This window comes from Falco cherrug, chromosome Z (genome assembly GCF_023634085.1).
Source record: "Falco cherrug isolate bFalChe1 chromosome Z, bFalChe1.pri, whole genome shotgun sequence".
NCBI lineage: Eukaryota > Metazoa > Chordata > Aves > Falconiformes > Falconidae > Falco > Falco cherrug.
Window position 1 is genome coordinate 68,539,292 of NC_073720.1, and position 143,411 is coordinate 68,682,702.

At 43.7% G+C, this 143,411-nt stretch overlaps 3 protein-coding genes and 1 long non-coding RNA gene across 10 annotated transcripts; 2 read left to right on the top strand and 2 right to left on the bottom strand.

Moving 5' to 3' along the window:
• The first annotated feature begins 406 nt into the window (after positions 1 to 406).
• MTAP (methylthioadenosine phosphorylase) lies at positions 407 to 46,159 on the top strand. Of its 4 annotated transcripts, XM_055698594.1 has the most exons (9): positions 847 to 910; positions 4,195 to 4,386; positions 6,214 to 6,300; positions 11,979 to 12,037; positions 14,390 to 14,557; positions 21,359 to 21,461; positions 24,928 to 25,167; positions 25,697 to 25,819; positions 27,562 to 32,155. In XM_055698594.1, exons 2-9 carry the CDS (start codon positions 4,375 to 4,377, stop codon positions 27,652 to 27,654), a joined length of 885 nt encoding a protein of 294 aa, XP_055554569.1. In that variant the 5' UTR covers positions 847 to 910; positions 4,195 to 4,374; the 3' UTR covers positions 27,655 to 32,155. The 4 variants fall into 4 exon arrangements, with proteins under 4 accessions (XP_055554568.1, XP_055554567.1, XP_055554566.1 ...); XM_055698593.1 differs by lacking the exons at positions 4,195 to 4,386; positions 27,562 to 32,155 and adding an exon at positions 45,885 to 46,159 and having other exon boundaries at positions 407 to 910; XM_055698592.1 differs by lacking the exons at positions 4,195 to 4,386; positions 27,562 to 32,155 and adding an exon at positions 32,162 to 33,077 and having other exon boundaries at positions 407 to 910.
• Positions 45,793 to 57,095, bottom strand: LOC129734689 (cyclin-dependent kinase 4 inhibitor B-like). Of its 3 annotated transcripts, none has more exons than XM_055698596.1 (2): positions 56,835 to 57,095; positions 45,793 to 47,158 (listed from the first exon to the last, which is right to left on the bottom strand). In XM_055698596.1, exons 1-2 carry the CDS (start codon positions 57,075 to 57,077, stop codon positions 46,673 to 46,675), a joined length of 729 nt encoding a protein of 242 aa, XP_055554571.1. In that variant the 5' UTR covers positions 57,078 to 57,095; the 3' UTR covers positions 45,793 to 46,672. The 3 variants fall into 3 exon arrangements, with proteins under 3 accessions (XP_055554571.1, XP_055554570.1, XP_055554572.1); XM_055698595.1 differs by lacking the exon at positions 56,835 to 57,095 and adding an exon at positions 55,475 to 55,818; XM_055698597.1 differs by lacking the exon at positions 56,835 to 57,095 and adding an exon at positions 49,261 to 49,497.
• LOC129734691 (uncharacterized) lies at positions 56,138 to 62,291 on the top strand. 2 transcript variants are annotated; one of them, XR_008730177.1, is made up of 6 exons: positions 56,138 to 56,469; positions 57,158 to 57,242; positions 57,705 to 57,811; positions 58,899 to 59,474; positions 59,801 to 59,956; positions 61,076 to 62,291. It is a non-coding gene; the product is annotated as an uncharacterized LOC129734691 (long non-coding RNA). The 2 variants fall into 2 exon arrangements; XR_008730178.1 differs by having other exon boundaries at positions 56,463 to 56,550.
• LOC129734690 (cyclin-dependent kinase 4 inhibitor B-like) lies at positions 59,726 to 62,907 on the bottom strand. Its single transcript, XM_055698598.1, has 2 exons — positions 62,544 to 62,907; positions 59,726 to 60,282 (listed from the first exon to the last, which is right to left on the bottom strand). The coding sequence occupies exons 1-2, from the start codon at positions 62,682 to 62,684 to the stop codon at positions 60,019 to 60,021; spliced, it is 405 nt and encodes a 134-aa protein (XP_055554573.1). The 5' UTR covers positions 62,685 to 62,907; the 3' UTR covers positions 59,726 to 60,018.
• Positions 62,908 to 143,411: the final 80,504 nt, after the last annotated feature.

A 143,411-nucleotide genomic window follows, 5' to 3' on the forward strand; every position in this document is an offset into this window, starting at 1 on the left:
GCTAGTGAATACTCCTGAGAGTTGCATCTAGATATGCAGATCAGAAAAACTAAAAAGAAAGCAGGATGGGTTACCTTGGCTGTGACTTCAAAAGGTACTTAAACACAGCAGCACTCATTGACTTAATAAAAGCATTTCCAAGAAGAAAGCTTTTAAAAAAGTATTAAAACCTTCACTGAGGATACATTTCAAGGATGTAGTAACACTTCAGGGCTTATGGACCAGTCGGTAGTGACGTTTCAAAAGCACGCTGGAGATGTTCTGATGGGGCTGTTGGTGAAGTGTAGGAACAGCATATCAATCGAAATACCCAGAAATAATGGGATAGCAGTATCTGCTTCTGGAGAGGATGTATCCTGGGGGGGTGTGTGGGGGGGGGTGGGGTGTAAGCGGGGGAGGTGGCGGGGTGGAAGGAGCAGTTATGTCCTATGCTGTGACACAAAATCCAGATTTTACGCCAAGGAACCGTTCTGCACCGCATGCTCCTAACCGCTTCGCGAAGAACTCCGGCTGTGCGACTAGCGTCAGGCGACACCGCCAGCGTCGGGCCCACACCCGGAAGACTCGTCCCCAGCCGCGGGGTGCGGAGCCCGGGGGCGCCCTCTCCCACCCGCGCCGCGGGGACAGACCGGCCGGCCCCCCGCGGGCTCCCTTCGGCCCGAGGGCTCCGGGGTCACGGCCCCGGCGGCGCGGGCGCGGGCCCGGGCGCCGCTTCCCCTCAGCGCGGGCGGCCCCGCCCCCTAGCGAGGCCCCGGCGCCCCCGCCGGCCCGCGGCCCTGCAGCGCCGGGGGGAGGGGCCGGCCCGCGCGGGGCGGGGCGGGGCCGGGCCGGGCCACACGCGGCGCGCGGCCCCGGCGGCCACCCCCCCGCCCTTGCCGCCAACATGGCCGCCGCCGCCGCGGCCGTGAAGGTAAGCGAGGGGCAGCGTCGCCGTGGGTTGGGAAAGAGGCGGCACCCACCGCCGCCCTCAACCCCTCCCCGCCTGCCCCCTGCCGGGGCGGCCGCGGGCCTGCGGAGCGGGAGGGCGCGGGGCCACGTCGCTGCCCTCCGGGGGCTTCCGAGCGCGTGGGCTGAGGCGCCGCTTCTCGGCCGCCGCGTCCTCCGCCGCGCTCCGCTCCCTGCCCGCCTCCCTCCCGCCCCGCCCGCCAGGAGCGGGCCCCGGGCGCACGGCGCCTGGCCAAGTGACACCCCCCCCCCGCCCCCGGCAACTCCGCCTCGCCGCCTCCAGGCCCCTCGGCTGCGGGCCGCGCAGCCTCCGCACGCCGCTCCCCGCCCTCAGCGCCACGGCGCTGCCGCAGGTGGTTTTTTTGTTTTTTTTTTTTTTTTCTTCATGGGAGTCGGGGGTCTCCACTTCTCGGAGTGTCAGAGCCGGCTGCGGCCGGTCGGGCTTGTCCGTGAGAGGGAGTGAGGCACGTTTGTCACCGTCGCAGGGCGCCTGTACCGCCGCGCCAGCACACGGGTCTGGCCTGGGACCGGCCCGTCCCCGGTGCGTCAGCAGTGGGACCGGAGGGTGACTGCCCGCGTCAGGGGTGGGCGGGCCAGTTGCGGTGAAACGCAGGAATTGTGTTTCGACCAACATACGAATTAGTTTTCTGAGGTAAAGTAACTTTCCCGGTCGTCTTGGTGTGCAGGAATTGGCTATAAGCGGCCTTGATTTCACAGAGACAGCAGGTTTATTCTTTGCACTGTAAATTGTGTGCAGGTTGCTGTTACCTCTGTGTAAGTGAAAAGTCTTTTTAATGCCATCCTCTTCCTCTTCTCATTATCCCCAAAACAGAAGAGAGGAATATGGAGGTATTCAGAGGTGGTTGTCACAAAGACTCATGGCTGGTGGTGACACCAATGAACGTGTACCAGTGTGTAAGACCATCAGATGGGCAAGTGTATACTGTTACTGCACTGACACTTCTGTGTCTTCTGCTGGAACCTATTTGCAGAATTTCACCAACCAGCCGTTTAAGAAAGGTGTACGCTTAAGTGTGATCATTACTTGGGCTCCCACAGAGAAATGCTTTTGATTTTTTAGTTACTGATGTGATACTATTTCTTAGGTTTTACTTTTGTTGCTCTTCATCCCAGTGTTTGACTGTACCATAGTGAAATATTTCATGTTTCATTCCCAGTGCAATGCCATTGTACTTTAGATTTAATTCCAGATAACCTTAGGTACAGCCTCTGTTAATTTTCACAGGTTATGTCCATCACATCCCTTTGTAGGATGAAAAGTCTGGAATGGAGCATACAGTATTGCACCTTTCCATTCTTGAGGTCACTCCTAGATGTGACTGTCTCTGCCTTTGAGGTCAGGTGGGACTTTTTATCTCCGAGTCAGCTCCAGTCTGCTATTACTGGCTTTCAGTGCCTGGACTGCTACGTGGAAACAGACCTCAGATCCTTTGGCAGGGTATCTCCTCGAGGAGCCTAGGACAGCTGCATTCCTTCTGGTAGTTGATCAATTTGATAATCCTAGGAGGTCCGTAAAGCAGAATTTAATATAGAATCAGATTTTGGGGTCTCCAGCCCCAGACACAGCTGATATTCCTGGAGATTATGTTTGTTAGAGGAAAAACTATTTTCTTGCCAAGAGCTAACATTCATTTTACGGTTGGAGCTGCTAGCTCCAAGCTAGCATTACATGGTTGGAGAAGCACTGCTTCAACAAATCTGCTGGCCTAACGTTCGTTCCACCGTAGTAGCTCTCCTGTGAATTATAGTGAGCCCAGTGTTTCTCTGGCTACTGTTGCCTGGGGTGGCTTGAAGGGTGACAAACTGCTCCTGAGGTCTTTTGCAAGGAGGGAGAAGGCATAAGCAAATTCAGGGTAGTCTAGCTCTTCTTCCGTGCTGTGGGCTCTCCACCTGGGAGCAGTGACTATTTTGCCAGCTTGTTGCACTGCTGCCATTTCTGACAGCATGGCTGGTGGTGTAAAAGGCTGCTGTGGAGCTGAACCGTGCAGCACAATTAAGTATTGATGCCACTGCTGCAGCAGGAGTAGGGAGCCCAAGAGCACATGGGGAAGCCACCTCACCGGGCCTATGCTGCTGTGAACAGACCGAGCTCTGTGCTGCCACACATCAGGTGTGCTGCTTCCTGGTGCAGGAAATGCTGGATCTTGTGTGTTCATAAGGACCTTAAAGCAGTTCCAAAATAACATTTATGTCATGTAGGTGTAGCTGGTATCTCCAGCACTGCACTGTTTTCTTCAGTCCCAAGAAATTTCATTTTGCCAGAGTTAAAGTTCAGGCACATAAGCATTCTGGTTTTGAATATTCTCAATCTTAAATTATAGGGCACTAATAAAACAAGCATTGTATCAAACTAAAACTAGTTCAGTTACTTAAGTAACAATTTTTTTCTTGGATAAAAAAAAAAAGGCACCATTTTGATCTTGGCTTTTGTTAATGTAGTGGTCTTCTGTGTTTAGTGAATGCACACATGAGCAATGTTAAGGGTGGTCTTGCTGATTTTGAATTTTATGATTGCTTGCGTTGCACACCTCTTAGGTAGTTCTTAAGGCAGAAAATTACTCATCCTAAAACGTATAGTTTTCAGGTTTTATATGAGCGATCTAACAATCTGAACGTTTGTGATAAATAAGCAACATGAATAACATGGGAACAGACCGATCAGTACTACTGCAGACAATGATCTAGGTCTTCCCAAATGCTTAAGTTCTAGTTAAGGTTGGAGTTCGTGGATTTCTACTGGTATTTTGCTTTGCACTACTACTCGTGCTCCACAGGGGGGTAGCAAAAGGAAACAGAAGATCCGATAAAACTACTTCTAGGGTATTTGCGTTTACACCATCTGCTGTGGAAAGCTTTCTCATACAAGTATTTGGTGTGTAATGAAGGCCACAGAGCCTCAGCTTGTTAAAACGAAATGCTTGATGAGCCAACTAATATAGTGGTTAAACAAATGAGGTGTCTATGAATGTGAAAGTTAAGAAAAAAGACTAAGAGACAGGTGGGTGTGTGTTGTGGAAAGGGGGTGTTTTACATTGAAATTCACATTGAGTTATTTTCTATAAAAATAATAATAGTGGTGGAACCATGCAGTAGTAAGTCATGCCAGAATAGTTCCAATTTTTTTAGCCGTGATAAGAATTCTTCAACTTAAAAACTGAGACAAACTACGTTGGAGGCAAAAAAAAAGAAAAAAAAAGAAAAAAAGGAGCATTTTCTCTCATTACTAAGCTTTAGGTTGTGAAGGACCTGACATCAACCACTCTGTCCAAAGAGGTAGAAGTGTTCTGAACTCAAGAGAAAACTTGACTTGTTGAAAACAGAATAATCCCTGCAAAGACAAAACCAAGATACTTTCCAATGATGAACTAGAAACAAGAAAATTCAGATGCATTTTTCTTTAGCTCAAGTATGAAACCACAGGTGAGCTTAGTCTTAGTGACAATATATGTTTCAAATTACCTTTTTTTCTTTTCCCTTTTTTGCAAAAGAACAGGAACAGATGAGCTATGAGCCAGAACAAGAAATCTGTGATTACTAGGGCATGACATGTGGTATTTTTAAGTCACATCAAGTAACTACACTACAAGTTGTGTCAAAACACAAGACTTTTATTCTGATTTTCTAAGGATATAAAATATATTCTATTTAAGTGGCCCTTAGCTTTGCCCGCTTTTTTTCTCTTTCCAATATGCTTTGAAACTGTTAGTCAATTTCATAAAAATATTGGAAAAATACTGGAAAAGACTTCATCAAAAAAGTAGGAGGAATGAGAGTCTCTTAAGTTTCTACTTAGGGAAAGGTTGTAAGTTGAATAAAACCTGACACCAGTGCATCTACACAGGAGACAATTAGTGACCCAGCTGCAAAGTTTGAATAGTCGCTTACACTTTCTTACGTACCAGGTGACCTAATTTTAAATGCCTGAAGAAACCCAGCAGTGCTTACAGCAGGTGAAATTGTCAGTAAATTCTTTTTATTTCACTTGTGAAGATGTTGTTGAGCTTTTCAGAAGCTGTACAGAGACTATTACAGAAACAGGGAAGTTCTTAGATTTTGGCAAGTCAACAAAAAAAACTTCTAATGTTTTGGGAGAAGGTTAGCTTTTCATTATTTTGAATGTATGATACTATATGCCTGGTATTCCGTATAGCAGTTATGTGTAGGACTTTCCCCATGTAAACAGGAAGCCTTTGTTTTAATATATGTTATGCAGATACTTCATTACAGGCATTCCCAAATAAAACCCTTCAGTTTTGTATTGGAAATAAATGATGAATTGGTACATCTTTGTGTATTTTCCATAGCTTTTTTTTAATTTGGTATCTCTAAAGAGGAGAATCATAGTGCAAGAAATTGGCAGCTTACAGTTGTTTAAAATCAGTCATTTGAAATTAAGATAGCTCTGCAGAGCAGGACCTGGGAGTCCTGGTGACAGTGAGGTGCCCATGGGCCAGCAGTGTGCCTGTGTGTCCATGGAGGCCAGTGGGATCCCGGGGGGCACTGGGAGGAGCATGGCCAGCAGGTGGAGGGAGGTGATCCTGCCCCTCTACCCTGCCCTGGTGAGGCCCCATCTGGAGTGCTGTGCCCAGTGCTGGGCTCCCCAGTTCAGGAGGGACAGGGAGCTACTGGAGAGGGTCCAGTGAAGGGCTGCGAACATGATGAGGGGACAGGTTTATCGCTCCCTTATGAGGACAGGCTGAGAGAGCTGGGCCTGTTTAGCCTGGAGAAGAGAAGGCTGAGAGGGGATCTTATCAATGACGGCAAATATCTTAAGGGTGCGTATCCAGCAGACAGGGCCAGGCTCTTTTCAGTGATGACCAGTAACAGGACAAGGGGCAATGAATACAAACTGAAACCCAGGGAGTTCCGTCTGAATATGAGGAAGAATTTCTTTACTTTGAGGGGGACAGAGTACTGTAACAGGCTGCTCAGAGAGGTTGTACAGTCTCCTTCTCTGGAGAATCTGAAAACCCACCTGGACGCTGTACAACCTGCTCTAGGTGAACCTGCTTTAGCAGGGAGTTGGACTAGATGATCTCCAGAAGTTGCTTCCAACCTTGACCATTCTAGGATTCTGTGAAATTTCTTTTCTGGGAAATGTGTTGTGCATATTATGTTTTGTTTATCTGTAGTCTAACCCCATCTCAAGCAGAAAATACATTTTGTAGTTGCCTAGTTTGTTTTTCCCACATGCTGTTAAATGGAGTATAATCTCAAGAAGACTAATAAAGTACTTTTCTGTGTAAGATCGGAATTATTGGTGGAACCGGGCTGGATGATCCGGATATCTTAGAAGGAAGAACAGAAAAATATGTTGATACTCCTTATGGCAAGGTCTGTATAACCTTTCTCTTTTTTTACTACTGAGACTTGTTTTTAAAGATGTTTGTATGCTTTTAATTTTCAGACTGTTAAATGAATGCCTAAAAGAGGTACTAGCACAAGACTTACTTCGTTTTACTTGCTGTGTATTGTGTGCTGCTTAGTTTGTAGAAACAAGGTGTTAAAAAGATGATGTGCAAAGGAGACTTTACCCCTTCTCATCTGTCGACTGGATGCATTTACAAACTGAGTCCTGAATTTGCAGTCGAGAGATAAACCCCCTCTTTCAAATTTGTGCTGCTTCTGACCTGTAGTATATGCCAGATTGCTCCAGGGACCTTCCTGAATTGCAGAAAAATGTCCTTTGAGCTATATGTGCCACCATTTTTCCTGTAACCACTGAATTATGCTTTACATACCAATGCTCTCCTTACAGTCATGCTTCTAACCACATAATCTGAAACTGATTCGAAAATGAAGCTCTGAAACTGTTGCTGTAGTACAGGTATTCTTGACCTAACTCCACATTGTTTCAGCCCTTTTCTTCAGCAGAAGGGAGTGGAGGCTATAGGTGTTGCTGTATACACAGTGCTAAGTGTGTTGTGAAGGACAATTCCCACTCCAAAGCACTTTTAGAAGTAGAAACAGGTAAGACAAAGGATGAGAGAGAGTTTTATAGGCAGGAAATCAAGGAGGAGAGAGGTTCTAGTTGACACAGGAAGTTCATAGAAGAACTGGATCTCAGATATCTGTAATGTCATAGGACCAGGGAGGTCAGGGTGCTTTATAATTGCCATCAAAATTGTATCTTATTAAATCTACCATTTTAAGCTAGTATACATACATTAAAACATCTGGCCTGTGGCAGCAAGCGCCCTTTCATGGGTAGAAGCTTGTCAGAAACTCAGTGCTGTGGTGTGCGATTTAAAATCTGAATCCGTGCCTCCATTCAAAATGGTTTAAGGGAGAAGTAAGAGTGTAAACAGTAAGCAGAGTTTGTGTACACACCATTCAAGAAGGGGAAGGAGATAAAGATTAAGGGAGGAGAAGTCATAATCAGAAAAACACACTTGACTTTCCTACCATCCTTCAAAATTTTTTAATAAACTGGAAGAGAATGAAAGGAACTTGCCTCCTCTATTTTTTGTACCCTGTTTTCCAAATGGTAGCCAGTGTTGGACTGAAATACAGTCCACTGGCTAAAGCAAACCAGTTGCCATTGCATGCCGGTTTTTGAGAATCATGGGTGGTATCAGCACGGCTGTATCTGCAGATGGCTCACAAACCAAAAATAGGGTGGTTGTAGCCAGTATTAACTGAAGCCTTCGTATCCAGGAAGGATGAAACACAGTTCTGTTCAGACTGGAGTTAAGGGCTCAGTGGCAGCACAGCATTTAGAGGGCTGTTCTGTCGCAGTGCTGAGATACAATAGGATTTGGGTGGCCTAAGTTCTGTAGTGCAGTAGCTGGTCTACAGCAGGGTTTAGTATTACTCAGAAGAGTAGAAGTACCTGTGGGATGGCTCCTGCTCAAGGGAGTGAAAGAAGTTTCTTCAGTTCTGCACCTTTGGTCAGTATGGAAGGGGTTTTAATTTTCATTTAGGAAGTAACTCAGCTACTATCTTTGTTCTGCTGTTTCTCCTGTGTCAGCTTCCACCATTTTGATTGCATCAAAGATTTGGTGTTCTATGGAAGATACCGTAAATCCTTATGGCATTCCATTTCCAGATATGGAAAATATTGTTCTCTTATAGGATAAAAAATAGGTTGCAACAACATTTATCTTCAGCACTGAATTTTGAAGCTACTGGTAAAACTTTGGTCAGAATGTGCTTTCAGTTAGATTGTTTTACTTCCTGGATGACAGAACTTGGTTCTGAATCACCTTTCCTCAAATCAGCAAAATATCTTCCTGTTCTAGGAAATTATTTTAGCTGCCCCCCCGCCCCCCTTGTTGGTCACAGATATATTGGGCAAACGAAGCAGGGCGGAGCAAGGGTTGCCCACCTTGCAAATGAGCTTTGTATGCTTGCATCAGGAAAATCAGACCATGTGACATAACATTTAAGCTCCTCTTCTGCCTCCCCAAAGCGATGTATGTCATTTGGTTCTTAAACTAAATCATAGGTTAAATGAAGTTTTGGGGAACCTGTGAGATGCTGTTCCATCTCAAGATTTCTGTAGATTTTTAGTTTGCTTGTTCATTCTGTTTTCTGTTCCAGCTTGCTTCTGAAGTGAGACCAAGGAAAAAATGAATTTTGTAAGCACCACATGAACAATACTTTCTGCATATTTATGTTGCAGACAAAAGAGATTTATTTCAATTGTTACTTTCATAATTTATGGTTAACTGCCCAGGATTCTTTGCTTCCTTTTCTGTTTTGCAATACTGAGTAATAAATATCTTTGGATTTGGTGGAAGGGGGAAGTAGTTAAATATGTGTATGAATTATTAATGTTCAAGAACTTTTTATTGGGCCTTTTTTTGAATCCTGCTTTAAAAATACTGTATTAGAGCTTTAAACTGGGATTGTTCCATTGGAATTTTTTATTATTTTATCAGCGTTTCAAAGCTGATAAAATGCTGAGATAATAGTAGAGAGGTACAGCACTGGAAAGGACTTGTGGGAGAAGGAGCATGGAAGGGAAGTACACGCTAGCTGTATTAGATGGTTAACACAGTCTGAATTTTCTGTGTCTTTCACTTCCTTGTAACTTTACACACACTGATTTATCTTTATTTCCTCTCTTTTAATGACCTATGATGCAGTATTTGCAAATTCTTTTCTTAAACAGTTTGTCATTTAGCATAGCATTCTTCATTCCAAACCTTTTTTTTTTCCTCTGCCATGATTTTAGCAATCATTTGCGAGAAAGGTATTCAGGCAGTTGTAAGATGCCTTGAATACATTCTGTGGAAATCTGTGTAAAGATGACAACTGGTCTTGTTACATGGCCACCCTGAAGCTTTTTGAAGTGACTATAGAGGGGCAGCAGGTAGGAAAGGAAACCCTGGCTGCTGCAACTGGATTTTGAAGCCTGTTGGCTTTCAAAACTGTTGCGTTCTTGCAGTGTCAGCAACATACACCAGAATTCAGTGGAGTTCTGTGGTGGGGACAAATATCAAATAGCAGTTAAATTGCACCTTTCTACACCAAATCTTTTGGAAATTGATATAAACTTGAATCTATCACTTGCAATAAACTTGCATCTGTCACTTGCCAAGTGAAGGATCCAATTTTCAACTTAATAATCTTTTAATTTTGATAGGAGACAAGGAATTTTGTCTGAAGTCCTCTTTAGTTTTTAAGACTATTTTTGTATCCTGCTGTGAGCTAATTTGCGTGCTTACTACTTCACACAGCAAATGTGTGCCATCTAAACAAACCAAACCAAACCTCAAAAAAGCAAAACTGCAAATGCTAATTATTGTGAACCTTCATTGTTATGGAATGTTGCAACATCAAAATGCCTTGGCAGCTAGACAGGAAGGCTTTCGCCCTGTGTGAAATTTTGCTTTCAAAGCTATATCTGGTTCAGGAGAATACATGTGAATTAAGCTAAATAGATTAAATGTTTTTATGTCAGTAGGTTAAAATTAAATGGAGACTTTTAACAGTGGTAAATCTGTGTCTGACAGAATTTAAACCTAGGTGACTGAGTAACTTACGGTGCTATGATGATGTCATGGTTTAACCCTAGCTGGCAGCCAAGCCCCACACAACTCCTCACTCACTTCCTCCTGATGGGATGAGGTGGAGAATCAGAAGGGTAAAAGTGAGAAAACTTGCAGGTTGTGAGATGAAGACAGTTTAATAGGTAAAGCAAAAGCTGCACACACAAGCAAAGTGAAACAAGGAATTAATTTGCAGCTTCCCATGGGCAGGCAGGTCTTCAGCCATCTCCAGGAAAGCAGGGCTAATGCCATAACCCCAAACATTGCTCCCCTTCCTTCTTTTTGGTCATAAGGTCTGGAACATCAGTTTGGTCAGTCGGAGTCAGCTGTCCTGGCTGTGTTTCCTCCTGACTTCTTGTGGGGTTGTGTGAGAAGCAGAGAAGGCCTTGACTCTGTGTAAGTGCTGCTCAGCAATAGTGAAAACATGCCTGTGTTATCAACAGTTACCAGCACAAATCTAAAACATAGCCCCATACTAGCTACTGTGAAGAAAATTAATTCTAACCCAGCAAAAACCAGCAGAGAAGAGAATTCACATTAAAAATGGCAAAAAAAAGAGCTGTGCAATAGGGAGCAGAAAGTGCTGGTTTTATTAGAAATTAATATCCCTAAAATGCAGCTGGGAGGGCTCACATATTACTTCGTTCTAGATCTCTGCAAACTTTCAAGAGTGATAGAATTAACAGCTGTAAAACTAAATGCTGTAATCTTGCAGCTAGCATTAAAATACAAATAAAATTATATTAAGCAGTAGACAACAGAACATTTCTAAATGCAAGTATGGGAGTCCTTCCAGATACTTGCAAACTTGTGATCAGTAAATAAATAATAATTTTGTTAATAGCTATTTCAGCTTTAAATCCCAGGGCGTGGAAGGAGAGATTGGCACAGAGTGGCTTCCAGCTTACTCTACAGTTTCTTCTACGCAGCAGTAAGAGTGGAATGCATCCAGACCTCAACTGGGCAGGAGAAGCAGCATACCCAGCTGCACTGCTGTTCAGCACAAATGCAATGTAGCATCTAATTAAACAGTGGCCTTAATTTTTTTAACAAAAAGGGAGGCTAGAAGCATTGTGTATTTCAGATCCCTGATGCATATAGCCCAGGAGCAGAACGCAGCCCACAGGGCAGTTAATTTGTTGTAGTAGTGGTTGATGACTTGGGGTCTGACATGCGTGGTCAATATGACCATCTCCAAGGCAGGGCACATGTCTCAACTGGGCAGCTACAAACAAAATGCTCTAGCTTCCTGGCTGGCTGGTCATCAGGAGGAATGCATGTTCTCATTGTGCAGCTGTGAGAGGAGAGCACATGCTCTCTCCTCGTCCCTGGGCTGACCAAATACAACATTGCTTCTGCCACTAGTGTACCAGAAGTTCTCTGTCATCTCGCAGTTCTGTTCCCAAAAGCAGGACTCCTAGCAGAAGGGAAGAGGGAGTTTATCAGGAAGCTAGGGGAGAATGAAGGGTGGGTTGGAAGGGTCTAGAACTCCTCCTCACACCCCTAGTCTGAGTTAGGGGGCCATGGTAGAAAGAGGACAGAACAGAATGGGGAGTGTTACAGAAAGGGACAGATTTTGGGAGGGGTCTTCTAGAAGGGAATAGCACCTTTTTAGCAAAAAGCAATCAAAGTTTGCAGGAGAGAGTGAGACATGCTAACCAACGTAAGGGCAACGTGTACATGCTGCTTTTTTCACATTTGTGTAGCACTGTTTGAAATGCTGTTTCAAAGTATTTGAAAGTATTACTATTTCAAATCCTAAAGTAGGGAGTTGCAATATAAATGTTAGTATGAACACAGAAAAACTGTGATAAACCTGGTGTCAAGTTTGATTTTTCTGTTCCAGACTGTTTTACTAATCTGCCCTGTCACAGAGCTGAACTGAAGGAAATGTGAGACTACAGTGGTAACCAGTATTTGCTTCCATAACTATCCTTCTTATTTTTGAGCAGCAGTTAAGGTTTCTAATGTGATTGTCAGGCTGTTACTCATTCTTATTTGCTTGTTTATTTGCAGCCATCGGATGCTTTGATATTGGGAAAGATAAAAAATGTGGACTGTGTGCTATTGGCAAGGTAAGTGAGCATTTTAAGGGGTTTTATACTATGTCTTAAAGTTTTCTCAGATGTTTTTTTCTTTTTACATTAGGTGAAATGAATTTTAATCAGACTTCATCTTGCTCTGTGGTTGCTAGCAAAGTCCAGCAGAAGTCTTTTTTCCTGAACAAATTTGGTGCTGCAGGAACTGAGAGTATTACAAATAAAGGTTAGGAAAGAGAAATCTAGGGTGGTTACATAGGTCTTACTAGGTGCTGCCCTAGTAAGAACAGCAGTCTGCAATGCTGCCTGCTCTGGTAGTATGTAGGTTGTGCCTGATAACCTCAGTAATCCATCTGCTCCCTCTGCAGATTTCCTTTCAGAAACTGGGAAATTGCCTGTTTCCAGGGGAACTGTATCTCTGCTACCACTCTTCCAAATAATACCCTTTGATTATTGAGGACTCTGGCTGTTACCATTATTGCTTAGGAGGCTGCATCCCCTGTAGTTCTCTCGCCCTGTGTCATATTTATTCAGGCATCTCTTACCATACTCAGAAGAGAATCTGCAAGCAGGATCTGCAGAATGAGTGCATAGAGATTTCACGCTAATGTAACCATGGATATCTAGGACCAATGTGCTACTAGATTAAACATAAGAATACTAACACAGTTCTCAGCATTGGACAGCATGGGCAGAGCCAGGTGCTGATAACAGAGTCCATCAGCAGTCCCAGACAAGTCAAGGTGATGAATCAACTCCAGTATCCATCCAGGGAGTCCAAGCAGGAGCTGTAAGAGATGGGGCAAAAGACAGAGTTGTAGTCAAGGCTGCAGCATTGTCAAAAGTCCATCCAGAAAACTGGTCTGGAGACAAACTACAGCATAGGTCTGAAGGCCATCCAGGAGACAGGGCTGGGGACAGGCACACCTGTGACATAGCTCAGGCCAGGAGAGAAGACTGGAGGTGGGAGCACCTAGGTTCACAAGCACCAGGTGTTTGCGTCGAGGCCAAGGGTGAGGCTGGCCAGGGCAGTTGCAACCCAGTGGTGCACTCAGGGCCCAATTCTTTCCATGCCAGTATTTTTTCCATTAAGGTGCTAATTGTTAACCTTCTCTGCAGCTACACTTCTGTCTATGGTTTTACTTTTCTTACTTTGCATGGACTTTTCTCATATATTTTATTACACCTGGACAACATTTTTCTCATTTGCTCAAATGAAATGCTAAGCCAAGAGCTCATATCTGTGCTGTATCGAAGTAGGCCTTGGGCTACAGACAGCTGAACAACTGGGCTGTGGTTTACATCCTGTCTGGGATTTATGACCATTCATATACAACTGTCATGGGTTTACTTTTGGGGCGAAGGCATCTGCATCTTCACTTTGTGTTTTGGGAACAATAAGAGAGTTGCTCATAAATGATTACAAAAAAACCCAAACACATATATTCTAGAAGAGGATTATGAAAACAACTGTAATATTAAACAATAATCTACAAGTCTATTAACTTACTAGAAATGCTAATATCAGCATGGGAAACCTGCCTGACAGTGCTTGGTCATGTGTGCAGCTCCCAGTTCCCAGTTGACCAAGTTCTTAAGATCTTTTGGTCTCTTTGAAAGACTCAGTTGGGCAATTCAGTTCCTCCTTTCATTTTACATAGTTGAAATTTTCAAATGTATTTAATCATTATGTGAGTGATATACCACTGTAGTGATGACAAAGATAACACAAAAGCATGTGCTTGTAAGACTTAAGTCCTGTCATGGTGAAAAAATATACTGCAACAGTGTGAAGTGATTCTTCTAATTTATGTAAGCTGTCAGATCATTTGAAGAGCAAAGAGAAAAATGTGTTTCTACTGTTTTATTTGGGAAGGTGACAGATTAAAACTGTGTGTTCTTTCTGGTTTTAATTTTCTGTGATGTGCTGCTCTTTTCTGGGTGGGAGAATACAAACAACACTTCTGAGCAGAAAAATCTGTAGAGGTATATGTAAATCTTACAGATTTATTGTAGTGTGTGGAAGATTTAATTTTCTACATTTGGGTTTTCAGAATCTATGGAACTGACTTAAAACTGAAGAAAACTGCTTTTTGTACTCTTGAAGCTGCTGAAGTGTATTTAGATTGTATTTTCAAGATTGTTTTCATTACAGTCTTGAACTTAAAATTTTTGCATCTAAAAAGAAAATTACACTACTTCTGAAACCAAATACTCTGAGAACTTTAATACAGTTAGGAAAATGAGCTAAACTGGAAGTAGTTGAAATGATCTGTTCCACTTCCAATGTTGTAAGGGAAATAACATTTTCTGGCATTCTCTGTCTGGAAGAAGGAAGGCAGTTTCAGTCTGGTTTATTTTACTCTCTTGCAACATGCATCTTTGCAGACATGGGAGGCATCATACAATTATGCCATCGAACATCAATTACCGTGCCAATATATGGGCATTAAAAGAAGAAAATTGTTCACATGTATTGGTGACTACTGCCTGTGGTTCATTACGAGAGGAAATACAACCTGGTGATCTTGTTATAATTGACCAGTTCATTGACAAGTGAGTAACGTTTGTGTTTAATTGTGTTCTTAATTATGGGAGAAAAAAGGGGACAAGTGGGGTTAAATGATATAGTAACATGTTAATGTTACATTAAGTTTTGGTGGAATGAGATGATAGCCTCAGTTCTTATGGCAGAAAGTGAGATTCATACAAAATGTGATAGGAAACAGGAATGAGATTACAAGTTTAGCTCTAACAGACACAGAAGAAATATCAGGTTTTGAAGAATGGCCTCAAATGAACTGAAGCATAGCTCCTTGGGAGAAGTCTTCTGAAGAGATCTCCTATTATCAAATATGAGGGAGGAACATGGAGAAGAGCACAGACTGTTCTAAGAAGAATCTGAAATGAGATGGTGCAAGAAGCATAGGAGGAGACAGGTAGGAAAACATGTGCAGTAATAATGAGGCTCTACGGAAGAGAGATCAAATGCAACACAGAGGGATAAGAGAGGAGGTTGTTTTAAAACAAGGATAGATGCTAACATCCTTTATTCGTTAAGAATCATAAGGAAGTAAATTTTTTCCAGTGTCTTTGTACTCCAGTCAGTCCTCCCCTCCTTGATTATCTGATGTTTAGAAAAATTCAAGCAGATGGGGGGGAGGGGCCAGGGGGGGCCGGGCAGGGGGAGGGGGGGTACGGGGGGAAGAGCTTAATTTAAAAATGAGTGACTACACCAAATATTTCAAAAACATAGTCACACATTTTAAGAGGTAAATCTATTCTCGTACTTACAGGTGTACTGTATCTAGAAGTCTTATGTGAGGCTGCTGGCAGTATTTCATTGCCAACTGAACATGTATACCCTAGGTTTGTTCTCTGCAGTGCTATTCAAGATTTGAGTTAACTGACCACTTGTTTGCGACGTGTGTAACTGAAATGCTTTTTCTTTTAAGAGATTATGTTTTAAGTACAATGTATCGAAATGACTAAGTAGCCTGCAGGAGCAAGCCCTATATACACTGCTTCCTGTTATACTGGAGCTGATTTATCAGTGGAGAGCTGCTGTATTGCTGACAGTCGTCTTTTTTTTTCCTCCCAAGTCTAAAAGTATTTAAGCTGATCACTTTGTTTATACAGATTAAATCATAATCCTTATTCTGCCAGTAGTACTTGGAAATGAGTAATTTTAGTTTCTATATTGATTTCTGTAGGAAAGATATTAAACATAACTTGAGTACATGGCTTAGATTATCACAAGTAAAACACAAGTAAAACAAAAAAAAAACCAAAAAGATATTTTGGCAGCATTATCATCTGGCAGACTCCTAGGTAGGTGAGGGGAGCCTAACTATGCTAAGCTATGAATTGCATGCATGGGAAGAAGTACCCTCTGGCCCAGAGAGCCTGCAGTTTTAAACAAGAAACAGTTGCAATGATTGCAGAATTATTACCTGCTATGGAGGAGGTGTGGAAGTATTGAGAAACTAACGCTTGCAGAGGTAAGGCAGAAAGACATAAACAGCCAGGAGATATAACCAGGTAAGAAATATCAGAAGATCCTTCATCCAAAATGTCATTATCAAAATCAATAATTCATTTTTAAGCTACCTAATCTCCTCACACAGCTTTAAATTTCCCAGCACTTGCCATTCTGTATTATAATTTCTGACCTGGAAAGGAAGTAAGCTTGGTTAAGTCTGGGTTTTAAGAACATGCCCCTTTCAATAAAAGAAAAAAAAAGGTTATAGAACAAATCAGCATATTTCTCTGATGTGAATATGAGTGAAAATACAGCCATCCTTTACATTGCAGCAAAGAAGGCAATTAGAAGGCCCTTGGGCTGCATTAGTAGGGGTGTTGCCAGCAGGTTAAGGGAGGTGATCCTTCTTCACCTCTGTTCAGCACTGGTGAGGCCACACCTAGAACACTGTGTCCAGGGCTGGGCTTCCTAGTGCAAGAGGGACATGGATGTACTGGAGAGAGTTCAGCAAAGAACCACAAAGATGCTGGAGGGAATAGAGCATCTCTCCTGTGAGAAAAGGCTGAAAGAACAGGGACTGTTCTTTCCTGGAGAAGAGCAGGTTCAGGGGGATCTTATCAATGTACATAAATACCTAAAGGGTACCTGTAGAGAAGATGGAGCCAGGCTCTTTCCAGTGGTGCCCAGTGACGGGACCAGAGGCAGTGGGCACACACTGAAACACAGGAGGTTCCCTCTGAACATCAGGAAACAGTTTTTCATTGTGAGAGTGACTGAGCACCGGCACAGGTCACTCAGAGAGGTGGTGGAGTCTCCACCCTTGGAGGTACTCAAAAGCCACCTGGACATGGTCCTGGACAACCAATTCTAGATGGAACAGGGGGTTGAGCAGGGGATTGGACCAGATGACCTCCAGAGGTCCCTTCTAACCTCAACTGTTCTGTGACCTGTGTCTTCATTTAGAGTTTATTCAGGTGGTCACCAGAAGCAATGGCATAGCCCGTATATGAGCGGTGTTTCATTTGGTCAAGCAAGTTTTCATTTCAATGTAGAAGAGTCCGAAATTGAATAGCACATGAGAATTTTTCGGTGTGGAAAACAATGTGTAATAGGAATTTTAAAATCATTTCTAGCTTGCCCTCTAATTCAGAAAACTGACAAGTCATAATGGTCTGTTTAATTTCACAATTTGATTTCTGTGTTAAGTCTTTTTCCCTGATGTACTTGCCAGTGGGTGTTAGACTGCTGGTTCTTTGGAGGTAGGGTCTGCATTTTTGCCTATCATGGGTAAATGCATCATCTGTAAAAGTGATTGCATTACATATCATAAATCATTAAGAAAACAGTGCTTCTGACAGGGAAATATTTTCATGGGACAAAATAGATTAATTGTCTACCAGCATTTGAAAAGATGCAGTTTTTCTGACATACCTTCTACTGGAAGATCGGGGTCCTGTAGAAAAAACTGTGTCAAAGTCTTGGAAAAAAGGTACTGGTTAAAGCTGCAAAAACAGTCAATTATTTTTTTTTAAAGTTATCCTGGCTTCTGTATAGTGATTAACCCGTGTCAGGGACTAGACAGGAAAGAGGGCTGGGTCCAGGTGGGAAGGATTTACATTAAAATCAGTGCCTTCTGGGTGTCCAGGTACCTTTTGTTATCTGGGCTCTGGTTCTCAGTAGGGAGCACGTCATGATTGTCCTTTCAGGTATAAAGCAAGAAGGAATAGTGAAAGGGAATGGGGGAACTCTAGAATTGAGCAGAAAGATGTAGGCAGCAAATGTAAATTTGCTCCCTTTGGCCATGCACACTGTGGCATTAATGACAGGATCTCAATATATGGAGTTCTGTGGGACTTCTGCCTAGTTTAGGGCATAGGTTTGACTTACAGTAGGGAACAGTGAATAGGTGTAATTAGAACTGTATAGTATTTCCAGACTTTTGAGAGCTTAATTCTGCAGATCATTAGCACTCCTAGTAAGTGTTTGATTTTGAATATGGAGTCTCTGCTTGCTTTATGCTTATCTGTTGGGGTGTGTATTTAAACAATAAAAGATACATTCTGTTAAATAAGTACCAAAATGTATACAAGGTGTTCTCCCTACTTCCAAATCCAAAAGTAGCCACAGGTGCTATTATGGGCTACAATTGTTCTCTTCTTTGAAACAAGTGCCTTAAAAAAAATCTGGAAGATTTTTATGCCTTTGGCTCCTTTTAGTTTATTGCAGTGCCATTAGTCAACTGGCTAGATCAGGCTGATAAGGGGCATTGTAATACTTTATGTTTGCTGCTGATGTTTTCTAGGAAGAGTAAGAAGGTAAGTACTTACTTGGATGATTCAGCTCATTTGGCAAATGCAGAAAATCACTTCATAAAAGAAATACCGGAACAGCTGCGAACCATATTGTTTGAATAATCTGTGTCACATACACCACTACAATTTATTGCAGTATTGTTACACTCTAATTTTTGTGGGATAATTTTCTTTCAGTGTCCCTGAAGAGGCAGAGCATGCTGAGACTGTTTTTTTTACCTCAGATGCCAGTGTGAATTTTCATTTTGTTCTTTAATTACTAATAGCTTGTTGATAATCCAGCACTACTAGAAGAAGGGTGAAGATGATGATGCAAGTGGTAGAGGACTGTTTGTCACAAGGGGAAATTATTGGTTTGTTCACTTACATGAGTTGTATTTTGCTACTTAGCATCAGTCATAAACAGCACTGCCAGAAAATCTTGTGTTACTATGATAAAATCAAAATGAAGGAGCAAAAGCCACCTTACTGTCTGATTAAAAGTGTAGCTGTTGCTTGCAGGGTGGAGAATACAAACTGGGGACACCTTCAGAGCTGCAGTATGTGCAGCTTTGAATTTGAAAAAGCAGTAAGGGCAAGGCAGGCATGGCAGGACTATGCAACAGTGCAAGGATTTGCTTGTGCGGTGAGTACCACTGTCCCCTTGAGCTGATAGACAAGTGGTTATGCTTAAGAACATACTCGCCCCTTTCCCAGGGAAAGAATTCTGTCTTTTCCTGTTCTGCCATCTGCTGTTTGGCACAGAGGCAGCGTGTTCTGGTGGGGGTTCTCCGAAGAGCCCTGCAAAGGTCAGATGGCCAGCAGTAGCTGTGGAGCCCCGGCTTTTACCTGCTTCTTGGTAAGTTATCAGTCCAGTGCTTTCAGGCGCTGCTTCTGAACTTCATCACGGGTAGCATCTCTGTACTTGCCCTTTACACCATGCTTGATCCTTCTGAACTGTGCACTTCTACTATTGAGTAGTGTGGCTGGTTTCTAGGCAAGCGTGTGGTGACTTCTTCCTGTTTTAATATAAATAATCAAGCAGTTGTATAGTGTTCAGTTGTGCGGTGTTGTTAAGCAGGCTCTCCTGATGGCATGCAGGCCTCCACATTTGTAACTGTGAGATCTAACGAGCAGATTGTCTTTGAAGAGTCCCTGTTGAGTTCCTTATTTCTTGTCTCCTGCTGGCTCCATAATGGTATGTGGGGGAGGTCTTGAAACTCCTACAAAGAGAGGAACTTTAGGCAGATACTGTCATTTGCTCTCTGGCTCTGGGTCTCTGGGAGAGTAAGGCAAGGAAAGTATCTGTGGTTCAGTAGCCTTTGTTCTCTCTGCAAAGGATACAGAGGAATGGTATTGCAGCAGTGAAAATCACGTGCTGCTGCCCTGTGCCTTGCAGACAGGTGAGTGGGACAGATCAGGATAGCCAGTTTGGGTCTGGAGTAGCAGGAGGAGAGGCCAAAAGGCATTTTTCTGCACCAGCCATTACTTCAAAGGTAGCAAGAATCAGAGGATGGTTCAAATCTGACTTTATTCTCACCCTAAGCCTAGCAGTTTATGGACACACCAGCTGGCCCCATAACAAGTAGCTGTGGCCTTTGCAGGATTGCAGCCTTCCATGCAGATGAGAAACTGTTGCACTCTGAGAGTCACAATGCTCAGAGCAGTTGTCACTTGTTCCCATGTAGTTTATATGTATGGTGCTAAACATAGTAGCATTTCTTTATTAGACCACCTAGTGATGTGGCCATTCTCTCCAAACACAGGGTATCTGAAAGTCGGAGAGTAGTATTTGTACATATGTGATCTTTCCTTGGGGCTTTTCTGAGTGAAAGAGTCTGACTAACAACATCTGAAATCCTATAATGTAGGAAATGGTTTATGACTTTTCCCATTTCCTCCAATTCTAAGTAATTCATTAGCAGACACTGAAAAAAAATAACGTGTGAAATCAGATACATTCTATTTGTGGCTCTTCAATATCCCATAAAGTAATATTAGCGTTTCAACTAATTTTTAACAGCTGTATCTCATTTTGCATGTGTTTTTAATTTGCTGATCTCTTTCCCTATTTTATAATCTCATCCTTAAACCTTTCCTACTGGATCTTTCTGCCCGCCCCCAAATCTAACATGTATTTAAAACCTTCTTTTAAATATTTGCTGGTGACTTGGGTAGGGACCTGTTGTGAGCAGTATTACCAGCAGAAATTTTTTATTTTAACTGTGGATTGAGTTTGGCTCTTGCCTTACTTTTTCTCCTTATAAAGTGCGATATGTGACACATTGTGGGAAGAATGGAATGTCTCAAAGAATTTTGTTCCAGAGGGGTTTTGCCATCCAGTTGGCTGAATTATCATGAGGCAGTGCATTTGAAAGTAATGGGATATGAGTAGCAGTTCCAGTAGTTGTCAAAATGACATGCTGGATGGTAATTTCTGCTGCGTGTTTGACCATTTTGTGCAAGGCAACAGCTTCTCAATTGAAAGAAGGGAGAAAAAGGATTCTTCAACTTGCAAGCTGCCAATGCATGTGTGTGATCTTTCTGAGAATATGAAGACATCCTGTTCCAGAGGTTTTCTGGTTGAATTCACACCTCTTTTGTTCAGGAAGCTGTTCCTATAAATTCCTATCCTTTCAATGTGGGAATGCAGTGCTATGAACAAGCTCTATTTTGACTAGCTTTGTGGTAATTCAGCCTTGATTCTTTCCCTTCCTGAAAGCTCACTGTATTCTTTTTTCCAGAGATTACTTGTCTGACTTGGCCAATTTCTCTTCGGTAGAATTGCAGCATAATGTGGCTATTTGTGTCATTTAGGAGCAAATCAGTATTTCAGCAACTTGTTAACAATAGATTTTCTCTAATTAATTGATAATGGACTGCGGAAGTAACAGATTTATGCGCTTGAGCTCGGTTCTGAAAGATTTGTAGAGGTAAAACAAGATTACAAATAAGTCATTATTATCATACTGATAACTTTTGTTCCCTCCCAGGAATGCTGTGGTTTGGGATTTTTGTAAATTTCTTGCTTTCTCTTCTGTTTTCTCCCATTCTTTTCTCTGAGCATGTTTTCTGTTTTTCTAGGACAACTAAAAGACACTGTACTTTATACGATGGGCAGCATTCCACTCTTTCAGGAGTATGTCATATTCCAATGGCAGAGCCGTTCTGCACCAAAACCAGAGAGGTTAGTGAATTTTGTAATAGTATTTAGAAATGTTATTTTTATGGTGCTTTTTTGTGATATAGTAGGCTATGCATTGTTAGAACACAGAGGCAATCTGCACCTCTTGATTCCTGTTTCTCAGATATGAGATGCTATTAAGGAAAAATATAACATTTGGAAAGCATGGGAAGTAAAAATCTTCTGTTTATAGGAGCTGTCTTCCTAAGGAAGGTATGCAGAAGATGTCAGTTGCAACCTAGATTTCCCTGGGGTCTTAACAACAGGACAAAAGATCTTTATTTATTAGGTAACACGCCAAGAAAGCAGCAAAGTGGACAAAGGTGGAAGGTGGAATTAGGAATTAGTTCTGTTTTGGTCTGAATAAAAGTGTACCTATGGTAGAGGCACTTTACATAATTAATAGAGAAAATGAAATAAATAGTGCTTTAACATTCACAGACATTACAATATTGTATTTGTGCTTTTGTGCATTGTAGCAGTGGGTGGTGGTGGAGAGCTGAGGTTTAGTTTAAAGAATGTTAAACATAGAAGCAAGCCAAATTACAGTAGCTTTCTATTCTTAAACTGTTATTTAAAAGTTAAAAAACTCTTAGTTTTATCGTTTCAAAAACAGTTAGACTAAGCAGTGTAAAACTGCTGTGTTTTCTACACCTGCATAAGCTGCTGGGAGGAGTGTATCTGTGGTTAAATATACCGCCTTAACATATTCTTAGAGTTGAGGAAAAGGGAAGATGAAGATTGAACTGTGTATTTTGTGCTGTTGTATAATGCTGTGATCACAAGCTGCAAGGAGGTACATTCTCCAGGGGCACAGGAATTCTTAGAGAATCGGTCACACCCGTCTAAGAGACCTGCTGTCTGTGCAATCAGTTATTACAGCGAGCAGGACAAAGCTGAATTGTGAAGCAAGTGGCCCAGTCTGTACCCAGAGCATGTACAAATATTTGTACTACTGAGCTCTTTTGCCTTTGTCACCAATTCACTTCAGTGTCATTAATGTTTTTGTTGTTAATATCCACCAGCACATCCACAGCATTGCTAGTAGAACAATGCTTCAGTGCACTGAGAATCAAGGTGTTTTGCAATGAAGTAAAAGACATTTTAAATCGCATGAGGAAACAAACCACTGCATGTTACACATGTGCAGGCTTTTGCCCTTCTTCCATTGAGCAGCAGATTATGCAAAATACTTCATTTTTCATGCGACAAGAGCCTAGCCACAATGCTCTTACCAAAGATTAGTTGGCATATAGTGTCTTGCTGACTTTGAGCATGACGGGTACAAGGAGTTCATTGAGACCTAACTGTACACTTTCTGAATTGGATTAAAAAAAGTGTGATTACTGAAGTGATTTGCAGTACTTCACACTGTGCCGCTTTCTCATTTTTTAAAACGATAAGTACCTACACATAAGCCATTTCCCAAGGTTGCAGGAAATATACACCAAGGCTACTTTTCATTCAGTTATTAAGTAGCTAGAGCTTTGGTATTATGTTTTTTGAAAAGCCAGCAGAGAAATGTGCCTTTTCAAACAGAGAAAAAACATTTAGGTACTTCCCAGTCTCACATGTGATCATTATCTCATTAGCCTATGCATTGTAGTAAGCCTAACAGATGTTTTGAAGAACATGTGGTTTTGAGCTCTTAGTAAGGCTGAAAAGGGATACTTTCGCTTCATTTCAAAATACCAGATAAAAGTGACTTAAACTTTTTTCCTGGAATGATCCCTAAAAACTGTTGGGATCATTTCAGCCCAGTTTATCTAAATCAGGGAAATTTCTTAGATAAATGCAGTAATAATAATAATGCCAAAATTGTTGATGTAATAGACTATTTAAGGAATTTTGCATCAAAACATCTCAAAACTTTATATTCAATTACATTTGTGCAAATACATGAAAATACTTTGTTTTATTTGATTTATGCACTGTAAATTAAATGAGAATCTGAAAGGAGTTTATCTTTTCTCTGGCTGCAAATTTTTTAATAACATGGGGTGTCTTCATTATTACTGCTTTCAGAAACTGCAACATCTTGGAGTAAAGTCAGAACTTTGTAAAGAGTTTCAGGGAAGCACTGCTCAACTGTGCTTTAAGTCAAATGACAATTTAAGTTGTCTATTGATTTATTAACAATGTGTAATTAACTGGCAATCAGTGAATCATGTGTTCAGAATGAATATCAGTAATATACTGCAATATTAAGTGTGATTAATCTTAGATTAACTTACAGCGTGTTAATAAACACCTACAAGTTTTTAAGTGTCCTCTTGTGGCTAATCTCCAGAAGCTCTACTATACCTCCACACACATTTGCACAGTTGCATGCACAGATACCCTTCACCAGTGCACCTGGCTTACATGCACATCCACCCTCTTCTGGGAGCTCAGGTTTACCTGTTTACAAGCACCTGCAGTGGGAGGTGCGGGTACTCCAGCTTTATCTGTACTTGTGCTGCTCCACACATTCACTGATCCACAGGCCAGTGAGGAGGCATCCCACAGGTCATGCAGCATACTCAAGGTATTGCATTTTATTGCACCTGTGTATGTTGAGTGCAGGCTTCTCACAGCGTTTTGCACAGAGGCTGCTCCACCCAGCCTGTGTGAAGGTCATGGTGCTGACAAGTCAGCTTCTAGTGGCGTCAGAGTAGGTTTTCACTGCTGCTGTATTGTAAAAGCTCTCTCCTGTCCTGTCACAATTTTTCATGCTGCTTTTATACTTCTTTACAAGGTTTTCTTTTCTGTTGAAGGTCATTTTAAACAGATGTCATCACAGTTACTTTCTCCTTCCTACTCAGGATAGTTACAGGTGTCCTAGTCCCACTTACACATGCTGGTATCCACTTATTCCTACTGTATCAGCTGGTGTTACCAAGGCCATTTACCAAGAAAGTCATGATGATTCTGCCATATACAAGGTCCTAGTTGGAACTGTAAAGATTCATGTGAAGTATGTGTTAAATGTGAGGTATACGGCTCAGTCACCAGCATGGGAAAATGTGATGATAATTTCTCTACACTTTCCTGGAGTAGTCTTTGAAGTATGTGCTCATAAAGTTTTACTTTCAAAGAGTAAATACCCTGTTACTGTTCTCACCAGCACAACTCCACCATGTGGTAAATTAGTGCTCCGTGGAGCATTTTCACTGTTCTGTTTTCAGTGCAAGCATAGCCTAAATATTATGCAAAAATCCTGTTTTCTGGTCTTCTTGGTCTGCATTGAAAACAGTAATCCAACTGATATTAGCAAAATCAGATGAGTTCAAGACAATTTCTGTTAGCAGAACTGTTAATTTATTTTGCTGGATGAGAAAACTGAAAATGATCCTTGGTTTTGGACAGCTGCAGCCATATAAAGCCATATATAAAGCTAATTTCTTTTGTATGTAAGTTTTTTGATGGGATGCAAAAGTAGTCCACCAGGAGAATTATTTCCCTTTCCTGATGTTTTCATGTTTTGCAGGTTCTTATTGAGACTGCCAAGAAGCTGGGGCTCCAGTGTCATTCCAAGGGGACAATGATCACAATCGAAGGCCCACGTTTCAGTTCTCGAGCAGAAAGCTTGATGTTTCGCAGCTGGGGAGCTGATGTTATCAACATGACCACAGTGCCTGAAGTGATTCTTGCGAAAGAAGCTGGAATGAGTTATGCTAGTATTGCCATGGCAACAGATTACGACTGCTGGAAGGAACATGAAGAAGCAGTGAGTGAAGTTTTTTTCCTCTGGGTCTTGTCTTGATCTGGATGAGAACCTGTAATTTTGATAAGACATCACATACTGAACTAAATCAGTTCGTACTTACATCAGTATCACTGAGTAATTCTGGAAGAATGATTGTGAAACTAAGAACAGAATCAATTGTTGCTACTTCATTCATTCTCATAAACTTGCCTCACTACTAGCAAACTTTGTCACCTCTTGTCTGAATCAGGGGGTCTGTGTGTATAAAGCTCATGAACTCTGTGTATGAGCTTGTCTTCCTGTAATTGAGCTGGTGTTTTTAATTTTGCAGCTCTGTACAAAACAATGTATCTGCTTTAGTTCTCTTATTTGTGTAACATAAAATCAGACATATGCCCACAGAGGAAGTTTTTACTGGCTAAACAGATAGTGGCATTTTAAGGCTTCACCTTTTCACTTAGAGATGTCTAAGTTAGATGAATTTATTTGGGTATTTAAAATGTGTGCCATCAAAATTGAGAGACACCACTCAGTTTTACTCTGTTTCTAGGTTTCAGTGGATAAAGTTTTAAAGACGCTGAAAGGGAATGCAAATAAGGCTACTAGTATACTCCTTACTGCTATACCTCAGATAGGTTCCATGGAATGGACTGACACCCTGCACACCCTGAAAGTAAGTACACACGTGAGGCTGATGAGTACTGGGCATAATGTATGCATATATACACATAATGCAGGTATATGTTCCAAGATATTTCTGTTTAAGTCATAACAACTTAGATGTGGTGGTTTGATCTTGGCTGGATGCTGGGTGCCCACCAAAGCACCGTACTATCGCTCCCCTCCTCAACTGGACAGGAGAGAGAAAATATACTAAAAAGCTTGTAGGCCAGGATAAGGACAGGGAGAGATCACTCGGCAATTACTGTAATGAGCAAAACAGACTTGACTTGGGGAATTTTTTTTAATTTATTGCCATTCAAATTAGAGTAGGATAAAGAGAAATAAAACCAAAACTTAAAAACACCTTCCCCCCACCCCTCCCTTCTTCCCGGGCTTAACTTCAAACCCGATTCTCTCTACCTCCTCCCCCACAGCAGTGCAGGAGGATGGGGAATGGGGGCTGCGGTCAGTTCATCACGTGTTGTCTCTGCTGCTCCTTCCTCCGCAGAGGGAGGACTCCTCACATTCTTCCCTTGCTTCAGCATGGGGTCCCTCCCAGGGAAGGCAGCTCCCCACAAACTTCTCCAGTGTGAGTTCCTTCCCACAGGCTACAGTTCTGCCTGAACTGCTCCAGCGAGGGTAGTTTCCACAGAGTGCAGTTCTTCAGGAACAGACTGCTCCAGTGTGAGTCCCCCGTGGGCTCACCAAACATGCTTCAGTGTGGGCTTCTCATAGAGTCACAGCCTCCTTCGGGCATCCCCCTGCTCTGGCGTGGGGTGTTACACAGGCTGCAGGTGGATATCTGCTCCACTGGTAACCTCCATGGGCTGCAGGGTGTACACCTCCTCCCCCTTCTCCACTGACCATGGTGTCTGCAGACTTGTTTCTCACACAGTCTCCATCTCTGTTCTGCTGCAGTGTGTTCTGCAGGGGTTTTTCCCCTTCTTAAATACGTTATTCCAGAGGTGCTACCACCGTCGCTGATGGGCTGGGCCTTGGCCGCTGGTGGGTCCATCTTGGAGACGACTGGCATTGGCTCCATCAGATGTGGTGGAAGCTTGTAGCAGCTTCTCACAGAAGTTGCTCCTGTAGCCCTCCCCCACTACCAAACCCCTGCCATAAAACCCCAGTACATTAGAGTAGATGCTTCAACAAACCAAATCTACTCAAGATGGGCAAACAAATTCATTAAGACTCTCACAAGCTTTATTGCAAATATCTAGCTTCAGTTTTACAAGAAGTGTTACAGAAGTGTAAAAAAAAAAAAAGGACATCTATATATGGTTGATGAAGTGTTATCTTTCATAGCACAGATAAGATAGCAATCTATGTAAGTATACAAAATAAATAACTGTACCTCTACTCAGCTTTAACTTAGATCTTAGAAAAATGGAGAGCCAAGCAGAGAAGACTGGACCAAACCAAAACTGTTGTGCTCTCTTTAATATGTAGGAGGAGGGCAGTCTGTTACAAGATGTGAGTAACATCCAGTTTGAAATCACTAGAACTGTGTTCTCCCACAAGTTTCAGATCCACAATGCATGAATTAAAAAGATGGAAGAGAAAAACATTTCAAAATGTATTGGTGAGAGAATTTTTAGGCAGAACATTTCTTAGACGAGAGTTTACTTCCATGTTTTGCATCACCTCTGTTTCACAAACATGCTTGAGATTAATCTGTGGCTGTAGCGTAGAACAATGATAAAACAGTTTGGATGTCCAACTTCTTGACGAGCTTTTAATGACAAATAGCTGCTTCCAAGAGTACAAGAGTGTGAAGCACAAGAGCAACTGAGGATTACATTGAGGCAGCATGGGAGACAGGAAAAGAGAATTGGAATGTGAAAGACAGAGGGCAGACACAGGTGGACCACAAGGATCTCAGTGGAAGCAGCAGCAGTCTGAAAAGGAGGAAGCTTGTTGAAGAAAATTATCAGCAATCTCTGGTAACGCTCTCCTCTCTTAGGTTCTTTCGTTCTCTTTTCTGAAAATCACTGTGTTGACTGAAATTGGAATGGCTAAGAAAGATGAACACAAACATGTCAGGTCTTCATATACCTGAAAATGTGTCCCTGAAATTCAGCTATCAGCAGAACTGTACATACTGTAAAAATCTTCCATGTCTTCTGACTGGGATCAAATTCTCAGGTTTGTTTCCAGTCTGGTTCTCTTGCCACCTCTAGTCAGGTTCCTAAAGGAAAGACATTTTAAGGAAAATTTACCCTAGATACTTGCAAGCATACTTCACCAGGTCAGGTTTGTGGAGGTTCTCCCTGGAATGAGTCTTTTGCTGATTCTTCACTAGAAAACCTACTTTTTATTAGGAGGCCTTGGATTGTGTTTATGACTATTCCTTAGCTGATTATCTGAAACAGCTATTATGATGTCCCCTCTATCCCTCTATATATTTGTGAGAGGTAACTGACTTTTCCCTTGCCCCTTTGCAGTCTTTAGGCAGTTGAGTCATTCATGAATAAGGGAGACAACAGAATGAGTATTCCTTCTCCCATGTAATACACAGAAAATATTTTCAGAGGACTGGACCACACTTTTTGTTTAATACAGATGACTAGCTATACAAAAAAACGGTCAGAGTATGAACAAAATGTGCTAGATATTCCTCAGCTACCTTGAACGTGCTGGTAGGCAAGGAAATTTCCCAAGTATGCTTAAGTACTGAGGGATCTGCCTGCAGTTCTGCCAGGTGTACTTCAGTAAGCAGTGTCCTGTTGCTTTCCTTTGCATGATTGTCTTGATTCTTCATTGGGAGTGAAATAGCCAGTGGATGGAAAGAGCTGGCACTGAGTTTGTAAGTTTCCCCCTTAATGAGTGCTAACCCTTCTTTCAGTTCTTTGTCAGCTGTTTAAAACACCGATTCAAGTGCTTCCTCCAGTTCAGTCCCTGAAGTACTGTTTGCCGAAAGCAGAAAAAAGAAAGTCCATTTTAATGTAGCTTCTTAAACTCTTTCTCTTAAGCATCTGCTATTGCCTGTTATCAGTGATGAATATTAAGATAGTTTCACTCAGCCTTGGCAATTCTTACATCTGTCCTCTTTGATGATAGTCACTTGATCTGAGTGATGATATACTGAGAAAGGGAGTTGATCTGAAGGTATTAGAACTGGAAATAGGAACTAGGCATTGGTAGTGGGGACTGGGATTTTGTGTCAGGAGAGTAGGACTCACAGTTGTTTCTGATTCAATGCAATCAAGTACTCCGGAAAAGTGACTGAAAAGTCTGATACTTTGGAGGCTTTCTCTGATTTTACTTAGGAAGGGCAGGAAAGGCTAAAAATCTGTTTTGTGGCATGAAATGGTAGTAAAGCAGGTGAAGGATTGGTCCTAGGCTTCTGTGTTAATGAATAAGGAGAGAGGCGCTTTTGCAGTACAGCGAGGAGATGTGCCTCTGTATGAGTGTGTAGTTGAACCATAAAGAGTTTTTTAAAACTATTCCCTTTGTAGATGTGAAGTGTTCTGTGTATTTTACTCCAGGATTTTTGAAGGTCAGATGAAAACTGAATGTTTTTTTTTAACTGATCTCTTTTGGAGGCACCTTTTCTTTGAGCTTGAAAGCAGTGCCTCTTGCGTGCCCTGTGGTAACATGGTAAGGAGCACAGTCAAGGAGCAAGACTGCAGCTGGTACTCTGCTATCAGTGACAATGTAAAGCCACGCCAGCCTTTATCCAGGCCACAGCTGGGCCTCTTAAATGGGCATTTGCCAGTGTCTGTTTCTAGTGTTCAGGGAAGTGTGTGAAACCATGAAGCTCTACATGGACGCAGCTTTTCCTTTCTGAGCTTTGTAATCTGGCTGCTGTGACTGAAGGAACTTTACAAGGCAGGAGAAAATATGCTGCCATTCTCTTTGTCCAGCTGCATTTATCTGTTTCCTGCCATGGAGGTGTGCATCCCACCCACCCACACACAGGCAGCAGTGTCACCTGTGAATCTCACAGTAGTCTTTAGGAAACAGTGGAGTGTTGAAGCAAAAATCTCCAGGGCCTGCCATCCATTCATTTTCATGTGTCTTTCCATCTGTGATTCGCCAGTGAGTTTAACTGTAGTTTGAAAGTTACCATTTTTTAACTTTCTAAGATGTCTTCAGGCCAGTATTTCCTGGCTCTGTCGCTGTAAAAAGATACCATTCTCTAGGCTCAGATTACATAAGCTTGAAAAAAATTTTGGAGTAAACTTCTCTGCAGGCACAGCATCTTCCTACAACCTGTCATTCTGAGATGTGGCCAGGGTACAAAGCCCTTACTCTTTCAGAACAGGCTATGACCAGATTGTATTTATGACATGGATCAGGAAACACAGATGGTGCTATTGATTACAGTGGTCCAAGTGATTTCTAGCTGGTGTCATGGAAATTTCTGGATAGGGTGGGTCAGCCATGGATGATGTACAGCTGGATCTGCTGTTCACTGAGAAGAGTTTAGTGAGGCAGTAACCACTGGCAGTTGTTGCTGTAATGCTCATGAAACAGTGGTGTTCAGCATCCTTCGGGGAGCAAGGAAGGCAGTTAGCAGAGTATGGATGCTGGAACTGAGGTGAGCATACTTGGGTTTAACCAGTGAACTCGTAGGTGTCATCTCATGGGAGGCAGCTCTGAAGGGGCAAGGACCTCCAGAAAGCTGGCAGCTCTTTTAAGTGCAGCATTGGCCAAGCACAGGAGTGGTGCACAGAAAGACTGATCAGGAGGTTCACTTGGCTGAACAGGAAACAGGGCTCTAGTGTGAAAATGCAGCATTCAAGGGTTGGAAGCAGGGACAAGCTACAAAGAAGGAATCGAGAAGCAAGAACAGACATGTAGGGATGGTTTCAGGGGAATCAAGGCTTGCCTATAGTTGACATTTGGAAGGGACATCAAAGGCAACAACCACTGCATTGATATGAAAAGCTGACAAGTAATTATGGCATCGTTGTTGAATGAAGTATATGAATTAGTGACAGCAGAGAATTTCAGAAGGGAACCAATATAGTAGATTCTTTCGTTGGTAGGCAGAGTATTGGTGAGAGAGGAGAAACTGTCTTGTTGAAGAGAATTTTACCTCATAACAACCGGGAACTGAACTCTGTGCCTTTACTCCAGTAAGGTTCAAACCCATGAGGATAGGGAGAAAATCTGTACTGGGATGGTAAAAAGAGTATCAGGTTAGAACAGATTTTTCTTTACAGTGTGATTGTAAGAAAATCAGCTTGTGGTAAGGTGTCAGAGCTTCTGTGAATACTCCTCAGGTAAGCTGCTTGACTCTGTGAAGACACCTGCTGGTACTACCTGCCTTTTTTGAACTTCTGTACTAGCCCAGGTCAACTGGTATTTGTCAGAACAGTGTTGTACTTTGATAAGAGAGCTGTGGCAAGTGAATACTGTAGGATAGTTTAGATTGGGTAAGGTATCTGTGAAGGTGTTTCAGCACACTTCATCACTGACATACTTTAGTATGTTTGGTAGCTAACAATTTAAAGGGCATAGAGGTTAACATTTTTCAGTCATTTTTGTAGTCTATCACAAACTGAAACTGTCGTTTGTAAGTTATGTATGTGGAGCTCTGATCTTCTAAATATTCTTGCATAGTTTTCTTCCTTAAAAATATCTCAGTGAAATCAGTGAACATAGTTATGTGACCAGAGTCCGTTGACTGAAATGGATTAAGTGGAGGGGGAGAGGGAAAATTCATCAAGACTTAAACTGTAATTAGATTGGTCTATATACTGTGGTCCTTGCAGGCTAAGGATCTCTCAAGAAAGCTGAGATTGAAGTGTTTCTCAGGTCCTACCCTTGAATGTGGCTCATGTCAAAGTTGCCTGTCCCTGTATAACTCAAGTATTTTATTAATGCGCAGTCAGTTCACCCTTAGAGAGAGGTTTCTGTTCTTCATAGCTGTACTTCAAAACTGAAGAAGAAACATATAGAAATCACTTTTTTTAAAGGAACTTCAATTTTCAGAGCATTCTTACTGTATTTGTAAAAAGCTTTCTATGAATGTGATGCAGGTAAGCCAGTAGGCTAGCCTTAAAAACAAAAAGCAAGTTGCACAATTTTTCATTTGCAGCTTGTGAGCCTGAAGTCCTTACTTTAGTGTTTCTGCAATGTGATCGTTGTTCACAGTACCAATAAGCCTGTTACATAGGTTTAAAAAGGTTGTAATGACAAGTCCTTGGAACTGTTGTAGGGTAGTATGCCCTCCCTGTAATTCTTTCAACTCTTGTGGTGCGGGGGGATGTTGGAGGCACACATGGAAGGAGTTATATCTATTTGTAATCCAAACTGAAGTCTGTATGCCTTTATACTGAAGTAGTTCTGCTCTGCATTGGCAGAGGAAGCATTCATCTACTTTGACTTTGTATTTCAGACGACAGTGCAGTGTTCGGTCATCCTGCCAAAGCAGTAACAACCTGGATGGACCTTGAAGTTTGGGTGTTCACAAGGAAGAGTGGATCACTTCCAAACTTCCAGAGCTTTTAATATCTTCAAAAATTGTTACAAGCATAAGAATGGAGTACATGTTGACCGATGATGATGTGTAAGAGAGCTGTTATAATCTTTATCATGCTTGATAATGTATAAGGTGGCTAGTTAGATTTTGAGTATGTTTTGAACTAGGAATACCTTTACTGTCAAGCTGGATCAGACAGCAGCTGAAGAAGAAAGTCAGTAGCGAGTTATCATCCTCTATTCACTGATAAATTTTAGTTCATGGAAGAAAGGAAAGGCTAGGTAATACTCTGTTGCGGTTTCATAAAATAAGATCTAAGAAAGCAGATTCATAGATGAGCTATTCGCTTTGCTATTTCTGGCTCTCATCTTTTCCTTCAACAGTGCAAATGGTTACAATATTAGACTATTTTTATACATTATCCATATTTTTTATTTCAGTGATTTTTCTAAAAAGCAGTGGGTTTTGTTTATGTGCTATAAGACTAGAAGACACGGTTTAATAATTGTGTCAGCTCTTTCACAGTAACAGTTAATGCTGAATAAATGAATGTTCTCATTAAAAAAATGTATGTAATGCCTAAGCCAAATTTGTGCCTGAAGATGTACTTACGTGACTCACAAGTAGTACAGAAAAGTGTGTTGCTGCCAGTGTCCTGAACACTGTGCTGGCCCTTTGCTCTTCGTTTACCTGACTCTGGTCTAGTTTTTGTTTTAAGTGATGAATGTGCTCGAGTGCTTTGAATGTATGCATTTTGTTTTTTAATACAATTTGACATCAATAAAAGAATCTGTCTAGTAAATAAAACAAATGAAAGCTATGCTTCTCCAAACCGTGTGGAAGTTGGGGGTGTTATTTACTTCTAGTTATTAGTGAGTGAATTTTGGTTGTCTGACTGACTTTGCCATTCATGGAACAGGCTGTTGGTGGTGATACCTTGTAAACACCGCTTTTAGAAAGACCATTTTTAGAAAATACTGTGCTGCTTAGAACTTCAGGTTCAAAGTCCGTGAAACAACAGGGATTGCTGAGACAGAAATGGATCAGAATGTAATCCAAGCCTAGCATGGGAAGATCAGAAACATGAAGGGTACAGATTCTCACAGTAATACATAAAAAAAAAAGAAATTAATACAAAGGAAAATAATTTTTTTAAAAAGGCAAGTAAAGGAAAATAATTTTTTTAAAAAAGCAAGCATATAATCTTTTGAGCTTGCTGGTCTTGTACTGTTAGATGCCCAGTCTCCTGCTGTGAAAGTCTTTCAATTTGAACGTTAACCATCACAGAAACACGGTGGGATAACCTGCATGACTGGAGTGCTGCAGTGGGCGGCTGCAAACTCTTCAGAAGGGCCAGGCAAGGGAGGAGAGGCGGTGGGGTAGCTCTGTGTGTCAGGGAAAGTTTCGACTGCCTAGAGCTGAATGATGGTGACAGTAGGGTTGAGTGGTTATGGGTAAGGATCAGGGGAAGGGCCAACAAGGTGGATACCCTGGTGGGAGTCTGTTATAGACCACCCAACCAGCATGAAGAGGCAGACAAAACATTCTACAAGCAGCTGGGAGAAGTCTCATGACCACTAGCCCTTGTTCTTGTGGGGGACTTCAACCTACCAGGTGTCTGCTAGAAACAACAGAGCAGAGAGGAAACAGTCTGCGGGGTTCCTGGGGTGTGTGGAAGACAATTTACTGGCACAGCTGGGCAGGGAGCCAGCCAGGGAGATGCCCCGCTGGACCTGCTGTTTGTGAACAGGGAAGGACTGGTGGGCAATGTGGTGGTCAGAGGACATCTTGGGCATAGCGATCATGAGATGTTTGTTTTCAGTTCTTTGAGAAATAAGGAGGGGGTCAGCAGGACCACTGCCTTGGACTTCTGGAGGGCCAGCTTTGAACTGTTTAGGAGCCTGATTGACAGAGGCCCTTGGGAGACAGTCCCAAAGGGCCAAGAGGTCCAGGAAGGTTGGAAATTCTTCTTCAAGACAGAAGTCTTAAAGGAGCAGGATCAGGCCATCCATGTGCTGACAGATGAGCCGGTGGGGGAGAAGGCCGGCCTGGCTGAACAGAGAGCTTTGGCTGGGACTTGAGCAGTGGGGGAAAAGGAGAGTTTAGCACCTTTGGAAGAAGGGGCAGGCAACTCTGGAGGACCACAAGGATGTTGTGAGATTATGCAGGGCAAAGATCAGAGAGGTGTAAGCCCAGCTAGAGCTCAGGCTGGCCACTGCCGTAAAAGGTAACAAAAAATCTTTTTATGAATATGTTAGAAACACAAGGAGAACCAAGGACAATCTTCATCCTTTATTGGATACAGGGGGGGAACATTGCTAAAAGAGTGAGGAGAAGGCTGAGGTACTTAATGCTCAGCTTCCCTCTGGGTCTCAGCCCCCTGAGCTGGAGGACAGAGATGAGGAGGAGCAGGATAAATTCCTCACAGCCCAGGAGGAAACCTGCTGCTCCACTCACACACAAGTCTATGTGGCCGTGTGAGATCCACCTGAGGGTACTGAGGGAGCTGGTGGGGGAACTCGCCAGGCCACTCGCCATCATTTATCAGTAGCCCTGGCTACCAGGGAGGTCCCAGAAGGCTGAAGGTTAGCCAACATGATGCCCACCTACAAGAAGGGCAGGAAGGAGGATCTGGGTAACTACAGGCCTGTCAGCCTGACCTCAGTGCTGGGGAAGGTTATGGAGCAGATCATCCTGAGTGCCATCATGTGGCATGTGCAGGACAATTGGGGGATTGGGCCCAGCCAGCATGGGGTTATGAAAGGCAGGTCCTGCTTGACGAACCTGATCTCCTTCTGCCAGAAGATGACTCTCCTAATGGATGAGGGAAAGGCTATGGATGTTTTCTAACTGGACCTTATTAAAGCCTTTCACACCATCTCCCACAGCATTCTCCTGGAAAAACTGACTGTTCAGGACTTGGATGGGTGTACTCTATGCTGTTAAAAGCTGGCTGGATGGTCAAATCCAGAGAGTGGTGGTGAATGGAGTTACATCCAGCTGGTGGCTGGTCACTAGTGGTGTTCTCCAGGGCTCAGTGCTGGGGCCAGACCTCTTTTAACATCTTTATCCACGATCTGGATGAGGGGATCAAGTGCCCCCTTCAGTCAGTTTGCAAATGGCACCAAGTTGGACAGGGGTGTTGACCGGCCTGAGGGCAGGAGTCTCTGCAGAGGGACCTGGGCAGGCTGGAGCGATGGGCCCAGGCCAGTCGTGTGAGGTTCAGCAGGGCTCAGTGCCGGGTCCTGCCCTTGGGTCACACCAGCCCCACGCAGCGCTACAGGCTGGGGCAGAGCGGCTGGAAAGGGCCTGGTGGGAAAGGGCCTGGGGGTGCTGGGTGACGGCCGGCTGGGCAGGAGCCAGCAGTGTGCCCAGGGGGCCCAGGCGGCCAGCAGCACCCTGGCTGGTGTCCCCAGCAGTGTGGCCAGCAGGACCAGGGCAGTGACCGTCCCCCTGCACTGGGCACTGCTGAGGCCGCCCCTCGAACCCTGTGCTCAGGTCTGGGCCCCTCTCTGCAAGAGGGACGTAGAGGGGCTGCAGCGTGTCCAGAGACGGGCAGCGGGGCTGGGGAAGGGGCTGGGGCACAGGTCTTGTGGGGAGCCGCTGAGGGGGCTGCGGGTGTTTAGTCTGGAGGCTCAGGGGGGACCTTGCTGCTCTCTACAGCTGCCTGACAGGAGGCTGTGGGCAGGTGGGGGTTGGTCTCTTCTCCCAAGTAAGAAGCGATAGGACAAGAGGAAACGGTTGCAAGTTGCACCACGGGAGGTTTAGATTGGAGATTAGGAAAACTTTCTTCACTGAAAGTGTGGTGAAGCATTGGAACAGGCTGCCCAGGGAGGTCGTGGAATCACCATCCCTGGGGGTGTTTAAAAAAATGCATAAATGGGATGCTTAGGGATGTGGTCTAGTGATGGACTTGGCAGTGCTGGGTTAATGGCTGGACATGATGAACTTACAGGTCTTTTCCAACCTAAATGAATGTATGATTCTATGATATTCTCCCTAACAAAACCAGTGCAGGTGGTTTTCAGGCACTGCGGAAAATAGCTTAACCAACTTCCCATATTTCCTAGTGTTTTTTTAAAGAACTTAAGATTGCAGGAGCCAGAGCTTTAAGATTGACAGGAGGAAGGCTACAGACCTAACATATACTACACTTCATACCTAGCCAAATCAGATGGCTAGCCTTAAAAATGGTATTCACTGTTGTTATCTTTGCCCCCAAGACAGTTTTGTTAAATGGATTGGAGCCATAAAGTTCAAATTTGGATGTTCTAAGAGAAAGTTGTTTCTTGGTTTCCATTTTCAGTCCCTCTTGGGTTTTTTTTACATTCCATAGTGCCATATAAAGATAATTGTTGTGTTAATTTTCTTGGTTTATGTACTAAGTACTTACAGTGACACAGGATAGTCATAGAGCAGGTCCATAGGTAGTGGAATTTTATTATACATTTCTGTTATAAATTATTCACTTCACATGCAAGGCTGGGTGATAACACTCGGTAAGGACAAGGAGTTGGCTGGATGGCTGCATCCAGAGAATTACAGTCAATAGTTCAATGTCCAAGCGGAAACCAGTAACAAGTGTTGTCCATCAAGGCTCTGTACTGGACCAGTACTGTGTAATATCTTCATCAACTGCATAAAATAGTGGGATTGAGTTTGTGAATGACACCAGGCTGAGTGATGTGGTTGATCCACTAGGGGGAAGGGATGCCACCCAGAGGGACTTTGACAGGCTTGAGGAGTGGGCCCATGCAAACCTCGTGAAGTTCAACAGCACAAGGTCCCACACACCTAGGTCAGAGCAACCCCCTGTACCAATACAGGCTGGGGGATGAAGTGCTTGAGGGCAGCCCCATCAAGAAGGACTTGGGAGTGCTGGTGGATGAAAAACTGGACATGAGCCAGCAATGTGTGCTTGCAGCACAGAGAGCGGGTGGTATCCTGGCCTGTATAAAAAGAAGCGTGGCCAGCAGGTCGAGGGAGGTGATACTGCCCCTCTGCTCCACTCTGGTGACACCCCACCTGGAGCACAGACAGCATCCAGCTCTGGAGTCCTCAGCACGGGAAGGACACAGACCTCTTGGAACAGGTCAGAGGAGGGCCACAAAAATTATCAGAGGGATGCAACACCTCTCCTGTGAGGAAAGGCTGAGAGAGTTATGGTTGTTCAGCCCAGAGAAGAGAAGGCTCCGGGGAGACATTGTTGTGACTTTCCAGTACTTAAAGGGGCTCATAAGAAAGACGAGGACAGACTTTTTTAGTAGGGCCTGTTGTGATAGGACAAGGGGCAATGATTTTAAACTGAAAGACAGTAGGTTTAGGATGGACATAAGAAGTTTTTTATAATGAGGCTGGTGAGACACTGGAACAGGTTGCCCAGAGAAGCTGTGGATGCCCCATCCCTGGAAGTGTTCAAAGCCAGGTTGGATGGGGCTTTGAGAAGCCTGGTCTAGTGAAGCCTGGTCTAGTGGAAGGTGTCCCTGCCCATGGCAGGGGGGTTGGCCAGATGACCTTTCAAGGTCACTTCTAACCCAAACCATTCTATGATGCTATGATACCTGTTTGCTCTGTCAGCATAGGCTTGGTATTTGAAGGTGTTTCGTGCAGAATTAGTATAAAGTCAGTAACATGGTGGTAGTGTGTAGTGTGGTTTTGCAAACTTTAGCATGCATTTTATACTCTTTGAAATGTATTAGGAAATATTTATCTAGCAGACTACACAACTAAGATGGTAACTGACAAGAAAGGCATAGGTAATGTTTCATTATATAAAGAGAGGTTAAAAAAATGGTTCTAATTGTCCTAAACAGTCCTAAGAAATTTATTGAATTTATTGTAGGAGGTACTGCAAGTATGATAGAGAACAAGAAGATACACGTTTCATGTACTGCATTACCAAAACCAAGTACACATTCTAGCAGAGAACACTGGTCATCCTTAAAATGTCTTTGATTTGACAAGAATGAGACAATTACATGACTTCACTGATATAAATTACCTCTCTTCTGTTTGACCGTCTCTCCATGACAATTTTGGTTTTATACAGCCCTCATTCAGTCCGTTTGTTGTGATGGATTTGAAGTGCCTTCTTGTGGTGCACAACGTTGACACCGCTCCTATACTGTAACATCAGAATCAGTGTTAACAAATACTAGCTTGGGGTTCCTGGTTTACCATCTTGGCCTGGATTACAGGATATAGGATGCTAAATTGTTGATGCATAGTTTTCAAACATCTCGGGCTCCAAAATGAATGCCTCTCAAGGTTGACTGACATCATTGCTCCTCTTACAGAGACTTTGTCTTCTGTATGTTAAACGTAACCTGTTACACCGTTCCTGCTACAGTTTTACATTTGACATCTCTTATACCAAATATTGCCTCTTACAAAAATTAAGAAAGCTTTCAAAAGGACCTTCCAGGACCTGACTGTTTGCTATGTGTATGTTTTCTGAACTGAAGCAAATGAAGCAGTTTCTTTGTGAGTAAATTATGTGCCTCATGTAAGATGGATTAGAACTATGGAAAGCCTAGCAAAGTAGTAGCTAATGAAATTTAACTTTACGTTTTTCAAGCCTAGTTGTCATTCCTCAGTGGCATTGTCCTAAACTAACTCATTGATTTGTATGGCCTGAATGCTTTCAAGGCTTCTGGGGGAAATATATCACCCCTAGAGCTAGCAGGAGCTGCAGAAGAACACGTCAGTCTTTCATGCTCCACTTCATGGCAGGATTTGCCATGGGGGAATAGAAAAATGTGGCTGGGAAACAGTGGGTATGTTAGAAATAAATGCTGAAAGCATAGTTTTCTTCCTCACATATACAAAAGGGAGACTGAATGGAAGTAAGTGATTGTAATTAGCACAGGTGCACAACACAGGAGCATACTGGTATTAGCCAAGAACTGGGAAATACAGAATCAGTAGCCAGCTGATTCCTTGTAGAATTTTCCACTGGATTCCAAAGGAAATGCTAGAGCTTGGAACTACATGAAATGTCCAGACCCACACAGACCACAAGCAGAAGTGTCACTGCAGAGTAAGCTCAACATGCAAATAACAAATGCAAGAGGAAGACATACACCCACTTGCAGGATCTTTTGTCCGACTGTACCACCAGTGGCATTCATTAGAAGTTCTGCTTCATCTTGGTGCATGTGTCACAGGCAACAGATTTCCTTTGAGTGAAGAGACTTCTGGATATGGATGTGGTAGCAATCCGACCCAGACAGCCCTTGTCTATATGCCAAGCCAGCACCCCACACTTACTTCTGTTACAGGTGTTTGCTGTCTGTGACTGTGGAGTTGTTATAGTGTCCTACTTTGCTTCTCACTGATTGTTTGGATGTTGTATTTTGTTTACCCTGGCTATCCATGGCTTTTAAAGTCCTTTTTTCTTGGAGGAGATCTCCATTTATTTTGCTTGGAGCATCCTCCAGTGTGTGTGTTAACAGTATAATTTACTGATACCAATGCAATATTGTGGGTTCGAATATGGCACAAACTAGACCATGAGGCAGGCCATTTGGTTTACCCTTTTCTTCCCTTTTCTATTTCCTCTAAATCATTCTGCACAGCCTAACATTGATCTGTTTCGCTACTGTGAGATTGCCCACTCATATGTTATTTTCACTTAGATAACACTTCCTGCTGTTTCACATTAACAACACCAAAGCATCGCTCAGCATCAGCACAGGTGGCATGTGACATCAGAGTTTAGCTTTCATACTAGTATTCAAAACAGACCCAAGAGCGGTTGGGGTTCCCAGAACTGTACCCAGTGTGAGAGTGTTTTCTTTATCAAAACCAGATGATTATCAGTAAGGGGGGAAATTAATTCAGGAGGTCATCAGCACTGGGTGGGATCAACCCTCTAAGACATAAATTCTGGCTTAACTGTTTTAATGACTTCCTCCTCTCCCCACTGTCATTGCAATACTGACTGAAGCAGGACAGTGCAGACACTTAATCCATCACTCTTTTGCCAAAGTCTGCAATGTAGGTAATTGTCAAGTTCTCCACCACCCTTGCTATGAATTGGCTCAGGCAATTTGCAATGCAAGACCATGCATGACTAGGCATAACTGGAAATACGTTTTCTGTCATAAATTCCTGTTTTCTGTCAAGGTGTCATAGAGGAGGCCCTGCTGCATGAATTCAGGAGATCACAAATATTCCCATGTAGAATTGTTCACAGGTATTGGTGGGACTTTTCAGCTCCCTACAGTGCATCTTGCGTACTGATGGGGCTGCTGTCCCCCACCTCTCCTTTCCCTCCCTGATGCTTATTTTTGTTCTCGCTCCAATGCACATCAAACTCCTTTTTAGGTTTCATCAGTTCACAGAACAAACTACCAAAAAATGTAGTCCTTTCCCAAAAATGGAATAGCCTCCACCCTATTAGCAAGTTAAAGCAGGTCATGAAAGTATGCAATGTGTGCATCAGCACAATGGAGCTGCATGGCCAAGTGGTGAAAGAAAAGGGCTTTTCCTTACAGCATCTGTGAAATATGAGGTCTGCTAGCTGCCCTGGAACTGCACTCCAAAGGAAAAGCAATTTCATTTCCAGCAGTCTTGAACTGACTTAACAGTCTTGAACTGATCCTGTTTCTATGTGAAAACCTTTAGGGTGAAAAAAATCAGACTTTGGTTTGTCTGTTTTCTGCTAATTCTTGTAAATGAACAATAAAGTCATTGTTCACTTGACTGATTCCTAGCATACAAGTGGCCATCTGGACCTCTTGCTCTTTGTTAAATTGAATGGGAGAAAATAACACTAGTTTGGTGTTTTTACTGAAAGAGAGTAAAAAGATTCTATGTAGGTAAGAAAGCCCACACTTGACTCTGTATCTGTATTTTCTATTGATTTTCAATTTTATTCTCATGAAACCAAGCAATAAGGAATAACATTGCTCTTGTGATTACCACCGAATACACAACCTGCTTCCAGAAACTTTAGGCAGGCATGAATGACACTATGACTCTTCTGACTCAGTCTTCTATTCAGGGCAGAGCCAGGTAAATGCCTAGGATCTCAGTAGCAACACCAGAAAACAGAATGTTTGAAATTTATGTGGAATAAATCTGAGTAGAAGCCAGAAGTTTCTCCATTTTTTTTAATTACCATCGTCTTTTTTTTCCATGGCTAGCTAGACCAGGATTTTCTAGAAATTGTAATTGACTGACATGAAACACAAGAGTAACTTCTGCATGCAATTTTTGTGAACTAGCTTGCTGGACTAGTCTGTTTGCAGTATGTTCTTTTTGGATGCATGCACCTCTCAGTATTTTCAAATGTCTCCTGCCTTATGGCAGGCTCTCCTCATGGAATCAGGTTTCTCCTACATATTATTTAGCATAAAATTATTTAGCTTGACATGCAGTAAAATAGTTTGTCTTGCTACCAGTGAACAGAACTGCATGAACATTTACTGAAAACTGGAGAAGGAGACTGAATGTAAATGAAGTACAGTCATATATTGTAACTTGTGTGCTCCTATACAGCTGTAGAAAAGCAATGGATAATGCAAATCTGTAGAACACTGTGATGTCCACAGTGTTGAATAGCATTGCTTAAGGAAACAACATGATTTTTAAAAAGCAGTGGTTTCTATGTACATCTTGAAAAGAGGAAACAAAAAACAAAAAAAAAAACCCCAAAGTTTGGGCACAGTGTTCGATCCCCAGATTTAGCAACATATGGAACCAAGAATAATTAATGCCTGTAGTAAGTGAAAAGTATCTTGCAGAACACGTGAAGTCTTTTGATTAGTTTCCTTGTTTGGTTTCCTACAGTATGGTTCCTCTAACTCAAGGAGGAAGACATTTGATCTCATGGAAATCTTCTAATTTGACCTTAGAATCAGTGGTTTATTAATTAGCCCTTTATAGGAAGCAACTTTTGTATGGGTTTTTATCCACTGTGTAAAAAGGTTCTGAAATACATTTTATTTGTTTTCATAGTATGGTCCAACATTGATAATCATTCTTTTGCATCTGCCTGAAGATAAACGAGCAAGATAAGCCAGTAAGAGGAAAGCAACGGTAGGAGTGGCTTTCCTCTTAAAGTGCATGTGAGAAGGACAGTGGAAGCAGCTCTGTCCTTGGACCTGATCTATAGTCGAGACAAATTCTCCACTTCATGGTGTTATTAATACCTTGGCTTGACTCTTAGTTCCTTCTCTGGTCCTTAGGCTGCTCAGAGCCTAAGGTGAAAACAGATGTAAAAAACCACATAAAGCTAGCAGTGTTTAAATGCTTGATCTCTGGAAGCAAGGAATGCCCTCCCATGATTTCCACCAAACAAGGCCCACTGTATGACTGTAAGTGCCATTGCTCATCAGCCATGTGCACTGGATGTCTGCAGGGATGAGCTTTGTTTTAGAAGCCCAACAAAACCGTTGATCCATGTTGGCATGCAGTGGGGTAGAGGTAAATGTCCATTGTGCATCCTTTCAGGCTTAGGCAAACTCTGCCATATTTGTCTGATCTTTTTCCTGGCACCTCTTCCCTGAGCTGGACCTGCCTCTTTTCCCCATGTTCTGGCCACTCTGTGCCTCTGCCCCATTCTTCCTACTCTCAACATGCCTGTTTCTGACCTTTTTACTCAGTCCATGCTGTCAACCACCAAAGCCACGTAGAGAAAAAAGTGCTTGTCCTGGGACTTTCCCCACCTGGGAGATCAAATTCATATGTTCCCTCCCCTTCCCAAGGAGCAATGTCTCTGTGCAGAAATCACGTGTAGGATGCTGTGTCCTGAAAAGAGTGACTACAGCAATGGCAGCATGAGCTACCTAGTTTAGTGTTAGAAAGTAGGATCTTTCCAATATCATAACCTCTACTGATGGTGTGAGCTGAACTCTGAACGTCTTGCCCCTGTGGTCCTTTGTGGGAACTCTTTCCCTGGTTGCACAGCCCCTAGATAAAGCAGTACTTACAAACAGGGCTTCTCACAGCCCACCCTCAGTCCTGAGCTTACATTCACTTACCAAGGACAATGCTGGGTCTAGCAGCAAACAGCTGTGTATATTTCTGTGAGGCAGCCTGAAGCCTCTAGTTACAAGATTCTTGGTTTTCAGCTTGTAAGGACCACCTCACATTTCACTTCCTCTTCCTAGGCTTTCTCCAGCACAGAAACACTTTCTTAGCAAGTGTTTCTATGAAAAGAGTGCAGGTACTTATGAGTACATGGTAACAAAGAGAGAGAAATGTGGAAGAATTTGTTCTCTGCTCTTTGTTCCACAGAGATAAAGAGTGTTCTGTCTTAACTTTTGCTCATATAGCATCTTAAAGTATTCCTACCTCTTTTTCCTGTAAGTTGGGGAGGGGGTGGGGGGTGGAGGAGAACAAAAGAAGTAAAAATGGTTAATTACTTCAATGAGTGTCAGACTAGGACTGAGTGAGACCTGATTAAAAATAAGTATCTAGAACCACTAGGTATATCATCCCTCATCTCTACTGCTGGGAGTGGTTGCCCCACCAGAGCTCTTGTAAAATATGCATGTCTTCAGAGGTCCTCTCCCCAGCACCTGGTTCTGTGGCTTACCTGTCCCACCATCAAATTCCTCAGTTTCTCCTGCGAAGGCTCTGAGCACTTCCACTTTCCTCCTGAGACTCACAGTATTTGAGGCTTATTTTCCATGTAAGTAGGCAGAGAGGTTAATGTATTGCCACACCTTTGGCCCAGGCAAGGTCAGGTGATCACTTTCTTTCCTGAAATGCCTTTTGTTTTGCACTTCTGTGAAGGTTTCAAAAGCTGTGAACGAGATATGTAAAGCCTATGAACTGACAGACACAATAAACTTAGGTGAATTTGAAGGGGGTTACGGCTCTTGTAAAGCTTGGAAGTCCTGTCCTCAAAGAGTAAATTTCCAGAATGTGTAATAGAAAAAAATTTGTTTTTCTAAGTGCCATTACCATGAAGGTATTTTTATTAAATATAAAAAGCCTGAGAGAGGAGACCACAACAGAAAATACCTTAGTCAAATTATTTAGATCTGGCGTTCACATGCAATTGAAGAATGCTTTCTAACACATAGGGCTGCTGGCTCCTTGTCTAAGAGTGAACATTTATGAAAGAAGGGAAAGCAGCATAAAGCTGCTACCTCAGTGTGGTGAACCTATCTTTTTTAAGACTTTTTAGAGAGACAAAAGAAGCTGTGAATATTTTTTCACAGAGGTTGGGCTGGACAAAGGGAGGAAAACCTTTTTCTATACTTTGCTAAGCAGTGCAAACTCTTCCTTTCCTCCCTGTTCATGGTGCCAGTGCTGAAAGTTGTGCAGGCTGGTGAACGCCTTGTCCGTTCAGGCACTTACCAGACTCACACCACCGCCGAAATCACTGCGTGTATCTCTGTCCCAAAAACTCTTCATCCTCGTCAGACGACATCCCCAGGAAACCTGGGGCTACGGCACCTCCGAGGCCAAAGCCCTAGGAAGGTCAGGCTCTTTCCGCACGGCTTTCCCGGGTGGGGAGAGGCTGCGTGGAAAGCTCGTAGGCACCCTGGCGTGAACGCAGCTCCACCTGCCATGTTTCCGAACGGACTTCCCGGGGCTCCGGCCCTCCTTCCCGCAGGGAAGGGGGAGCCTTCGGCGGACAGCCGGCGGGCAGGGCGGCGGGCAGCGGGGGCTGGGGCGTCGCGGGGAGCCCAGAAGATGCAGGGATGCTCTGCGCCCCGCCGCTCCGGCCGGGGTCCGCCGGCCGCTAGGACCGCCACCTGCCCTCCGCCCCAAGCATCGCAAGGCTCAGCTGAGTTCCCTCCTGCACGCAAGCCGCGGGGACGGGAGAGAAAAAAACCCCCACCTTCTTCCCACCCTACCCTGCCCCCGACCCAGACCGATTTGCTGATCCCTCTCCTGCCGGCCCGCCCTCCGGGCTGGGCTTGTCATCGATTTGGTCCCCAAAGATCTAGGAAGTCACTTTTTTTTCGTTGGTTGGTTTGGGTTGGTTTTTTTTTTTGGTGAGAGAAGGGCGACTTTTTTCCTTACCACCCCCGCCCTTCTATTTTAAAGAAATGAGCGGCAGAAAGCCGTTCCTCGGTAAGCTGGAGGCGAAATGACGGTGCATGGGAGCACTTCTGGCCCCGTGCCGGCGAGCACAGTGCAGGCTCCTAGTCACGGGCAACCAAACCGCCATCCTACCTGCGGGAATTGGCAAGGGATAACCTCCAGGCACAGCATGCGCCGCGATGCCTCTACAGCGTATAATTGCCTTTGGTTTTTTAGCAGGAAAAGAAAAAACCTGCTTTTAAAGAGATCGTAGAGCCACGCGAAGTTAGCAAGTGCATTTCCTATTGCTCTGTAAGCGTTCTTTTAAATAAGGAAATTAGCGTGTTCCATGGGTGCTTTTAACTCGAGTGTGTATGTTCGTAAATAACACACACCTGCGTATAAGCCCTGTGCATTCGACCTGCGCGAACGTGTTGTGTGTATGTGTACTTATTGTGTACACACTTAGTGTGTGTATGTATAAATGTGTATTTATGCACAGACACAAAAGATGTAAGCGATAGACAAAGTCGAAATGAATAGCACCGTCCAACACCGAGTATTGCTGCGTACAGGGCATTTAATAGTTGAACACAAGGATTATTTTTTTTTAAGCCAACCTCTTTCCTATTTTGCTGTTGAATAATAACAGGTATTTAATCACACGTAAGTGGTACCAACATTGGGTAGACCATGGAAATCGCGTGGGAAAAACAGAGCCAATGCCGGTGAAGAAATCCAGATCCAAGCTCTGTGATTATCTGGTTTGGAGACAAGGAAAGCCGTCTTAAAAATACCGAGCTCATTGCCCAGATCTTCTGAATCAACAAGATATGTCCAAATGTTAAATCTGCGCGGTAACTAAAGGATCACCAATTGGTTTCTCACATGGATAACTTTCATGAATGAATACATCTATACATAATACGTATAGCTGTTCCCAAACTATAATCTCGAACAGTGTTAAATATTTTAAGACTCTCTGAGTCGAGCGGGATGGTGAAGGGGCGGATTTGAAGATTAATTGATTTTGTAAACGGGTTGGCTAAGGTGTTCACTATTTTGAAGAGCTATATAAAGGAATCTAAAGGTATCACGAAAATGCAAAGCGTTCTCACTTCTCTAAACCGCATCAAATTAACAATGGAGGGAAGAAACGACGAAATTCCCTTCCCCCTTCCCCCCATTGCCCCGCGGGGCACCGGAGAGCAGTTTGCCGCTTGTTCCCTGCCCGCCGGTGAACCTGCGGAGGGGAGAACCAGGAGGTCTCCCTGCGGCCCTCTTTTGGTCCCTTCCGCTTTTCCTTAAAGATTTCATCAGCATGCATAGCCTAGCAGAAGCAGGACACGGAGTGCCCCGGGGGTGAGGGAGAAGCTCTGGGGCAGAGGGGCAGAGGCAGACCCTCCCCAGCAGCTGGGCTGCCTGGAGCATCGTCAGCCGTCAGCGCTCGCTGGGTGCCTCGACGGCGGGGAGGACCTGCCCGGTACCTTCCTCGGAGATGCGCGCACGGCACGGGGGGAGGAGGTCTTGGCGGGGGGCGGCTGCCACCGGGGCTTCAGGAGGGGCGGCGCGGCGTGGCGGCGACGGCGGCCAGCAGGGGCGACCGCCGCGGGCGTGCCAGTGCACAGCCCCCTCCGCGGCCGGCCCGTCTCCCGGTGCGGCAGCGTGGAGGGGCGGCGGGTGTCGCAGGTAGCGGCCCACCGGTCCGTGCGGGCCCCCCGCCGCCACGTCGAGCGGGAGGCGGCCGAAGCCGTCGGGCAGGTCGAGCCGCGCCCCGGCGCGGTGCAGTGCCTCCAGCGTCTCCAGGAAGCCGGCGCTGGCCGCGTCGTGCACCGGGAAGCAGCCGGTGCTCGGGTCGGGGCGGTTGGGGTCGGCTCCGCGCTGCAGCAGCAGCTCGGCCACCCGCGGGCTGCCCAGCATCATCACCTGCGGGGAGACACAGCGTTAGCGCGGCGGCTGCGGAGAGCTGCGGGGCGGCGGCGGCTGGCGGCTGGGAGGCTGCCGGCCGGGGTGTCTTTGGGGCATAGTTTTCCCACGTCAGCTGTTTGCAGCTGTAACCTGCATACGGGCACACGGCTGTACTCGGTGATCCTGTATGGGTCCCTTCCAACGTGAGATAGTCTATGATTCTATGATAAATTAAGATATTAGCTAAGATGGCTGTGATTTCCAGAATAAGTACTACATACGTGTATGTTCAGTTCCACATTTTACACCATTTATATATAACATGGTATGTATGGTACTTGTGTTGTGTGTACACACATACATACACGACAGATATATACGCCATTTATATGTATCATTTGTTATACTATAAAGAGAGTGGGTGGGGGTGTATACACACTGTATGTACACGCACTACGCGTTCCGTAACAGCGCTGAGGAGCGGACACGCTATGATTTTTCAATGAACATCGCAGCAGCAGCGCAGGAAGCACGGCGGGGCCGGACGGCCAGGTGTAACAGCCCTGGCAGTGGCTCTTTTCGGTGCCAGGTGAGGATTTCCCTGCTCTTGAGTTCTGGATCGAACCGTTTTGCTCTCTCTCAGCTCTGGCTAAACTTGTGCTTCTTCTCACAGGAGCAAGGAAAGCTGTTGAGCGCCCATGGGTAATACACAAAACTTCCCTGCCACTCCGCAGCTGAAACAAAAGCAGGAACTTCTGCCAAGGTGTACTTATGCACGACAAGTAAAAGCAACACGCAAGCAAATAGAAGAAACTGACGGTTGGGTTTTTACTTTCCCCGTTCTCCTGGTTATTTTCAGTGGAATTTTAACCTCCATGAATTGAGCCTTAAGACTGTAGAAAATGCCTTGAGAAAACTTGTTTTCTCATTATTTTCTTTCTCGAGAGAATCTGTTTATGGACTACAAATATTTGGTTTTATTTATAATAGAAGTGTGAAAATGTTTATAAACTTCATAATTTATCAATTCCTGTAGAGGTTAAGTCTTTCAGAAAGATAAAGCAAGTCCGCATGTCAGAGTGGCAGCCATTTTGCAAAGTGTTGGTAAAGGAAACAGAACTTAGTCTCAGCCAGAAGTAAGGGGTGGAAAGAGAAAATTTACTACAATTTGGAGAGCCTTTTCATCTGGAATTTGAACCTGCGACAGAAATAAAACGAATAATTTTCTCAGTGCCTTTCTCAGTAACTTACTTCAGAAAAATAATTCCTTTTCTATATAAAGTGCAAGTGCCAAAATGGCTGTTCAGCTGGTGAATCATTACATTCAAATGGAAGCTCGAGAAAACCCTTTTCATGAAATGCACAGCTCCAGTTTAAATCACAGTACATTAATCGTTCGATGAGAACCTAACTCTTCCAGCTTAAGTATGCCAATTAATATAACACACTTCTAGCTCTCAAAATGTCTCAAAACAACTCCACTGCACACTGTACTTGTAATACTATCAATGAATACAACCACTATTGATGAATAATTAATATTAAAAATACCACTCATAACAGTGACAACTACTAATATATACCTAGTTTCAAGTTACAGTTTTTGCTCAGTGACAATTTCTACACCGTCTTCTGTGCTATTCTTTCACACGCATATAGTAGTAAGGGACCCCGTTTCTATTTCCTTGGGGGAAAGACCCATTAAGGCTATATTTAAAGCAAGCAAACAAACAAGAAAAGTCGATCGAAGCGCAATCAACTCCCTGAACCCATCTGGAAGAGGATTTTGCAGTCCTACTTCTCCTTTTGAGTACCCTTTCGCATAATTCGTTTGCTGACACCGGTGCACCCCCCCACCCCCCCCCAACCCCCCCACCCCCCCCTCCCAACCCTATCTTAGTGTTTGCAGGAGATCGGGGGTTCAGAAAATACCCTCCTGCATTCAGGCAGCTGCGGCTGGAGCTCGGTTCCGATAATAACAATAAAAATCAATTCAAAACCCGAAATCCCTCCCTTCTCCCCCGCCAGCGTGGCAAAGGACAGCTCCCCCAAGCCGTCACACTCCACACACCCCCTCCCCCCTGCCCCATAACCCCCCCCCCAACCCCGCTGCTCCGTACCTGGAGCGAGGTCCTCCCAAAGGAGTTGGTCCCGTTGGGATCCGCGCCCGCGTCCAGGAGCTTCCGCACCTCCTCGCGGTCCCCGCGGGCAGCAGCGCTGCACAGCCGGTCGCCAGCACAGCGGCCGCCCCGGGGGGACGCCTCCATCGCCCCGACACAGGGTCGCCCCCTGCCTTTCCGTCTCCCCCGGCCAGGACCTCGACCGCCGCGGCTCGGCAGCTGCTCCTCCCCGACGACAGAGGCCGGCCCCCGCGCCTCCCCCCCCGGGGCAGACCGTCCCCCGGCCCGGCCCTGCGTACCCTCGCTGCTCGCCGCCCGGCGGGGCAGGGCACTGCAGCATCCCCCCGCCCCGGCTCCACGAGAGGAGGGGGCCGTGGTCCTGTCGGCTGCGGGAAAACCCGCGCTCCCTCCCTGGGGGGCACGGAGTTGGCGGGGAGGGGTGGGGTGGAGTAGGATCGCGGGGTGCTGACAGCCAAGCTGGTAGCTCGGCACCCCGCGGGGCAGCGCGGCCTCACACCGCCCCGAGAGCTCCCGCGGGGGCTGCCACCCCCCGGGGGCGCCGTTGGTACGGGAGGAGGAAGGGGACGGGGGCTGCGGCGTGCGCTCCCAGCCCCTCCCCACATCGGTGCGGGGTGCGAAGGACGGGGAGGGGGGCGCAGCCCAGCCGGCAAACCGCTTCCCCGGGGCTGGCCACAGCTGCCCCGGCCCGGGCAGGTGGGACGCGCCCCGCCGTTATTTTGCATGGGGCGTGCGGCGGCGGACGGCACACCAGAGCCTTCCCGGGGCAGGGAGGGACTCTTGTGAGAGGGATGGATTTGGCTTGTCCCTCCGGAGGGTCTCCTTGCCCTACCCCGAGCTCCTCCGAGCGGTGGGGCTGGGGTCCGTTCCCCCGTCCCGCCGCCGGCCGGGAGCAGGCGGCCCGGATGAGGAAGAGCGCCGTGCCCGCAGGAAGTCTGCGATCCACCGCATGGCAGCCGGCCGCGGGGACCGCTTCGCCCGGCCCTGCGGGAGCCTGTCGCGGGCAAGACGGCCGCGACGAGACCCAGCCGGGACAAGGTACGGCTCCAGCCCGGCAGCCAGAGGCTGGGCAGAGCCCACTCTTATCTCTGTGAAGGTTCCCAAAAACAACGCACCTGACTCCTCCTCTTGCTTCCCGCACTCCCACTCATCCCTCCTGGACAAAGCTGCTCCCCGCGGCGGGCCCCGGCGACGCCTGTGATACTCACCCTGTCCCCCAGCCACCCCCCCCCCGTCGAGGGGAGCGGGGAATCGGCCCCAGCGCCTGCGGAGCTGCCACAGCACCCGCGACCCGCGGCTTAAAGGTTTTAGTCCGCCACCTCGAAGGTACGGGAAGACCTCGGCAAGGGGCGAGACGAAGGAGGGGGGGTTAAAGGCTCCTGCGCTCCCACAGGGCGATGCGGAGAGCGGGGCGTTTCAGAGCCACCGCCGAGGTCGGATGAAGTGAGCAAATATAGCAAAACAGTTTAAGGACTTTTTTAGGCTGTGTGTGTGTGTGTCCTGATGCGCCCCCCACCCCCTACCCCGTCAGTTGCCTAATCTCCTATTTTTAATTACAGCAAACCGGTGCGATTGCCACAGAAGCAGTATCTGCCGTGCAGATGCACCTTTGTTCCCTTCGACGTTATCCTCCCCTGAGCCACTCGAGCACACGCAAAGCCCCGCGTAGGCTCTTGAGAGGGCAAATGCCCTGAAGGGCGAAACCGGCGATTTTATGTCTACAGGTACGGACGGCGGAAAGGCAGAGGCATCCTTGGACACGGAGAAATTAAACACAAATTTATCCTTGCGTAGATAAGACAGAAAATCACTGAAAATTCCTCATATGGGGGCTTTTTGAGCCTCCCCCGCCAAGTTTCTGCTTTGCAAGGGCAGGGTGCGGTATTTGAAGCGGGCTTGGGCGCGGTAAGGCACCTGCTCGGCAGGGACGTGCAGCGGGCTCCCACGCACCCTGGTTTTGCTGCAGTGCATGGTGCAGAGTGGACCCCAGGGCTGGAGGGCTATTAAAAATAAAATTAATATTTTTTTAAAAATCAACAACCAAAATTTAAAAGTGGATTTTTTAAAAGTCCATAAAGCGAGGGAATTAAAAGGAAAGGATCTCCCACCCAACAGGTAAAGTGCCCTGCAGTCCTTCATGCCCTCTCTGCCATTAGTGATAGCCATGTAGGGATAGATCCAAGGAGAAAACCTCCCTGGGATTACGTGTGTCAGGTGTCCTAAAATTGCAGATCACTAGTGAGGCGCGGCAGGGTTGCATATTATCTCTGGCTAATCTTGCTTTCAGTGAAATAGTAACGATAGTGGATTTTATGCATCTCACATATGTGTGTATATAAATATATGCATACATGTCTTTTTGTATAAGTAACTTTTATATATGTATAAAAAAATATTATACACTCACATGTCAACATATTTGTAAATTAAGATGTTACTAGAGGAGTCAGAGGGCCTGTCTGTATCTCCATTCCTGCTAAAATCATTAAAAGCCACAAAATAGCACCATGGTGTAAAACAACAAATATGGTCCTGTGCTAATGATTACTGGTCCTCCAAATTACTTGTCAAGCCACTGAACCATTAAAAAGACACAATTTTAAGTTACATTATTGAAGCCATATGAATTTTACCCTCACAAATGCACATCCTATTTTGCACAATTTTGGTACCAACAAACGACCTCAAATTCATCAAAACATAATATCACACACTCATTTCTGAAGTCAGGGAAATAACAGCCAAACCTGTGCTAATGCGTTTTGAAAACGACCCCTTGTATTGGACTTGCATCTTGGGGGAAGGGAGGAGAAACCATCTTCCCTCTCCAACAAACCTTACTGCAAAGATATGGGGGGGGGGGGGGGGGGGGGAAATGGAGAAGACTGTCCACATCAAGCAGTCTTCCGATTCTACATTTCTGCTTCTAGTATTTTTTAAAGTCACTGTTCAACAATACAGGGTTTTGACACTGAAAACATCCATTTTAATATTACAGTACAGCAACGCTGCAAATTGTTTTGAAGATGTTTTGATAATAGCATACAGGACAGAAAAGGTAATTTTCAGTTACCAAAAGCAGCCATCTTATGCCCTGTTTAAGGCTTAGCACGTGCTACCCTTTCGAAGAAAAAAATTTGTAAACATTAAACTTAAAGTGTTTTCAAAACATTTATGTGAGTTATTTTATCATCTAGCAGGTATTTCAGTAATAAGTTTAGGGGTTAATTAAATACTACAAAGAGGCAAACTATAGAGAACATAATACTGGGATGTCCTTGTTTGTAAATAAGCAAAAAAAAAAAAAAAACTAAAGCCCCCCAAAACACAGGAGGGGCAGGAGTGGAAGACGCAATGGAGAGGCTGCATGAAAGTAACCTGATTTACAATTGGGGGGGGGGGGGGGGGGGAACAGTTGTTCGGAGTTATGCCACAACTGAAGCAAAAATGATGAATAGAAATCGTTGAAGAGGATGCTTCTACTCTTCAGCTTAAAATGTCACTGTATTTGCAAAGATAATTATCGTTATCACACATATTGGGTAAGAGCAGGAAAATCTAGCACTTTAATTTTAGACCTTTAGAAGTTGTGCCATAGAGGTTTCTTTTGAACATAAAAATGGCCAAAAAACACTACACCCCAACAAACAAACAGAAACCCCACAACGACCCAAAAATCTGCAATACTAAAAATTAAATACTTTGGTTTCTGTTTTTCAAGTTGTGTGATGTAAATTTGCACAAAGCACATTTCTGAATGCAATATGCTGCCCTACATAGCTGTGAAAATATTTCTAGATATTTTTACAATTTTTGTAGAAACCCTCCAGGAAATTTTAGACGCATATTACTTCAGTTTTCCATTTTGTGCTATGAAGCCATTGGAAAGTAAAACGATGTAATGGCTCTGGGTAATCACCTAACAGTACAAAAATTAAGCATTCATCAGGCAAAATATTCCCTTCCTTAAAAAACAAATAGCAAAGCAAAGACAAATGACAAATAAACACACACACAAGGCAAAACAAATAAAATCTCTCCCATACGTCTAAGAAATAAAAAGGTTTAGATGTTGCAAGAGAAAAAGGTCACGGTATGGCCAATGCGATGTAGAATTGCTTCTATCAGCCAGGTTTTGAGTGTCAGTCCCCGGAGGTTCAGAAGCAGCTTCGTGGACACTGTTTTAATGAAAGACACTCTCTCTCTCTCTCTAAGACTGCTCGAGGAGTATTAAAATTTTCTTTGTTCCATCCACCTATTTAAGTAATTTAATTTTGAACAAAGCTTGAGAATAGGACCCATCTCTCTAAGTAACAAATAAGGGCAAGGAAAAAAGAAATTTAAAAAGCAGCTGTTTTCCCTTTATTTTCAAACTTCTTTTTTTTCCCCTGAAATAGATTTCCACCTCATCCAAATATGAAGCCCCCCTCCTCTTCCGGCAGACTGTGTCCTGAAATACTGTGGGTTTGGGGTTCTCTGTCTCTGAGATGCCAAAATATTTATGCATTACTTTTGTGACTGTAATATTGTTACATCCTACTATGGAAGGAGCACGGTTTTTTTAGATTAAACACACACTTCTTTTACCCCTCCCCAGCCTCTTCAGAATCAGCTTTTCAGCACATTTCAGTCACTATTTTAGACCTAACTGGCACTTTTCAAGAACTCAGTCTCCCCAGTGAAAAGTTCAGGGCACAGGGGAGCAGCAGTATTTACAGCAAGTGTGGAAATAGAAGGAAAAAAAAGTTGCCACACTGCCTGATGCATAAGAAGATTTTGTCCTTGCTGCAGCAAATTTTAAATCGAGATAACTGACACCTTCATATCTATGTTTAATGTTTTATAATCCAGATTTGTGCATTTCAGGTCAACCAGAGTTTATAGTTTCTTTTTCCCCCCCATTTAGTGTAAGATGAAGAAATTAGGCCTACTAAAAATGCAAGAAAGGAAGGATTTGAAAGTAACAAGGAAAACTAGATGTTGTTTCTGACTTTTTTTATATATATATATATATATATATATATATACACACACACACACAGAGAGTGTGTATGTATATCTCCCTACACCTGATGTTCAAAAAGTGCTAAAAGGATCTAACCAGGGACTGGAGCAGGCAAACTGTGAACTGCTTTATCTCCACAATTCGAGTCCTATAGCTTGAAGGGTTTAATTGTTGGGTTGTTGTTTTTTTTTTTTTTAATATCTATATATATATACACACACACATATATATTTATATAACATATAATCGCTATTTTTGTAGATATTTTCTAAGGCAAATATTTCTACTGTCCTTCTGCCCCTGCTATTCTCCAGTCTGTGCTCTGGATTAGAGAAGGTTGTGGACTCCTCTACTGACCTCCTACAAGGATTTTGCAGAACAATCCTCAAACACTCACCAAAATTAATATTCACTTTATTTTTCATAATGTGTCTAATTTTGTGTAATGATCGAGGCCTAAGTTGTGGTGTGCAGATTCACAACAATCCGGTTTTACAGTCTGAAATCAGGAAAAAGTCTCTAAAAACACCTTGGGTGTCTCAATGCCCTTTATATACGTGTGTGTTTTAATTACTCTTTCTGACGCTGCTCGGCCGCTCTGACCCTTATTGCACATATTTATATAACAGCAAGGAAGGCAAAGCAGGCCACTGTATTTCACCGTCATTTACAGCAATGGAAAGTAATACAGGCTCGGGAAACAGTGGCCATTTTCTCTCTTCAGAGCAAGTTCTCTCTTGCAGAAAACCATCTGCAAATGTTGGTAAGGGGTGGTGGGTTTGTTTTTTCTAAGTTAGCCATAGGAAAAACGAAAAGAAAAACTTCTCAAGGGGGACAAAGAAAAAGGCAGAAATAAGTTACAGTAACTTTTCAAGAACAGGTCGTTTTCTACAGCGCTTACCAACAACAACAAAAAAAAAAAGAGAAAAAAAAAAAAAAGACTAAAAAATAATAACCCCCACGCCTGTGCAACCCTCACGTGTTCCCGATGCAATATGAGCATGTGGCGCGGCGGGGGCTCCGTGGTGTTGCGCGACCGGGGCCGGGCTGCCGTGGGGAGCGGGCACCCCGTTCACCCGGGGGCGGCCGCTACCGCCTCCCGTTCCCACCGCACCGTCGGGCCCCCGCGACGACAGCGACAGCCCCCCCGCCGCCTCCTCCCCAAGCAGCCCCGCTACCCGGGGCCCCTACCTGGGCCGGGGGCTCCCGCGGCGCCTCCTCCGCAGGACCAGTAGCAGAGCGAGGCGCGGCGGCCAGCGCCGCCCCAGCGCCCCGACGACACCGCGGAGGATGCGCCATCCCAGGGCCCGGGCCCGGCGCAGGCTGCGGGCGCGCCGAAAGCGGACAGTGCACCTTATCCGGGGGGTCATGGGTGCGGGGGAGCCCCCGGCCTGTCGCACAAGAAATACCTCCCCGCCGGGGCCCCACCGGTGAATCGGCCCTCTCACCCTCCATTCATTGGAGAGGATTTTTTTTTCTTCTTTTTTTTTTTTTTCTTTCTTTTCCGTTTGACTAATTTCGACTCCCCATTTCGCTTTACCTCCCTTCCCCCCCCCCCCCCCGCCCCCCCTTAAACGCCTCCCATGATGATGGTTCCCGCCTTGAAAGCAGGCGAAGGAGGACCGGCAGCGGGGGATGGGGACGGGGGAGGCTGCCGGCTCCTCTCCCCTCCCACTGACTCTCCCCGGGGAGCACCACCACCAAACGGGCGTGGAGGACGGCCAATCGCAGGGCGCTCCCCTGCTTTCAAATAAAGCCTTGACGACATGTCCTTGCCCTCCTCCTTCCCCCCTCCCCGCCCCCCCCCGTCCCGTCCCGTCTGTCCCCTCCAAACACACGGCCTCCTGCTCCGTTTGCAGAAAGTGTGTTATGTTGGGGTTTTTCTCTTGTTGGTTGTTTGGGTTTGGACCCCACTCCCTTCGGGAGCCCCTCGGTGGGGCGGGGGCTGAGGTGGCCCGACGCATCGCGACCCCCGCCCGTCCCCCCGGGGGCCGTGTAGGTGCACCGGGGGGCGGCTAGCGGATCCCTGCCGCTTTAAAAGTGCAGGCCAGTATTGGCCCGGGCGAGCAGCTATTTCCTTGTCACATGGTCATTTGAACGCGACGCGGGGCCGTTGCGTAGCGGAGCGAGAAAAAAAAAAAAAAAAAAAAGCGGATCTCGTCTCCCCCCGCCGGTAACCGAAACGGGTAATTAACTATTTCCTTTCCCCCGACCCTCTCCCTGGCCGTGCTCCGCGGTGACGGATCCTTTTGTTTTCGGTTTGAAGGGTGAGATTTTGGGCGGTGGCGGGGGGAGGGGGGCGGGAACGGTAAACAGCAGAGGAGCGCTCAGAAGCCCCGATCAACCTGCCGGCGTTCCCCTCCCGGTCCGCTGCCGTGGGGACCGCCGAAGGGTGCTGAGCCCCTCGACGGCCGGTGCTGAGCGAGGCCTGCCGCCCGGCAGAGGACCTCTGGGCGGCGGGGTTGAGGGGGATCCGCTACCCGCCCCGTCCCCGCCCCTCCTCCCCGGGAGCCCCTCTGCCTGCTCACCCCCCGTCCCGGGCGCGGCGTACCTCCGTGCGAGGCACGGTGAGGGGTGACGGGCAGGGAAGGTGCCGGTCCTGCGGGTGCCTCTTCGTCCTCCTCGGGTGCGGTGGGGTCCGGCATGGCTCGGCACGGCTGGACGTGGCTCGGCGCGGAGCTGGGGGTGCGCAGGGACTGCAGGGAGCCGGCAGGGAAGACTCCGGGAGGGAGGGAGGCATCGCGGCGTCCCTGGGAGGGCTGGTGGATATATGCGTGTGCAACACTCCCCCCATAACAAACACCTCCTACTCTCGGCTGGACAAACAGTAATAACACCGATGTCAATACAAGTTTCCTTCTCATGCCTGTGCAGGGAGTAACCCTAACAACAATGCTAATAAAGAAGAGCCTGAAATGGTTTCTCTTGGACCGAGTCCGATTTCAAGCCTGGGAAATGTGTGAGTGAAAACAGCCATTTAGAAATGAAAGCAGCTCTTCGAGATCCTTGCTTTTTTTTTCTTTTTTTTTTTTTGGTTCCCACCCCCCCTCCCGTGGCTACTTCTCGACAACAGGCAAGGCAAAATTGAGAGAAATAATGAACGCCTGCCTGGCTGCATGATGCAGGTGCGGTGGTGGGAGGATGAATTGACAGTTTTGGCAATAGAAACCAAATACCCGCCAACGCTGAATGCATGGCCGAGCCGGGCCCGGGGAGCATCTCATCGTGCACAGGGCACAAACCCTGCTGCAGAGGGGTGTGTCTGTCTGTCTGTCTGTCGCTCAGATACACTCAAGCACAATTGAGGTATTAGAAATAAAAAGTGCCAGTTAACCGCCACGTTAAACATAATGCTTTTAGGGCTTTCCCGACATGCATATTGCTGCTGTTTGTTGTTAACAATTACTATGCTGGTTTTCAGGGAGAAATCCAAGCCCTGGAGCCGACGCTGCTGCCAGAAGAAAAGGTGCCTGTGGAAGCTCCCATGGCCGAGCAGGATTACATCGGGGACCCCCATCCTCCCACGAGGTGAGTAGCCCCCACTGTGGGCCTGGCACGGGCAAGGGGCTCCAGAACTGCAGCATGAGGCAGATTTATAGCAATTAGGCATTTAGCCCTGCTGCATTTTGAAGGCATATTCTGCTCGTTTAGTGCAGTCAGCCTAGGAAAGTACGTTATTTCCCAGTCAAATTTATGCATTATTATTATTATTATCATCATCATTATTACTATTATTATTATATTAGTTATTTTTATTATAATAATAATAATTATCGTTGTTGTTTCATAAACTATAATGTGAATATTTAAAATTTTAAATCAATTTTGACTCTTGAGGAAAACGACCTTTCAAAAGAGGAATACTGGTCTAACTGATATTGGAAGAAGAACAGTTTATCAGACCCTTACTTTTCTGCAGCCTTGCCTTGCCAAGCTCTAGCCTTGCACGATTTCAGTTCCATCTCAGTTCCCTCAGTTCAGTCTCATTTCAGTTCCATCTCAGCTCCCTCAGGCACAGCATGCAGGCACTTGACTGCTGCATCCCCAGTGTTGTCCTTGGCTTGCCTGCGGCTATGCCATGTACTAAGAGAGAATATAGTACATTTTCATAAGGTGTTATCATCGCATTATTGTAATGTTATATATTTTCTATAAAAAGATAGGTATAAAATACATATTCTAGGCGGGTTTATAATAAACAAGCACGAATATAATGTGAATTTTTGCACAGAGTTTATATGCATAAATAGTAGTTATAATTAAGCACAACCATATTACAGATTAAAATAATTAATAATCAAATACATATGCTTGATATATAACCACAACGGGTTTTAAATATATACTCATATTTATGTATATTTTTATATAGGTATTACATAGATGTATTACACACTTAAATGGTATAACTCTATATCTATAGTGTACCAACGTATACAAAGTAATTTTAAAGCATGCATTATGTGAAATTATGTAATAAATAGCATATTCTAATACGTTATATAAGAGTACATATATTATTTTCAATGTTTATATATGAAATATCTAGGGTTTGGACACTCGGTAGGAACGCAAACCGAAGAGAAATCTTTTTTTCCCCTTCAATTCTCCACAGATAGCCTCCAAAGTGCTCGGGATTTGTGCTGGGGAACGAGCCCAGAGCTCTCCCGCTGTCCCACCTTGCTTCCCCTTCTGTGTCCTTGTCGCGCAGGACGTGTGAGCACGGACCCGCGTGGGGTCCGGGGGTGGGTGTGGGGCAGGCAGCCCCACATAATTGATCTGTTCCCCGCCCCCCTTCCTCCTTCAGCAGCACAGCCGTTACAACCACTCGCTCGCTATTACAACGGCTCGTTTTTTTCTTCACCAAACGCCACCTTCGAGCAGCTTAGGAAACCCTGGGACCGAGCTCGGATATACGATTTTAAATTTTCAGTTCCACACCGCCTTCATTGTGCAACCGTCATGGTTTCTTCAAAATACTGTTAAATTCACAGCAACTCGGAGGAGGTCACCTGCAAGTTGGTAAAACACTTATTACTTCAAGCGAGGGCGGTATTGGGCTTGCGGAGACGCCAATCGCTCTTTATTTTCTCCTTCTATGTCCCATGTTTACGACCTTCGTGAGAAGAGCCATGGATGCGCCACGGGCCCATGCAGAGACATGCACAGCATCTTACGCGGTTTTAAGCAGGTATGTGCCAAAGCCGCAATCGCGCCCGGGAAGGCTCAACTCCCCGCTGTCCCGGCCGGTTTTGCAAGGGAGAGGCAGAGGTTGGCTTCAGCGCCCCTTGAGTCCGACGCAGCTTGAGGCTGAAACCAACCGGGAGCGGTCGGCTCGGGCCCGGGAGAGCCCGGAGCCTCTCTCGCCCCCTGCAGACGGACGGCTGGGAAGCGCGAGTGGGGAGCCCCGGGGAGGAGGGTAAAGAGACAGCGCAGATGCGGTCCTGTCAAAACACGAAAGGTTTATTGTGCCGTCTCTGTGCAGGGGCTTTCCTTCATATTCATTTCTCTTCACAGTGTTTGGACTACCATGTCAAAAAGCGGGGCGTGGAGGGTGTCAAGCGCAGGAAAACATGCAGGCACGTGCTAACTATAGCGTGCAAACCGATACATATCGCGCTGGTCCTTCGTGCATCCGAGCAGCGAAACGCCACCCGCGGATTTTAGAAGCCCGTGAGTGCTGTTCTACTTCCTGTCTCCCGAGGTGGGCGCGGGCAATAAATTACGGGAGGAGGCTAGACGAGGGGCGGCGGGTGTCGCAGGTAGCGGCCCACCGGTCCGTGCGGGCCCCCCGCCGCCACGTCGAGCGGGAGGCGGCCGAAGCCGTCGGGCAGGTCGAGCCGCGCCCCGGCGCGGTGCAGTGCCTCCAGCGTCTCCAGGAAGCCGGCGCTGGCCGCGTCGTGCACCGGGAAGCAGCCGGTGCTCGGGTCGGGGCGGTTGGGGTCGGCTCCGCGCTGCAGCAGCAGCTCGGCCACCCGCGGGCTGCCCAGCATCATCACCTGCGGGGAGACACAGCGTTAGCGCGGCGGCTGCGGAGAGCTGCGGGGCGGCGGCGGCTGGCGGCTGGGAGGCTGCCGGCCGGGGTGTCTTTGGGGCATAGTTTTCCCACGTCAGCTGTTTGCAGCTGTAACCTGCATACGGGCACACGGCTGTACTCGGTGATCCTGTATGGGTCCCTTCCAACGTGAGATAGTCTATGATTCTATGATAAATTAAGATATTAGCTAAGATGGCTGTGATTTCCAGAATAAGTACTACATACGTGTATGTTCAGTTCCACATTTTACACCATTTATATATAACATGGTATGTATGGTACTTGTGTTGTGTGTACACACATACATACACGACAGATATATACGCCATTTATATGTATCATTTGTTATACTATAAAGAGAGTGGGTGGGGGTGTATACACACTGTATGTACACGCACTACGCGTTCCGTAACAGCGCTGAGGAGCGGACACGCTATGATTTTTCAATGAACATCGCAGCAGCAGCGCAGGAAGCACGGCGGGGCCGGACGGCCAGGTGTAACAGCCCTGGCAGTGGCTCTTTTCGGTGCCAGGTGAGGATTTCCCTGCTCTTGAGTTCTGGATCGAACCGTTTTGCTCTCTCTCAGCTCTGGCTAAACTTGTGCTTCTTCTCACAGGAGCAAGGAAAGCTGTTGAGCGCCCATGGGTAATACACAAAACTTCCCTGCCACTCCGCAGCTGAAACAAAAGCAGGAACTTCTGCGGGGAGACACAGCGTTAGCGCCCGCCCGCCCCGCTCGGGCTGTCTTGTTCAGCCCCGCAGGTATGGGGATCGCTACGGAAAGGAACGGAAAATCCGCAGGCGAGGCCTAGAGATCGGCTCTGGAGGCGCCGCGAGCTGCGGAGAGCACGGACCTCGCAGGAACGCCGCGCACCGGAGGAATCCCTCCTCCTCCGCGCCGCGGGACACAGCGGGGCAAGTGGGACAGAGCGCCGCTGGAGCCCCGTCGGGGCCGGGGCGTGCGGGCCCGCACCGGGGGCCCGCTCCGCGACAGGAACCGGCAGCAGGCGCGGGGCAGAGGGGCCGGGGGAAGGGGCTCGCCCTTCTTCGGGCGCACCCCCGCAGGAACCGCTCGAGCAAGTCCCGACCCGCTTTGCAACGGCCGCCGCGTAACCGTGCCGGTGGAGCAGCTCCCGGGGGCTGCCGCCGCGCCGCTCTCTCACCCGGGACGCTTTTCCAAGAAGGTCCTTAGAAAGGCGAAAAGCGTGTGTAAGGAACGCTCCCGCCCCGCAACGGGACGTCCGCGCTTCCCTCGCCCTCCGGAGGGACTCGAAACGCACCTTCAGCCTCTACGTCCCTGCCCAGCGCTGCACTAAAACGCCCGGGAGCCCCCTCTTCTCGGGGTCCCCGTACCCCGAAGCTCCGTTGCTCCCAGCGCACCCGGCAGTGCTACAGCGCCCGGGCTAAATCCCTGCTGCGTAAAGGTGCAGAAAAAAACATGTCGGAGGTCGGCATCAGATACGTGTTTCGAGTGAAATGCTGCACCGTCATTTTGTAGGAGAGTTTCGCGAAAACCGGCCCTAAACCCCAAACATAGCTTCTCGGGTTATTCCCGTTTCATTTTATTTTGAAAACTCAAGAAGCTGGCTAGAGCTATCTCAGAAATTAATTTAGCTTTATAAATGTGTATCTACTGCTTCTCCGGGCACGGCATCTATCCAGGCGTTCATGCAACTGTGAAACGTGGGCAGACTGAGCCCTCCCAGATGGACTCCTAGCTGCTTACCTGCAGGGTCTCCTGGGCAAGGCTATCGCGACCAGATGCTTCTGGCCTTAAGGGTCAGCGATCACAATGTATCGTGAGAGTCAGTGAATATGCTTTTTCTCCATGGGAGAGCAAAATCGCTAACAGACGTATAAAGCAGAAGATGAGGTATGACGAAAGAGTAATTCTTTCAGAAAAGGTGCCTCGTTACTCTTTATTGCACGTTTATTGCGAGATGAGCATTAAAGTTCTCGGTTTTGAGTCATCCAATCTCAGTTGGTTAAGATAAAGTTAAGGGTTGTTAAGACTAAAACCTCTGTTGCGGCCGTCACAGACTTTCGCCTTTCGAGAAAAGCGAGAGGAGCCGCGGCGCTGTGCCGCTTCGACAGCAGCCGAGCGCAGCCGTCGGGGGGCGGCCGGCCCCAGGAGGCTGCCTCGGGGCTGCCGCCGCCGCTCCTCGGGCACGAAGGGCCCGCTGCCGCCGTCCCCGCACCGCCCCCCTCCCCAGCCTCCCTACCTGGATGGCCGTCCGGCCGTAGGAGTTGACGGCGTTGGGGTTCGCCGCGCCGTCCAGCAGCTCCTTCAGGCGCTGCAGGTCGCCGCGGGCGGCGGCGTTGGCCAGCTCGTCCGCCTCCGTGCGGCCCTTTCGCTGCGCCATGTTTCAGCCCGCCCCGGCCTCGCACCCGCCGGCGGCCGGTGTCCGCGGAGCGCTGCAGCACCCGCCGCCCGGCCGCCCCGCGCTACACGGCTCTGGCCGAGATCCCGCCCGCGGAGGGCGCCCTGCCCATGGGAGTGCCCGACTCCGCCGCTCCGTGCGCCCGGCAGCCCTCGGCGACGCGGGTGGGGCGACGCGGGCTCCCTGCGCGGGGCCGCCGCCGGGTCCGCCGCCACCTGCAGGGACGCGGCGCCGTCGCTTGTTTTCACCGCGCGGATGGTGCTGCTCCGCCCCGGACCGCCCCGGACCGGCCCCGCCAGCCCCGCCCCGCCAGCGCGCCGCTGTCACTCACCGGCGCCGCGGCGGAGCGCAGCGGCCGCGGGCGGCCCCCGGCCTTACCCCGACGGGGCGGGTCGCGCCGCGCTGCCCTCTGAGGGGCGGAAGAGCCGGGCTCTCGGGGGGCGGGCGGGGGGGCGGTGGGCCGGTCTCTCCACTATTTTGTCCTCCCCCCGGCTCTCTCAAGGGCCTCATCGTGTTAATCTGTGCCTGACCGCCCCGAGGGGAGGTGAGGCCGGGGGAAGGGAAGGCGCAAAAGCGGCAAAAGGGCTGTATTTAAGGAAAGCGGGAATTAAGGGGAGCCGCGCCCCCGGGACCGCGGGCCTGGTGTAAGCGGGGCCCCGCTCCCGTCACAGCGGGAGCGCTCGACCTGACGCTGCCTTACCCGCTCTCCGGACACCCACCGGTACCCGGGGAGCGGGAGGCGGCGATGGCCGCGCTGCTCCCCCCTTCTGCTGGGGGAACTGCGAGCTCTTCCCAGCTTTTCTAGTCGGTGCAGACGCTGCGTAGCAGTGGGCGCAGCAGCGCAGAGAGCCTGCACGGAGATGCGACGCACCACTTGGAGGTCTCCAGTGTCCGGCTGAACCGCCTGGTTGTTGGGTTTTTTTGTTATTATTATTCTTTGTTTTTGTTGGTTTAATAAAAAAAAAAAAAAAGGCATCAGGCCGGCACTTCGAACGCTTCCTCCAGACAAAGGCCACAAGGGACGGGCAAGCTCTCCTTCGCCAGGGCCAGGCGCTGGCGCGGCCCCGCGCCCGCCGCCCGGCGGGGACCAAGCCCCGGGGGCGAGCGGCGGGTGGAGGCGGGGTACCGCGGGGTGGGGCGGCGGGGCGGGGGGGCGCGGGGCGGTGGCAGCACCACGGACAGCTCCCCCCGGGCCGGGCCGCCCCGCCCCGAGCCGCCCGCCGGGCCGGGCCGGGCCGCCGCCGCCGCGCTGACCACCGGCCAGCTGGTGTCACCCGGTGCTGCGGGGCAGAGGGTTCCGGAGCTGGCGGCGAGCGCACCCCTTGCTGAACCCGCCGAGCCACCGCACTGCTGGCGTGCCCCGCAGGGCGGCCGGCCTCTTCCTCCCCGAGGTCGCTTTGCGAACCTCACTGTAAATACCAATAAACGCAGCGCTTGCGACCCGGAGGGGGTTAAAGGCTTCTTGGGTCTTACTGCACGTGGTGCTGTGCGAAGACCCGGAAGAAGTAAGAGGTCTTTACTTTTTCATTCAGGTATATTTCACAGTGTTGGTTCTTGAGGTTTACAAGTGCCCTTGCTGCTTTCACTATGGAGTGTCACAAAAGTGACCTGTTTCCTCGCCTTAGCACATGGATGTGACCTTTGTCAGACACATGGGATAGCTAAGTTCAATCTCTCAGGAAGTTTGCAATCACAATTCTGCTCCATATTCTTATATGCTGCTTTTCAATCCTTTGCCAATCATGGTGCCCACTTGTTTACATGCATCTTTACCTGAAACAGTAAGTACATGTAACCAAAACCATGAAATTACTTCCTTGGCCTACTACTTTAGAAAGCCACAGCTATACTACCAGGAAAGCTCTCTGTTTTCAGTACGGAATGGTGCAGGCAATTTGTTCCAGCAGTAACCAGAAGTATGCTAACTGGCAGGGCCATGGAAACTGTCTATGTAAAGGTTAAGTTTGTGGGTTTATTTGCCAGGCTTGGTGTGTTCTTATAATTGAATCAGCCTAGTGCCAAATTCTGCTTCGTCACTCACATTGGCTACTATTTCTATGCTCAGATGTAGAACCATAGAATCACAAAATCATTTAGGTTGGAAAGGCCCTTTGAGTTCATCAGGTCCAACTGTTAACCAGCACAGCCAAGCCCATCACTAAACCACATCCCTAAGCACCGCTTCTACATGTTTTTTAAATACCTCCAGGGATGGTGATTCCACCACCTCCCTGGGCAGCCTGTTCCAGTGCTTCACCACACTTTCAGTGAAGAAAGTTTTCCTAATCTCCAATTTAAACCTCCCCTGGTGCAACTTGCAGCCGTTTCCTCTGGTCCTGTCACTTGTTACTTGGGAGAAGAGACCAACCCCCACCCGCCCACAGCCTCCTGTCAGGCAGCTGTAGAGAGCAGCAAGGTCCCCCCTGAGCCTCCAGACTAAACACCCGCAGCCCCCTCAGCGGCTCCCCACAAGACCTGTGCCCCAGCCCCTTCCCCAGCCCCGCTGCCCGTCTCTGGACACGCTGCAGCCCCTCTACGTCCCTCTTGCAGAGAGGGGCCCAGACCTGAACACAGGGTTCGAGGGGTGGCCTCAGCAGTGCCCAGTGCAGGGGGACGGTCACTGCCCTGGTCCTTCTGACCACATATAGAAATGAGTGGATTTCCACTCATGATAAAGAGCTTCTTGGTATAAACAGTTGCTTCTGGGTAAATAATTGAGCATTTGTACTCAGTCTGGTGATATCCCAGTGTTCTGCATTTTTCTGTTTGTTTGCTTTTATTTTTCTTTCCTCTTTCTTTATAAATGAGTTTGCTATTCAAGCGCTGGGTGCCATAAAAATGAGAAAATAAAGAATCTTCAGACCTCTATAGTGAAAAAAACAAATCAGAGGAGGAGTTAAATCTATATACCCTGGTATGCAGACCACTGTACAGTTGAAACACCCAAGTAGTGAATAGTATACTTAAGTCTCAAAAAGATAGCAAGCTAATTTTGACAGCAGCTGGAGTAAATAGCGATACTTCAGAATCAGTTCAGTAGAAATAGTACACTGATCGGAATTCGTAGCTACAGGACAGCTATGCACTAGTGATAGAAAACGGGTTCTGATAGATATGCCAATGGTATATCTGTATGGTAAACAAAAACAGGCCATGTCTACTGGCATTGTGTGTAAGTTTTAAACAGGACATTCCTCCACAGTGCTTTCAGAAGTAGCTGGCATTTCTTACAAACCTCAGTAAGTAACACTCTCAAGCATACATAAAGGACAAAGTAAGGAGTCCTTCTTGATTTTTCCTGCGGTTCAGAAAAACCCAGACTGTGCTATTAGGGAAAAGAAAACTGCCCTCAAAAAGGCCACCTTTGCAAATTTATAAATGCTTATTCTCCTGATCAAGAACAGAAAACCCACCCATGTGAGAAAATAAGGTATTTCAGCTGAAAACTGCTTGCTTCAGAGCTGGAATCTCAGACAGTGTTTTCCTTGTGCTCTGAATGTGCAGTTGTTGACTGAACGACAGCTTCACTGTCCAGTTGATAGCAGCTTTAAAGAAGCTGTTACACGAAGGGATGAATTGTGCAATCATGACCTTGAAACAATCATTTAGGGAGGCATCACACCTTTCATAACTGTATTACAAATGTGTGCTGCAGGCATATTAAATATTCATATGGACATTGACAAAATGCCAAATAAATACGGATCACTTGGCAAGCAGGTAGACCTTACAGACACTGCAATAATACAGTCAATAATTCTACAGTCAAAAGGAAAAATGAGAAATGTTGAGATATTCAGGAAGGTAATTGTTAGTACGCATAATGTGTAATCAGCTCGATATTACTCAAAAGCAGCTTACTACAAAGGGAAATGTTACTCACAGCAGATTTTCTTAGTTTTCACTGATTTGACTCCACAGGAACTGAGCTTCTTCCAGAACATTGTGTTACAATTAGAGCAAAAAATTTAGTACAGGTTAAAGAGCTTTGGATTTTGAAAAACCCGTCAATAAATTCTTTCTGCAGAATAATCTTAATGTATCATGCTCTGATAAAGTAGGTGCAGATGTTAATGAAAATCCCCGCCATCAGTTATGTTACTGCTTTCACTAGGGAGAATAGACATCATTGACTCCTGTAGGAAGTCACCAGGGATGTCTGCCAAGAAGAATGAGGTATCACAGGATAACAGGAACATTTGGGGATACAGTGGTAAGTTTTTGAAAACAAAACAAAATCATACAAATAAGCAAAATAGGCAGAAAGGCTTTAAAATCCTCAAGCTAGGTGATAACATGACTGCAAAAGCAGTGGGCTTCCAACCCCCAAAAACATCAGCTGTTCACAGGCCAGTTCTCCTACTGACTGCACCTCACAGTTACATGCCAGCTCTGCCAATCTGCTTACCTGTAAGCAAAAGGTGACCGTTTGGTGCTCCCCTCAAATACTAATTGCCTGTATCAGAGAGACTTAGCCTTAGCAGGGGAGAATCTGACTTTATGGAAAAGTCTGTTTTGTCCTCAATTTATTCTGCTTGGCCTGGCAAGAAGTTAGCTAGCTATCAGTGGACAGGGAAAAAGGGTTATTGGCAGGTTTGTCACAGATACATTTTCTTCCAGCTGACACACATTTCTTACAGTAGGAGGTTCTGTTCTTCCCTGTGCTGGGTCTCTTCCTTCAGGAAGGAGGAAGGCAGACAGCACTGGTGACTTAATATTCCTAGATCAAAATAAACATGCAAATAAATCAGAACAGAAAAACGTGATTGTTTTAGATTTCTTTCAAGTGGAAGTACAAGCACTAACTCAAATTCAGTTGTCTCTTTTTGATGGTATTGACACTATTTTGGAAGGGGATTTTCTTTTTTTTATGCAGTTGTTCTTTACGTATTCTTTCAAACAATGTGGACATGAACACTACAAAACACTACATAGACACACTTCTGGCAACGTTATGACTGTTTGCCTGGCTGTGTTTGCAATGAGCTCTCTATGTGCACTGTTACTCTTATTGAAAGTGTAAGCATTATGGATTCAGTGAGAGAGACCTTGAAACTTGCTTCTATGTTTGGTTGCTGTGTTGCATATGCCATTTTCTCCCTTGGTGATCTTTGAAAAAATATTCTCCTGCATAGCTGAAATCAGTGGTAGAGGAGACACTTCAACTAGAAAACAAATAATCTACTTTCTTATGTCAGAGGGCTGTAAGTTACTAAAACACAAGCAGATGTAAGTGGACCATCTCTGTAGTCTATCCCTGATTTTGTTACTTGGCATTTAGTTTTGTTCCACCAGAATGAGTTACCTGTTCCATAGATGTCCCAATGGTTTGGTGCTGTGGTTTGTACTATGAAAATGTGGATAAACCACAGCACCAGAAAATGTGTTATCTAGATCTAGGGGTTTGATTTTCGAAATTTTTTATTCATTTTTTTTTTAGATGTCTTCATATCCAAAGGTTTAGCTGACTACAGATAAAGACATGAATGCAGAATCCAGGACACATTCTCCAGTTCACAAAGTTTAGCACAGCCCCCAGCTTTCTTTTGTGGCATCTGTGTAGTGAAACAGCTTGGAACCTAAGTAATAATTCTCATGTCCCCATCACTTAACTGTACAGTGCTGAGCAAATCAGTCTCTCTTTGGCTTAATTACACACATAAGGATTGTGTTCTTAGGCCTGTGAGGTAGCAGGAGAAAGGCTAGTGAATCTGAGACGTATTTTCAACATATAAAGTCAAATGGTAAAAGCACCCTGTTCATGGGCTTTCTGATTCTGCCAGAACTGTCATCTTCAGTGTGTCTGAAGAAGGGGGTAAGTCAGGTAACATGCTGCCTGAGAGCTAAGCAATGCTTAACATGTCAGGCAGATGTCAGGCATCTTCCACAATCAGTGACGAATTACATAATGTACTGAATTACGTATGTTGTACATATGTTACTGAACTACATAAAATTGACAATAAGCAGGTCTCCAATTAAACATTTAATCCAGTCGTCGAGGGTATGTATGCAGATTTATACTGTTAATGACCACTCTCCTTAAGCTGTAATGCATCTATCAGATTGAATTGGAGAATTAGTCATATTGTGCTAGTTTTTTCCATTTTGATCAAGAGTGTGGTGGTTGAGTTAGCTCCTAAAAGCTACTGACTTTCTTACTACAGTTAAGCTGCATATAAAGACATGCTGAGAATCTGTAGGTTCAATTTAATCTTGTAGTCTGTAGGTTCAATTTAATCTTGTAGTAAATTATCCTTATCGACTGCTGTATCTCTCTCTCTGTATCTTCACATGGTACAAAGAAGAAAGATTTCCTAGTTGCAGTCAACTAATATTCTCAGGGATGTAAATTATTCCAGACGGGGTTGGGGGTGCAGAGGTGGTGCAATTTAGTGCATTATTTCAGCATACAGAAATCTTAGCATATGAAACTTTGATTTACCCAAGCCCATGGACATCAAGGACAAATTACTTTGTTCTTCAGTTTTTACTCAGGCCTCTTAGCTGATTGCGAAGTGAGCTTTGCCAGCTGAGAGTTTAGTGAATGTTTCAGAATTTTTCACTTTGCAGCTGTCTGTGCCTGTCCTACCTTTAAGTAAGGAATACAGGAGGGGGTCAAGACGTTTTTTAAAAGTTGATCTGCAAAGAATTTAGATTAGATTAGTTTTGTCTTGCTTTTATAAAGCCCATGAAGTTTTAAGAAAAATAAAAGCACTAGGAGTTTTCTTTCCCTCTAGCCCACTTTCATTCATAGATCTTCTTGAAAATTAGTCATTAGGAATACCAGTCCTGTTCTTCCCAAGCTGGCTGGCAGACAACTGAGGAAATGAGGAGTCTGTATACTGTTAGTCCAGCTATTGTAAAGCACAAGTCATGAGTCACCATATAGAAAGCTTTAAATTCCTGAGGTCCTATTTTCAAACCCATTGCAAAAAGCTCAGATCTTTCTTTTACCTAATTGCAGAATCACAGAAAGGTTGGGGCAGGAAAGGACCTCTGGAGATCATCTAGTCCACCCCCCTGCTAAGGCAGGTTCTCCTAGAGCAGGCTGTACAGGATTGTGTCCAGGTGGGTTTTCAGATTCTGCAGAGAAGGAGACTGTACAACTGCTCTGGGCAGCCTGTTACAGTGCTCTGGCACCCTCAAGGTAAATTCTTCCTCATATTCAGATGGAACTCCCTGGGTTTCAGTTTGTGCCCACTGCCCCTTGTCCTGTCACTGGGCATCTCTGAAAAGAGCCTGGCCCCATCCTCTTGGCACTCACCTGTAAGAGGTTTGTATTATATTTTTATATATATATATATATATATAATATATAATATATATAATATATTAATATATTTTTTTTATATATATATTCTCCAGGCTAAAAGGGCCCAACTCTCTCAGCCTGTCCTCATAAGGCAGATGCTCCAGTCCCCTCATCATCTTCGTACCCCTCTGCCGGACCCACTCCAGTAGCTCCCTGTCCCTCCTGAACTGGGGAGCCCAGCACTGGGCACAGCACTCCAGATGGGGCCTCACCAGGGCAGGGTAGAGGGGCAGGATCACCTCCCTCCACCTGCTGGCCATGCTCCTCCCAGTGCCCCCGGGATCCCACTGGCCTTGGCCACCAGGGCACACTGCTGGCCCATGGGCACCTCGCTGTCCACCTGCACTCCTGGGTCCTGCTCCGCAGAGCTGCCTTCCAGCAGGTCAGCCCCAGCCTCTGCTGGTGCACCGGGTTGTTCCTTCCTAAGTGCAGGACCCTACGCTTGCCTTTGCTGAATCTCCTGAGGTTCCTCTGCGCCCAACTCTCTGGCCTGTCCAGGTCTCGCTGAATGGCAACACGTCCTGCTGGTGTTTCACAATAGTCACATAAGACCAGAAGCTGGGCCTATTGAAAAAGCAGGAAACAGGATAATATCACTCCCCAGACTGGCCACACTGAAGTACTTGAAAATTCGTCAGAATGGTGAAGCAATTGTTTGACCCTAACCACAGCATTCTTTCTCCAGAGCATTCATTAAATGCTACAAGTAAGTGTTTAGCTGAAAACTAGAGTAATATTTTCAATTCCTTAGGTAGCTTCTTTCCAAATGTTGAACTTTCAGTTCCTTGCCTCTTGGGATGTTGTGATTTCCCCCATTCTCCAGGCTTCATAGAACCTTCCAAAATAACGGAGATGTACACTCTGAAAAGTCATTGGAAAGTAACTTAGACTGGAAAGTACAAACAACTTTACCTGATGTCTTTTAAACATCAAAAAGAATCTGACCACTTGCTTTGTCTTTTGGTATTTGTCATCCAAAGCCCTTTTGCAATGGCTAGAAGACAGAAATACAGAGACAGAGCTGACTGAGGCTTTGGTCACACCTCATTGCTAGGCAGGCAGAAGCATAAGCTTCTGTGCTGCAGAGGGGATGGTACAGGAGAGAAAAAAGCACAGAGTTAAATTTTGGTTTCTGTCTAGCTTGTGTTCCACTTTTGAATATAGGCTATTTTTCTCTTTCTTTCTTAGTAAATTTGTTGGGAAGTGTGTACTATAGCTGCAGGGTATGCTGCCCAAACTAACAGTAGGCAGCTCTAGAGGTGGAGAGAAGGGCTGAAGGATGAGTTTTGAGAGTGAACCTCAATCAAGGCCAAAACTGTTGGAAAGGGGAACATAGTAGATCTGATTGACGGCATTAAGTATTTCTGTATGACTGGTGAGGGGATAGTGTTTGGTGTTTGGATTCCTTTACTATCCTACAGTTTATATGTACAGTAGCCTCTCAATTAAGACAATTTGTCCAGTTCACTTGCTTGCAAAGTATTTACACAAGTAAAATAAACTTCAGGATTTGTTGAGCACATATTATTTGTGCTTTATCTGTCCACACAACATGTGCTTTGTAGAGTTCATACTTACTGTTGAAATGTTTATGCTGGTTGAATTGCGTACTGTTAAGTCTTCCCTACATTTCTAATACATAGTTTAGTCTCTCTCTGTGCTTCACTTCGGGTTTACTGGTGTTTCTGGATCTTACCTTCTGAAGTATATCCTTTCTACTATTTTGCACAGAGTTAAATGCCCTGTTTTATTGGTAAGACTCTTTTCTGTTTAAATAATTTCAGGGAATTCTTGTTTCATGACTGTAGTTGCAACCAATTGTGAAAATTTACATCTCACACAGCAAAATGAGACTCCTCAGGCAATCAAATCTGGTGTTACATGTGTAGAAATATTTTAATCCTCAGTGACAAAATCTTCCATACATGATTCTATAAATCCAAAATTCAGTTATAAACCCACTTTTATTGTTCTTAGCTTAGTCTTAATTATGGATAAGCAAGAAGACACCATGTGGTCAGGAAAGGCCTGCTTTGATAGTCTGTTGGTCTCTAAAAGCCCATGACCTTGGATTTAAAATACAGTGGGTTTATTTTTAGCATGAGAACACAGATGCTTTCTGTAAATATAATAATGAAAGAGATTTGCCTCATAATTTATCAAAGGGTCAGTGGAATGTACATAGATGGAACAATAACTGTGCTTCAGTAAACAAATATTTAAAGGCAAGCTCAGCAAAATCAGAGTACCTTGACACAAAATGTTTTAAAATAACTTCATAATTCATAAATAAATACATAGTTTCAAATAAATTCTCAAATTCATAATTTGGCAATGATGGCATTCTTGTGATTCAAATAATGTATAATAATAACAGAACAGGACATTTTATAATGCATGTATAGCTTAGGTGATTTTAAGCAATAAAGAGAGCATGTTATAGTATGGTTTAGAATGAAACTGTTTCAGTGTGGGGAGATGTCTGCTCTCTGCAATTTACCCTTTTCTTGTTAGACTGGATATGCTGTTAATGTTTCTGTCATTAAAACTTCACTTTGGCAGATTTGTTAATTTTTATTTTATTTTAGGACTAAAGTATGGTAAGCTTGTGTCACATTGCATTTTAAACTTCTTATACTTGTAGTGTTTCCTACAAAAGCTTTGATAAGACTACTTATCAAAACAGTATTGTTTAGAAATGTGCTTTGAGTCATCTTTCTTTATCATCACGTGTAGTCTTCTCGAAGCGCGATGTCTCTGGAGATGCTGTCTGCGGGGTGATAGCAGACTCCTCACTGACTGCAACCTAAAGGCAGTCTCTGAAAACCAGTCACCTCTCATGCTGCTGTGTTACAATATACCTCCTCGTATTTCCATTTAGCTTGGCTAGATACAGTCATGGCTCTATAGCACTGCTACCTTTTGTAAACTTAATCGTGCTAAAGCAAAAACAGCTGGCAGTAAGCCGCAGAGTGCTTAAAGTGGGGAAAAGGCATAGGTTTGGTGCTGTACATGAGCGTGCATGTTTTTTTCTATGAACAAAAGCAGCTCAGGACAATTTGTGATGCTGAACAACCGGTTAGTGGCATCCTGTTTCAGGGGCAGGGATAGCTTCTGATTCCCTCATTGCTTTCCTGCAGAGGCTGGGTAGCCAGCAGAAGCATCTGCCTTGCATGGAGGAAGTATACAGCTAATCTGCTGCTTTCGCTGTGCCTGCTGATGTTGCAGTGTAAGCTGCCGTGTGTACTAAAAGGAGTTATCACATGCCTGTTCTGCTTTTTTTGGGGGACAGCCTATGATAGCTGCTATCAAGCACATTCGGGCATGTGTTTATTTTCAAGTTACATATTCACGAAGGAGATGATTGCCTAGGAAACACAGGTGTTTTGCTTTCTGTTGCCTCTGGAATTGCACTGTGCCCACCTGTCATAGCACACATGCACATTAGTTACCATTCCTATAGTCTCAGACACTCCTAACCACCATGCAGTCTTCTATAAAGCTGCAAGTATTTACCTCCAGGTTTTATTTAGGAGCAGAATGCAACTGGAAATACTTGCTTCTAGTGGAGAAAAAAAAAAGTCTTTGTTTACAATGAAAGAAAGCTGAGTTGCTCTTTTAATTTTCTTTCTTTTTTTGACAGATTGCTGCTATGTTCAATACAGCTTCCAGACTGTGTGCAATCTTGCAATGATCCTCAACATACTAATGCAGCACATCTGCTTGCTCATACCCGACACACTGGCTGCCCCCTTTAAAGTCTAAAATTTTACAGCTCGGGAGCCCTTCTTCTGTTACTCCCACAGTAAAATTTTATGTGAGGTGCAGGTCCCTGTCTGACTCCTCACTGAGGAGTGACAGGGTTTGTGTAGCTGGCAGCACAGCCTCCTTTGTAGAGGCAGAACATTAATATCACAGCCCAAGCCTGCTTGTCATGTCTTCTTTCATAAAATTTGCAGCAGCCCTCCTGCTTAGACTCCAAAGCAGTGACTGTACCAAACAGAGAGGCAGAAACTGGGTGCCAGCTGCTGCAGCCAGTGCAGTGCTGGCCTACCGAGAGCAGGTTACCGCTGGCATTTTCAGGTGTTTACGGTGTGTATTAGCATGTGTTTTCCTGCACATGTACTGGATGTAGCTTACTTGTCTGTTCAGTTCAATGAGAAAAGCTTCTGACTAGAGAAGTTTTATGTGCTTTTTCCAAAGCAAAATTTAAAAGATCAAAATGGTTGCTTAGTTATGAGCACTTAGAAACTGGAGAATCTTGGAAGACTTGCAGAATTACTCCTTATCATCTTAAACTTTATCCTTTTGCATTTTCCGGTTGTGCTCATATCTATATGGCACAAGTTGGGTCATGACCTGTGGCCATCCTAGGTTTATATGTTATTAATTAGAGCACCACTACTGTGAGAGCTGCATGAATAAGGCTTTAACAACAAATGCAGTTCTTTGCTTATTTGTTTTTCCTTCCCTCCAAAAAATGTTTTAAACAGCTTGTATTCAGGTGTCAGGAGTAAGAAAAGGACCTCCAAACACTGTAAGGGTACAGTGAGGAAGTGATTGACAAGATTGCAGCAAGACAGCAGCTCACAGCAGTGGAGAAATGGGATGTGTGGTAAGTGAACATGCCATTAATCTCTGGCTAATGCCTGCAAGCAACTAGATACAGCTTTCAATATGCGTGGCAAATGGATGGAGGTCATACCTGTGACAGATGTAACCCCTGATAGTGCGGGCTGCAAAAACAGGCCAGGCAGGGCCAGCACACAAAGGTGTTTGGCACACTGCAGCCCCAGCAGACATGACCCCTGCATTTGGGGCTGGTGGTACACATCTCCATGCCTGTGGCAGATATCAGGCAGCTCTGGGGCAGAATTAGGCTTTTCTGTACTCTCCACACAGTTGCTATACCCAGATATAATTTTTTTTTAGTGTAAGTCTGACTTTATTTAACAGTTCCTGCAGTTTCCATGTGCTACCACAGGTTTCAAAGACAACGGCATTTTTTTCAGGAGCATTCTGCTTGATGACCTTTGCACTCATTGCTTTTATCGGGGACAGCAAACACAATGCCATGCTCCGTCTCCCACCTGCCGTCCTGCCTCGCTCCCCCGGAGCCCGCAGCCCCACTCTCTGCCCGGGCAGAGGGCCTATTTTTTTTTTTTTTTTTTTTTTTAATATATTTTTTTAATTGCAATAACCCATAGGAAGGCTGCCAAAAGCAATGCCGGAGGAGGGTGCCCGCCTCAGGGTGAGTTATAGGAGAGGTAGGTGTGCCACCTAGAGGAAGCGCGGGCGGTTTTGGGGGGGACAGGACCACACGCGCTGCGCTGCGCTGCGCTCCGCGGTGCGCGCCCGCCGCCGCCAGCGGCTGTGGAGCAAACCCGAAATGTCGGCCTGAAGTTTGGTGCCTATGGGGACCTGCACAACCCCCCCGCCAACACACAGCGGTGATTGCATTCCCTTTGGAAATCTCAGTAAATGGCGTCCTGTGCCTCTGTGTTTGCAAAGCTTTTGCATATCCCTGGAAAAGAGGCTAAGGACGCTGTACTCTTCTATTCCAGTAAAAGAGATAATTCCTTTGTTTGCGTGTTTTACAAGCCCTGACATTTGTTAATGCTGTCCAGTTCCTCAGATGCAGAAAGAAACAGCTCTGACCTGGCAAAAACAGAACTCATCCTTCCCTCTTGCTAGAACCCTCAGTTCTAATTTGTGTCTCCTTGTCTTTTGAACCTTGCATTATCTGATGTTTATGGCATGTACCAGCTTTAGATCAACCGACAGAAAGTTCAGGAGATATCCCGTTCAGGATGAGGCCACACAGGGAGGAGGCGAGGGAAATGAGAGTGATTGCTGTGAGGCAGAGGAAATGTAAGATAATGCAAGAGAGGAGAAAACAGAACAAAAATTGAAGAATGGAAATTACAAATACAAAAAAGCAAATGCTAGAAAAAGGGCAGTAAAACTAAAGGCATTCACGGGGCAAATGTAGTTGCCTTTTACTCCTCCAGCAGCATCTGTCCTTTGCAGAACACTTCCCAAGAGAAGGCAGCAGCTGTGATGAATGTTGTTCATGTAGTTTTTTGTCGTATGTCTTATTTTATTAAGACAGAAAGCAACTCCTGGAGCAGGATCACAGGCGTCCAGATGGTCTCATCTTACATAAATCCTGGCTTACATAACAGGACCTTGCTTACAAAGAACTGACCTCTGAACAGGACTAATTTCAGCAAGCTCATTTAACTTGCTCTCTCAAATTGCTGTTTGCAATGCTCATTTCTACCGTGCCTATTCCTTTCTGAAGTTGGGAACACAGGGACACCTGCTGAAGCAAAGTAACGGTTGTTTGTGACAGTGTTAGCAGCTTGGGAGCAAGAGGCAGAATCTCCATTCCCTCTTCCCAAGATCTTGCAATGTAGCAGAAAATCTGTGTCCTGGATTTGGATCCTTTCCTTTCCATTCACTGTAGTTCCACCTACTGAGATTTTGAGGGATGACTAAACCCTATTTTGCATAAATACAGAGCCTCAAGTGTGGCTGAACAACCTATGCCATAAATACTTGCTCGATTAGGGCCCACGCTGGCAAGGAGATGATTCTGCACGGAGTCATGTGCCTAAAGTTTCTTGTGGGTAGGACACCATCAACTATTTGCAGGCATGACTCTTCAAGCACTTCTGGAACCTCAAAGCAGGGTTTCAGTGCAGCAGTCATTGCCCGACAAGTTCAGCTCCCTGGTTTCAGATCATGTGTTTTAGCAAACTGACCTAGTTAAAAGAAACTGTCCCATCCCTGGGCCATAGGTTCAAGCTGAGGAGCAGAGAGGGAGCTAGGTCTTGTTAATTAGAGATCTACAGAGCATTTGCTCCTTGGAGGCACGTACAAGCTGAAGCACAATGAAATAACCTGTGATTACTGCTGCAAAATGTACAGACACTGATGTAAGGTCAGCTTGTCACATTAGCTAACTTTCCCCTGATTTTGTTTTACTAAGAGGTGTTGAAGCCTCATTTGAAGATTTCTAAACAGAAGCTATAGTGACTTGGTGGCTTTAAAGAACTAAAAATTTTCTCCAAAGCTCATTGTCACATTGCTTACAAAATACTTTGGAATAACAGTTAATAAACAGTACACTCTGTCCACATTTTGAAACCTTTCATGACTTCTCTGATAAGTGACTAATATTAGGGGAAGACTAACCAGGGTCACAGAGTATCTGACCTGTTTTTTTTCAGTGACCTCTTTGGATGACATCAACCTTGCACGCAAGGGCCTCACAAGGAGACTCTATGACATCTATTAACTCTTTGATATCATGGGATCTCCAAGTGCTTACTGCAAATTACAAACCAATGAAAACAGCGAATGGGAAGTACTTTGCCCTGTAGGCACTTCCTCGCTGGCAGAAGCCGAGGAAGGTGCAAACACAGTTGCGCAAGCCCATGTCACAACCTGTGGCTTGTCTCCTACTCCATAGTACACCTAACTGGAGTAAATATGATGAAGCTCCCTCACCTGTGGAAGATGAATGGGCAGCCTCACCCCTCTATTACTCTGCACTGTTTATTGAGGTTGTTGTCCATTGAGGTTGGCCAGATCTGTGGCTGACCAGTACCACCCTGTGCAGCAGTAAAAGGATCTGTATCTGGGACATTGCACAGCAGCAAGGAGCAATGCAAGGACATACTGACACTACCTTTGAGCTACCTGGTCCAATTTTGAAGTCAGCTTTCAATTGCTAAGTACTCAGAGTTATGCTGCTTCAAATCCGTTATTTTCTGTACTCACATCAGCTAAAAATCATCTAAAGCAAGTCTGAGAGTGTGTGCACACTGCAGTGGTGCCTCCCTGTCACCTCCCTGTATGCAGCACAGTCTCTTTTTTTGTCTGGTGTGATGAAACTCATTACCCTCTTGCGTGTAGATGAGAGGTAATGTTCAGCTTCCCGCTGCAGGGAAGAAGAAAAACACAGCCTCCCCAGTACGACAAGGTGATAAATTCACTTCTTCAAAGTGAATAGAGGATAAATTAACTTCTTAGAGCATGAGGGGTGAAGTCATGAGTAAAGGAGTCATAAAGAGATGAGGAGGTGGCTGTAACCTTGTATTCCTTCTCAGTACCTTTGGGTCAGATGCCTTTGTTGAGGAAGTCATACCTGGGTCAGGTTTAATATGAAAAATGAGATGTGTGGAGGGAGTTCCTTTATCCTTTTAGCATATAGAAGTCTTCCCACTCAGGGAAATGTGGTTCTTCTACTAACCCATTATAGGTCTTGCATTGGCAGGCAGAGTTTTCAATTGAGTCCCTTTGATGCTAGACCTGCCTGAAGAGGAGACGGTTTTAATACTGGTCCGTTCATTTCACTAGTTCCAAGCAGAGTCCTGGGATGGTCATGGAATTTTGCAGCCTAGAGGAGGAGCTCACTAGGAGCTGAGTTCAGAGTTAGTTTTTATTGTGATTTGCAGTAACAAGAGAGACAAAGCTCAGCAGAAAGGAAAGGTGACGTTACATTTGTTTTGAAGCTGAAGAAATGGTTTCTACTTGCACTATGGTTGGTTCCAGCAAGCCAGTCTTGCTTCTGCCAGCAAGGTGAGTGGGACACTGTTTGGTTGTTAAAAAATGAAACACTGTGCAGGAAATAATTTTTGCAGGATCAGTGCCATAATTGCTATAGGTCTGTGCCCATCTCAAAAGTACATTTTTTGTTGAGTATGTGTTAAAGAAAAATGTTTCCAAGGTTATGTCACAGCTTCCCTTTAGAATAAAAAATGATCTATCTTTCAAAAAGAACTTCACAAGGAAACAATGTAAAGAAACCAATGTTGTAAAGCACTTGTACCCATACAGATACTGTCACTTCTTCTATTCTGAGAAAGAACCTATTGCATACCGAAATAAGATTAAAAATGAACACATATGCTATGGACACAAATGTTTACTTGCCCCTGGTTGGCCCTATCTAGCAACATGGGGTGGTTTAAAAATGATTAAACATTTAACAAAAAAAATGTGTTGTGCATCAAATACCAAACTTAATACTGTACACAGTGAATCTGTAAACTGTGACTAAAGGCAAAACATTTTTAAAATGCCTCTGATAATGAAAAGTTTTATTATAAAATATGTCTTAAATGGCTTGAACAAAATCCTCATTGTATGTGCATAAAATGGCTTTATTCAGCAGTCATTCTTGGATTTAGCCCTTGGTGGGGTTCAGATGCAGGAGGAGCAAAGGATTTGACAGCAGGGGAGCTGGAATCCGTAACAAACACCTTTTTAATTTCGGGCAATAACAGTGATGTGATTTGGTATGGGAGAGCTGAATCTGATTATTTTTTTCTGAGTGCCTGGAGCTACCACTACATGTGCTAATATTCTCATACAAAATGTCTTTAGTGGGCAAGGTGTTGAGGTCAGATACTGTACACCACAGAACTGCATAGCAGGTTCCACCTCTAGGTTCAACAGCTCCTTTTTTGCCAAGTGATCACGCAGCACTGGGTGTCATCTTCTCTCTTTCTGTCAATGGCCATATCCTGTGTTTCCTCACTCTTTGGTGACTTGTACACACTTAGGGCTCCTTCAAAATCAGGCCCTGTGAGTACTCAGAAGAGCATCCAAATTCACCAGCTGCTTTTGGAAGCCTGCACACAAAAATACAGATTTTGTTCTTGATTTGCCACCATGAAGTTTTTCTCACTTCTGCTCATTCATGCTCCATAAAACAGCCCAAAACAAAGACCTGTAAAATTTGTCACAGTGAGTGGCAAACAAGAAAGAAGATGCTTGTTGCATGATTGCTTTGAAAGCGATCAGTTCACTGAAAATACATGTCTCTGAGCAATGTATTAAAGCTTTTTTCCTTTTTTAAAGCTTTCTTCTCACATAGTCTTTTTCTGAAACTATGTGGTTTTCTGTGTCTCCTTGTAAGTTCTTATCTTTCTTCCTTTTGCTGTTACTGTTTCATTTTGTGGGACATTTGGTAGTATAACTGGAAGGAGAGGAACTTCAAAAACTAGAAACCAGATTATAGATTCAATTAGCCCTGAAAATGGGCTGGAATAACAAGTTTTGGCTCTTCTCTCCAAAGAAATAACTTTACTACCTGCTGTGAAAATCTTACAATCCAACTTAAACCCCATGCTTTTTGACTCATTTTAGATACACTAGTAACACAGTCAGGGTTGTTAGAACCTGCTTCACTCAGTGGGCAGATGACAGCGTGACTTGGGACAGAAACACCTTCCTCTCCCTTTGGGTTGCTCTGAGAAGACAAGTGGTATTTTTTTTTTGCAGCTTTGTCTCCCTTACTGTCTCCTGTACCCATATCAGAGAGACACGAATTAGTACCTCTTCTTGTCTCTGTCAGCTGGGCTTGCTTGCAATCAAAGCTGAGTAAATACTGTGACAATCTTGTTCTGAATGATACATTTTGGTGTATTTATATGCCACAAAAAATTACTTACAGTGGTGAGTAAAGTGTGTCGGTTCTGTGCTCATGGACAAAGTAGAAGTGGCTGTGTCACCACAGAATACTGCACAGACCCTCAGTTGCTGTAAACTGTGGTGGAAATTAACACAGACCTAAGCTAACAGCTTTAGCTATGGATCCAGCCCTCTATATCCCACCTAAAGATTTTGTCAATCATCTGCTATTGCATAAAGTTCAGGATGCTGCAGAGCCTACAATTCTATTTCTGTGTTTATTTTGGTTTTTTTAAAGTGCCATTGGCACATTACAACGTGTCTGAAAAGGCAGCTTGAATTAAACAAGAAGAAATCTTCAAACACAACACAGATTGTAGGGGCTTAGGTCATCATTATTTGTGGGTCATTCTGCTTGATTTTGCCATAAAAGGAGATAGCAATTAGATAATTATGAAACAAAGTCCACCAGTTGCTGGCTGAAGTCCAACTCTTGCAGGCTAGTCATTAGTCTTCTGCAACCTGGTAAAAACTACAGTTCTGTAAATTTGGAAATGCTATCAGACTTCCTTAAGCAGTAACACACATGCTGGAGGGAGATGTAGGTCGTCTTGACACAGCCCACTGTGTTCCTGTTTGTATGTTTCCCACCAGCTGGGTGTCATTTGGAAATGACCACAATAAGATGGCATGGTTATTTAACTGCCAAATTTATGTTTTGGAAAGCCTTGCTTAGTTATTGTTTAGCCTAAGAGATATCTGAGGACCTTGATGCACAATTTTTGTTTCTGAAGCTCTTTAGGTACATTACCAGAACAATCCATGTCTTAAAACACACTGGAGAGCCAAAAATGTCACCCATGCCTGATCCCTGCTGGAATAAGCTAGGCATTTCTGTGCTACTCAGAGGCAGTAAGAATTATCACAGCACTGTTACCAAAGTAGGAATTTCACAGAAAAGCAGCTGTATGATGTGATGGAGTTGGAGACCACCAGCTCCACGGAGTTCATTAACCTGAAATTGAATCCCTCCCTCCTTTCTTCAAGGGGTTTGACCATGGGTCTCATTTTCCAGATGAGTACTCCCACCGCTGGGGAAGGGCATACTCTCCAGTTGCTCTGTTTCAGCCCCTAAGTTCAATGACAGTGGTGCCAACACCTCTGCTACTGAAAGAAAAGGTACCATCAGGAAAGGAGGCAGGGCTTAGTCTCCTGCCCTGTCTTCACAAAGTGGACTGGCTTCAGTGGGAGAGACTTGAAATGCATCAAGCTCTTTCACCTCTAACGCTGGCTCTGATTTGGGAGAGGGGAGTAGCATTATTTACATGTTTTAAGGATCTTTATGTGCTAAGAGCTGTGGATATGATTCGTTGAATCAATGAGACTTTTGACAACAAGGAGACACTGATAGGAGGAATATGAACAGCACAAGACTCAGAATGGGGTAGCTTGGGTTGAAGTAGCTTCTCAGATAACCCTACAGCCTAAATAATTTTCTTCCAACAAAGAAAATTTAATGCATGTTAGGTCGATGGAAAGGAACATAAAATCAACAAAGTTAAACCTGAAATGAAGATTAGTGGGAATTCTGAAGAATAGATGCTTAAAATTACAAGAACTGTTAATAAAGGTTTCTGGTACAGGAGAAACAGAGGGACTGAAAGAGAATTAAAGACTTTCAGCTAATACATGAAAAAATTGCAGAGTCTGTAGATGTCTGGGTTTCATTTTGCAACAGTTTTTGCTGTTGTAATATTGTAGGCAGATACTCTCATGCTCATTTTCTTCACGAAAGAGAAATATTGTGATCAACAGTTGCTATGAAATGAATAAAAGCTATTACTTTATCTGTACATGTCAGGTAAGAAGGCAAAAGGGATAACTAAGCGATGGGGTTGAGTTCTAGTTTGGCTGTTCTGTGGCGTTGAACAAATTGCTCAATTTGAATTAATTCTGTTAGTTGCATGTGCTTGTTCTCATTTCAGAGTTGTTGGAAGGATTAACGGGGAATTTATAACTGTCTTTGCTCCCTCCCTGTGCTGAAAGACATGATTCTGGTCAGAGACAAAGGAAGTCCTATCTCAAGACTTTTTTTCTATAGTTTTCCATTGGCCAGGAGGACATCACAGCCTTCCCTAGTTTTCTGGTCTCTTGGAAAGTCTCCAAATACCACTGGAAAACTAATCAAAACATTGGGAGTTTCTGACCAGGTTCCTGCACTCCATTGATTTATTAGTACTCTGGCTTATTTCATACCATAGCTGGGTCACCATGCTGGGTCATCATTCTTCCTGCAATTTCTTATGAAATTCTTACTACAAAATACGAAATAGTCTGTTAGGTTACAGGACTCCAGGTGTTTCTGTCAGAAGATTTGGGGATATTTATGGCAAACTCACCTGCTGAGATCTGATGCTCATACCTGACGGGTGCTCAGGGATGGATAGTGTAATTTTCTTTTTCACGGCTTTCCTGTGACAGCAGCTGCACCTGGGTGGTTTTGCTGCAGTGCTCCTAAGTATACTAGTGTGGCCTGGCAGTGGGACATTTTAGGTGGCATGCAGAGTGGGACATTTTAGGTGCTTTTGTAACATCACCTCAGGCATTGGGGTGACCAAAATCCAGGGACATCACTTGCAGGATCTTCTCTGTTTGGGCCATTAAATAAGAGAAAAAGGAGAAAGAGTTTTTCTTCTTGTCTCCTAAACCAGTGTGTCTGGTAAAAAAGAGCATGAGAAAGTCCTGAAACATGTCTGTGGTTCTTAGAAGTGGAGCCGAGTGCTTTTTCCCTGTAGCCAGTGGAGTTCAAAGCGACTGGCTCCGCTGATATGATCAGGACAAACACATGATTAAGGGAGTGTATTTTCAATCCTTTTTCTTAAAGATTTTCCAAAGCCTGCTACCCACAGTTATGAAAGGACTTAAAAGTCTGGGTATTGCAAGCTTTTGTTGTGCAGGCGTTCAGCACAGGGAGAGTTTTCTTCTGTTCTTCTCCTGTCAAAGAAGAGGTTGTGCAGATGAGCCATGCCACAGTGTTGATTAACAGATAAACCCGGAAAGTTAGAACGGCCGTTGTCAGTGCTTCACACATGTCCTGCAGCAAACACAAAGGGAAGGGAGAGGGGTACCTCTCAAGTGGTGTTACTGGAGAGGTGCAGGAACATAATACATCTCAGCAAAAGCTATCATTGATGAAGAACAAGTCTCACTTTTCCTTTTCTACTGCCATACAGATATACTTGTCACCACTTGCAGCTCCAGAGAATTTTACACTATTGCACTTCTCCTTCTCCTTCTTACCCGGTATCCCAGCTTCACTCCCACCTGCCTTCATATCTGAAATAATTAGCATACCATGTGCTATGACCCTTAATCATGTTGTCTAGCAGGTATAGCTGAGATCCAAAAAAGTTGAGCCACATATTGAGGCCTAACCATATAAACTTCAGATGAATTAGGATTTCATGTCTGGTTCCCTTAATTACACTTGTTTAAAAATTTGATGAAGCAGTGAATTGGATTAATAGGTGCAGGACTTGAAACAGTGCTACAAATTACAAAGGAATAGGTCCAAACACACAAAATTTTCCTTTACATTTCAAGGGACAAAATGGTGACAATAGTTGCATTTGACATGTATTCAAGGTAGGAGGTATTTATTTCCTCTCTTAGGGTTTTATTTGCAGTGTTACCTAACTTAATTTCCGGGTTTCAGACATGCTGATGTGTTCATAATTTGCCTCAGAGTCAAAATGAGTAAGATTTGCACCTGAAAAAAATAAGAAACTGATACAAGACTGATACAAAAATTGAAGAAACCAATATATAAACAGGTCAACCATTGAAATTAAAATATATTTGAATTGCAAACCCCACCATTACTGAAAGACTTGCTTTCAAAATGATGTAGGGGAAATTTCTGTTAATTGTTTCCTGTTGTGAATCTGATGGGCTGGTGAACAGTGTCTATTCCTTTGTGTTTTCAGCTCCCATGTTAAGCTCATTTATAAGAACTGTGTTGGGTGGATCCTTCTGGAAAGCAGGGAAAGGTATCTCTTCCTTGAAAAGCATCTGAATGTGCTCAAGGAGATATGGTTCCAGACGCTGAGAGATGCCCCGATACCTGTCTAGAGTCAGAGGAAAAAGTAGGGACGTTGCAGCAGGGGTGCTGTATAGAGCAGAATATAACCAACAAGTCCAAAAATGTGGTCTTGTGGTGACGGGCAGAGAAACCCTTAAGGGAAAAGGGAGCCTGGGTAGCCCCTGAGGTGGCTGAAGTTAGACATGGAAACAGGGACACTGGTAGCAGGAAAGAATTAGTTATAAACATCTTTACATTTCTGCTGACCTCACTGTTTTAGATTTCTTCTTTTCTCAATTCTAAAATAAAACTGGCTTTGTGAGTTTGAAAGCTTTCTGGATTTCTTTAGGGAGCTCACTATAAGAAAAAGGTCTCAGCAAGTCCATCTCAAAGCTCTGGTGAGTTTGAGGTCCCATCACAGAAAGGGCAGCTGAGGCTGGTAGGCTGCACCATTTCAGATCTTCTCCACTGAGTCAGGCATGCTGTTGCTGGAATCTTCACCTTCCCGTGTTTATGAAAGAAAAGTCAAAGTTGTTTCACAGAAGAAAGCCTAGTCATCACCAGTCATTGCTAGACTAGTACTGTTAGAGTAGTGCTCAGTCATTACTGGATCTCAGAGCCACCTAAAACCCCTGATCAAAGCTTTGCAGGGCCAGGTGCCAGACAGGCAATTTACAGAAGACAGCAAGCTGACAAGGCACCCCCAGGAAACTCTCTGGAGAGGATGAAGCTTCGTGAGATAGAAGACCCTAGAAGGTGCCAGCCAGCTGCAAGAGTGCATCTATTCAGAGTTCACAGCCACAGGTTTGTGCTGGAGTTAGACAAAGAAGCAGGGTTAGGTTGTATTTGCTGGCTCTGTCTCTCTTCCCCCTTTGTCTAAATTCTCACCAGAAGTGTGAAAGACTTTTCAAAGTCTTTCAAAGAAAGTGTTTTTTTTTTCTTTTTCAAAGAAAGTTCAATTATTTTCCTTCCTTTACCTGATTTTGACTGAATCTTGAAGCAGCCCTCTCTCAGGAGGATGTCAGGTATTTGTCTTACGTAAACATTTTTTCCTCAAGATTCTCCACATCTGCTTTGTTCAAGATGTGGACAATCTTGAGGCTGTTTCATGCAGGACATGTACCTGCTTCTGATACTGTGTCATATTTCTGCTTCTCCAGGAAAAGGGTGAAGAACTGGAAAACATTGGTTGGTGTTGCTACTGTAGTCCTCCCTTAATTGCTGCTGTGAAATCAACATTTTCATAATAAATATTGATAACATTTTTATTTAAGCTGTAGGTTTTCTGGTATAAACCCCCACAGTTTGCATGCCTCCTGTAGCATGGCTTGGGTATAAAGATAAAACTTCCTCCCTTCTCCAGTGCCATAGCAATAGCTGTCGTATGACTGTGAGAGGGAATTCTTGACATATTCCTAAATACTTGTGATAAAATGTACTTGCCACAGAAGAGTTAACTTTCTCCCTCTTAGTGCATATGCTACTTCTGAGTCTTCAGAATATTAAGTACACAACCTACTTCACAAGTGTATCTAAAGGTTCATTTTAGATAACCTGATATTTCTGCACCTTGTTTTGGAAACATTGCAATCAAAAGCTTTGCTTACAAACAGTATCATAAAGGAGGAAATACCATGAACCTGCTAAAAACAATACTTCCAAAATTAGAAGCACTCCCAATTCAGTGGTCTCCCTAAAACATGCTTCCCTAAATAAGTTGACTAAAGTTGCAGAGCTTAGTAACAACAGAAATAAGGACTCACAGATGTTGTAAACTTTCAGTGTTTGCCTATGTTGCCTGATGAGAGGGCTGCTCTGAGAATACACTGTGGGTTAGTCTTTTAGTTTGTCTTCTTTATGCTGTGAGAACAACAGATGAAACATTTCTCATTTGTTTGCTTCCTGGGTATGTCTGTTACTGGATCAGTTTGCATTTTTCTTTCATTTCCAAGATTTAAGAATAATGTATTGCTTCTAGTGATCTTTGCAAAATTATCATTTCTGCCAGCTAAATTATATACTTAAAACTGCTTGGCAGATGTGTTTGTCACCCCTCTTCCTGCACAACAAAACATGTAAAAGGAAGTTGCAGAGGTGCATTGATTTGAAGTGATTTGCTTTTTAAAATATTAAATTGGAAAATTAACAGCCTATTTTACTCATCCAGGTGTCAGTGAAGTTATGCCCAGTCACTGCAAAGACAGCAACCAGATGACTGTTTTCTTTCACACTTCAGCTATTCCTTTCTGACCCGTGCCCCTCACATAACACCACCAACATGGGATAAATCTGCAGTGCCATTACTCCTTCCTCAGCAAGTTCTTTATGTAGATGCTTTCCCTAAGCTCAAGACGCTGAGTACAGTGCCCACACTGCTTTTGGCAGACAACTGTAAAAATGTCATTGCTTATCGCCTGAACCACTTGCCGTTTGTCAAACTGTCAGTCCTGGTGGCATATCTGTAATACAAGGGTCATGTGTGCCCAATCTCCCAGGCAGGAGGGGAGATGTGGCTTTGTACTTCCTCATTTGAGGAGCTTTATAATCACAGACATCATTTGGAGTAACTTTGGGCTGAAGGATGGGAGTTACAAGTAGGAAGGGAGGACATGAGAAACAAAGGCTGTGAACCATGGTGGGAGCATGGACAGCGAGGGCAGGGAGGTGGCTCTCTCTGATGATCATATGCTCTGTTTAAGTGAGCATGCCAGTCAGCCCCAGATCTCTGCCAGTTTAGCAAAGCCCCTAAAACTCCTGCCTGCTGTCTGTTCCTTGGGGTTGTAAAATAAAAGGCTGTCTTTACCCCCTGTCCTCAGAAGCCAAATTGTCTGAGCTCTGGGCTGCTATCCTTTTTGGAAATCCCCACACAGTTTTGCCCCAGAGTAGTAGAATTAGAGTATCCCTGCTTCTAGTCTCCCCTCTGCAACAATTCTCACTGTGTTACCTTGTTTTCTCTGTCCTTGTTGAAAGGGTGCTGGTGGGTTTGACTTCTTTCTGGCAGACCTGAGCTGGAACACATCCTTGAAAGGCTGTAGGGTGCTGCCTTAGAGCTGGTGGCCATACCACTTCATGCCACTGTTGACATTACTCATGTAAATAGGTGGAAAACCACATCAGAGTGCTGTGCTGGTGTACAGACATGACTTTTTATGGGGCAGAAAGACGAATCCCTTAGAATCTGGATAGTGTCCAAGGAAGAGTACATGACCTAACTGGTCTAACTCTGAGGAAACACGCAGAAACTAGCAGAGGTGGTTTCCCAGAAGTACCAGGCCTGTCTGGGCTTGAGACATAGGGCTATTTCTGTCACCAAACAAGCCTGCATTTTCACTGGTGATGATGATGGCACACGAAACAGGGAGGTGGCTTTGGCTGTGTAATCTGTGTCCCCTTAGGGCAGTTAGAAAGGATCAAGAGCAATATATATTCTGATCACTGTTCTGCTATAAACATGTGTAAAGGTTGTCCCTGTTTGCTCCTTCTGGTCAGTACAACCTGCTTTGGCTCTCAAAAAAAAGCTTTTTATCTTGGGTCTTTCTTGATCTCTCTGTTTTGACTAGGCTGAGGTTTTGCAGACAGTTTCCTGGATAAGGTTACCAATGGTGTTTACTTCCTTGACAAGACTGTCTTTTGGTAAATATTACTGCTTCTCCCAAGCTTGGAAAATTTGTGAGTCTGAGGCTTATCAAGGGAGACAGAAGCAAAGATGGACACAGTATATACCGGTAACCATGATTTTCCTGTTTACATTGAACATACTGAAAGCTGTTCCTGAAAGAGGTTGAGGAACCTCCCAAGAGATTCTGTGTCACTGAATCCGGGTCTGTGAGTAGACTGCATCAGAAACCTCATGAGGGAATTAAAGACAGTCTGTTCCTTTGGTTCCATTCACTGTGCATCTACTCTTATGAAACGGGATTCAGTGTTGGCAGTTAATTTGCTGCCCACCAGATTACAATCATCCAGCATATGGGCCAAAAACTTTACTTTTCAGTACTGCTTTCCCAGAACACAAACATGAGGTCTGAAATGATCTAGAACAGAATTGTGGAGGTTGCAAGGGACCTTTGAGGTCTCTAGTCCACCCCAATGGCCCATCAGACCGTTCTGGCCTGAGCTACATCATAGTGCACCCAGCCCTGTCTCCTACTGTTTGTGGCTGGACTCCCTTGGTGGACCCCAGGACTGACTTGTTACCTCACCTTGTTTGGGGCTGCAAATGGGACTGGTCATTGTCACCAACCTGACACCACTGTGGGTACGGCCTGTGCTGGGAGCACCCTGTTTGTGTGCACCATGGAGCAGTGCTGTTCTTGCTGTGCCCCCCTGCCCACTGATATCTATGAGGAGGTTACTAAGAAGAGAGAGGTGCTCCTCAGAGCAGCAAACAGCAGAAGGATGAGAGGCAATGGTCATAGACTGAAGTAGGAGATGCTCAGCCCGATGATAAGAGAGGCTTTTCCCAGTGAAGACAGCCCAGAGAGGTTGTGCTATCTCCATCCCTGGAGTATTGCCAGCCCCAACAGGATAAAAAGCCCTGAGCAACCTGGTCTGACCCCATGGCTGAGCCTGCTCTGGGCAGGGGTTTGGACTGGGATCCTCCCAAGGTCCCTGACAGGCTATGTGAGTTTGTGGTCCTCAGTCATCTAGGCAGGGTGTCTTGAGATGCTCTGCTATGCTTCTGTTGGGAGCAGGAGTGTTTGTGTGTTCCTGCTGAGGAAGTCAGTTCCCTGCAGTCATGACAGCCAGGCTGTCTCTCAGCTGACAGCTGCAGGAATAGAGGGGTATGTGGAGTAGCCCTGCTCCTTGTGGTGGTGAGAAGCTGCCTATCCAATGTGGACTAGCAGCTTCAAATTAACATGAACACGAAATGCTGTGCTTGAGTTATTTGGTAAGGGCGACAGAATTACTTGTCTGAAATCATGGGAGAATGATGCCTGCTGCACTTCAATTATTCTGTCTTATCCTTTTTGCTTTTGCTCTCACAGTTAGTTTTTGCAAGCAGTTTGGTCACAAAATGAATAAAGAGAGGTCCACACGTCTTTGTCAGGCATGCTTGAATACCAGGTCATTTCTTTTGGTAAAGTGATCTGGTGGAAGAAGGCATTTGCCAGCATGTGAAACCATATTATAGTTTTTTAAGCTTTGGCACAACTGAACTAGTGACAGGAAACCTCAAACACTGTATTACTAAGCAATAAATAGCAAGTGACTTTCAGTAATTCCTGGAACTCATTCACAGTATTACTACATGACATTTCTCAGTAATTTTGCGAAGGTATTTCCATCTGGCTGACTTAAATTCTTCGTACTGGTTAAATCTGAAAAACAAAACTGTTTACTAGAAGCAAATCTGAACACAGACAAAGGAAATGGAATAGAAGGGGTCTGAGCCTCATGAAGTAGAAGTTTTATATGCAAAAGCGGTTGGTTTTCTTAGGAAACCTTCAAGCACGATCCAGCTGAACCAAAATAGTTTTCAAAATAATCATAGAATGGGATATTCACAGACTAGCAATGCTCCTCCAGACTGGGAAGATGGAGGTCTGAAATGGAAAGCTTGGCTGCAAGTCTGCACTGCTGTTTTCTGATGTTGTGGTGTAAGAGCAGCACTATGTGAAGTGCCTGCAATCTTAAATGCAAAACATGGAGCTCAGTGACTGAGATGAGCCTCAAAGCAATCAGAGATTGCAGATACTATTTCTAGTTGGCAGCATGGAGCACTGGAAGACATTTGCCTGCCTGAGGCCACAGGTAGATGCATGTGGCATATCCAGGATTGTGAGAACTCCCAGCTCTTTCCCAGTTGGTAACCAGTGAGAGTGTCTTTCCCGATTTGCTATGAGATGCACCTATCATGTCAAGGAATGAGAAGGAAAATAGAGCATTAGCTTAAGAGACTTAAAACTCAACTGTGTAAAATTGCTTTTTGCAGAGGTTTCTATGAGCCAGGAAGGGTATGGCTTAAGGGCAGAGCTTCCTCTTCAGTTAAAAGGAATGCACTTGTGTTGCATTTGCTGGAGAGCTTCCTTCTTCTGAAATGGATTTGTCTGATACCTGGCTCTGCTTGGCATGGGGCACTGGTCTTTTTTCTTAGATCTAGTGGTTGGGAATGCAAATCATTGAGTTTCTAATTGTGTCCAAAGACTTTGTAGGTGAATCATTTAACCTCTGTGGTTCATTTTACCCTTTCATAAAGCGGACATTGTGAAAAAAATACATACACACTGGTCTCAGGAGTCATACCAGGCAAAAAATGGTTTCAGGCTTTGAAGAATTTTTGATTTTTTGATGCAAACTTACATTTTTTGAAAGGGGTAGGCTCCCCTGGCCACTGCAAAGAGCCTAGGGGAGACCTGGGATTCCAGGCAAGGTGAGAGATCTAAATTTCTTTATATTAAATGAACTATTCCAAGCTTCTAGGAGTTGCTCTTTACTGATGAACAGGTGCTTTCTTCTCATTATTATTTGTATTGAGCTGGTGGTTCTCAAGGTATACTGCATCCTAAATTTATTTAATTAAAATTAAATATCGAAGGATGTGTGTTCAATACTAAACCCAGCTTTAGAATTAAAGGAGACTTCAGTGAATTTAGCAGCTTTTGCAAGCAAATATGGAAAAAATGCTTCTGGCTGGAGTAACAAAGGCCATGTGTACATGTATAAACAATGTGAGTACCATGGAGTAGCATAATGCCCATTTTTTCTATGTTTTGCATTTGGAACACTGAGGCATATGGAGGTAAATGACTTGTCTAAAATACATAAAGAAGTACTGGGACGCAGCTGGGAATGGTACCCAGATGCCCTGAGTCTCAGAGTGATACTGCAACTACCAGATGACAGATAGTCTTGCCAGCTTTTATGGAGAGGTTTCATGAAACTATCTGTTCAGTTTGATATGGGATGTTTGCTTTAAGTTGGTGGTCCTGTGAAAAAGCTAATGTTCTGTGATTTGAAGAAAAAGGTTTTGAATTGGAAGTCTGATGCTCTAAGCTTTCTAAAAGGTGTCATGTCACTGAAATCTGAGTGTCTTTAACAGCGTCAAAGCAGGGAACTATGAGTCATAGAATGATTTAGGTTGGAAAAGACCTTCAAGATCATCAAGTCCAGCTGTTAACCCAGCACTGCCAAGCCCATCACTAAACCACATCCCTAAGCACCGCTTCTACATGTTTTTAAAACACCTCCAGGGATGGTGATTCCACCACCTCCCTGGGCAGCCTGTTCCAATGCTTCACCACACTTTCAGTGAATTTTTTTTCCCTAATATCCAATCTAAACCTCCCTTGGCACAACATGAGGCTGTTTCCCCTTCTTCTGTCGCTATTTATCTGGGAGAAAAGACTGACCCCCACCTGTCTACAGCCCTTTCAGGTAGTTTTAGAGAGCAATAAGGTCCCTCTGAGCCTCCTCCTCTCCAGACTAATAAAAGAAAAGGCTGCACTTCTAAAAGAATTGTGGAATTTTAATTTGTTCTCATCCCCTTTTCTAGAAAAAATAGTTGCTTTAAGATGATCTTAGAAGCAAGGTTATATCCATGAAGAGACAATATAATATGACCCCTTCCCTCATGTTTAAGTTTCAGGTCCTTTACTAATTTTTAAGTGCTTTGACTTTTCATCTTTCTCTACTTTCTCCCTTTGATAGGGGATTTATTTATTTATTTCACACAAAAGTTCTCCTTCCCACTCTCCAGGATGTTAATATCATCTCTGCTTTTGGCTTCGGCTTGAATCCTGGCAAGGAAGCTCTTAATTATTAGGCATTTTTAGAAAAACAAACACAGTTTCAGCTGTTTTGTGCAGAGGAGGAGTGCAAAATGCTAGCTGTTTTCCAGGACACTCTGTAATGCCCTGAAGGGTAATGGTTGAGAGCAAGGGGCTAAAATATATTTTTCAAATCTGGCAGTGTTGCTGACATGATTTTTATTCTGATGTGGACTGGGTTTTCTCTGGACAAATATATGTCTGTACAACACGTAATATGTGTATCATTTGCATCTGACCTCTAATAGAATCTTGTATCAAACAGCCAAGAGTAGACTTTGCCAATTTATTGATATAATCTGGGGCCACCATGTCCGCTGCAAGATTTTGTAACTTACTTGCTGCAACAAGCGCAGTAACTAAACACAGGCACTGCTGCAGCGTACTCGGGGGCCCTGACTTTTGGTTTTATTTCGAGTGCAAATGAACACTCAAAAGACTTCTGACGAAGCAAAACTCTTTAAAAAGCTCTCTTTTGGCTTCTTTACTCCTCTGCAGAGGAATAAAGTGAAGCATGTTGAGGAATGGAAAGCAGTTGAGAAAACACCCCTGGGAAAGAAGGAGGGGAAGGGAAGTGAGGGGTATGAGGTGCTTCTGGTACTTTCTGGGGCTGGGAGAACGAGTGGGGGGAGCAAAGGCATGCAGAGAGGGAACTGATGGGTCATCTGAAAGAAATCCAAGGCTGTTATTGCATTGCAGTGACAAGGGTTGAGTGTGGTTTATTAGATGAGAGTTTGGTGGGCCTGTGGCTAGCCCTCCACAGTGTGTTTGAGAAGACAGCTTCCACCCTGCTGCATTTCAGCTCTCGTGCTTTGTTAAAGAAACAAGGCAGAAAATCAAAACAGCAATATTTTTCAAGGCCAGAGAGACCAGAAGGCTTTGGTTTCAAAGTTCCGTAAATGGAAACTCAAGCCACTTGATTAATTAAAAAAATTCCACCTTTAAACAGTGATTGAACATTAAAAATTTTTTAGAATAGATTTTCCATCAAAATACTGTGACCACTGAATTTTTGACAAAGTACATTAGTTTCATGGAATTCTGTATTTCATGAGGAAATATTTTGGTCTACAGTTTGTGTCTGGCTCCTGAGCTCAGGGCTGTTACGTCAGAACCCGTGGTGGGCTTCTCCTTGTGCCCTGGGCAGTAACCACAAAGTAATTGCTGTGGCTAAAACTAGGCTTAGTGGGTTTTATTTTTGCCACTGCAGTATCTTGAAAGAGGTGGGTGGAAATCACTTCAGAGCCTACCACTGGGCAAAACAAAATCTGAGATGCTGTTGTGCTCCTACAAGAAAGAACCCAATGCAGCTGTTCAAGTGCATGCCCCCCAAACGGCGACCTTCATATATGGGGAGGAAACAGCTTGTCTGGATGGTCCCTTTCTTTCAGCTGCCCTAGTCCCACCAACATGTGATTTGGGGAAAGAGGCCACACACACCATATAGCAACAGTGAAAGATGGCATGGAATTGCTGGTGGCTGTGGAGACCTTTGTGTAGGCAAGGAGAAATCCAGGTGGAAAGACACAGCTGAAGAAAGCTAGCTTTAGCTGGAGTCTTTTGGGGCTAAAGTTTGCTTTGTGGGACTCAGTCTCTACTTTCATCCTTGCCACGTCTGGTTACCATTAGAGTGCAAACATTACAGATATCCTTTTTTAATACCAAAAAGGTGAAAGGCCTTTGGGAAGTGAACAGCCCTATAGCCACTGAGTGTCCCAAAGCAGGGGACTGTAAAACGCAGAAGATTAGATATATGCAAAAAAATTAGGTTCTGTTAACACTGGGGACAGAATTACCCTAACAGTACTGGAATTCTTAATTTTAAAAAATAAATAACCATAAAGTCATAGCTGTTGTACTGTGGGTTGTAATGTTGGTCCAGGTTGCTGAGTTGAATTCAGTTAACTTTCCTGTACCCGTTTACATTTCAGATAAACCTTTTCAAGAAAGGATTCAAAGAAGTGGAAGTATCTGTCATCTCATTAGCCACAGAATCTGCCTGTGCTGGTAACGAAGCTTTTTATAATAACTTTACCTTTTTCATGGTTTTCTTTGTGCATTCTTTAAATGAGAGGAGGGCAAAACAAAACATGATGAAGCTCTGCAGTTTTACCTAGTACATGATTTATGTCTCAATGCACCAGAAGAAGTGGTATGGGTCTCGGATAAATGTGAAATTTGCATTATTCAGAAGTCTCCTTTTCAGAAGGAAAGCAAATGCACTGACTTACACCCACTGTCTTTTGGCTCCAAGACCAGGGTGGAGCTTTGTTTGTTAAAATAAACAAAGGATCTTTTAATGGCTTTGGTGGACCACATAGTCTCAAAGCTTGTGGGCTCTGTCTGAATCAATACTGTTGAAAATACCTGTTTTCTCAAGCAAGAGGCAATTAAACCCCATAATTTCTGGAGCCAGCGATACTAAAGCACATCAGAACATCTTTCCATTGCTTTCAGGGGGGCACACATACTGTCCTCTTAACACACGTCTATTTGTAGAACTCTGTCAGTTCTTATTAGTCTGGAGTAGAATTTTGTAATTAAAAAATGAAATCCTGAAAATTACTATTTGTCACTTCCTTTTCCTTCTGGCACTTAGAGACATCAATAACAAGCACTCAAAAAGCTTTAAATAAATGAAGTTGCTTTGCCTTATTAAAGCTCTGAGAAAATTACTGAAGTAAATATAATTGCACTGGACTTGATATGGGAGGGAAAATATAATTTTGGGTCAGGAAACTGGTTTCTCACTGAAGAACTAATGTCACACCATCTTGAAATGTAGCTCTGAGGAGAACAAAAGAGGAAGAATAATATTTAAAGTAGAAAAATGTACTTGCAAACACAGAAGGTTAACGAAGACATGGTAACATCAGTCTGTGTGAAATAAAATAATCCAGAGATTCTTCTTAATGAAAAGTGTAGGTATTACTTCAGGCTATTTGTATCATCAATACTGTTTCTAAAGGGATGCTTAAACCAACTTTTGCCTTATGCAAGACTTTTTGCTTTAAACAAGGATGTTTATTGCACTGCTTTAGTGTGACACTGAGAAAGTTATAGAGATCAAAGCCGACACGTTGTAGGCTATGTTCAGCTTAAGAAAGTATCTGCCTTTCCTCCCCAACCTATAAGACCAAGCATAGGTGCCATTTTCAGGTTGCTTGTCCTCAATTGTTACCTGCAGGAGTTCACATATTACTTTGGGTTGAAATCCTGACTCCACTAAGATAATTACTAATTCTGGCACTGTTTTTGATGGGGTCAGCAAGCAGGCATCTACACTGAGAAGTAAATAAAGAAAAATTAAACTGAAACCTTTGCATTTAAATGTCATTGTTTTATATTTTCTCATAGGAAATTCAGTTTAGAAGGGATGAGTGACTATAATTTTGAAAATAAACATTGCCTTTTTGTATTTGATTTTTTGAGTTATTTTTATTAAATGTGTCTCAAATACATGTATTTATGTTGACTTGTGTGTTCTTTTTTTAATTTTCAAACAAGGAAAAAACGTGCTCTTGAGACTCCTGACAACAAACCCCTTTCCCACAGGATTTTCTCAGGGGCTGCCAGTGGTCCAATCTGCAGGTGCTGTGCTGTCAAGCAGAGGTGACCAAAACTACAATGTCTCCCTCTGCTATTGGCTCTGCCCTTACTTGTTTCATAGCCTTGGCAACCAATTTAACATCCTTGGATATATCATTACCTGGTGTAAATTGTCACATTGCCATGTAAGCCATTAACATTGTCAGTGAGGCTCTGTCTCACCATGCCTTGGTTTACTCTTGTGGTGAAATGAGCAGAACTGGCTGGACTTGCCAAGTGCATTGCATTGGGTAAATAGCGAACAGATGTCAAATGCTCTGGGCTTCTCCGATGGGGAAAAATACCAACCACCCACCAACAAAAAAGAAGCTGTAGGAATGGCTAGGAGTGGTGTTATATTCAGAAATTTTCACAGAGCTGGCAGGTGAATTATTAGGAAAGTGAGCTGTGGTAAATACTGGTTACTCTTAATTCCTCATTAAAATATTTGCTTACAGATCTAAGTTCTTCTGAGCAGTTGTTTTGAAGTCATGGTAATGGGTACATTTGAGTCATGTAATGTTTAACTTGCAGTATTCTATTTGCTCAAGGTTTCGAAAGTATTATAAGATCAAATGCGTGTTGTGGGAGAGAAAAAGTCAAACAATATCTGAATTCCAGTCAGGCTCCAGGAAGACACAAGACTCTTGCTTATCTATTAAGAAGTAAACATTTGCAGCTATATTTTGTTCACTACCAAACTACCAAAAAACTACTTTTATACTGCATAATATAAATCATGATTTTTCCCTTAGGAAGCTACCAATTGTCTGGAAATTGGTATTATGCATAGAAACCTAACCCTACATAATGGGTGTAACTTCTGAAAAAAAGGGTCATTGAAGCTTAGTTTTGGTTGTTTTTTTTTTTTTTTGTAATGACATGGTTGCATAGATTTTTTTGCCTAGCTGCAAAGGACTATGCTGTACAAACTGTAATGAAGAGCTGCCATGCAAATGATAGCAAAAAGGTGTCAAAGTAAGTCTCCTTTGATGGCTTCCATGGCTGCTTACATGCTTTATCCCTCACACTGCAGCAAACTGAAAAGCAGAAGGAGCAGTGACTAGCCCGAGACAGGGAGTGTGCAAGACGTGACAGACTCACTGGGGAGCACAAGCTCACATCCCCAGCTCACAGCAGTTGAAGTGCTGCTGTGGTGGGATGGCGAGGATGAGCGAGGATGTGGGCTCCTGGAGGCATCCTGGGAGAAGGAGGACAGTCTCGTAGAAAACCCTGGGGGACACCACCAGGCCTGAACTCCTGGTGGCTCCAGGCAATGAACTTTCAAGCCTGGTAACAAAAATACAGCTGCAGGTTTGCAAGTGCTCAATTTTAGTCATCAGTGATAAAATTATTCTTTTAAAATGATTAAATTTTATTAATATCTATTGAAGAGACTGTGGTTATGGGAGGGTGTGTTTTTAAAAACTCTTTCTATTTCTTGGAAGGTTAGACATGTTCAGCAGGCAGTGGCTTCCTCTGATGTCAGCCAGCAGCCACAGCAGAAAGCAATGCCCACATCCACGGCGTGAGCCTGTGCAGGAGTGGGGCTATCGCATGCCCTCCAAGGTGAACACCTGCAGTACTGTTACCTCACCCACGGAGAGGGAGCTTCTTCCAAAATATGAGTTAGGGACCCTAATGCACTGCCCCACAAACGGGTGGCAGCAGCTTCCAGCAGCTCTTTGCACCCATGCTCTGCATTTTACTTCATCCCTCTTTCTGGCTATGGCCCTTCTGATGCTGCAGGGTGCCCTTTGATTGCTGTAAGCTCTGCAAGAGTGTGCAAGAATGTCTTTCTCCTGCACTAAGAATTAATTTGCAGGGCTGCAGCTCATATGAATAATTTATATGACTCCTTCCTGCCTGCTTCCCTTTGCTCTTGTTAAATCTAAGTTTTGTGAGTCTTCTGTACCACCCTTCCTGAGGGTGAGTGATAATGTAGTGCTTGACAGGGACTGCTGGAAGGACAAACTTTGTTAAAACTGTCAGAAAGTCTCCACAGTTTACAGTGGTTAAATGTTTGTTTGGCTACATTATTATCAATTCCTTGTCAAGGATCTTGGGGGAAAAAAAAAACACTTTAGGCAAAAAACATGTTTCTGTGCAAACTGATACATGCTAGATGTGTGCTTATCTCAGAAATCCAAAGCAATAGTCTCTGCTATCCTGATTTACCACACCCACAACTCGCACCCCCAATATTTTAAAAGAAATTGCTTGTACACAAGCTTAGAAAAACAGGGATAGAGAAAATAATTTTAGTAATATAATTAAGTTATTGTAGAAAGACTTGAACCAAATGAGATTTCAGTTGAAGAGGAAAAAACCAGGCAATTTGGGATAGTAGCTGAAGAACGTATATTGGCCCTGATTAACTGCACAGGGCACATGAAGGGTTTTCTGGATACCAGTACTTCTGTAAGAAAAGTAGGATCCTAGCCCTTGCTTTTGAAGGCTGAATTTCCAACTGTGAACCAGACGGAAGGGGGTCATGGATGAGGAGTCCTTTTCTGCCTGAGTGTAGCCATAAAACCATTGGTATGCTGGGGAAAAAGTGTTTTCCCCATGTAGGTAACTTCAGCCCTGTTTTGTTGTTTTTTTCCCTTCTTTCTAGCTGAGGCCCATGTGCTAAAAGCTGGAGGGGGTCCTGTGTGGGCTGCAGGACTGCACAGCCCTGGGGAAGGCATCTGTGCAACCCCTCTGGGGTGTGGGCATCTTGGCCATGGGTGATCCCACCGCTACGGGGGTAAGTGGCAAGCACCCCCTTGTCTCCACTGTTTCACTTAGAAAGCTCTTTTCCTTCATGAGAAACTATTTCATTTAGTTTCCCTCTGGTGTGCTGTGTTGACCTGGACGTGCTGGAGGACCTGCACCCATTCCCCACCAGCATTTCTCACTCCATACCGTCATCTCTCATGTTGCTCCAGAAATTTTATCAACAGCGCGGAAGGCTGAGCCTGCAGGGAGGGGAAAGCTGGTGAGCACCAACTGCAGAAATGACGGTGGAGAGAAGAGCTGGACCAGGGGGATGTTCTGACCTGCTCACACTCTGGTGCAGAAGGACCTTGGCTAAGCCTTTTCACCTCTCCATGTCGCTCTTTTCCTGTCCTTCCTCCAGTCTATTTAGACAGTGAATGACTTAGGGCAGGCCTGTCTTTTCTTGACAGTGTGTGTGTGGTGACTAACATAACAGACTTGTGATTTCATCTGGGACTGCTGCTCCAGTTCAAGTAGTACCCAAAATACATGTTTAGGCTCCAAGTAATTAATCTCTAAGTGGTATCTGCTGGTGGAAGGTGCAACTGCCCTCTGTTATTCAGAAATCACAGTTTCTGTTCTGAGTTAGTGCTTCCACATGAAACCAAACACTTATGGATCTTTGAGAAGTTTGGTCTCAAGTGCAAAGGGGTTTATACTTTGAACATGTTGCTATGAAAGTACTGTGCTCCAGCCTGCAGTCCTGCGCATGTATGACATGCTTCCTTGGTACTTGACAAATTCTTATAGTCTCTTGATAGGGATTTTTTGATAATACTTCGCATTCCCATAATGTCTGTTCCAATTCCTCTCACCTTCCCAGGTGAGGACTAAGACGCAGCTAGGGAGGCATTTAAAACAACCCCCAGTGGATTTTGTTTTTGTTTCTTTAACTATGCCATAGCTGCATCTTGTATTTATGCAGGATCTTGGTGGCTGCTCAGTGGACATACGTCCTGGGTGCTCCTTCAGCGGGCTGCCCTCAGGATGGATGTTAAAGGCATTTTCTCCACATCACTGATGGCAAACTGCAGGCCCTGCTGTCAACAGTGGCACCATTCTCATTCAGCTGAAATGGAAATGGACTTAGTCCTTCAGTCTCCACAGTTAGTCTATCTCCAGTTTAGTAATCAATGACACCATTAAGTTTGTGCTGGAGGTTTTGAGGCATCGGTTTTACACCAGGCCACCCAGGAGCCAGGTGGCAAGAACAGAAATGCAGCTACGATGAAGTTTTCCTGCTTGTTGTGCTTTGTGTTGCTCTCAGCACATGTAGGACAATGCCTCCCAGAAACTCTCCTAATGTCCCCACCTGGAGGCAAATACTATCCTGATTTTGGCATGGGAAATGAGGGCATAGGAAAGGGAGTAGAGCTAATAAGGAAGGGTAGATGCAGAGACACTTATCACCAGAGATACACAGATGTCAGGCTTGCTTCCTCCCAGGGAATACTCCTGGAAGACAGTTTTTGCCTGTCTTAATGGAGGATAAATGTAATTTGCTCCATCCTGCAGTTAAAAGTAGAAAACGGAGGGGGGGATTCTTCTGCCAGCATATCTAGCTACTAAAGTAAAGTTTCCTTCAAAAAATCTTTTCGATCTGCCATAAAGTGACATAAAATTCTGTTTCTATAAGGCAGCAGATCATCCTAGACGATTACTTGTTGCAGACTAATTGCGTGAGACTGTTTTAATACTACAGACACACTGAGACATTGAACTGCAGATTAACCGTGCATCAGATACCTGACCTGACTTGCTATTATCCCAAAATCTTGTGATGTTTAGTTTGCCAGCCAAGCATGTGAAATGGGATTGCTGACATCAGGGTACAGTATGAAGAAGGACGGTCCGACCGGGAGAGCAGGAGGGACGCGTCGCGTTTTTATGGGCTGACATCACATCTGGAAAGTTGCTGCCCTCTGGTGAGTCAGTACACTAAAGGCAATCATACGAGTCTGATCATCCAATCGCTTGGATGGAGGAAAATGTGCTGTTTCTGCCAGCAGACTCGTTGTAACTAAGCCCCTGCCTTTATCAAGGAGTTCTGAGAACAACTCAAAGAGCCCATTGATAAATTTCCACCTGTTTTCCTTGACTGCAACCTCATTTGCCATTTGCAGGTTTTCTAAGCTACATAGGTGTGTGTTGCCTGATGAGCCTTTACCAAGCTGTGCTTTTACTGGATTGAAGCAGGAATGTCTTCTATTTGGCTGCTGACCTTGTGTGGTCTTGTTCCCGCCTGAAGCACTGGACCCCCACTCCTGTACAAAACATGATGGTGGGAATGATGCACTTGACACGCTCCTCTTTTGGACAGTCTGGATAGTTTTCAATACCTTTGCTGATAGGAAAACCTGGGAGTTAGAGAAAGATGATTTTTGGTGTCTTTTGGTGCAGAAAAGCAATTTTTGGTATCTCCTCTGTAGTCTAAAGCCTCAGGAGGTTCTTGCTTCTGTTCTACTGCTGGCTGCCATAGCTCTTGAGATGCCAGCCAAGATTTTTTTTGAGGGTCTGATCTTTTATTCACTACGGATTTTACTAGTAGGAAAAAAACTAGATATTGCAGTGTCATAATGATTTCAAATATCTACCTCTTATAGTCATTGTCCCATCACACAGGTGTAGTGTGTTGTTGTGGTTTTTTTGGATTTTCAAAAATCTCTTTGTTGTGGTTTTCATCAAGTACCCTGTTGTCTTCTGCTGCAAACAGATCTGAGAATTACTTGCTCATTGGTTACCTATCACCTCTATAATACACCCCAATGTTCCTTTCTCTTTCTTTCCATCTTTTGAGATGTGCAAAGAACTGGAGAAAACCTTAAAGGCAAAGACACTACTGTACATCTGGGGAGAAAAGTGGCTAACTACTACCATCTCCGAACAGCAGGGACTGTCAAACTCACTTAGTAATTTCTGTATCAACCCAACAGGTGCGCTTCAGTGTGTCTGTGGAAAGATCAGTCTTATTTATCAAAATCTTTTGCTGGCAGAGAACCAGTCACCACCTTAGTGGCCAATCATGCTCCTTTTAAAAAATACACATCTTAATGTAGGCATGATTCCATTCAGTTTTAACTTCCACCCATCGAATAACATCATGTCTTACTTGTTTGATGAAATGTCCCCCAAATGTAGGTACTGACAGGCTGTGGCCAAATCACTGTTTAAGCTTTTGCTGCATTAATCAGTGAGATTTCTCAAGTATCTCTTGTTACAAGCAGCTCTTTTGCTGGAATGTACTCTGAAGCGTAGGCATCAGGACTGGACAGAGATTTACAGGATCAGCCTGCAACTGCTGCAATATTTGCAAAAGTAACGTAGAGCTCTAACTCTTGCTAACAGATCTCACCAGCTTCTGGTGGGACTTAGGCTCTGTGGCCTTTCAGATACACCTTTTTTAGTAAGAGCTGGCACCATCATTTTATTGTGACTACAGCTTTATGAATCGTATCTGTCTAGTTCTTAAGAAGGCCTCAAATAGTTATTTTTAGTCTGGTGGGACTTACAGATGGGAAGTGCCAGTATCTGGGGAGCATATTAATTTAGTCTTGGTGAAAAGTTAGAATCACCCTAAAATGTGTGTTTTGGACAAATGGGACCAGCTGCCCCTTGAAAGTGTCTGCCTCTAAATGCAGAGGAACCCTGAACAGCTGTGGTAGTCTCATTTCCTGATTCTTAGATGGCTGAGCGTGATAAAAATCCCAGAGAACATTATTGCGCTGTGTTCTGTGATTTGAACAGTATTAATGTTTTATGTCTAATGGTGGTATTTCTTTGTCACCAGTGAAAACAGGATTAACACAAAGCATCCCACTGCTCTGGAGTGCCACTGGGGACTGGTGTTGAAGCAAGAGAAATTGAGACTCTTGCAGGGGCTGGCAGAGTGTGCAGGCTGTGAGCAGGGACACCCTGATGTTAGTGCCAATACCCAGGCAGCTGAGCTGCTTTTGCCAGAGGTGGCAAGACTTCCAAAGGGATTTCTCAGATAAATCCTTCTCCTCCCTTCCTGCTCTATCCTCCTTCCTGCACAAAAAATCCTGCCCAGCTGAAGCCGGTCCAGAGAATTGCAGGGAATGGGCTATTTTTATTTCAGCTGCATCCCAATAGTGTGCAGGGAGGACAACTCCTGCTGAATGAACAGGAAGGAGAGGAGGTCTGGCACATGGCATTATCCCAAAGCATTTCTGGTCTGTGCTGTTAACCCCTTGATTGCTATTTTATAACAACCATCTCCTCTTCCAGTCTACATATAGCCTTCTAGCTCACATAGATCTCTCATGATTTCACATAGACCTGGGCTTTCTGCTGCCACAAGGTCTGAGAGGCTCTGTTCAGTCATTCTGCAGATAAGTCTGAACGGGCTCTTGGCAGAGATACATCCTTGCAGCTCCTCAGGACGGTTATTGCTCCAGGGCAAGGACACACACAGGTGTGCCACAGCCAGCCAGCTACATGGGTATCAGAAGGAAAGCAGAAATGTTGAAATCTCTGGAAGTGTGCCTCTGTACTCTGCTTTCTTCAGTATGCCAGATGTGGGCTGTTTGAGAATTTTCTTTCCCTAATGGATCTTAAGGCGAGTTCTAAAAGGCTGGGCTGAGTTTACACCCGCTGGAGTTTATAGAGGTGTTCTGCATTAAAAAAAAACACCAACAACCAGAAATTGAAAGATGGAGACAGACTTGTTTGGAAGCTCCCAGTAAAGATCTCATTCCTCTTTGAAAGCCTTTGGGAGCTCTCTCTGCAAGGCTGTTGGAACTGAATGAAACAGGGGAGTACATATGCGAATTCTTGCCCAGAAATTCTCTAAATCCAACTTGAAAGTGAGAGAAGTGGTGATCAGTAAATTGTGAGTGACAGAAGCTTGTGCTTGCTTTTCACATGTAGCAGTGGTATCAGAGCCTTTTTTCACAAGGAAGGCAGCAAAGGCAGGAAAATATACAGGCTGTTTTTGAAAGGAGCTTTCAATTCAGTGAAAGCAAACCCTACCATTAGTGCTGTTGGGAACTTCCTGTTTAACTTGGTGTTATCAGCGAATAATAGCCAGGAAGGTCACCTGTTGAGTAGGCAGGATGTATGGGATAGAACTACAGCCCACTCCTTCCTTACAACTGAAGGTGATACACCTGATCACTCAGCTGCAAAGGCAGGAGCGCTGCTGGGTTGTGTTGCTTGCAGTAGCAGCAAGTTGGGGATGCATACAGTGATGTCATCAGCCACAGGAGCCCTTCTTCTGCATACAACATAGTCATTTCATCACAGAGACAAAAATAAAGGTACGAGTGCTCAGTAGATGCTAAAAATATAATCAGATTTTGGGATGCATATGTGGTCCCACTGCACAGAGTAGCAAAGGTCTTTGTCTTGCCTTCAGAAAGTTTGTATTAATGATTTGAAGAACGCCTATTATTTCATCCTAGTGATTAAATGCTTTGTTTGCTAGCAGATCAAAGGTATTCCAGAGCAGATTTCTCTCCATATTGTTTGAGAAATTGTGGTTATAGACCACCAATGTTCATTGGCCATCTACCAACAGACGTTTATGGCCATTTGGCAAAGATGCTGGGAAAAGTATGTAGTTTGCTACTATTGGCAAAATCCTATTCCATCCTATTAAGTGTGGACAGCACATGAAAGTAGATGGTAATAAATACAATATGTAGGTGCATTAAAGCCGGTCTTGAAAAGATCTGAGTGTTTAGTAAAACAAAACAACCCAAACAAAAACCTATCTGAGAATTTTGTGCTTTATCAGGTCTGAAAAATTTGAGACTGGCCAAAAAAGTACTTGGTGATTTTCAGGAGTCAATGGAAACTTAAACTGGTGGGTGTTTTTCAGTAGATTTCTAAAGTAATCCACAGAAAATGCTTCATATCCTCTAATTTTTGTAATATAGGATCATAAATAGTTGTCATCCAGGCTAACCATTCTGCCTGCACATAAATCACTTGCCTCTTTCTGTGGCCTGGAGATGGTGTGAGGGAAATCCTGTTGCTCTTAATCATGAATGTTCACCTCTGTTCTTGGAGCAAAGGACCCCCCTCGTTAAATACTGAATTTCCATTGGGGATGGGAAGGGTGGCAGTGCTCCTCCAAGTGCAAGATGCTCAGGGAAATACTGCTGCAATGTTAGTATGAGCTATTGGAATGCTAGCTAAACTTTAACCTAATTTCTACCACAAAACCGATGGTTTTGAGTGGTCAAGGCAGGAGACCAGGGGAAAAAACCTCCTGTCAATAGTGCTGTTTAATGTACAGCTTTGGGATATTTTGGTTCATCTCTGTAGGTAGCTAAGTCAGTGTCCTGGTGATAGGGAAAGGAGAGAAGGGCGGCATACTTCAGTTAAAGTGTTGACTGAATCCTTTGTCACAGACCATCTGTGTGACATAAGACAAGTTGGACTGGTCCTGCAGCACCTCACTACAAGCCTCGCTACAGGGATGACTTTGGCTTGGGTCGGTTTTTTTCAAGACCAGTGCTCATCTGCAAAGGAGGACCCTGGGCTCTGTGTCCGCAAGGATGTGACTGCTCAGTTGCAGCAAGAAACCTAGGGGCTACTTTTAAGAAAGGAGTGAGGTTTCAGGCACACCTTTCTGCATAGCATTTGTCCAGCTACAGACGGTTCCCCGTGCAGCAGCTGGTTTTACTGTACTGCTTCCCTTGGATATTCACTCCTCTGGTGCAATGCACAGGGAGCTTTCCTTGCTGTTCCTGGCCTTTTGGATCTCACTCCAAGAAACATATACTGAAGTGTTAGGTAATTCAACATCTGACTTGAGGTTAGCTTTAATCTTACATTGAATCTAGCCTTGAGTAACTTGTCTGAAGTCATCAGTTCAGATCTCCCATGTTCAGGAGTCTGGGTTTATGCAAGCATGGAATAAGAACAATCTCTTTTCGCTCACCAGATTTTTCACTGAGTTTTTCACCAATACAGAATAAAAGATGAAAGGGACTCCAGCTAACACCACCAGGTGCCTGAGAAAGCCCTGGCAGCCCCTGCCTCCCCCTTGGCCCTTTCCCATCAGGCAGGGTATACAGAAGAAGATGGCAGAAGGCATCAAGCAAATCTGCAGCATAATTCAGACTACCAAAAATTAGAGGTGTAGTCACAGTTCAGCTTCTTGGGTGAAAGAAGGAATTCTTTATACTAAGGCAGGGATTTACCTCAGTAATACTGGGGGTTCTCTTGAAATACTCCATGTATTTCCTAATGGAATTTTCCTGTTGTCTTCAACTTGTTTTCTTAGTATTTTTCCGACTCACATAAAGACAAAGAAATATCTTGTTTCATGTTGTTCATGTAACTGCCTGGCTAAGCACATAAAATACAGGTATTTATTTACATTTTAGGTGACAATACAAATGTCCAAAGAGAGCAGATAGCCTCTTAACTAAATTTCTTCCATTGTGTCACACTGCTATCAGGTCTTGGAAACTGTTAATTTAGTGGGAACAAATGATGGGTTTGGTTTAATGTTGAGAGAAAGCTCAGTTTCATTGTCACTGGACAAACTTTTTAGAAGGGACCTAATATTGGGAAAACAAACATAGAAATGGTCACTCAGAAATTTATGTATAGGTTATCGTTTTTGAGCAGAAGTTCGTCTCAATAAGAAGTCTACCCAGGGCAACCTGGAGTTTGGTATGTAAGTTTGATGCTATCAGAGGGGACTTTTACCTCTCCTTCTCCTCTCCTCCCACTCAGGGAGGCTCCAGTTTTTGTTGTCCCACAATCTTGGAAATGTGACAGTGTCACCTTTTGAGGCAAAGATAGGAGTAAAAGTCTTAAAAATGTGTTTTGAGTAATGTTTCTGAAGGAGATTAACTTAATTTGTCCCAAACTCTCCCTGTGGCAGGGCTGGGAGAAATTCAGTATTGTAGTAAGTTGATGTCTCTTACTTAACATAGAGGATGAGTCATTATACCTGTACTGGCAGTGAATAGACTTAATCCTCTGAATGGCAGTGAACTGATCAAGGAAGGATTTTCTTGTTGTGCTTAATGACATACCTGTATGAAACTTGAACTAACCTGTTACCATTGTCAGCCTGTCTGAAAAAGCAGGTGACTATGGGTGGGGAGTGAAAAAGAGTCTAACAGGTTGCTGATATGGCATTTTCAAATCGCCTCCTCAAGCCTGTTAATTTTAACTTTTGGACTTTGTAACGTAGCCCACAGAAACCACACAATTTACCACCTTTGCCTCTTAATATTATTGCATGTGAAAAAAAAAAAGAGGAGAAGGTTGTCTGCAGCGTGATACAACCCTTCCAAGTACAGAAGGTGATAGTCCTTGATGCAATGGCTGTAGAAGCAATTGTACCATGAATCACCATTTGAACACCTTTACTGGGTGTCCTGGTGAGTCAGTATGTGAAGGGGTCTGTTTCTACAAAGCCAAGAATGATGTTGTCTGCATAAATACGTGATCATTTCAGGTCACCCCTCCCCAAGCTCTCCCAGCATATGTGAAGAGTGTTGTCCCAGGCCTCCAGCGTCCTTGACTCATTCATCAGCAATCTGGCTGAAGTTGCCATCTCTGCCAGCTGCTTTTTGTTCAGGGAGAAGAAATCAATCTCTTTATGGGCACAGAGAGCCAGAGACAGTGAAAATGACTGTACAAAGCAGCTCATCTCATGGCTGGAGATGGGTGGGGAAAGTTCAGATTAGACATTTGTCTTGGTTATTTGTTACGGGGCAGAAAAGGAAATGTTAAGTCTTTTGAAATGGAAGTTTTTAGTGGGAATATTTGGAAATTTCTCATCTAAATGAGAAAGAGACATTCATGTCAGAAGTTTCTTCTTTTGTGGCTATAGGTCTCTGTTTTTCTGTGTACTTTGGCAGGAGATACTGCAGATGATCACCCAGTGGTTATGGCCTTCACTTGAGGCATGGGCAAGATTGGTTTGTCTCCAGGTCAGAACTCACATGGCCAGAGACCAGCTCCAGAACTACAAACAACCTCTTGGTGGCTCTGGAAACTGGTACTCAGTGACAGCAGATGAACAATATTTTCTTCTCTGCTTCACTCTGAGTGAAATCAAAGGAAAATCAATTATTCTTTAAAAATACTCTGTTTGAATTTTGGGGAAATATAGCTGGACTTTCAGGTTTACAGGTTCTGAAAAGCATACTCTTCCTTATACAAGACCTTTCCTCAGATAAGTATTTCAAATTTATTGCAGTCAGTCAGTATAGCTGTCATAAAGATAAGCACTGGAATTAAAATACGTATCTGGATTATTAACTGATAAAACATTTCTTGTTTCAATAAACTGAATTGCAGTTACTTTCTCTTTGTTTGTCAGCTGATTGCAGGCTGAGGAGACAGAGCAGCAGGAAGGAGCTTGAACTGTGAATTTTTTCTTTATTGCATTGAATAAGCTTTCATGGACTAGTTTGAATCTTTCCCCTCCCCCTGAGTTACAAGCTGGATGGTGATAATTTCTGCATGCAAGCATGATGTTTAGGAGTAACCCTTACAACTGAGTGTCTAAACAGTGGCCTTCCATCTGCAGAGCCACAGCAGGCAACGCTGTTGGTAACTCTGTCAGGGTCAGGGTGTGTAGGAACAGTTGCCCTTTCATTTGAGCTCTGTAGAGTCAGGCAAACACAGCCTGATCATTAATATCTAAACAGTAAGTTACAACTACCTCTGCAGCAAGGAGTTGTTTGCATTTCAGGAAGGCAATAAAAAAAGTCATTTGGGTTATACCTACAATGAGGTGTTTCACGTGTCATTTACTGGCTTTTGTATAAGATGAGAAGCTTCTCTTCAGAATATTTGCACTCAGGAAAACCCTCAAGCATCTTGTAGAGAGCAAAAGGTTGTTGTCTTTATATGAACATCAGGGCAGAACCGTTGTAGAAATACTTGTGGTATGAGCATTGATTTTTATTTTAAATGCCTATTGTGAAACATGGCACTTGCTGTGAATTCAGGGAAGTGCCTCCGTCTTCAGAAAGTACCCACAGGATCAGGAGCCATACATAGGCTTCTGGGGCCATGTGGAGGTGATAATATGCTCATATCTGGACAAGTTATCCATTAATGATAATGTTGAATTGCCATAGAGACTGTTGGCTCAGCTTCGCATTGGTGAAGGTGGTATTTGGTCATAGATTTCATATTTGGAAAAAAAAACATTTCAGGAGGGGCAAGAGGAGACGAGCAGACTGTGTAGCACCAGGAAGGAGGGACAAGATGTCCACAAGGTCTTTTTAGACGTCCTGCAGAGGCAAAAGCCCAAGCCACAAAGTACAAGGAGAAGTAAGAGTTAGAGGCCATGGGTGGACAAGGAGGGTTTTGGAAACCCTTGTGATGGGAGAAGCTGGAAGCTTGTGCCCTGTGTCAGCAGCAGACAGGCTCTCTTTTCATCCACAAGCCTGCAACAGCCAAACAAAAATCTGGGACACAGGCAAGGAAGAAGCATTACAGTACTGTTTATTGTGTCTATTGACTACCTGGATGATGGGATGAAAGGCAGTCTTGGAAAACTGGCAATAATAACAAACTGGTGGGAGCAATCAATGTGTTACAGAGCAGGACTGCTGTGCAGAGGGACCTGTACAGGTCCAGAGAAGGGTCCCTGTGATGGTTAGGGTTGGAGGACAGGGTGTGCAAGGGGAGGTGTGGGATACTGAGCTAGTTCAGCCTGGGAAAGAGGGGAAGGAGAGATGTCTCTGCTGTCTGCAGCTGCCTGGGGGCAGGGAGCAGAGAAAATGGAGACAAACTCTTCCTAGTGGTAAAGAGCAACAGGATGAGATGCAACAAACATGACCTAGAACATGGGAAATCCCCATTAGATATTAGAAAAAACCGTGAGAGTGATCAAACATTGGAAGAGAGCCCAGAGAGGATATGGAATATCTGTCCTTGGAGAAATTAAAATTTGACTTGACAGATCTCTGAGCAGCCTGATCTAAATGGACCTGCTTCAAGCAGTGAGTTAGATTAATTCCAGAGGTCCCTTCCAATCTGGATTATTCTATGATTTCATGAAAATAATTTGGAAGAAAAAAGCAGTTGCATTTTAAAAATAAATAATTCCCTTCCCTAAGTTTCTGTACACAATTTGAATGTTTTTCCTGTGCTTTTATAAATCCAAATGTTACTATCCTATTTTTGCAAGTTTTCTAAATTCTGCATGTATATAAAGAAATTGGAAGGCCATTATTGCTATTGTACTGTTCTATATTGTTATTATTGTATGTTGTTAAACACAGTGAAAGTTTCCACTCAAGTTAACATGCACTAGTAAACTATGACATTTTTATTGTCATGATATTTAGGACCATTAGTCATGCATCAGAATGTGACACCGCAAGGTGCTACACAAATTAGGTCCAGAAGACAGTATACCACAGGGAGCTTTTGAGATCAGTAGGAAGAATGTTTTTGTATTCTTAAGAAAGTTGGCAAGTGGGTTTTTTTTCTCTGAATTTTAGGACAGATAAGTAAGACAGAGGTGATGTGAAATCACAAAAAAAGAAGGATATGTGAAGTTTCTGTATCAACAGAAAGGTGGTTCTGAGAAATTGCTCATTATACATCTCCAGCAGAAATAAGCGTCCTTTTTTGGTGTCAAAAATAAAGATAAATGACAGGTAAAGAGTTTTGCTGTCCCTGTGGTAGTGACTTAAATACATGACATCTTCTAGAAAAGTCAATGTAAAAATACTTCCTGTATCCCAAACTAAGCTACCGATCCAGAAGTCTAGCATTCCTGGAGGCAAGTCATAGCAAACTGTTGGAAAGACTTCTTGAGTAAGGGAGGCCAGAAAGTAATTTTGAAAAGTTTCAGATTACATAGGTTTATTACACCATGAAACACAACAATAGAGTGCAAAGTAGCAGAAGAAGCACAACTACCATAATTCAAAAATAACTAAACCCAGACATTATCTAGTTAGGTCAGCCTTTGACTTTTTCATGGACTGTGTCCTCAACAGATGTCAGGCCTTTTCTCAATGTAATTTCTTCCATATTTTCTCTAAAAAGAGGGAAGCTATGCTTTAAATAACCCTTCCTAAGTCTCACCATTGCTGCCTGTCACCCACTTCAAAAGCATCTCTCCCCTCTGCATCTTGATTTCCATTCACCTAGAAGACAAACTCAGTGACTTAAAACATTTATTTTTGTCCTTTTGTGTGCCACCTGAGATTGCTTTGAACTATAGCCGGCACTTACCCTCTCAGGTGAACTGTTTCAGTTTTCCAAAACCTGTTTTTTCTTCTTTGTCTAACTAGACTGTCCTGGTCACATAGCACCAAGGGAGTGGATATCTGACTCATCTTCTTCTTACAGCTGCTGTTGCAAGGCTTTAACAAAAAACAGATGCAGAAATCATGCCCAAATAATTAGCAAACCAGATTGCTCTTCCCTGAGATCCTTCACTCCCCAGCAACAGCACACCAGGCTGCAAATCGCACTGCCTCCACAGGAGCGGTGCCAGGTTGCTAGTGGTGCAGCTGAATCAATCCCTGGCTGAGGAAAGCATGCTTTCTTTTTGTTGTTGCATTGGCAGCTAACTTGGCCTAATGGTCCCCATCCTGAATATGGTGTTTCATGAGGGACTTTCATGCATTCCTGCTTCATCAGGGCTACTCTGTTTAATTAAGTGATAGCTCTGAAAGGCTTGGGCAAGGAGATGTGTGAGCAGAAAGCAACACATAGCTGTTGTCTTCCTAACTGGGTGGTTTAATAACTAAGTAAGGACGTATCAAAGGTTTGTTTTGTTTTGTTTTTAAAAAAACATTTCTTTAAAAGTCAAGGCTTGTATTTTGAAAGGTAGTGGTTTGTTTTCTCCAAAACTTGTGGCTTCTGCTGCAGTATTGCCTATGTAGAGTTGTTTAAATATCCCAAAGAAATGGCGTTTGCTGTATATGGACAAGAGAATAATTTCTACTGGTGGTAAATAGATGTAATTCTGTTAACCTGCTTGTCTATAATAGTCACAATTCAAGGAAAAGGAGATAATAGGATGCTAGAACATATTTTACATTGGGGTTATGTGTGTGGCCATGGCAAGTAATTCCCAGAATTTTTACAAAGTTGCACATTGTTTATAGGATCTAAGCCAGTTTAACGCAACTTTATCTATCAATTAGGAAGCATACATGAAGAAAACCATACTTCCACCTCCCTTGTCCTTGACAGAACCACATACACATCTTAGAGCAGCAGAAATACGTAACACACGTAGCTGCTGTCACACTAACTTCAGTATTGTACATGCAAACTGTTATCACCTGTGGAAGGAACACTCATATTTGTCAATGGAATTATACTTTGTAGACATTTCTCATGTCTTAGATGCCATACCTGCACTCAGAATATAGCTGAACTAATGGTTAGAGAACTTCTAAGGCATGTGTGATTGTGGCGCAATGGATATTTGTGCATATGAGTCTTTGTTCCTTGAAAACTTTTCTGTGGTTTATCTCCAGCTTTTTTTCTCTGTCTCTTTCTCTCTTTTTTTTTTTTTTAAATTCCAGTCTAATGTAAAAAAAAGTAGTTTTTTTTTAAACATTTGCTCCATAGCTTTATAATTAAATATGTTTATTACTATTCATATTAGAAGATCTTCTTAGCAACAAAGCTGCTCCAGATGAAGTAGATGCGGATTCTGCAGACTGCTGAAGGTGGAAGATCAGCTTGGACAGCTATGATGTAGAATGAAGGACAGCTATTTATCTGTGTTTATTTATACCTTTGAATGTATACGTGTGATTTCTGGTAAATTCAGTAATAGTTGTGCTTGGTATAGTCTTATGACTAGCTTTTCAGTGATAAGCTAGCTGAATGAAAGACCTGTTTTCAGTACAAAGCACAAGACCTCTAATGGAGTGAAAATCTTTTTTGCCCCATTACAGAACACAAAGGGTCTTGGTTACAAAATTCAGCTGTGGATTGTCTGTACCATAGGCTGGGTCTTTCACTTGTCTGCAGCAATCCCTTCCAGCCCTGTTTAGCGGGTGTATAACCATAATGGGATGTTTGCTCACCCACTAGGAAGGAGATAGTTTGCATGTTTGAATGGAGTCCAGATTTACATTTTTGTCCCTCTGCATCTGGGGAGGGTGTTTGGGAATTGCATTTGACCCAGTCAAGCTGTTAGTTAAGTTTTTTACTATATGTTTTTTTCTTGAATCAGGTACAATACCAATACTGGGAAACATTCATTAAAACACATAGGTTTTATTTCCCTACTCTCCACCCATTGCTTGATAGCATTGTGTTCCTGCCGGGCCAGGCAGTGTTAGTCAGATCATTACCTTTCAGGGCAGAATTTCTGGGAGAAAAAACATTCTACTGAAAATAATAGGATACACTGAGTGGGGTACCATTTAATCTTTTTCCTTAAAATATAAAATTTCTTCCTAACGCAATGACCCTTAAACAGTAGGAGTGCAGCCTGCTTTTCTGGCCCTCTAAAGGCATCACTTCCAGGCAGTTTTGTATTAAGAGGTATCTGGAAGATCAGATTATTTTCTCTTTATTCTCTAATAAATTATGAGTCTGTGTACAGGTACTTCGCAGTGCATCTATACTGCTGGCTCATTCCTGAAAGGGCCTTGAAAAAAATGAATAAACAGACAGTCTTCTGCTTCTGCTATCTTCCCTTCCTTATACAGTTGCTCAGTAGCTGATGGAACATTCCTATTTTGTGCAATCAGAAAGAGCCTTTCAGTTGTTCTGTGTACCTGCTCCACCAAATTCAATAACCAGTTACAGTCCTCTAAGCTGGTAGGGGACTTTAAATAAAATCATCTACTAAATTCTGTGAAATCGAAATTTGTAGGAGGTGCCTAGAGTGTGATTTGGTTCTGTTCCGTGGTATAATGTGATTCTCCAGAGCTGTTGCTCTGAGAGGATTCACATCCCACAAAGAGGAATTAAGTAAACATGGATGACAAGCAGAAGGACATGATTTCTGACATTAAGTGGTATATGCAGAAGGGAAGGTCTTCTGCTCATTCTGTGAGATACTGCTTTCTGGATGGAGGCTGCTCCTGCAGTCTTTCTCCCAGTGCAAACAGACTTCTCAAAATCTGTCAGTGGTAGCACTGACAGCGGTTTTTGCTGAAGAGAGCATTCATTCTGCTCCAAGGGGGAGGCAAAGGTCCCGCTGACTAATGGGGACCGGCAGCAGCAGCAGCACTTCCTTCCTTGGGAATCTTCCAAGGGAGTAACTTCAGAGGTTGCTCAGCTGGTCTTTGGGTATGAAGTTGGAAGTCTTGTTTCATCCAGAGGTGTGTAAGTGTCTTGCATGAGGGACAACTCATGCCTGGGAAGCAACAGGGAACTTGTATTAAAAATGTGACTTTAGAGTGTGAGCGAGCACTAGAGTGACTTGGGGTGGGAGGGTGTCACACTCCTGTCATTACTGCTCTGAGAGTAAATCATCATGTTAGGACTCCCCTGAATCTAAAACATCGAGCAGTAATCAAATTCATCACACTAGTTGATCCTGATGAACATGTGACTAATCCAAGGTGCCGCAAACCAGATTTTTCTTTGCTGTGTTTAGTCACAACAGTATTTGCTGTCTTTTATTTGCATATGTTGTTTCTTTTATGTCTTTCTGGTCAGGGAAGCCTAGATAACTGCAATACTAATAAAACTTAAGCTACAATGCAGGCACACTGTGATTAAGACTCTTGAGGAAGAGTTTCCTATCCTGTGTCAAAATTTTGCAGTTTAATTTTCCCCTCTCCCTTTCTGCATTGAAACAGAACCCCCAAACACTGCAGAGATTTTTGTGCAGAAGTGGAAGCCCACCTCAGACCTGAAGGAGCAGCTCCTCTTAGAGGTGGTGTATGAATTCCAGCAGGAGGTGCCTGTGACCTGGCCTTCTCCGGTTGTCTGAAAACTCCGATCTACTCTTAACTAGATAATGAGTGTGAAAGCATTTACAGGTGTAAGGTGGACCAGAAGACAAGGCTTTTCAAGTGCATTTAGCATTACTTCTATTAGCACAAGTGAAAATACAGATAGCTATGTCTAAATTCTGCACAACTTTTTGTTTGCCTTATACAGGTCCATAGTTCATTTTGAAGTATAATTAAAGAATTTTACGTGTTTTCCATGACTGTCCAATTACAAATCCTACCCCTATAGTATCAAATATCTTTAGTGGTTTTAGTAATTGGGCCCCTTTTCCCAGAAAGTTGCCAGCCATTTCTTTAGAAATTTGCTTAAAAGTCAAAGTCTGCAACTGGGCACACAAAAAGATGGAAATGAGTTGCATATCTATGCAAGTGGAGTAGCTGTATACATACATGTAAGTGGAAAGTTGAAAAGAAATTTATCTCTGAGCAAAAATGTGGGGCAACATGGATGCTGCCTTGGTTTGTAAGCTTCTGATACAATTTGGTCTGAATCACACACATCAGCCTCTGTAGTCAAGCACAGTCTGAACCTTTTACGCTCCACACATTTTGCAGAACTAACCATAGCTTGATTCATCTTTGAAACAAAATGGTTCCAAGGCAAATATTTTATCATACTATGAAATAGCCTTGTGATAAAATCTGTTCTACTTAGCCTTGGGACCATGGCAATGTTCTGGTCATTTGTACAAGGTCTAAAAATATTATCTTAGTGAGCATGTCACTGATTTCTTCAAATCATTCAGTGCCCTCTCAGTTGGCACAGTTTCAGCACCAATCCTGCTGCTCCCCCTTGTCAGTGTTGCCCTGCCTCCACACACAACTTTAGTAGGACTGCTGCAGTTATTTTCCATTTTATTCACAGTGAAGAGTGACAACAGAGAAGGGACCTGAAATGGAAAAGCATGTGGGAGAAGCTTGTTCATGTTTACCTTATGGAGAGCAGACACTTGAACAGGCTGCTTTGATCTTAACAGGTACCTTGGTCCAGCACAAATTTCCAGTCTCAAAATCTCTGCTTCCCCCAAGGACCAGTTCTTCCAAGAGGAAGAATATATCTGCATGTCTTTTAAAAATTTGCATAAAGCGAAAAGAAAGCTGCAGTGAATGTTAACTAATTTTGATTTGCTGAATTATTCTCAAAATTATGGTTCTGGATTTAATCATCCAGTAAAATCAGCAAAGATATATACTGTTATTTATATACACATGTATACAGTCTGGGTGGTAACTTCTCAGAGAGTGCTAAAGAAAAAATGTTCTCTTCTCCCACCATCACAAAATGAAAAAAGAATATAGGGAAAATGAAACTATTTGTCTCTAAATCAGATGTTTGGAACATTATGGCTGGCAGTTTGTTTACAACATATATAACAGGATTACAAGTCTGTATGTTCCAAAAATTAAAAATCAACAACAACAACAACAAAAAAAGAGATTTATGTAAGATGACTTTGCATCCTGTCATATTTTCTTTTTTTATGAGTAATCTAATGGCTCCAAATGTATTCAGGCCTCACACATTCTTGATTGCATCCCATGACTTAATAAGAACTGTCAGTCTCCCACCCACACATGGACTGCATACCTCCCTTCAGAATTGCCTAAAATACTCCTGGTCATGTCCTATCAGAAAGCTATTGTGGAACCTACTTTTTTATGTCTTAACAGGGTAAACAGCTGTCTCTGCAGTAAAGCTATAAGACAGGCTAATTCACACAACCCTAGAACAACCTGTTTTAAACTGTAAAGATTTAATGTCTATCCTCACTAAAGAAACATAGTTTATATGTACTAGGCTTCAACAGGCACAGGTGTATCTTCCACATAATTTTGATATGGACTACAAACTCCCTTTTTTCCTGTTCTCCATTTTTGGAACATATCTAATATCTGCCTACTATTCTTTTTTTGCTGTGGCCAAGCTAGATCTTGGGTCAGCTTTTGGTAGTACGCACCAAGCTGGCATGCAGTTTGAAAGCTCCTGACACCTGTTTTCCATGGGGATAAGGGAAAGGCTGGGATCCTTCAACCCTAGCAAACGTCATTGGCCTATGCTTTTTGCAGACAGAGGCTTATGACTGTGCTTTGTTTCAAGAGCAAAGATGAGCTTATCTTCAGGGAGCTCATGGTGGCTGTTAACACAGGATTCTCCAGGGCCTTGCCAGTGCCTTGGAGGAGAGAGACTGCAGGACAGGAGTCAAAGCTTCAACATCTAATGACAAAGTTTAAATGAGGAATAGCTTGACACAAAGCAACTGATTCCAAGAAGTGGTGACGGTCAGCTGAAAAAAGGCAGTGTGTGAGGGCAATGATTACACTTTTAAAATGAACCAGCTTTGAGTTGTTTTGATTTGAGTTGTGACTTATGAACAGCTGAGGATGGTGTATGAGTGTGACATCTTATTGCAAGGAGGGAGGAAGCTTGCAATTTAGTAAATTACTTCTAGTAGACAATAAAAAATTTGACCATTAGGCAGGCCAAAAAGCAGAGATGAGCCTGGCTAATACCTGCCAAACGAGAGCCCTAGTATAAATATGTAACTTCTATCCAGCCTGTGGACACTGAAGTGTCCATTTAGTGTCACGGACAGTCTGGGAAACTACAGTAATAAATGGCAGTATATATTTTTGCTGGACTGTAGTCTATGAAATAGCAGGGAATACATCACCATTGTCAGGAAGCTTGCTGTGGCTGGTGAGTGGGGCAGCAATGCATGGCTTGAGAACGCACTTGTTCCTCAGTTGCAAGCTCTTCTAATCTCAAACAGGAGATTACTGTGTATTTGTCAGTAACAAAGACAGAATTTCTCTCGCTGATCCTCTGAAGATGGGTAGGTATTAGATATTCTGTTATCTAAAATACCTTGTGGTTTGATGCTCAAACTGAGAAGTCAGGGTGCTTGCCAAAGATACGGTCACTTAAGTGGCCAATGCATTTTTCACCACCTTTCTCCAGATGTCAAATGGAATAAAACAATAAAGCAGGTTTTCTGCATGGGGACAGATAAAAGAATGGACTTTTCCCACAGTCAGGGAGGAGCTACGGACATATATTAAGATGCTAAGGATTAGGGAGTGTGACAAAGGGAGAGGTGGAAGGAAACTGAAGTGCTTATATTCACAATGTATATATGTGTGGACATGGGGAGGGAGGACCCTGCCGTTCTGACTGTGGGGAGGCAGTAGTCTAATGACGTGTGAGAGAGAAGGGCCATGGTCCACTTCGTGCTCCGTGTTGACCACTCAGTGACTGTTGCATGGGCAAGAGCTTGTTGGTTCTCAGTCTTAGACTCTGTCAACATGGTGATAACCTTTAGAAGGACAGCATGTACTGAACTTAAATGTATTAAAGTAATTCTCATAATATTTGGTGATATTAAAGCTTGAATGTGCTGTAAAGGAGTAAAATAGGAACACCTGAGTAACAGAAGCCAGCTATGAAAATTCTTGAGAAGGCAGCATAATTTTTAAGCATTCAGATTAGTAGATAATAGCATAATTATCATGAGGTGACTCACAACAGAGAATTAGAATCTCATTAAAAGACTGGGCATGGTAGCAAAGCTATGAAAGAATTTTGTCAATGATTTTGTTAATTAATCATCTTTGGCACTAGGCATTACATTTTTAATTTTAAATAAGCTTTGTCTCTTTCATTTCCTGTGTGCAATACTTTTAAAGCTGCACAGTAACTACTCAAAGTCAAAGTTTTAAAAGAACAAACAATTTTTTCACAGCACAGCAATAACTCAAAGTCTAGCAAAAATATTCTGGAAGTGGCATTGATATTCTTACTGCAGTGTCATGGCAGCAGTTGTGTGTGCATCCCACTGCTTTAGCATCTAATCAGGATTTAAGTTATCTGTAGGTCTGATTTGTCAAAGGAAATAACAGGGTAGCAGGAAATAACACATTTACCTCTCTCTTTGTAATACAGTATTCAGTAGTTTTGTTTTCAAGGGTGTCACAGCCTGCCTCCTCCACACCCCACCCCCCCTTTTGGTTCATGAAAATGTTTTTTGGTTTAAGATCAACTAGAAAACCTAAATCTAAACGTTATTTTCATCCCATTTCAATATGTAATCAACAGCTCTGTCGCCTCCCTTAAAAAGTCATGAATGTCTCAGGTCCTCTGAAATCTTACACAACCTTGCATAAGTGTATTTATTCTTCATTATTAAGTTTATGTAAATATTTCATTACACTTTGTTATCATACAAGGGACAATAGTATTAAATAATTCTGTGTTAAATGCAGTACATATACGAATGTGATAGGCAGTAATTATTTTTAACAATTTACAGAGAGGCTGAAGTTTTTCATATCTAAACTTACTGTTTAGAAAAAGGTCTATTATGGAGCCCAGTATAAGCTTGATCCATGAGAAGCAAAGTATTTTTAAGGATAATTCCTGTAAAACTGAACCAGAAATTGTGTAAGTCAAGATGAATTCTTTCTTCTATATATAGGAACATGCTAAACTCCAGCATTGATTGCAGGTGTGAATCAAGCTGTCTATGGGTTTGTTTTGCAATAAATGCACACATTTGAAGACATTAAACAGCTGAATACAAGAAGGAAAGCAGTTCTTTTTATGTGAATGGGTAAATTTATGCCCTGACAATTTAGGAAGTTTTCCTTATGGTGCTGTCTCGCCCACTCTTACCAAAAGGAGTTTATAATTGATATCACAATATCACATAATGAAGATGACTGATAAACACCCTTGGCCCATGGTACTGGATTTTGCATGCTATCATCTAAGATACAAAAAGCCATTTGTAGATTTGATCTGTGAAATACCTTAGTGGAGACAACTGCGTTGGGTAGAGATGTTACATGGGCTAAGGGAACAAGCTTTACATCTCAGTGTATGGTGCAATAATTCAGTGTGATTTAAGCTTGATGATTTAAATGAGTTTTGGGTAGGACTGTAAAACTGTTTGATAAAGGCCAAGCAGACAGGGCAGAGCAAGTCAATGATTCAGGAATTTTCGCTACTGAATTTGCATTGAGATTATTAACTATTTGTGCCTCAGATCTGTGAGAAAAAATTATAATCAGATAGGTATATATGCAGTATGGTGTTGTAAAACACAGAGAAGTCTCATTTAGTCCTAGAGATGCAGTGTTCACATTCATTTTAAAGCCAGCCTCTTTCCTTGAGTGTGTCTCCCCTGGTTTGTTCTGGGAAGGATCATTTAAAGCACTGTTCTGGAAGTTACGAGAGTAGAGCTCAGTTCTGCACTTTGCTTCAGCTATCCTTGTAAGCTGCAGTGCTTCTCTTCTCCTTATTGCTTACACCTAAAAAGTGGAGATCATACTATATGCCTGTTTTGATGTATAGTCTGAGGGTAAACAAACCAGGTTGCACTGATCTTCTGTGATATGAGAACAGAAATGTGCTCACACCTGAACAGAACTTAGCTGTGTCTCACAGCAATTTTTATGGCAAAAAATATCCTCTTTCCCAAATGAAGGCTGTATTGTTAGCATTTTTCTATTTTTTATTATTTTATTTTTTTACATTTGATCCATTGAATTTATTCCCCTTTAGACACTAGAATTACTGTAAAGTTTTCTGGCAGTATTTGATCAGTTTTGTTCACCTTGTAAACTAGTGGCAATATTTATTTGATAATCTGCTACATTTACAATTTAGGGTACCTTTTAAATAAGTTTAATTAGATCCATTGACTTCCTGATTGATAAGCAATGGCTTTATAAGCATTCTTTTCATACTTCTCAATTGCCAAATAAAACACTGTGGTTAGAAGGGGAAAATTTCAGGAATGTATGAAGCATTTGCAAGAAGAAAAGAAATTCTTTTTCTGTTTTGTTGACTGGAATAGCAAGCCATCAATCCTGTCCATAGGACATTTTATGCTAAAAATAAAATTAAGTTTTTAAAATCTCAACTTGATAGTGCAAAAGTAATCAGGATACCACAGGAATTTTCTGTGTTCAACTTGAGGTGGTCTTTAGCTGATTTAAAGAACAGACAATTATTTAGGTGTGACTCATAGGCTTGTTTTATTGATCTGTCCTGCTGTTAAATATATATGGGCATGTGTTCTTCTGGGACTTACTTGCTTCCAGCACAAACATTTAGGAGCAACATGTGCCAAGACATTAAGATTTCGCCTCTGCTATTCTTTCAAATTTCAGTGCTCTAAAATAGAAGATGTCTCAATAGATAAGGAATACATTACATTATGCATAATGTATTTATCCTTTCTAGACTAAATAAGATGCCTTCCTACAGACTTAACCCCCCCCCCCCCCCCCCCCCCCCCAGCTTCACAAGTCAAGCTCATAATTTCTTTCACAGGAACTTGCTGGCTGAAGTGGTAAATCCAACAGTGCATACACAGGTCGTGTTGCTACCACCACGTTGAGTGACTCCAAGAGGTCTTACCTCAGTCGCTTTACTGCAAAATCTTTAGTTTGAGTAATTTCCAAAAGGAAAAAATACATCTCTTTTACACTGACTCTAATCCTATTCAGTCACTCAGTTCCAATTAGAGGCGCTTGTTTACCAGTTACTTGGCCAAACTGTAACTGTTTCAGGTTAAATATTCCATCCTAGGTTATTCTAGCCAGGAGGATTAAGCTCAGTTTTCAGCAGAAAGGTTTTCCACCAGGCCACCCAGGCTCCTGAGCATACTAGCATAGCCAGTGGGAGTGAAGCATTAAGCCAGTAAGAAACACACAGGTCCATGGAACCAGATGAGATGTACCCAAGGGTGAGGAGGGACCTGGCCAGTGTCATGACAAGGCTTGCTTTCTACCATCTTCATCTCTACCAATGTAATTTCTACCATCTTTGATTACTTTGCTTCCTGACAATGACAGAAAGACAAATGTTGAACACATCTTCAAGAAGGGCAAGAAAGAGGATCCAGGGATCTAAGGCTGGTCAGCCACAGCTCAGTCCCTGGAAAGGTGATGGGGAAAATCCTCCTGGAAGCCACTTCCATCTGTGGGAAGGACAAGAAAGTGACTGGAAGTAGCCCAGTCAGACAGACGTACCAAGGGCAAATCCTGCCCAACTTGATTGTTTTCTACAGTGACATGAGTGAGTGGCCATGTGGAATAGGGGAGGGCAGCATCGTGTTGTACACCTTGACTTTAGCAAGGCCTTTGGTGTGACCTCCCACAGACTCCTTACAGCCAAACCAGTGAGATACAGGCTAGGTACGTAGACAGTGAAATAGGTGGACTGCCAGGCTCAAACTGGTGATGGTGGATGAGGTCCAGCTGCTGGCCAGTTTGTAGTGGTATGCCTCAAGGACTGGCAGTGGTACTGGTAAAGTTTAATGCCTTCATTAATGACCTAGAGGATGGGTTTGACAGAACTTTTGGAGTGTTTGCAGATGACACCAAATTGGGACTCACACTCAGCATGCTGGAAGACAGGGATACTATTCAAGCAAAACAAGCTGGAGAAATTGGCTGATGGCAACCTTGAAAGATTCATTGAACAAAGGCCAATGCAAAGCTGGGCCTCCAGGATGGACAAAGCCCTGCAGTAGTATAGACTGGAGCCAACCACCAGCAGAAAAGTCTGGTTGATCCTGGTGGGACACAATGTGGCCAGGAGGCAGGAGTGCACCCATGCAGCAAAGCAGACCCCACATCCAGGGCTGCACCAGCAAGGAGAGCAGATCCTTCCTAGGTGCTCAGTCGGCACTGGTGGGTCTGCTCCCAGCATGTTCTCCCCAGATTTGGGCTCCCAGCAGAGGACAAATGTTGACATACAGTAATTAGTCCAGTGGAGGGTCCCCATGATGGGTGGAGCTGGAGCACAGGGTGTATGAGGGGAGGTGGGGGGCAATGGGCTGGTTCAGCCTTGGGAAGAGAAGGGGAAGGGGAGACCTCACTGCTGTTGCAACTGCCTGGTGCGAGGGTGCAAAGAAGAAGCCAGGCTCTGCCCAGAGATGCAGAGCAACATCTGCATGAGAGGTAACATGAGAAGTAACAGCCACATGCTGGAATGTGGGAAATCCCTGTTAGGTACCAGGAAAAACTTTTGTAATGTAAGGATGGTAACAATATTGGAACAAGGCCCAGAGTTGTCCTTGGAGATATTCAGACCTCAAATGGACAAAGTCCTGGAGCAACCTGATCTGACTGGACCTGTTTCAAGCAGGGAGTTGGAGCAGACAACCTAGGAAGTCACTTACAATCTAAATTAGCCTGTGATTGCTTTTTAATGCTGAATTACTTCAGCTAAAGAAACTTAACTTCTTCGGAGAATATATTTAGAGGATAATTAATTCTTTACTGCAAGTTCCAAATGATGAGAATTTGACAAATATTTTGGGACAACTGTTTTAAATATATCACCCCAAATAAATTTGGTGATACCTATAGTCACAGAAGCTTGCTCTGCTGTTAGGAAGATGCTTTTTGCTAGAAGGGTGGTTTTCCCTTCAGTTAACAGCAATGCTGCCCTGTAGGAAGACAGGATCTGTGCCGCTTACAGATGTCTAGAATATCAAGGTACCCTTTAAGAATGCAGCCAGGTGGGCAGAAGGCGGCACACATTGTATCTGCTATTAATGATGCTGGATTTTTGCTTTTAACATAACTTATACCTATACCTTAACATAACTATTAAGCAAAACAGATTCACCTGCCTAACCAAACACAAAATGCCAGACAGGCTTCACAGAAAGAAAAGACTAATTTGTGCTAAATTCCATCCACATTTCTCTGATAACTGTTTCAAGCCATACATTAAATATACACCAGTTACGTAAGAAGGAACAAATAACAATTTCCTTATTGCTTAGAGATTGTCTGAAATTAATCTACATGAGAGGAATGTACCACTCCCTTTTAGAGACCTAAGTTGAGGTCTCTACAGTAGCAAAGGAATGTAACTGAGGGTGATAGGACGGCTTCATGAAGCTCATGTGCTTTCATTCTGCTTTGCTTAGACTTGAGGGGGAATGGGAAGGGCTGGCTGAGAGAAGAGGCTTTGGAAAAATGCCCACAGCTGGGAAAGGTTGGCACTATCCCTTTTTCCTTGCAAGGGTAAGGGAAGATTTTCAAGTGGTTATGATGCTGAGAGCAGCCTGGAGGAAAATTAAGTAAAGAGTTGTCATTGCAATAGTTCAAAGAGAGAGGGTGTCTTCTGTGTCTCCCTTGAGCAAGGTTTCACTGGCAACGAAGCAGAAATCAGCTGGGCTTGATCCCTTCCCCAGCCTTTCCATTCTAATGGGAAAGGATGCCTGACCCTCTTCTGGAGTCAAACCTGAAACTTGGTCTTCCTGTGACCAATTGGTGTATATTGAAAGTTATGCTCGTGACTTTATCCTTTACTCTTTGTTTTTAAGTGATAATGGCTACAGGTTGTATTTCATGCTGTGCCTATGCCCTTTGGAGATTTGTGATACAGGAAGAGTTGAGCCTCTCAGGGTGCTTATGTCAAAGGGACTGTAGTTTAAGGACTGATTCTGTGTGATATAGTCACTGAGATGCTCAGCACAGTTTCAGTGGTGTTGCTGTGCACTGAAGCAGAACCACAGACAGGAGAAGAAGTGCACTGGTAAATGTACGAGTCCAAGTCTCCCTTGCAGCAAAGGCTTTGGATGTGGATCAGGGCATATGCTCTTTCTCATTTCTTCTCACATGACATTGCTCCATTATTCTTGTCTTCAAAAGTCATTTATTGGCATAGTGCTGCATATTACTGCATAGTGCCAAAGGCACCTCAGTCTCAAAATAATTTGAAGTATAAATAGTCTTCTGCAGCAAATACTGTTGCCTGAAGTGGATGTCAGTGATTCAGACAAGGCATTGGGAGCACAAGCCTGTAATTCCTCTCACATCCTGGCAATCCATCTTCTTTATTACAATTTTGAAGAGATGTTTAATTGCTAAGTTTACAAATGAAGATCTGATTTTTCATCCTAGTACTTGTTCTCATTTTGATCTTATACAGCAGTTTCAGGGTGTATTTCCATAGTCTTTGCATGAACTTTGCTGATTTATGATGATGCAACATCTCCTTGTCCCACTTAATTTTTTGCATTGCCACCAAAACCTATCCCAATGTGAAGCAACTGAAAAAACCTCCAACCCTATATTGAAGGAAACTGGTAACCCTAACCCCTTTTTTTAAGAGCAAGCTATGCCAAGGGGAGATGGATGTCACAGATGAAAGAGGTCCTGTTGATCAAAGGGATGCACTGCTTTGTGCACAGTTCATTTGAGGTTTTGGAAGGATCTTGAATGGGAGTGAGTGGTGCCGTTGACTCATTCTCAGTTCGCTGCAGATGGAGTCTCTCACCCCCGCCTCACAGGTGGGTGGGTTTTCCCATCCCCACTGTTCTTGGCAGCTGCTGGGTGAGGGCTCTCCATGCCTCTGCAGGGTTTCACCTGACCCTGGCTGCTGCAGTCCTGACAAGACAAGCAAGCAGCCTCCATCCCTGTTGTCGGCCGCACCCTTTTAAAGGAATTTGCTGTATGCTCCTATATAGCAGCAGATCGTACAACTGCTGGTGGCTGAATCACAGCGGCCTACGCAAGAACAAGGGTGGCAGTCTCAGTGAAACTTCCAGGTCTTTCAGCTCCTATGTGACTTCTATACATTTGAAAACACATCGGGTTTCCTGCATCTTTCCTCCTTGCAGGTCCTTTTGTCGGATGCCATTTGGGTGAGAGCAGCCAGGAATTATGGCATGCCATCAAAGGTTTTACAGCACTGCAGAGCAGCCAAGCATGTTGAAGGAAAATAAAACCTGTGTGGAGAGGTGTGACAGTGCTTGCATATATTTGCTCCTTGACACACATTTTGCAAACCCAGGGTGGTCAAGTGGAGGATGCATGAGCATGTGCAACGAGCCTGAAAGCTGTGGCTGGCAGGCCAGGTCACATTGTGCTTTAGAAGACCCATGAATATACCAGCAGAGCCCTAAAACTCAAACAGCATTCCACTGAAGAAATTCTGGCAAGGGCAGTTCTGTGTTTCTGCTCCACTCCAAGCTCCCATTAATCTCATCTTTCCATAAAAACAATTTTAGCTCTATTGTGTATGTGGAAAATCACACATTGGTCTGTTTCTCCTCCTGCTGGCTGCCAGTTAAATTACCGCTGATATTGAGACATCACAGCACAGGGTTAAAACAGTTTGGGAGGAACAGAGATCTGGTTATTCAAAGTACAACTGAGAAATATTACAATACACCTCCAATGCAGATTTAACTCCTTTTTCTTTGCACAGAAGATTAAAGCAGAAAGAAAATGACCCAGAGCTGAGATTTTCCTTTTTGAACACTTTCTGAACAGCTATTTTAAAAGGACAGAATAATAATAGTAATAATAGTAATAACAGTAATAGTAATAGTAATAATAATAATAGCAACAACAATAGCAGTAATAATAATAATAATGATAAATAATTTACATTTCTGCAGACAAAACACTCTGTGCTCTCAGAGGAATGAAAGACGTTTTGCAGAGTAGCCTTTGTTATTGCAGAAAGGAAAGAACTTGTGGGTCACAGGAGTCAGGAGACCTATGCTTTCATTTCCAGCTGAGCTGCACGTTTCCTGTGTGACCTTGTAAGTCCCCTGTACCTCCATTTCCCATTTGTAATGTTGGATAATAAATATCTTGATGAAACAAGGCTTATACCCAGCTTGCAGAAACTCTTTGCAGCTCCTCATTCAGGCAGTGCCTGAAATGAGTGCTGAAATTTCCTTTAACGACCTGGATGGCTCCAGAGCTGAGGGAAAGGGCAGGGGAGGAGATCCTGGCCTGTGCTGTGCAAGAAGGAGTGTGTCACTGTCCTTTTCACTGACCTTTGGGCGGCTGCTTTGGGAGGAGTGTGGTCTTTCTTGCTCTCTGGGGTGCTAAGGAAACACAAAGATGGGAGAAGGTACAAAAATTGCCCTCTAGCAGTGAGAGGTGAATGAAGGAAGCAGTCCCCAAGCCACTGAAACTGAAGATTACTGGGTCCTTCCCAGCCCAGGTTTCTTTTTTGGGCTCTTACTGACAGATCATTTTGCCTTTCCCTGAGACAGATAAGCATACTACCTTTATGTCTTACTTAGTTTGCTTTCTCTGAACAGCGTTTTAAGGGCTGCTGCCTTGCTGTCCATCCACGCCTGTGAAAACTGATGTAAAATTCTACCACATCAGCACAACATGCTTTTTGCCTTCATTTTGCTTAGGTAAAAACATTTCCTTTCTATGTAAAAGCAATGGAAAGCTCTCAACTTCTCCACCTCACCAGATGTTCTCTCAGCTTCTAACCATGGTCTGTGCATGGCTGTAGTGGTGCAATGCAGCAGACCTGGTGGGATTCCAGGGAATTCCCTGAAAAGTTTTTCCCAGCCCGAGCCCAGAAAACATCTCCTGCAGCATTTGGCAATCTGTGGCATATGTGTCGAAGTGTCACATTCCAAGTGACACTCAACAGAGAAAACACACAGCCAGCACACAGCTGGAGGTATCTAGATACTGGAATGGTGGTGTCTCTCAGACTCTCTGGGATTTCCTTCTAGAGGACAGCAAATTGTGTGGAGGTTGGTGAGTACATCCAGCATCCCACTGGGAAGTGACTGGGGTGCTCCCCCTGTGGAGGTCCCGAGGCTGAGGGATGGGCACAGCCACTGCCTGCTTTAGGGCATGGCAGGTTCTCCGTGGCACTTGGAAACTGAGAGTGGTTCACACAACCAGTGCCACCCCAGGAGAACAAAAGGTCATGGCATTATACATGAAACCTAACCCGGCATTCATGCCCACCACCCATCTGTGAGGATCCCAGTCTGTGTCCATGACTTTTCAGGAAGGGCAGGCTGAAAAACTGGGTGAAGATGTCCACCTTATTTCACAGTGACTCTTAGCTGTTTTAAGCAACCTGGCAAGGAAAGGATTTTTTACATGAGTTTAGGAGTACAGGAAACAGTTTAAGGAAGATGCAACCTGTAAGTTTCTGTGTTTTTTCCTGTTAAGTAAGGATCGTGTTTAGAAAACAATGAAGCTGAAGTTCTGCTTCACCAGTTTTAAACTATGGTCCTGCTGCAGGCAACAGAGCACTTCTCCTGCTGGAGAACTTGCCCGTGAAACCTGGAATCTTCCCCTTTGCCATCCATCCCCGTGCTTCACTGTGTCTGCTCTCCACCACTCAGACAATGGTGTTTGTGGAGCTTTTATCTTTTTGATAAAACTGTTAGCAAAACTGAAAGCTGAAGTCTGTGGTGAGACCTCTTCTGCTTCAGGAGACACAACCCCCAAAGTGCTCGCTCTGACTGTGAGGTAAATCGAGGGTAAAATTGCTCATGGGGAGCATGTTCAGATATTCGTATTCAGCGCTTCAGAACAGTGCTGGGAGGCAGAACTCTTTCCTTGGTCCCAAACATCCAACATGTCATGAAATGGTAGCCAAAACCACACCGTAAGTTAAGTGGTATTAAATAGTAGCTATGGTATAAATACACATCACTGCCCATCACCTATGCAGCTATGAAAATGCAGAGGGTGATTTTAAGGGTCGGCAGCCCTGAGCAGTGCTTGAACGGAGGAAGTTTCAATATTTTTGATGGTTTCATGCCAGGAGCAATAGGACTGAACCAGCAAATGCCTGCTTTAGGCTCCAGCCTCTCCGGTGTGCAAAACTTGCAAGCCAGTAGAGATAAATGGTTGGACTCCCAGCAAGCCTGGGTCAGGTTTTTCAGCAGATGCATTTTGGTCAGTCCTGGGAGGTAAATAGGAGCCCTTGGCAGATGGTCCACAGAAGGCAGTACCAGAACAGCCCGTGCAGGAATACAATGGCAATACTGTTTCCCATAGACTAAAATAATGAGTCATGGCTTCCCCTCGCTACTGTCGTTCACATAACCTTTACAATAATTTATAATTAGATTAGTTGCCCTTTGGATAGGTACAAATGTTGGGGTTTTTTTTTTGAAGGGTTGCTAAGGTAACTGATGATTTCCTTATTTCATCCTGTGTAAGGGGAAATTTTACTTCCTAGTGGGCCTGAACTCAGGACTAGTTGAAACAGACAACTTGTTTATCATGAGTTTCGGTGCTTCTACAGTTACCAAGCAAAGGACTCTCAACCTGTTTTATGGGGAGCTGGTTGTATTATTTAATTTTGCTGGTAAAAGAAGAGCTAGTGTAACTCATGTGAATTGTTCCACCTCAAAGATAAGGGAATGGAATTTTTAATTAAAAGTTTTAAAAGGCTTTGACACTTTTTTATAAACTGAGCCTGGAGCTCAGCCTGTTTGTTTTGTTATTTTCTCATTTTTAGCTAAAAGTGCAGTTATTGCTGTGCATATAAAAAGAAAAAAGGCAAGAGAAGTCTGTGTGGGTGGATGGTACTGCGCCTCTGCTTGACCTGACCAGTTCTCTCTTTTGAAGAGGAGATGCTGAGGTTTTATAAATCAAACAGCTGAGGGGAGAATTATTTCCAGATTTTCCCTGTCCTCTCCCACTTACACAAACATGGAGGCCCAGGAACAGAGGAAAGCTACAACTGAAGCTAAGTTGCATGTTTCTCAGCTGTAAGAAACCTAATACACACCTTCAAATTAAACAGAAAAATTCCCCAGTGTCCTTGCCCTCTACCACTCCACAGCACACAACAAAAGGAAAGTTCTCTGGCTTCTGGGGAAAACCAGAAAAAACAGCAAGCTAGTGGCCAGCTGACTCCATAATCCCTCTGGACCCCTGTGTGCCACTTAGCAGCAGCCCTCGGCATGCACAGTGTGCATACTGCAAGCAGCTTGCTCACAGGCAGCTTGCTTGTGCTGAGAGCAAAAGAACCAAGAAGGACAGCAATGCCTTGAGAGGGGGGCAGTGATGGGTGACAGCACAAAGTGCCAGATGGCCTTATACCAGGAATTTCCCTTCTGTCGCTGAAACTTTCTTGTGCATCCTGCTCCAGAAAACTTACCCCCAAATGCTGTGGCTTGCCCTCAGCAGTGAGATGGAGAGAGCCCCAGACATCTCACTCCTCCTCCAGAGCCTGCATCCGTGCAAGGTACCGGTGCTGCTGGCAGCAGAGCAAAGATTTCCATTAGCCAGTGCTTTGCAGCCGTGCTTGTGTGCAGACATGTAAAAGGAATTTCTCCAGGAAATATTGTCTGGAGGTTTAAAAGTAGTCTGTAATTTGATGAGTTAAAGGACAAAGGTGAGTACATTTTGTTATTTAATCTGTCAGAAAGTTCAATGCAATTCAAGGTTGTTGTAATAAATAGAAATGTTTACCTAACCTTTCTCCACCTGATTCATCATGAATTGTATGATATGTCCTCAGTGACACAGGAACGTATAACTATAACTGAGAAACGAGCAGATAAGAGCTTTACAGAGTAAATCTTTGGTTTTATATAAAACAGCACATTAAAGACAGGCATGTCCTGAGACGCAGGTCTCTATGTATATTCCACTGACAGTGCGTTGCTCAGATGCAGTTTCATACAACAACCAGACCCCACAGAAATCCTTCAAACTGTCATCCTGAGAGCTTCCACAGTTAAACATTTTTTTTATCCTGATCTTCTTTCTGCTCTCTCAGTAAGGGTTTTCTATAATACTCTTAAGTGACACCAATATTGAGAACAAAATGGTTGATACTGTTCTCCCTATTTGACCACAGGAGGAGATACTATTCTGAGTCACTGCAGAGTAAACCTCCAGTTCTTCACCAAAAGTAAAGATTTGTGTCAGAAGGTGTCTCAACCTACTTATGGACTGTGAAAGTCTATATTGTGCCTGTTCCTAGGTCTAATTTTATCCGTAAATTGATCCGGTTGATGGTTTTTGAGAAGAATAATCCTTTGTCAAAAAGATACCATATATTCTAACTAAAACTTTTCATAATGGAAAGTTACTGATAAGAAAATTTGTCAAGTCAATATGATTTATTTAGTTGACAATTAAAAAAAATACCTAATCTTTATTTCTAAAATACTTTTTGTTTAAAGATCATGAAGAATTAGGTCTATGGTTGATCATTTGCATGTTAAATATTACTGAGAGTAACTCTATGGTCAAAATCAAACCAAAACTCATAATGACATTTAGAATTTCCAAATTTCCACTTATAATTTTTTTCTTAATTTTTGACCTTTTGTCTGACTAGTTTTGGGACTTTGTATTCAATGTTGAAAACTTGATTTGGAGGCAGGAAGTATTTACCTCTTGAGAATTTCAGGTTTCAAAAAGAGGTATTTACTTGGTCAGTGCACAAAAAGACACACACACAGCAGCAGTAAGCAGCTGGAAGAGTGAATCAAAACATCTTGCAAATCCTGAGTTTCTTCCAAGACCTCAGTCTTTTTCCTCTTGAGAGGTGCCCCTTTCTACATAAATTAATGGCTGATCGGGAGAACCAAGCCAATTCATTCTCGGGAAGACTGAATCTGGGTAAATGTGCAGGGAATTTCAAGCCCTCTATGACTACCTGTTGAAGCAAACTGCACATTTGGTCTCATTCTGGCTTCTCCAAGACTAGTGGCAGCACCCCTTAATTGGCAGAACTCCCAGCTGTCACCTCTTGGAGTGTGGTGGGATTGTGGAGTGCAGTAGTGTCTTTAAAGCTAAGACCTTTGCTGAACAAAGGTAGAACTTGGACTGTGTACAAGGTGCGTGGGAAGGGGAGGTCGTTCCTGGAAGAGGTGTGATATTCCCACACTGGCCCAGGTTGCTAATTCAGTCTGTTGAAGTGCACCGTTCGAGTATGTTTGCAGCAGTTGTTTCAAGCCAAACCGAGGAGAATCACAGGAGGTAACAGTATGAGTAACCGTGGTTAAGTTCACATCTGCCAGTGGTGAAGTAGCAGAAGTTAACAACATTGCAAACTGAGCATCATTTCTCTATAGGTGTATCTTTTAACTTCATAAAAAAGAATCCAGGGAAGTCTTTTAGAAGTAAAAGAAAAAGCTCTTTTTCAGAAAGTTGAAGTCCACCTGGAGTACTTGGAGAAATAATTTGATAAAACAATTTAAAATTGTCAAAAATCTAAGCTGTAACAAGTGGCAGTAGCCTGGGATTTGAAGTTGTCTGACTAGAAACACAATGAATTTCAGAGAGCCAAAGTGAGGCAACTTTTAAAGGAATGAATAAGAAAATATGAAGGTGCAAAATAACAGTAATATTGATTCTTGTGTGGCAAAACACCCCCTCTTTGTTTTTTAAGGAATGCTGAGTCTTTTCACCTCAGGTGTTTCAGCTCTGGGAAGTGGTGCAAAACTGATGACAGTGAAGCATTGATGTTATGTGGGCCTGTACAACCACAGTCTTTGAGGTGTCTGTTCCCTTTCTTTCTACAAAAACAAAGCAAAATAATGGAAGTTAAGGACACAGCCATTTACACAGAATTCTACTGGCAGATCAACGCTGAGTAAGGAACTGAAGAGGTAGGATACTTCAGAAAAGATAACCAAAGCATGATATTAGCTTTGCCATACAGCATGTGGAAAAAAGTCTATAAATAGAATACTACGCATCTGTTTAATTTCTGCTGTCTTCTCTGATTTTGGTGCTGGTATACTAGATAGCAGAATTTCATCACATGTTATAAAATATACAGAAAACTTACTGTGTCCAAATCAATGTCAAATTAAAACTTTACTAAACATTTAAATGCAAAGAATAATTAACATTACAATTACAGTATTTACAATACTTTGAAGCGTCCTAGGCACATAAACATATTCTACTGGAATAAATTACACATAAAATGTAGATTGCAAACAAAAAATCTAAATCCAGATTTATACTGCATCAACAGTCCGTTATTTCGGTTGTGGTGTTTTCACACAGAAGAAGGGATTTTCTTCTCTAAGTATTTTCAAATAGCATCTTAAAGATGTTAGGAATACCACAACAGTGAAACTATACAGTTCATTTGAATAAACACTTGTCATCTTCATTCTGTTATTAACATGCTTTTGGTCAACTGGTTGTCATCCAAAGAAGGTGTATTAACAGTACTATCAACTCTTCAAGGCAGGGACTGCTTCTTACCAAGAATGTGTAATAGTACCCAGAGAATATGTAGTAACACCAGAGCAAAGGTAAGTTAACGCTAACTGCTACATGGTTTTGTAACAAAAATAAGATTACTATGCAGAGAGTGATTATGCCTCCAACCATGCACAATCTGAATTCTTGCCAGCTCTGTTTCATCTGTACCTTTATAAGAATGTGCTTGTTCAAATCCTCTCCTGCTTGCTTTTAAAACCTTCCATGAACTGGACATAAGCTGTTCCTCAGCTCTTCTCAGCGTTGAAAACACCACCCTCACTCCAGCAATGTCTGCTGCTCTAGGACAGATCGTCTGTCTGGCACGCTGCTACCTCTGCATGAGACGCTCACCCCTGCACCCAACTCTGACCCTTCTGCCAGCCAGCGACGATAGTGCCTTTAGGTGGGCGGTGAAGCATTTTCCAAATGACCTCTGCTCACATGTCATCCTCTGGATTTGCAAGCCTGTGGTGTGAGCATGACAGTGCCTCTGGGCAGGCGATAGGGGGATTTCCACAGTAGCTGATGTTGCACATGCTCCCAGTCACGAAGGCTGTGAACGTCTCACAAAGCACCTGGTTTGTTCAGACCTTGGTGAGCTGGGAAGTGCAAGACAGTCGAGAGTCTTCTTACTTCTGCTGCATTTCACCCAACAGAGGGTAGAGGGGCTGAAGTGGAGCCTGTTTGTTGAAAAGGAGGATTTATAATGTGGTGGGGTGAACCTTGTATATTCAAGTATTTGAGGTGAACATTGCATAGTAAGAAACTTTCTGACTTGGTGTTACAGTTTCATCTATGGGCACAAAATTTTCAGCCTTCTTCTCTGCACCCCGGACCTCTCCTCTGTAGAGGTTCAAGATTTTTCAGCAGAAGCCTCTGGAGCTGAGAACATGTGCATTCTGCTGCTGTGGTTGACGGCGAGGCAGCAAAGAGCACGTGGCACCCGCACCTCTGCTTTTGGAGGTCCCACCCCAGAGTCGGCACTGGCATATACGCAGTGTACCAGTATCACATCAGTGTGCACCACTGAACTCTGCCCAGACTTGGTCTTGGCTATTGGGTTTGGGACGACAGGCTCTGTGCATTATTCCCCAGCCATTTCTAGCTATTTATGCTCTTTAATTATTGAAATAAGTACAAAAGTAATCAGGACATAATTAGTGGCCACAATTCATTTATCAAGCTTTATGGATTCATTAGCTTCAGGTGTATGGCCCTCTCTTTCAAAGGCACTAAAATCTTGCTGCCCCCATGTGTGTCGTTGGGACTGAGTACACTTTTGGCCACTGTTAGTGAGAAATCTGGTGTCTGTTGCCATTAGATGAACTAATGAAGATTTCCACTGTTAGGTCACAGCCTAAAAAAAATTGTGAGCAATCTGAAGCTGAGATGTGTAAATCCAAACAAGACAGACGTTTGCATAGAGAAAACCTGTAGGCAAAACTTTTTTTCTCCTGTTAACACTGATTCTTCAGCTATCAACATTGCAACTTCTGACTTTCAGTATCAACTGCAGTTTTTCTCCTGCTTGCTTGTTTCATAATTTCTCCTTGGCTAATCCTACCAGTGCCCTTCTAATCAGACATTGCAGTTAATTAGGAAATGGGATTGGAAAGGGGTCTTAACATGTAGGCATTCACAGAAGACAAAAATGACTCTGAAGGACTGACCACAAGGCTGTGGGTGGCTGCATCCGTTTGTATCATCACTGAGAGACAAATATCCAGAGGCCTGAGTGGAAAAAAAACAGTCAGAGGGAGAGAGGAAGTTTAATGTATTTAAAAGATCTGCTAAGTCCTCAAAAACTGTAAAGGAATGATCCTCCAAACAGGTAATAAAAGGGGCAAATGAGAATTATTGGAGAAGTTTTAGTGGTATCCTGTGATTTAGCCTATAAACCATTTATTTTTAGGTAGTAATTTTACTATATATTTTTCTTTATGATATATGAAAAGGTTTGGGCTACCTCAGGCTTCAGATGTTTTGTCTTGCCAGGCCTGGATTTCCTTGATTCTGCCTCTGGGTGCATGAGCTTTCAGGAAGGACAGAAGATTTAAGACAGGTTATGAGCAATCATACTTTACACCAGGGTCCTGGTGTCTTGAGTCTCAAGGAAACCCTTTCCCCATGTGTTTAAATAAGGCTTAGAGTTGTATGAACGGGCATAAACAACCAAAGCACCTGTGTTCAGTGGTTCAGTTAAAAATGTTTTCCCATACCTAATAAATAAACAAACAGCATTTGCCAGCTGGCTATTGAACATCAGTAAGAGGGATCCACGGGTCATGATCCCCACCCTTACATTCTCTTTTAACAGATGAGAGTGAAAAAGGTTTTACAAATCTGGAAACGCTAAGATTTAATGACTGAATAACTGAAATAAGGAGTTTTTAATACTGAAGTTGCCTACAATTTGCATCACACAAGTCTTTTTCCAAAATGAAAAGGGTATAATGACACCTAAATGAAATATACACAGGTTTGAGTAGGACAGTTTTAATCCAAATTATTTTTATTTATTCACTATTAGCTGGATTAAAATAGCTCCACATGTGTGGAATCTGTGCAGCTGGCACTACAGAACCAAGTGGCAACAGGCAGATAACCCCAGGCCCAAACCCTTTGGTACGTAAATGGATGCTGCCCACCCCCTATGGCTATACAGGTGATTTATACCCCAGTGGGCTCTGGAGAAGTGGCACACCTGGGGGCTGATGAAAGCCATGGGCTGAGGTCTTGTGGCCCAGAGAACAAATCAAAAATCAAGGCAAAGGGATCATCCAAAAATGATGCAAGATTTTAATGGTATGTCTGAGGTTATTGATTGCGAGCCACGTATGCAATGCTTTTACTTTCTCGAATCTCATCTGAATGAGGAAACTACATGGGACGAAACTATGAAAGATGCTTATGGGTAAATGAGCAAGGCAGTTTTGCATCACAGAGAGGGTAGGTACATTGGGTATGAAATGGCAGAACAAGAGAGAAAAGCAGATCAATAACAGTGTTGGGAAAACTCTCACAACAGGATACGAGGAAAATTATATCATGGCCTAAAAGCTAGCAGAAGAGACTTGGAGAAAATTGTAAGCCTGTATTATCTTGACTTTGCATTTTGAATGGCCTTGGAGATTCAGAGAAAATCATATAGGAGGGACCTCCAGTATTGTAATTAAGACTAAAGGCCCCAGCAAGGGAGAGGATGGAGGGAAATGGACTAAATGAAAACAGAACGAAGGAAGGGTTTCTATATTGAGAGCATAATAAGCCAAAGATATCATCTATGATATGAAAGGGAGTACAGATACCAGAAGTGGTTGAGAAGAACTTCAAGAACAAGATGAAAAAGGAAACAAAACTTAATCTGGCTGGAACAGACACTAAATAAGAGGTGTTTATGGATAGAATCAACAGGATGACAGAAATTACTTTGTTGCCCAAGGAGAAGGCAGAAGCACAGAGACAAAAAAACAAGCTCTGAAGGACAGGTGCCAAATATTGTAGGAGTGAAAGGTAAGCCTGTCATGCAAGTTACTAAGAACAACCAGATGAACACAAAGAAAGGACTGAATCATGGAAAAAAAGAGAGAGAAAAAAAAAAAAGAAAAAGAAAGAAAAAGATAACACCACCACCCCCCGCTCCCCAAATCTCCAGCAGATCATGATTAATAATCAAAGGAAAAAATAATTTGGAAAGCTTTTCACTCTGAAGTACATAAACAGTATTTAATTATTGTGAGTAACAGGAAGAAAAATCCCAGGACCCTTTTTAAACCCAAAATAGATCGTAAATCCAAAACATAGGAAAAGGAAGAAAGCATGACCAATATTGTTTCCTAAAGCAGTAAAAACGAGACCCATGAGATACATTGAGTGCAACAAGGCATTTGTTTGAACGAATTAAATTTGGACAGTGCGTATTACAGCTTCTATCAGTCTGAAAAATAGCTAGCTAGTGTTTGCTTGACCTTCCTCCCTGCTGTACTTGCTGCCTGGTCAGATAAGTGTGCCATTCACAGAAATTTTGTATATTCCTGTCATGTCTGTACCTGCTCTTGACTGTCTTTCTGTCTGTCTGTGTCTGTATTCAGCTCTGAATTTCACCCAAGGAAAGCCAGCTGGCAGCAGACAGCTGAATTCAGCTGAACACGTCTTTTTTGCCCCAAATGCAGATGTTCCAGGTGACACACCCTTTGCATACTAGTACCAATGAACAACTTTTCTGAGAATCCATACTGCTGAGAAGAGCATTGCATGTATTTCAGCAGCTAGAAACAGGCAGGTGTCTGATAAATCAGCTTTCATGTGTGTGGTTAGTTGGGGAAGTGGTTATCGTGGTTAATGGTTATAATGACTGTCATTTACTCCAGCCTCTGAGACAAAAGCTGGATCTCTGGGGCTTGATTATAGACATGATAACCTTGCAAACTCAACACAGCTCGATTTACTAAAGCTCAGGTGCAGTGGAAAGTGGGTGCCGAGGGGAAGGGAGTGTCTGTGACATTCAGCCACATGGCAGCACGCCCGTCATGGCACCAGCAAAAGGCGGTCAGGGCATGGGAAACTGCACCTGGAGAACGGCTCCCACCGCATCTCCTGTGCCTCTATGTGCTGGGGAGGAGACACCCTAGTTTCAAAGCAATGATGGAGGTTCATCTCAGTTAGAAGAAGGTGAGGCAGCTTTTAATGCAGGGTGCACATATTGAGGGAGAAGAAGGAGAAATTAAGGCTAGCCAGAAGGCTGGTGGCTGTGGAAAGCCTGGTGCAGACTACAGTGAGTGAGCTTTTCTGTGTCAATATGCTTGCTTTTATAAAAAAGAAAAAAAAAGTCCTTTCTCAGTGAGCCCATTCATTCTCAGCAGCCTGTAAGTCTTTATTTTGCAAGGAAAAAGCACAGTTTAAGCTGAGTCACAGGCCAGCCACACTATGTCCTAGATGTGGTCATGTTTAATTACTTTCCTTGAAGGCAATTGCCTTGTCTGATTATGAGTAAGTGAGATGGTGTTAATATTATGTAGTCCAAAATTTAATCTGATACAGATCAGCTGAGGCCCTGATGCTGTTATACTGGTTTATGTCAATCTAAGCAAATACTAAGCCTTGAGGGTTTTTATACCTGCATTTCCTATGGGGCACACAGTGTGTCAGTGCAATTGCTGAAAGGTAGTTACCAATAGTTAACAATAAGGTAGACTTACGCCATGAGGAGACGTCTCAGCATAAGGTGTCAAGAAAAGCAGATACTTGTTTTTTTCTGGCAGTCTCAGGGGTAATACTTTTTAATACATTTTTCTAACTCATCAAAAATTCCAACATATTCCTAGGTCTGTTGCTCTGACAGATGTGTTTGTAATATTAAAAAAGGCCCCTAATGAGCTAGACCCACCTCTAACTAGGGACTATGTGAATTAACTGGGCTTTTTTGGCATTGTCCTCAGTTTCCTTTGTGCCTGAATTATTGAAATTATTCTTTGAACCTTACTATGAGAGACAAGGGGTAGACCTCCTAATTAATTTGTAATGCTTCTGAAACCACTTATCTTCTGAAGTGCATGGGCTATTTCCTGATATCTTGGAAAGGTTGTCTTCAAATTGACCATGGCCCCATCTATTAATGCAAAACAAAGCTGCCAGACAATATTTATTTTGAAAACATAGGTTACTATTTAAGAAGCTCTTGAGATATATATACATAGAGTCAGATGCTCAGCCAAACCTTAAAGTGACTGAAACCCAGTATTTTTATAGATGTTTAGTTAACTTTATTTTAATATCCTTTCTTGCATTATTTTCTGGTTCCACCAGAAGCAGAAGATTTGGAAAGTAAGTCATACAAGTGTTGTCTGAGTCTTGAGTTAGCCTATTGTTGCAAATTTTATCTGAATCAGTAATTTTTTCTACCTAGAAGAAAATTTTACATCTGGGGCAGTTTCATTCACGGTCAAGATCCAAATATTTGGATAAATGCAAAAAGCATATAGGGGAAAAAAAGAAGGAGGAGCCTCAAAAGATCCTTATAAGATAATTACATGAAGGACAGTGCTTTTGTGACTTAGCAAAAATTGTTCATTATTTGCATGTGTAGAGAGGTGACTTATTTCAAGATTTCTCTTCTTCCTTTCAGCTAAAGAAACATGCATCTGAAACCACACAACTTGCTGTGATACCCAGGGGAGTGTCTTAAAAGTGGGTCTTTAGGTTTGTTGCTTGTATCTAGTGTAATAGTTCATGGAGCTGCCTATTGCCTAAGTTTTTAAAATTGCTTCAAGCACATGACAATAGTAATGGGACTCATTCTTACATTCCTTTGTGGTTACAAGAACCTTGAAAGGAGGTAGCACAGTCTACAGATAGTAGAAAACACTAGAAAATGTATTGCTGTTCATGAAAAAATAAAAGACAGAAAAAGTAAATAGTAGGTTTGGCTACTTAAGTGTGTTGTGAACTTAATGTTAAAATTTTCAGGTAAAGGAAGTGTTAGCAGGCTGATGAGAACAACCTTCAAGGAGAAGAGCTGGCATTGAGCAGAACTGCAACAAGCAGGATTTCCGTGGTAAATATAAAATCAATGGGGACAATTCCGTCTACATGAGGGTGGTGGAATTGGCCAACTGTGAAAAGAGGAACTTTGCCTATCCCTTGCCACCCACACACTTCCTCATCATTGTTGAACTTGATAACATGGTCTGTAAAATACCACAGTCTTCCCTGGATGCTTTCTGACAGCAGCACGTACGCCACACCCAGCATGGAGCTCAGCAAACCCTGTGAAAATGTGCTTTGCTCCTAGAGTTGTCTTACCAAACCCCCTCTGCCTCACCACTTGCTGGCAATTATTTTCTTTGCTGTGGAGACCTGGTGCATGTCTTGTAGGCAGAAAGTAGATCCATAAACAAATACTCTCACCTGAAAAAGCAGCCAAGGTGAATGTTCATTGGAAAAATATTCCAGCCCTTTGGCGGCTGAGGTCCCTCTGTGCCAACAGGGGTGTGGGGAAAGGAAAACGGCCTCCTGAGACCAGAGGAAGTAGTAGGTTGAGCATGTGCTGGCACAAGATATCAGATTAGTCATCCAGAAATCACTGTGAGGGGTAGGGGCCTTTAATTCCAACACCATCTGTACCTTTGGTAGACATGGACCCTATAAATCTCTCACCATGATGGCTTTGTTCAGCACATCACATTGACTCTTTCTGCCTCTGGGGCTACATGCAAGCTGCAGGAAAAAAATTACCAGGCTGTAACTCTTGCTTTGTGCATTTTTTGGGACTTGTTTGCATGCGTGAACTCAGCTGACGTCAGTTTAGAAACTTCAGTCTTTACTGGGTCTCATCATGAGACTGTCAGGAAAACTCAAGCAGGCATGTGTAAGTGCCAGGAGCAGGAGAAAGGAGCTCAGGTCTCATGTTTCGCTGAAGGGAGAAATCCATGGGAAGACTTAGAGATGCCTGTGGTATCTTCAAGGAAAAGGGAGCTCTGAAACAAGAAAGGTGAAAAACAAACAAAAAGCCCTATCAGCTATGCTGGAGTAAACAGAAAGTACGCACCATGTTGGGAGCAGTTCAGACTTCCCCATGCAGACAGTGGCTCTCCCACCCACACAAAACACTGGCTGCAGATGTGAAAGACTGGGGCAAGGCTGCTGGTCCTGTGAGGGCAAGAAAATTAGCTGTTGGGATTTACTTTGGTATCTCTGAGCCAGTTATAGGCTCTTCAGGCAGCCCCCTGGCAAGGAAAATGAAGAGGGTCTGGTGAGGTCGTCACTGCACCCTGGCAGCACTTGGTGTTAAGAGAGCAGAGCTGTACTGCTGGGTGGTGTCTCTGCAAGGTGCCGAAAGATTCCAGAGAGATGCTTAGCAGGACTGGGGGTGCAGGTCGCACAGGGCTTCAGTGGTGCTTTTCTACTGTGTTATTTGCAATTGCTGTTAGCGGGTAAGTCCTGCCCGAACTGCAAGTGGGCAGCTGGCTGGCGCAGTTTCCCTGGCCTTGTGAGATGGTGTTGTGTCGTTCTTCAGGCAGTCACAATAAAGCGTGTGAATCATACCATCCCAAATGCCCGGCATCCGTGTGAGTCATTGTTTTGCTACCATGTTTTACAATTCATTCCTGTTTTGCAGCATCGGGGGTGGGAGTGGGATTGGGGGGTGTTATCCTTGTGACCTGCCCCACAGCACTTTGAGAACTGACTGAGGTGCAAATGTAAAGAGTTGGCTGCGTACAGTATTTTTTGTTTCCTAGGAAATCTTACAATTACAGTCAGTTTCAAAGGAGAATGAAATAAAGGAAACCTTTGAAATACACTGGGGGAACGAACTCTTTGAAAGTACCTTTGGGTGATGCTTTTTAAAAATTTTTGAGGTGTTTTGGTATTGAAATATTTTCTTCTGTTATTAGTTGTTTTAAGGTTTCTAAACATCTCCTAAATAAACACTGAAAATTGCTTGAACTGAGAAATCTGAGTTTCCTTTATTAAAATGTCAATAGCAAATTTTGACCATATGAAAATGCAAGTTAAAAAATCCTGTCAATATGGGCCCTGTATTGAAATGTGATTTTGTCAAAAAGCATTATTCCTGTCAAAAATATTAATCAAAAGATTTTTGCACTAGCTGTTTGTATACAGATGCATACCCACAGAGCTATACAAACAAAAACTTGTCAGAAACAAAAGATGAAAATTCAGAAACATAATCATGCAAATAGAAAATTACCACAGTTTTATAAATTCAGGAGCAACTATTGAAATGCTTTTCCTATTTCCATTCAGTTAAGCTTAGAGTCTAGTACATTTGACACTTCTGTCAATAACTTAGAAAAAAATGTAATGGCTAGTATTTAAAGTCTGCATAAGACAAGTATTGGAGAACTGCTGAACTGTGAAGAGACTGCATTAAGGATTTAGAAATCTGATTTAAATATCTAGATATATGTAACACTGTATGTTAGCTCAGAGTGAGAAAGTAGGCAGTGTTGTCTAAATGGGAACAAGGGACAAGATATTTGTGGGTAGTTTGTAAGTTCCCCCATAATGCCAGTGCCAAAATAGCTTAAGAAATGTATTGGGAGGTATTAAATGGAAATGAAGCTTTGGCTTTTTTTTGCTCTTTTTTTTTTTTTTTTTAATTTTCTATGTGTGCCACTGATGCAACTATTTCTGCAGTACTATTAATGATGTTGATAAAATACAGTGGGTTGTTGAAGAAGCCACAGGGATGAGTAACAGCTTGAAAAACATGTCCCATACTAGCAGACTCAAAATAGTTGGTTTACCAAAGAGGAAGTCAGGAGATGATTTGATCACAACCTGTCAGCACTCAAATAGTGAGCAAGCCTTTGGCTTCTATCTCTTAAACTTGGAAGGTGAAAATATCACAGGAACCAGTGAACGACAACAGAAGCATGACAAATGAAGATCAGAAATGAAATGCAGATTTTCAGCAGTGAGGCTAACTAATCTTTGGAACACTGTGTTAAAAAAATGTTGCAGGTTCTTCAGATGTAAGTTTTAATTTAGAATTTTGGTGCTTAAAAGAAAAAGCTCCGCTCTGTCAGATAAAAAATAATGCAGAGAAATTTGGTCATCTGTGTTATTTAAATGGCTAGCCTGGATGACAGTGGTAGTTCCCTTTGGCCTTACACTCTAGAAATGCTTGTTTACTGACGTCTTAATTCAGTATGCTTTCCACCATGAAGTGTGACAGGTGATGTTTGTGTTGCCTGGGTGTTTTAAGTGATATATTGTGTTCCATTAAGAAGTGAAGAGGTTGACTTCAACCCTCTGGAAGGAAAAGGAGCATAGGTTGCTGTTGCCTTGGTAGGCACCAGACGTCCAGGCATCAGAGGGCTGGAAAGGGAATTTCCTACAGAGTACTCGGAAGAGTCTACTGTTCCTCACAAAGCCAATGAGTTGGCTGCAGCCAGTCATGGACACAAGTATCTGCTGGCAGAGACGCAGTGGTTGGGGGAAGAAATGCATATAAAATTTTCTATTTCTAGACTGTCTGACCTAGTTGCTCAGAGTTTTCCCAGTTAATGAAGTGTTCTAATTTTAGTTCAATTAAAGCTAAGTTTTTTTCACTTGAATTGATTTTTGGTCTTCTTTGAATATCTAGTTTTAGTTGAGGGTCTAGGAAAATGGTCTTCAAGACTGGCCAAATTAAGATACCCGTGCAACTTATCTTTGTGTGTTTAAACCCCCTACTCCTCCCAGAAGTCCTAAAAACTTTCTGCCACTTCAGTGCCTCTGTAACATGCTGGAAGGTCTGGAGCAGGTTCAGACACAAATCTTGTTCATCTCCTTGTTTCTGAGACTTATTAGTGAGGATTATTTGTTTGTTGTGTCTACAAGAATGTTTGGTGGGGAGTCTTCACAGATTCTCCAGGTGACCTGAGTCATACAGACCACGCCATTAGTGTCTGATCTCCACCTCCCTTAGTGCAGATTCCGTAAGCTTCTCAATCGTACTCTTGTTCTCACCTTCCTTTAGTCCTTTCTCAAGCAGATGACTTCATGTCTTTCAGTTTTTGCTTATCAGCTGTACTTTCTAGCCCTCTGATCATCTTCATTCTTCTCATATGGATCTCCATTTGCAATGTATGTAATTGTAAGTATATCTCACCTTTCTTATGAGAGGATGCCTAAAACTGAGCACAAAAACCGTTTGAAGATGTATCAGTGGAGCACAAGCAAGTTCTCCTTGGGTCTTTTGAGTTGGACCACCTCATCATATGTCTCAGTGTGAGCTCTCTGCCTTTCTTGCCACAATGTAAGACTTTGGCTTGTCTGATTTAGAAACCACCTACCTCCAGATGCCCTTCTGCAGGGCTACACTCTCCTGTGTTTTCCCACCCTGCATTTGAACCATTTGATTGCCAT

Bases quoted from the DNA above. Each gene is read 5' to 3' on its own strand.
- MTAP (XM_055698591.1), top strand. From the start codon at position 422: ATGTCCTATGCTGTGACACAAAATCCAGATTTTACGCCAAGGAACCGT. The intron at 911-6,213 runs GTAAGCGAGGGG...TTTCTGTGTAAG, and splicing joins CCGCCGCCGCGGCCGTGAAG to ATCGGAATTATTGGTGGAAC. The intron at 25,168-25,696 runs GTGAGTGAAGTT...CTCTGTTTCTAG, and splicing joins GGAAGGAACATGAAGAAGCA to GTTTCAGTGGATAAAGTTTT.
- LOC129734689 (XM_055698595.1), bottom strand. From the start codon at position 55,738: ATGGAGGGTGAGAGGGCCGATTCACCGGTGGGGCCCCGGCGGGGAGGT. The intron at 47,159-55,474 runs GTAGGGGCCCCG...GTCTCCCCGCAG, and splicing joins CGCGGGAGCCCCCGGCCCAG to GTGATGATGCTGGGCAGCCC.
- LOC129734690 (XM_055698598.1), bottom strand. From the start codon at position 62,684: ATGGCGCAGCGAAAGGGCCGCACGGAGGCGGACGAGCTGGCCAACGCC. The intron at 60,283-62,543 runs GTAGGGAGGCTG...GTCTCCCCGCAG, and splicing joins ACGGCCGGACGGCCATCCAG to GTGATGATGCTGGGCAGCCC.